We start from the raw sequence: 144,179 nt of genomic DNA, 5'->3' as shown, positions 1-144,179 counted from the left end.
AGGGACAGTGCAATCTGCAACATTAACTGAAATGCCTTAGATAACTTTAGCCTAGCTTATACCATCCATTATACATTAAACGCATTATGTGTTTACGCATGCGCATAAAGTTTGTAGCTTTGAGTTCCGGATTACAGACTTTGTACTGTACTGTAGTATGTTTTAATATTTGATAAACTTTTCCGAGGAAATAATACTGTGTTTTATTGTAAAAAAAAAAGGTCAAGTGTATCATTCAGCAGTACAAGCACATGATTATGGTATCTAGTAAAGGGGACCTCCCAAAACAAGACTTCAAGAAAAGGATCATCAGAAATTTCTCAAAACTGGTTTTATCATGGAATGCATGGTGTAGCTAAATAAAAATCAAGAAAGCAAAGGCATGAAGAAAAATAAGGCGCAAGTACATTTGAGGGGCATTAAAATCTTTTAGGTCCTGTAACTGTCTTATTCCATTGCTGCTGAAAATACTCCATATAAGTGAATACATAAATATATACCTGCAGAACTATGTACTTTTTTATTATCTGCACCCCTTTTAAAAAGTTATAAACTTGTTCGTGACTTTGAAGAGGATTCGTAAACTCATTGTTGACTTTGGAGACAAACATTAGTTCGAAAACTATATATCTATTTAAATGCTGCTTTGACTCTTACTGTTTTATTATGTTCTTCTTTTTCTATGCAGTAGTTGGCTACTTCTTGGTGTTTTGTACTGCTGTGCTTACTATGTACACAGCAGTCTGTTTACAAAAAAAAAAAAAAAAAAAAAAAAAAAAAAAATCTGAAATGTTTTAGATTTTAAATTACGTCCAAAGGGGCGTTTTTTAACATTTTGTGTGTTACCTTTCTTTATTAAATATCGTGTTCCTCGCACTTAAACCATAAGATCCAGTGCAAGAGCAATATCGCAAAATAGTTTTAAAACGAGCATATCTTTAGAATTTCCGATACAGAGACTCACGCGCTGGAGATAAAAATGTTTTTTCTGCACAACGTTGCCATTGCTCGCTTTGAAATCCTTGAGTTTGTTAATCAAAAATTCGTCAAAGTTTTAAAAAATAGGAAATCGATCATAAAACAAATTTCAAATTTCAAATTTGGTCTTCCACATGCTCATATTCGTTGGAGGATTTCGTTATTCAAAATTCGATGACTCTATGTACCGTTGTTTTATCACAATACGAGAAATATACATACATTTATGCAGATTTTTCATTATTTAATTTCTTCAAATATAATGCAGGACTCTAACATTTTGTGGCAACAGTTTGAAAAGTGAACCGACATTTATGAGTCCGACGCAAAATGCCAAAACGAAACTAATAGTCCTTCGGGATTCAAATCCCTTTGGACTAAAAAAAGTGGGAAGCGAAAAGTGCTCAAATCTTGCACTGAAATCGTAAAATAGGAAGAAGAAACATGAATGATGATATCTTTATGGCTTTAAAGCCATCATCATTCATTATACTCTGTGACTTCAGAATGTTATTACACCAACGACCTGCAGCTTTTGTTGTTGCTCAGCAAAACGCTGAATTTCCTATAGGAGGAATTCTTGTAGTCTGAATGGCAAATTTTCCAGAGAGTTAGAACAGAGTTGTAGCTAGGATTTTCAGCGCCCAGGGACAACTGAAGATTTCGCTCCCCCTACTGCTTGCCAAAGATGGAAAACATTTAATTCTAAAATGTCGTAACATCAGTTTGGCGCCCCTTGGATTCTGCGCCCGGGGACAGATGCCCCTCCTCTAGCTACGCCCTTGAGTTAGAAAGCCATTTTTGGCTTGCCACATAAATAATTTTTGATGACATGCTGCATTACCTTATCAGCCATTTCTCATGGCTTTCCTATGTGTATAATCAGAAATTATTGAATATATAGTAAAACACAGGTTACCGGAATGAAACAAACACAGTGCTTGTTTTTATGTAAGTGAAGTTTTTGCATTATCAAGAGTAACTTATGGTTAATTATGTATTCGATTATTTTGATTAGTACTTAACCCATACAGAAACTAATATCAGATATAGAGAAACTAATCAGTCGTTAATCCGGACTCGTCGGGACTTCGGCGATTCCGGATTATCGATTTTTCCGGATTATAGATCATCAGTTTAAATATGGTAAGATGGCATGCAGAAATTATAAAATTAAAAATATGAAAACGTAATTTATGAAATAAAGAGCAATTATGATCTAAAGGTTATCAATATTTACAAAAAAAAAAAAAGCTTAATATTTATTTGTTTACTTTATTAACCATTTCTTTCAATGTAAGTTGTTTAAGTTGCTTCGTTTTTTACGTGATAATACATTCTCTTTAATTCTATAAACAGACATAATTTCTTGTTCGTTTACAAAGTTCTGCTGTTCAAGTCCTATAATTGCTGTGTCGAGAATACCGACTAATTTGTCAATCGAAATTTTTTCGTTTTCAATAACCTCTGTGACTTTCTTCGCTATCGGAAGCGAATTATAATGACGAGGATTTAAATCATAGCAAAGACGGAGTACATCGAGATGAAATACTACATTTAGTAGGGAATTATAAGCCAAATAAAATAAAAACATCTGCCCTGAAGATAAGGAAAGTGCTGACAGATCAACTTCTAATTCATTGCGCACCCGCCGCGGCGTTAAAGATAAGCAAAGAATATGGCTTTATCCATTTTTTGCAGCAATTCCAATTTTTGTTTAATGAACTTTGAAATATACTTTCGCTTTGTTGATCCTTTACATATTAGTAAATATATATCAGAAATTCTATTTGACATAATCGAAAGTTCAAGCTTACTTTTATAAACGTGCTCTAACAGTCTGCAAAAAATAATAAGCCGGATCCAATTCGAAGATTAAGGAACAACGCAATCTGCAACATTAACTGAAATAGATAATTAGGTAATTTTAGCTTAGCTTATACCGTCCGTTATACATTAAACGCGCACTCGTAAACGTATTTTTTGGACGCGCACAAGCATATTCGCAGCCGTAAAGGTCTTACGCGCATGCGTCAACGAGACGCATGCGCAGAAAGTTTGTAGCTTTGAGGTCCGGGTTATAGATCATTCCAGAATATGGGTGTCCGAATTAACGACTTTTGACTGTATTAATAAAATGATGGTATATACAAATTAATTTCATGCTGTCATTTAAAGTATAAATTTTTATTTTTATACCTTGAATAAGAAGATAGAATTCATTAGAAGGTTTTAGGTTATTCTGATACTTATTTTCTAATTTATTATCTGTTAATATGTGCGGATATTGCTATTTATATAAATTAAGGACAAATACTGAAGTAGAATGAAGTAAAAAGTGTCATATAAATAAATAAACATGGCCGAATTTTAAATATCAATATAAATGTGTGTAATAAAAATATGTACCAATAGTATTATTATCGTTTAATTATGTACTGCTGTCTGCAGAATAAAATTTATAGTATGAATATACATGATATATTATTTTTACTATGGTTTGTTCTTTAAACTAGGCATATTAATGCAAAATATTTCTCCTTTTCTGCATTATCATAACTGTTGAAACTTCTGTCTTTGATAATGTTCCTGTCTGTGAATTCCATTTTCCTGCTTTTATTTACCAATCTAATGTTTAATGATGAAAAATACCTTGAACTTGTGTGAAATGAAATGGGGAAAGTATTTTCAATGGTAATGTGAGGATATATTACAAGAAAAAAATGGGTATAAATTGTAACAATGAGATACATTTATAGAGTAACAAAATATAGTACGTAAAGTTAATTTTATCAGTGTATGACAAGCTTCCAACCATTACTTATGTTAAAATATCTGTGTAAAGTTCTGAAATAACAATGAAACAAAAGAGGTGCATGCAAATATTTATATGAACATTTTCTTGGTATAAATTATAATTTACAAGACAATAAGTGATTTATTTATCATGTATAACAGTTACATTTATAAATTGATAGGAGTATGTGCTGAATACAAGAAGTAACATTTGATAGAATTATATGCACATGTTTATGCCTACTATTTGCAAGCGAATTTACTGAAAGGGACGAATTTGGAGGAGTTTTCGACTAAATATTTTGTTACTTATGTAATGGAAAAAAGTGCATATGAAAAATGTGTTTTAAATGATATTATTGCATTGTTATCTGAGTAACAGTACAGTCAAAAGTCGTTAATTCGGACACCCATAATTCGGAATGATCTATAATCCGGACCTCGAAGCTAAAAGCTTTCTGCGCATGCGCCGCGTTGACACATGCGCTAGGCGTTTACGCGTGCGCGTAAGACCTCTTACGACTGCGCATTTGCGTGTGTGCAAGCGCAGAATACGTTTTCGCGTGCGCGTTTTATGTATAACGAACGGTATAAGCTAAAATTATCTAATTATCTATTTCAGTTAATGTTGATGATTGCGTTGTTCCTTAATTTTCGAATTGGATCCGGCTTATTATTTTTTGCAGACTGTAAGAGCAATACTATAAAAGTAAACTTGAACTTTCGATTATGTCAAATAGAATTTCCAAATCTGGAGCTCCCAAAGGATCGTACAAAACGAAAGTATGTTTCGATGTCCATCAAACAAAAAGTGGAATTGCTGCAAAAAATGGATAAAGACATGAAGAATGTGACAGAGAGGTTAGTGAAAACGAAAAAATTTCGATTGACAAGTTAGTCGGTATTCTCGGCACAGCAATTAACGGGACTTGAACAACGTAACTTTGTAATTGAACAAAAAATTATGTCTGTTTATAGAATTAAAGAGAAAGTATTATCACATAAAACGAAGCAACTTAAACAACTTACATTGGAAGAAATGTTTAATAAAGTAAACAATTAAATATTAAGCTTTTTTTTGTAAATTTTGATACCCTTTAGATCATAATTGTTCTTTATTTCATAAGTTACGGTTTCATATTTTTAATTTTAGAATTTCTGCATGCCATCTTATGCGATTTAAACTGATGATCTATACTGATGAAACTGATGATAATTATTAAACTGCGTTGTTCTTAGCAAATAGCAATAGCAAGCTATTTTAGCTCTTGTCAATCAGTGATGATCAAGATAACCAGACACCAATAGTCTAACTCAGTACCAAATTCCATCAGATATTTTTCTTGGGTAAATGTTTTTATTGTGACTACATAGTATGTTATTTTTAAAATACTTTTTAATATCCATAATTAGAATCCAATTCTGGCATGATTAATTTGAAAGTTCAAGACATTTATTGCCATGATATACTGTTAGAGCTCCACTGTCTGGAAATATCGGGAAATGCTGAATTCGGGGTATGTGAAAATTCTAGATATAGTAGAACTCTGTTATCTCAGTTATCTGAGTGAATTGGAACTGGACCCATTCGGATAATCCGATTTTTCCCCCAAAAAAGGGTTTACGGACACTTGAATTAATTACTGTATGTTGCAAATGGGAAAAGAAAATTATTTTTTAAGAAAAAAAGGTTTTAATTAATTCAAATGAAAAGGCAACATTTTTATGTCTATGTTATATAGTGTATTTTACAGTACTTAAACAGTGGTGAAACAGTACAGTACTTAAACAGTGTATTTTACAGTGGTGAAAGTTATTGGTTACTGAACATCTTGGAAACTAAGCTGTTTGACGCCCATCTGCACAGACTAACAGAAAACATGTCCAAATTTTTCAATCTAAAATGCTTCGGCAAATTTTAAAAGCTCCGTGGTTCGTACGGAACGAAGAGATTCATAAGGACCTCAAAATTATGCCCATTAATCGCTATATACAACGACTTTCGGAAAAATTTTTCAAAAATATTCAACGAGTTGCAAGTCCTGTACTTCATATGCTACCCGTATACGATCCTGCTGTTGCTTCTTCCCGGAAAAGACTCAGAGCGGTTCTTAACAGGGAATATTCAGCTCTGCCATTTAAACGGGCTAGATATGAGCACACTGATAGCCACGTGAATAACTACCCCTCGTTCCTTAACCCCCCCCGCCTCTAAAGTTCTTTAATGCGCACGGCATTAACTCGAGGAACCTCCTTTAACGTTTCTTTAATAAGAAACATCACAGTCAAATAGGACTGATTTAAAATACTTTAACCTATCAAATGAAATAAAACTGTAAAAGATTTTTAAATTATAGCTTCTTTCTTCCTTTAAAAAGGAACTTTCTTAGGCGCTTAACAGCGTCCTTTTTGGCCTTTAAATACCGCATTGAATAGCGGTCAAAAATGAAACTTCTCCCTCCCAGCTGAGAACTGCTACAAGCGTCTAGCCCCTCAGACGCTAGTTTCCTCCTGGTTCCTCCCTGAACATCTGAGCAGATTATTGCGCATGTCGTCATTTCCCTGAAGGCGCCTCGTATTTACTATTATTTACTCTGGTCCAAAGCTGTTTCAAAAGCTGTTTTTATATATACAGCTTTGCTCTGGTCTTTGCCCTGCTGTGGTAGCAAAGATTATGTATTGTAGCGTGTGATTGCAGATACAGTTCTCTCTACAGTTATTTTGCTTCGATTATTATATCTTCTGCACAAAATCAAGAAAAACTGCCCCTTTCAGGGCCAAGTACTTCTGTTTCCTCAGAAGGTATTTTTGATTCTAAATCGAATCAAAATTAGGAAGGAGTAATCGTGAGCGATAATTCAGTGTGATAATTCTGGTTGTGTTATGAGTGATATGGTTCATTGTGCAAATGATTTTAGTATAGCTCAGAGTGATTTTGTTTGCCGTGATTGTTTAAAACTTTCAACTATAGATACAATTTGAAACGCCACGCATATAAATTTCTTTACAATAATACTACATTAACTGAGTCTCTGAAAACTAAGTTCTAATAGTATGGTTGATTGTGCAAATAATTTTAGTGTGACTGAGAGTAATTTTGTATGCTCTGATTGCTTAAAAACGTACCAAAATAAATGCAGTTTGAAACGGCATACCAACACATTACACTCTAATAATACTACATTAATGATTATTTAAAAAGTGGTCGATCACCAAGCTACAAATGTGAGGACTGCCATCTGAAATTTAGTGACATAAAAAATTGGAAATATCATCAAAATAAAATTCATACTTCTAACAGGTAATTATGTGTGTCCTATATGTTATGCTAATTTTGAAAAGCGAGAAATAATATTTCATTTCAATAATCTTCATGATGTTGATTTGAATCATACTGAGCTAGAATTTAATTCATTTAATGATTTTTTGGCATGGAAGGCAGAAATTGAAAATAATATGAAGACAAAATTTCTTATGGAGTAAGCATATTTAATATACATGGTGTAATGCCACTGTTTAGGAAATTTTATATCAGAAAGTAAAGGTTTGCGTCACTTAAAAATCCTTGGTAGCAATAAAATAAATGCATATTGCCCAGCTGCATTAAAAGCAACAGAACATACAGATGGCAAATGTGTAGTGTCATATCAGAAAATACATACTGGCCATTGGAATGATTTAGGTTACTTATTTTTAACAACATATGAAATAAAAAATATTGCATCAAAGATAGCAGCAAAAATTTCTCTGGATAATATTTTAGATGAAATTAGATGCTGGGCTTGAGAGGGTTCATTTACTTGCAAAACAAGATTTACATAACATTAAAAATCTTTCAATTTGTCTTCTAATTCTGTTAAACATGAAAATGATTGGGTTTGTACGTGGGTACCTCAAATGCAAAATCCTGAACATCCATGCATTTCATTTTATAAAACCCAGGGATCAACATAGCATGAGTGAATATTGTACACAATATTCATTTCTAAAAGGAAATGATTTTGTTTTGATAATGATGACAGAAGCACAAAGAGAGATACTGAAAAAATTTTGTTCTGACTTGCATATGTATTGATGGTACACATGGGGTGAATGCATACAGATTTCATAACTTTATTTACAATAGATGATTTACACCAAAGATTCCTGTGTGCATTTTAAATTTCTAATCGATGTGATCAGCCAGTGCTATTATTATTTTTTTTTCATGTATTAAAGAAAACGTTGGGCAAATACAACCACAAATATTTATGTCTGATATGGCTGAATCTTTTTTTAATGCTTGGGAGTCTGAAATGGGTTTACTACAGAAACGTCTTTTTTGTGCATGGCATATTGATAGAGCCTGGAGAAACAATTTTTAAAAAAATCAGTGGTGTTGAAAAACAGGCAAAAACATATAAAATTATTAGATCTCTCTTAGAAGAACAAGACATTCATACTTTTCATATACTGACAGAAGCATCAATAAAATTACTTAAGATCCTGACACTATTGCATTTGCAAATTACTTTGAAACATATTATTTACAAAATACATCTAGCTGGGCATACTGTTATAGACTTCACAGTGGTGTTAACACAAACATGCACATCGAACGAATGCACCGAACATTAAAATATATTTATCTTCATGCAAAAAAATTTAAGAGATTGGATAACACTATATATGGTATTATGAAATTTGTAAGAGATAAAATGATTAATCGCTTAATTGCAGCAAATAAAGGTAAATTAACAAGTAAGATTTGGGATTTAAGAATCAGACAGAAAACAAATGAAACACTATGTTTATAAGTAATACAGAATGAGAATGGGTGGTCTGTTTCATAAACACATAATACAGAAATATACACTATACATGAAAGTAACAAAACTTGTACATGTCACATACAGTGCACCGAGTGTAATATATGCATTCATTGATATATATGCAGCTGCATTGATTCATCAGTTTGTAGAGACATTAGGTATTTGTTTGGAAGCAGGCAAGATGAAAAATATGCAACGCATCCGTCGGGAATCAAACCGCGGACCTTTGGATACACATCACACCATGAAGGCATGCCAGAAGGTGGGAGAAATACTTTATCTCCCCCTTTTAAAGGACGACTGGAGTTTTTATGGGACCTAATTGCCAAATCTTGGGTGTGGAGGACAATCATCTAACACCCTTTTAGTTCGAGTGCCCCTGTACAGACATTAGAATTTTACATTGGAAGCAAGAGAGATTGAAAAATTAGCAATGGCTTCGCTAGGAATTGAACCGCAGACTTTTGGAATATGCGCCCAGTGTGCAGACCACCACACCAAGAAGGCGGGAGAAATACCTTATATGTTAGGTGGAGTATGTGCAAGCACACTAGAAATACTGCTACTTATTAAATACATTACTTACATCAGCACACTAGAAATACTACTACTTATACTACAACTACAATGCATAATAAATTATCCACTTAGTATAGATGATGAAAATGAATTTTGAATTAAGTAGCCAAAAAAAAAAAAAAAAAAAAAAAAAGAAAGAAAATCACAGACCCTCTCACTGGAACACAGAAAGAATGAACTAACATGTTTAGAATTAGTAGATTCATTAAAATCTGACAAACAATGTGATGTGGAACACAGAAAAAATGAACGGTTAATCTTTGGATTATGGTAACTTGGCGAAAATTTGGCGACCAACTCTGCTACAGCAACCTGCTAGTTTTGTTTTGGACGCCATTTTGTTTTCACGAAGTAAAGGCTTTCTTTTTTTTTTTTTTTTTTTACTCAAAATTTTTTCCAACAATCTGCTAGCCGAATTATGCTTATACTAGAACTTTTATGGAACAAAAATGTTTAATCATGATGAAGATTAGGTGGGAAATTGAGAGAAAGTGCAGAATCGCCCACTGCTTGCCGTGTTTTTAAGAACTGCACATATACGGTATCGTCCATGTACACGTCGACCTATTTTCACTTTAAAAAAAATCCCAGAATTGCACAAAAATGGCATTGCGCACACTCTTGACTTTATCCATGTACACTGCTAAAGTCCTAGCTAGTAACTTTTATCGCCTTACCAAAATGTCGCCAAACTACCTGTTACCATATTCCAAAGGTTAGCCGAATGAACTATAACAAACATGTTTAGAATTAGTAGATTCATTAAAATCTGACAAACAATGTGATGTGTTAAACAAGATTCTAAAATCAGCACCACTACAACTAGAAGCTGCTGATATGTTAAATGCGCAAGAAATACATTTCCCAAACTGCTAATAAAGATATTCCACCTAATAAAAATATAATACCCAAAAGATTCTCAAATACAAAACGAAAAAGAATCTGACAAAAACTTCTACAGTAACTTCACAGAATGAAGACAAAAATACAGTTCTAAAAATTATTTTGGATCACAAAAATGTTACACATAATTTCACTGAAGAAACTTAACACATCTAGTGAAAAATATATACAGTGGCTCCCAAAAGTTTTCGTATACTTATGATTTTCATTAAAATAGGATTCTATCCATTAATTTAAAGTAAACTTTCTGAATGAGATTTTAATAATAAGATCTATAATATATTCGTAACAAAATTACATGAAATATTTTTGAAATATAGTGAAACTTTATTTTTAAGAAATTAATAATCAAAAAATGATAAACATTTTATCTCGCAAAAGTCTTTGTACACTAAAATATTTTTGGATAAAATCAAAATTAGAATAATCAGTTGCTTTTTTTTTATTTTTACATTCTGGTGGTATTTAAAAAATCGTTTGCTTTAATTGTTTACTGTTTACTTCATAATATTCTATTTATTATTGAAAAATGGGTCGCAGTCGTAAAGAAATTACAGCATTCGAAAATTGATCATTTTTCACCATAGTAGTGGTAAATAAATTTGCAATATCAATAAATTAGTTAATTTACCCCATTCTACAGTGCAGTATGTGATAAAACCCTTTAAAGAAGAAAATTGGATTGAAAACAAGATAAGAAAAAGTCGACCGAGAAAGTTAACTAAACGTGATGAGGGATTTATTCTTAGAAAATCTGTAAAAAACCCACGTTTGAGTTCTGTAAAAGTTTTCTACTTCGATTTCACCTGAAACTGTTCAACGAGTTCTCAGAGAAACTGGATTACATGGGCGTTCTGCCCGTAAAAATAATTTTGTTAGTGAGAAAAACAGAAAGCTTAGGCAAACAGAAAGCATTCGCAAAAATCAATGATAAATACACCCGAAACGTACTGGAATAATGTCCTATTTGCTGACGAAAGCAAATTTAACATTTTTGGTTCCGATGGTCAAATAACTGTATGGAGAAGAAAAAATGAGGAACTTCATTCTAAGAACTTAGTTGGAACAGTTAAGCATGGCATTAGTTGGAGGTGTTCTTGTGGGGGGGTGGGCATGACAGCATCAGGACTAGGTAATTTGGTATTTATTGATGGCATAATGAATCATTCTTTTTATTTAAATAGTTAAGAGACAATTTAAAATTATCAGCCCAAAATTTGGGTATTGGAAACAACTTTATTTTTAATCATGATAACGATCCTAAGTATACGGCTCTCAACGTTTGCCAGTAGTGTCTCTATAATCCACAGGTTTTGAAAACACCACCTCAGTCGCCAGATTTAAACCCCATAGAACACATTTGGAAAGAGCTGGAGGTTAGAATACGAAATTACAACATCAAAACGAAAAGCGAACTCAAAACAGCCATGATGGAAAGAATGGGTGAACATTAATACAGAAATTACCCCCCCCCCCAAAAAAAAAAAAAAAAAAAAAAAAAAAAAAAAAAAAAAAAAAAAACTAGTAAAATCTATTCCCAGATGTTTAAAAGCTGTTGTGGATGCTAAAGGATATCCTACTGATATTAATTTAACGAAAAATGAAAATATTTACTAATATGTCAAGATTTTTTTTTTGAAGTGTACGAAGACTTTTGTGAGATAAAATGTTTGTCATTTTTTGATTATTAATTTCTTAAAAATGAATTTTTGCTATATTTAAAAAATATTTCATGTAATTTTGTTACAAATAGATTATAAATCTTATTATTAAAGTCTCATTCAGAAAGTTTACTTTTGATTAATGGATAGAGCCCTATTTCAATGAAAATCATAAGTGTACTAACACTTTTGGGAGCCACTGTATTTTAACAATAGTCATTAGTACCTATTCACAATTCCTTTTGTCCATTTTTATGATCTAAAATATCTTCTTTCAACTGCCTGAAAGTGAATCAAAATCGTAAAAACAACCTTGTATTTAGCGTAAGTATAGTGAAACACTCAATTGATTTCGAGGGCAGCTAAAGGTCCCTCATCATCAGGAGAAAGAAATACCTAGAAAGAAGAAAATAAAGGAGAAGGAGTCTCAGAAACACATGGTCCTTATCAGCACTGCACATGGTTATAACTGGATTTTTAATCAATGTTGCACTGGCCGCCTACTTTTACTGAGCCAGGTTATCTGATCAAGCATAAAGGACAAGAAAAATTAGAGAAGTTAAAATAGGGAGCGAGGGGCAAATGCACCTTCACGCTCAAAATCTGAACATCAAATAATGAATGCCTGTATGTGTTTTATATGTGTCAGATGATATTTCTTTCTTATTTATATAATACTCTCTCTCTCTCATTCTTCAGAACTTCTCTTTAATAATAAGATAATTCCAACTCTGATCCTTAAAATGATCAGGAACAGATGTAGAAGGTCAGAACAGGGTTTTGAACCTTTATCTCAGGTCCTCGTGATAGGCTGATGTATTCTGTTATTAATGAGTAAGTCTATTTTTTTTCATCCTCCTTGCATTACTGTCTTCCTTCCCCCCCCCAAGTTCAACAATACCAAATATTGTCCATATAATCAATCATTCATTGACTTTTATACTATTCAGTCAATAGATTATTACCAAACGTTTTAATGTAGATAAATATATTTTGGAGAAACTGAGTCAATCCCAAATTTGAACAGTAAGCAATATTTTCCACTATTTAATATTTGTCAAGTTTTTTATTTTCGAATTATTCAAGCCCATGTTCATTCACATGTTGTGCACTGGCCATTTTATTGTGTGTAGAATTGTTTAAAATTAACTGAACATTGTAACAATCTCATCACAGTTTTTTGAATTGCCACATGCTGCTACATTTTTATTTTGGGGTTTTAATTATTAATAACATTAAATAATAGAAACCTTAAGTTTTTTTTATACTAACTAGCTTTATATTTCTGGTGTGTACCTTTAATAAGGCTTACTTGTACATTATATAAACTTGTATTTTATGCCAATCAGTCCCCCTCCCCACACATATTGATGTCAGCATTTATTCGTATTCCTTACATTTTACAGCAATAATTCATAAGTTTATCTTATGGATATCTGATGTGTGAAGGAATATGTGAAGAACACGTTTCCCCCCCTTCGGGGCCGAATTTTGAAAACGTTTGAAATTGGTTTTTAGGTATTCATATTCCATACATTTTAAAGCAATAACCTTATGTACATCTGTTTCTTCCTTATATGAAAAAGCATAAAAATACGTTTTGCCCACCGAATCTTAAAAAATCGCTTCTTAAATGACATCTTCGGTACAAAAGGAATAAGCTCCTAAGTTTTGATATCTGTATCTCTAATAGCTTTGGGTGATGATCTGTAGACGAATAAATCATGAACTCTTCCTTTATGTAAAGATTTATAATAAAACATCTGAACAAATAAATATGTATACCAATTAAAAAGAAAACTATTTCAGAAAAACTAACAAAAGAAATTAATTTACACTCAGTAATGCGGACCCAGTTCGTAACGTTTTAAACGTACGGTATTTTAAAAAAATCGGCTTTGACCACGCCGAGCTCCTTGGAGTAAACACGCTGCGCGTGAATCTGCGCAAATGATCAGGGAGGAATCGGGAGGAAACTAGTATCTGAGGGGCTAGACGCTTGTAGAACTGCTCAGCTGAGAACATCACTGGCAGAACTATTTTTTCGACCTGTAAACAGGTTCCTCCCTCCCTCCCACCTCGAAGAACGCGCATCGGAATCCCCTGTATATTCTTCATCTGACGTATGCTAAACATGATTATCAAGGTTCAAGGAAACTTCACCTTTTATTTTTCTAGTCAAAAATTTTTATGGCTGCCCCTATCTAAATTATTCTGGCCCTTTTTTCGGCGCAAAATTAAGACCTGAGTTTTTTGCCTTTTTTTGACTCCGTGTGAAGGCACTTACTCCAAGTCATTGGGCTTATCGAAATTTTACCCTATTTGACAATCCCCTCATACGGATGATTTAATTTCCTTTGAAGATGTGGAGGTAAAGGCGTAATTGCCTATGAACTCCGTAAGTTGCTCTTCCTTGATCCTTGATCCTAAGCTGTTTGACTATCTTCATCGGTTTTTGAGCAGACAAGTCGCGCATCCGCTTGACAATGAGAAGCTGCATGTGGTCACACTCAGGTTGACGCTCCTTCGAATGCTGATCATTTGCGGTCAAGTCGTAAATCATAAAGAAAGTAAAACACGAGGGTGCAAGAAACGGGGGAAGGGACTGCGCTCATCGGTGTGTGGAAAAATGGTGGATTCGTTTAAACGTCTTACTTCCGTGCATTCAGTTTTATAGACTGGAAAATATAGAGAAACTGAATACACTATGAGATGGTAACTCATCATCCCAATAATTTTTGCCTTGCGCCTACACTAGCTTCGCGGAGGAAAGGACAATAACTTCGCGGAGGAAGGAGCGTGTGGACAGAATCATTATTTTGTGAATCGCAATACTTTCCCATCTTAATTTGTTTCTGGAATTCTGAAAGCGATTCGGATAATTGGAGCTGTACTGTAGTTGAGCATATAAAAAATGGAATTCATGTAAAAAAAGTTGGTACTGATGTAATACCCCGTCAACCATTTTTTGCCTCTTGAAGGAAAAACTCCAAACTACGCGATTTTTCGCCCAAAATGCAAAAGTCTTCTTCAAACACGCTGGGTCTGGTGTAGTCTTGATTACACGTGTTAGTTATTATATTGTTGAGTAAAGACTCCGGTACTTTTCCGTTTCGCCGGCGCAAATGTCGACAAGCAGACTTTTATTGGCGACAACACACAGTATACACATAAAAAATGTTAACAAATGGTAGTTCTAACATTTTTTTTTATTTTGAAGGCATAAACATTTTAATACCGTTTAAAATTTTGTAAAAAGCCAGTAAATATAGCAATAAATTTTTAAAAAGACATTACTTTACGAATTTATTACGCTTTCGTGGTTCAACAAGCTGATTCGCTGGTTCATATCACGTGACCCTAAGTGATCTCATCTCACGTAAACTACGCTACAAAAGTCTAATTCTCTACATTTATTTCAAGTTAAATCTTAATTTGAAATACAAGTTTAAATGGAAGAATTATTTCAATTCGTACGAATAGCTTACTCAGAAATTCAGTAAAACCGCAATGCTTTACTTCGCTAGTGCATTCTCGTTAGAATTGATGAATTTAACCCTTGACTTTGCCTTTTCTATATTTTGGCCTTCAGGTGAGCGGTGTGATTGCATTCTAATTGATTGAATTGCCGCGAATGGTCTTAGGGCATAAAATTGAACTACAGTACAAAGTCTGTAATCCGGACGTCCATTATCCGGAATGATCTATAATCCGGACCTCAAAGCCACAAACTTTACGCATGCGCGTAGAGAATGCGCGCGTAATGTATGCTTTACGCATGTGCCTGTTGAAAGAAATGTTTAATAAAGTAAACAAATAAATATTAAGCTTTTTTTTTTTGTAAAATTTGATACCCTTTAGATCATAATTGTTCTTTATTTCATATTTTTAATTGTATAATTTCTGCATGCCATCTTACCAGATTTAAATTGATTGATGATCTATAATCCGGAAAACCCCTAATCCGGAATCACCGAAGTCCCGACGAGTCCGAATTACGGACTTTGTACTATATCTGGTAAAAATTCTATGTAATTGTATGCCAGTATTGAAAGAAACAATCAATCTGATAAGAAATGGCTGCGACTTGTTTTGAAAATGAGGCATAAAAGGTTGCCAGCGAAGATATTCCGTTTGGCGTCGGCTGTACCATTTTTGGCGACCTTATCGCCTGCACCGGCAAAATGGAAAAGTACCAAGACTCCTTTTCCCCCCTTCTACCCCGTATTATCGAAAAAAATAAAATTATTAAAATTTGGGACCTGCCTACTGCAGAAGAGCATGCTATCGAATATTTATTTCCAAAGTTATGGAATCTTAGCTGCCTCAAAAAGAATGTGTTAATGGCCACAATATGGCGCTTTATTTAAAAACCGAGAAGCAAGGCTTGTGCGAAGCGAGTCTCAATTCGAAAGGGGGCGTGGTTCGAGGGTTCTGCTACTTCATTTTTGACTGCAATTCATTTATAGTTGGCGCGGAGAATCGACGACTATTGAATGATGAAAAGAGGAATTAGAGAGTTATAAATTCGAATAATTACCTGAAAGGAGTTTGCGCACACAGCGTTTTATCAAAGCTAATAGAAATATTTGGAAGAAAAATGAGAATAGTAGTTTTAGATAAAAATAAGAATAGTTTTTCTTGTATTGAGTAAATGGGTATTTTGGATTGCGTCGTCTCTTGTGGTCGACGGAATTTTCCGTAAGTACCGAAAAGTCAAATCAATGAGGAAAATTTTCCTCTAAAATTATAAAAACAATCATCTTATTTTTTACCAACATGAATATCGAAAGCCTACGTTTAAAATTATATTGTTATGCATTTTGAATATATCTAAATACTTTTATTAAAATTATATGTAAATTGTATATCATGCATAATGTAACATGAAAGGCCTCGACAGTGTGAAGTCAAAGAATAGACTTTCTTTGGTGAAGTGTTGCTGGGAAAACAAAGTTATAGTGATAAGTACATTTAACATGTGAACGTTAGAAATGTGATCCATTGTATTAATATGTCAATTTCCCTTAATTTACTTTTGGACTAGCCTTCAATATTTTCCTTTCGAACTTTATTTCAGTATGGCCTGAAGAAAAGTGTATGCCAGACAGTGTGATCACATTTCTACATATACATATCCAGAGTGCATTGCCAGAACCGTGTCCCATCATAATATTATCCAATGTCGTAATGTAGCAAAATTTCTTGGTATATACGTGAATTTACATATTGGAGCGTTTTGAAATATGGCATATTTGTTATATTTCACCCGCTAAACGAGTTGCTTTCGACCCCCCTAAGGTGCTGCTCTCAACTTTCCTTTAAAGTCGCATTGAAAAGCGACCAAAACTTCTTCTCGTCCATGATCTGTTACTCTGGCTTCCTCCTAGAATCCGCCCGGGTCTCCACCGCCCAGTTCGCTCAGCTGCTTACTCCGAGTGGGTGTGAGTTCGCTGAATTCGCGCTAGCTCTTTTCATCCGGGGGGCCCACCAGCGACCGAGCGGTCGCTGAACACTGGTAGTTCGGTCCAAGGTTAGAATCCCGCGAACGGGCTGGCTGCATGGGCGTTTTCGTGGTTTTCCCCATGTGTAACGTGTATACGAGCCAGTTTCGCTTAGAAAGTCCTCCACGAAGGCATCCCTCCCCTTAGGCAGATAGCCCTCGAGGCTTTACCATAATCACACACACACACACACTCTTTTCATCCGGACTGCTTGTTCTTAGAATTTTTATTTTATTGTTGATATCAAGAATCAAGGAAATGTAATGCGCCTTTTTAAATCTATTCTAAATTTTTTGAATGAAGACTGCCCTAACAAAATTGAATTCTGGTCCGTTTTAGACACGAAATTTTATTGACCTTCTATGAGTTTTTGCCTTTTTTCTCATGCGGAAGGCATGATCTGAAAAGCTTTTATTTTTATAGTTTAGACTGTAAATTTTTTCGCGTATTAGATGAACCCATCTTTTGCTGTAATTATTTTATCTCTGGTGATGTGGAGTTAAAGGTCTAGCCTAGCGCACTCCGTAAATTAACTTCCTTGATCCTTGATTGGTTCAAACTGAAAAAAAAAAAAAAAAAAAAAAAAAAAAAGAGGGCCAAGATAAATTTTAAAATTTCTCCATAAATTTTGCACGAAATTTTACAAAATTTAATATTTATGCATAATTTGAGTCGTAGAATCGAAATATGAGAAAAAGTTGGCATGCCATTCGAAAAAAGGTCCGATTTTGCGCCAAAATACTTATGTTAGAACAATGCTATATATAAATCGAATATATATCATATGTCGCGCTTTCGAGACACGGAAAACGCAAGTTGAATTTCCTCAATCGGCCCAGTACAACTGCAGATATAGAACTGTCCGATTTTTACTTCCTTGTACGCAGTAAAATGGAAGTAGTATAATCTTGAAAAATTTCGGGTATCATATTTGAACGAAAATATTCATTTTGACCGCTATCGAATGCAATTTACCGCTATCGAATGCAATTTAACGATGTTTTTGCATGGAATCTGTATGTAAGGACAGAATAAAGGACTCTTTTTCCCTCAAAGAAATTATGAAATTTATTTAAAATTAACTGTGAAGAGAATTTTTTGTGGCCTCTGTACGCACGCACGTACGTACGTACGTGTGTATCTCGCATAACTCAAAACGAATAGCCTCAGGACGTTGAAATTTTGTATATAACTGCTGTATTATGTACATGTGCAACTCCCATTTTGGTTGCAATCAGCCACACCAAAACTATATAAATATATGTACATATATATATAAACCCTGTTACTCGGCTCAGAGATCTCAGTTTCTTTATTCTTATATGCTTGTAAATTGTTCATTTTTTGCTTTAAAATGATTGAATTATGCTGTTCTTTATCTTCACGTTAAGATGTTTAGGCCTTTCTAAAACATTGCATGCAATATTTGTACAATTATCAGCAATTTAAAAGTAGTTTAAGTTCGGCCAAGCCTAATTATTTTTACCTAGGCGGCCATATTTGTTTACATTTGAAACTTAGGAGAATAGTGGATTTGTTGGAAATCTAGAGTAACTAAGCTTCGCAACAACAAAGATAATGCCTTCTTTTATTATTGAGAATTAAATCATGCTTAAGCCATTCTGGAATTTATTCGAGGAAATAAGTGTATAAGATTTACTTCGTAATTTTTAATATAGATATTTTGACTTTTTATGTATGTCACGAATTGAGAACTGAATTAATTGAATGAGAAATACTGAATCGTCTGTGAAAAACTGTTTCTTTTTTTATATTTGTTTGTTTAATTTCTTTTATACATCTTTTTATATTTATTATAGTATTTGAAAAGAACATGCGGCAATGATTAGATGATATAAATTTTGTGCCTTCTGAGTTATAAAATGAATCAAATGGTAATGCTTGTTAAGTGAACCTAGCGCCAGAATGTCGCTATGGTAAACAAATATAGTGAAAATTAAACACTACATTTATTCTATGGTGGTTTATGCGCTATCGACGGAGTAGATTTAATTCAATCCAATAAGTTTAAATGAAATGCAAGAAAAATTGCGTATAACTTAATATTCCTTGCGAGGAAGCCATGTGGTGTACACATGTGAATTTTTTTTCTGCGCAGTGTACATGAATTTATATATTGGCGCGTTTTAAAATTTGGCATCTTGTTATAAGCGATACTGACGCCAAATAGGGTTCACACACTTTGTTAAAATTATTTGAAAGAATAAAAGTTTCACTTTTTCCCACTTGTGGACATTGGAAGAGGAAGAAAAACAGGTTACCTTAAATTAAGAACTCCGCCAAGTGTATTATTCCCGGTGCAAACTGAAAAAAATAGTTTCAGGATAAGTTTTTAAATTTCTTGGTATGTTTCTTATCAAATTTTACAAAATTTAACATTTAGACATTTTCGAAAAATGCCATTCTGAAAAAAGTCCGATTTTGTGTCGAATTACCTACGTTACAAAAGTTGCAAAATATAAATCTAACATATATCCTAAGACAAGCGCCTGGCCCCAGCCACCACCCTAAGCTCTTATTGGACACGACTTCTGATGTCATACAGTGACGAAAAGAATTCTCTGCAGCATTTTTGTGCGCCAAAAGCTTGAGCTCGAGATCATTTTAGCGCTGAAACAGGCGAAGCAATGGAATAATTTGCCATATTTGCGAAAAAATTACAAAAATAAAAAGCAGCTTCAGAAATATATTGTTAATATACATAATATTAGAAAAAAGGTGCAATTCGATGTGCAGTCGATAACCGTTTAGCAGTATTTTGGTCATTAGACGAATATCGAAGTCATTTGACAATAAACACTTTTTATAAGATATAAAAGTTAAGAAACAAAACAATAATACATAAAAAAACAGAATGATAACTCCAATTGATAAAGTCAAATAAACGATATTATAAGTATTTTTCGATTTAAAAGTATCTTATCACTTTATCTTATTTTTAACCATAAATGAGGAGAAATTAATGCCTAGGATTAGAAAGTAAAAAATTAATCTGACTAACGAACAATTTTGATACCAAACATTCTCTATATAACAAGCAATAAATGAAAGGAAGGTTATTTAATTATCAAACAGTTCATTTTTATAAAGAAAGAACTAAATTTTACAGTTATATCACTTTAAAAAACACTTTTTGTAAAATAAACCGCTAATCCATGAAAACTGCGGCAGACATTATTTACACAGTAAGAGTTAAGTGCTATTTCTTGACATTGCTGACGAAGCAAATCTTGTTAATGGTCTCCTTTTATATGAAATTATAAAATACATTTCTTAAATATCAGTATAGCGCTATGAATTGCATTGAATACAGATTGCTTAGCCAAACACTATTTACGCATTATAAAGTTTTATCTATTCCATTAACATGATTAAACAATTTATATAAAAAGTGCCGATATATTTTCTTATACTGTTAGGTTCGTTTTAATTGAAAATATTCTGTTACATTGCACAAATTCACATTAACACAGGAAAGAACCAAATCCAAAGGAGTTATAAGTTCCCCTTGACATAACTCAAACGAAACAGATAATGGAATATTTTCAGCCTGACGTCATAAACGGCAACCAATAAGAACAGGGGTGGTGGCTGGGGCCAGGCGCTTGTATATCCTAAGTCGCGCTTTGGGACCATGAAAAACGCGAATTAAATTTCGTCAGTTGACCTAGTAGATAGAAAGATATAGTACTATAACTCTTTTTTTGCGCAAGGTGCACCTATATTCATTTGGAATATAACGTACTTCTGAAAGGAAATACTTATCTTTTATCTCATAAAATGCCTTCGACTAAAGTCAAAGTTAAGTTGGATCGTGATATTTGCTAATTAATGAGCGGCATTAATAGCAGGCGTTCCGAGATTGAAGTACGTATATCAGTTCGAAGTATATCATTATCAAGAGAATCAGTTACAACTTCGATAACTTTATGGCAGGGCCATATTTCGTCTGTGCTGTTGCTCGTAACAACGCTAAGGTATATTCGCCGCTAACAAATTAAAACTTGCGTCAATAATTAAGACACAATAACATGCCGAACAAATACTAATTCAGAAGTCAAACAACAAAAATCACCGTTATATTTTCAAAATTTTCACAGGACTAGTTTCGATGGTTTTACCGAACCATCATCCTCAGCTGCAAAACCGCAAACGAACAAGATAGGAAATAATGATTAGATAAGATAAGAAAGCCTGGACAAGAATAAGCAAGTGGCGCCATCCGTTGTTGAAACCAGAACTAAAACATAATTTCCTTAAAGGCCAAAGGCAAAGATGGATTGGAATTAGGATCGTTCACTAGAACAGAAAGATTTTTTAAATGTGAAATGCCTCTAGGAAATCCAGTTCTCCAATGGAAGATGTTTTTTGAATAATTTCGGCAGCAGAAAAATTGAAAGTGGGATTTTCTGACCAACAATGTTGAGCAACAGAAGACTTCTGTTTTCCCTTTTTTCTAACATATGCCTCATGTTCCTTGAAGCGAAATTTTAAGGCTCTCTTATTTTGGCCAATGTAAATTAAACCACGCTGGCAAGGAATCCTATAATGATTTTTGTTGTTTGACTTCTGAATTTGCATCAATAATATTCAAGTGCAGGGCCGTAGTTTTTATGGATTCATAAATTGTACGCCTGGTGGTGCTTTCCAACAGGCTATCGAATTCTTACAAAGATCCGATATGTATAGGAACCAAAATACTCGATATTGGTCTGGCTATACCAAAGCCTTGAACAATACCCCGCTATTCATTTCAACACCCCATACGGGTGATGAGTTAGACGACTTAGTTAAAACTTCGCAGCAGAAATGCAAGAGGCCCTTAAACGCAATAGCAAAGAGGTAAGAAATAAGAAAAAAGCTTGCAATAAAGAACCAAATACTCGATATTTCTGCCTCCAAAACTTCGCTTTATAGGGGCTTATTGAAAGACAATTGTGAATATATGAACCACGTATAGTATAAGATGTAGAATATCACACAGGAAGATGGTAGCAGCTTATTCCAACGAGATAGGTCGAATAGTTGCAATTTTGTTTACCTATCTTGTATATAAAGTCTACACGAAACTTTAATTTCCAACCTCTTATAAGGAGTCTGTGACTACAACAAATAGCCAGGGACGATATGTATCGCACGTGATACTTCATGAGCTCAAACACTGAAGTCTGGATTTCTGAAATGCAAATAACCAGCGTATTTAATTTTTACAGAAGGTATCAATTATCTTTAACAAAAAGCTTTTAAGAATAAAATTTGTAAAGCTATGATCTAATGATATTAATGACCGTTTTAATAAGCATTATTATTTTTATTTGGACGGATTTTTGTTAACCCTTTCGCCGTCCTCTCCTGTCCGCGAAATTTTCTCCTCGGCGGCCTTTTGTTTTTCGCAGCGTGTAATGTTGTTTTCTCTGTACATACATAACGTTCCATACATAGCTTTCGTAGTGGATGAATGTAAATGAATATTAAGTAAAATTATAAGGAAATAAAGCATAATGGAAAAATAATAATATCTCTACTTATTTCTAACAGCAGGATTAATTTGATAACATCTGATCCAGGCGGTCCACTCTTCCCATTTTGTTGTTGTAATCTTTTACAATTATTGTTTGTTTTTTACAATTCTTTTCCATGTTTCAACATCAATCATAGAGTTATTACGGATTGTACTCATCAAACGTATATCCTTCTTGTCTTTCCAATTCACAAACTCATTTTTTCTCTTTTTCTGCTGAGTAGACGTTGAAGATCTCTCACTGTCTTGTATCTTATGTAGAATAGCGCGAATATTCATAAAACCCGGGGGGGGGGAAATCAATTAGAAATAGAATGCCTGATTAGTACTACTCTCTAGGAGGTATTAGAACAAACAAAAATAAAAACTCAAACGAGTAAACATTTAGAAAGATTTTTAAACGTTTAAAAGTTGTAAGGATTATGTTAATTTTATTAACAGTTAAATTTTAAGTTCCTTTCCTGTCAAATTCTTAACTTCAACTTACTACTTCCGGCCAGAACGTAGTTTTGGAATCTTGCTGAATATTAAATGAGGAGGAGCGGTATTTAAACCACGAAGTTACTTACTGAGTCAGAGAGAATCAGAGTCTCTGATTTACGCGCGTTTGCCTTTTTGGCCACTCTCTCTCTCTCAAAGCTGTTATTACGCACGGCCGTACTCAGACCCTTGCTAAGCTTCGTAGTCAAATAAGTTAAGGGAGCCAACTTGTTTTGAACCTTGATAGCTTCGGCTATACTTCTTTAGTTAATCTTAGTTTTAGTTTAATTCTTAGCCTTTTAAGTTCAAGTCCAAGTGCGGGCTTTGCTTGTACACTCCCAGGCGGAGTTTTGTTAAATCTTATTGGAATAATAAAGGGTTAGTTACCCTTCTAACTTGTTGTTTCTTGTCACAGAACTCGAGCGATTATTCGCTTATCAGTTCTTAGATTATTCACTTCCAACATTAACTTAGAAATTCCAAAGTGAGGAACTCTACAAAGTTTTAAAATGTAGAAGAACGCTTGAAGCGCGTTACGGCCGCCATGCTGAAGTGTCACTTGAACGCGCTAGACGCGTTACGGACGACGAAGAGGTTAAATTTAGAACATATACTTCAAAATGTATCACCAAAATGTTATTTCATATTGTTCAACTTCCACAGCAGCTATTTAAAATAAGAGACACCTTTCAAAGTTGCCATTATTTCTAAGAACACAATTATATTAGATTATTAAACAGCTGTGATAAACATATCTTATTGTTTTTGTATTTATTTAACTATTCATAGTAGAATTTGTAATTAAAGTTGTTTTATACTCCTCTGCAATGCAGACGAGACTTATTTGAACAGAAAGCTACGCTGGAAAAGCTAAAATGCAACAGCACGCTCATTTAATAAATAGATATCTCGTAATTGTACGCTTTTGCTTCCCGAAACAATCGAGAAAATACCAGAATATTCTCTTGCATTTAAAAAGCTTTTAAAAGCTGGAGGCAAACATCTCAAATCAGTTGTTGTTTGGATAACTGTTGTTGTTGTTTACTGTAGCGAATTCGCGGTGAAATCGGATTAGCTTTTTCTGTTTTGAATTGAGTTCTGTTGAACGTTTTAGTAGTTTAAGATAAGTACTGTTAGACATTGCGATATTGTACGAATATCTCTGAAGAAATTTCAGCATTTTGTTTAATTTGTTGTGATAAGAATAAAATTATTCACCTTTCATTGGACTTATGCATTATGAACCCGATTATTTCATCTGACGACAGAAATCGTCAGAAATCGTAGGTGAGTTTCCTACGGAATTCAGATTATTAATGTAATTCATTTTCAATGCAAAATAAATATGTGCGTTTGCGAAAATTTTCGGTTTTTATAACACGCGTTTCAAATAAAAAATATTGAAAGGAATTAAAATGTTCCACATTAATTTACTTAAAAAATTTCAATATTTTTTTACCATAGTTACATTAAAAAAAAGATATTTGCTCATTCTTAGGAAGCATTCGCTGAAATGCAAATTCTGTGGACTCAGTTTCGTAATTAGAAGTATAACTTGCACACACACACAAAAAATAGAGTGGAGCAGTTTTATACCTCCCGTTCTACTGGATCGATTGTCGAAATTAACTTGCGTTTTCTATGTTTCGAAAGTGCGACTTAGGATATACACTCTTAAACAAAACAAAAAAAAAAAAAAACAAAAAAAAAAAAAAAAAAAGACGCACCGAGGAGATATAAAGCAAGTTGGACACAAGTTGATATGGATACAGGTTTCGACGGAAAATGCAAAATTTTACATTTTGTCTGCCAATGAATGAACGGTTGTCGCTACAGCGCATCTAATCTGCGCCAACTGGTAGGATATTTAAGAGGAGAAATTACAATTCCAGGTCATAAATTCTTCACGAATTTCATTCCGTGTACTCTGGTAGACAGTAACTATGCCTCGAATACAGGTGCGCGAACGATATCTGCAGATGTCAGAATTTGAGAGAGGTTGTGTAGTTGGGATCAAAGAAGCCGGTTGGCCGCATTGGCGAATAGCTCGACATTTGAGCAGGAGCGATGCCACTATTAGACGATGTTGGCACGGATAGGTAAACCATGGCCGCACACAGCGTCAAGAACGTCTCTGCCGCGCTAGGCCTAGAGAAACGACAGAACGGGAAGACCGAGCAATCATCAGAGCGGCACTCACAACCCCAGATGCATCATCATCATCGATTGTACATGCAACTAGTGGTTCTGTGACCGCAAGGACCATTCATAGACGGCTCAAAGAAAAGGGACTGAGGTCACTGCACCCTTTGCGCCGACTACTATTGACCTCTGTATATCGTCAAGCCCATTTGCAGTGGTGTAGGGCTCACTCGCACTGGAATGTCACTGACTGGAGTAGAATAGCCTTCAGTGATGGTTTCCACTTTGAACTGAGGCCCGATGACCAGCGAAGGCCAGTCTGGAGACGCCCCGAACTGCGGTGGGATACCAACCTGACTGTCTTCCGGCAGACAGGCCGACAACCAGGAGTGATGGTCTGGGGTGCCATTTCATTTAATAGTAGGACCCCTTTGGTTGTCATCCGTCGCAACCTTACAGCACAGCGGTACGTCGACGAAGTTCTAAGGCCCGTTGTTTTGCCCTTCATGTCACGCCACCCTGGTTCTACATTTCAGCAAGATAATGCCCGCCCCCCACACTGCACATGTTTCTACTGCTTGCCCTAGTGCTTGCCGAACATTACCTTGGCCATCAAGGTCGCCGGATCTCTCTCCTATTGAGCACGTTTGAAGCATTATGGGCAGGGTCACAAACCAGCTCGGGTTGTTGACGATCTAACGCGCCAGTTGGACAGAATTTGGAAGGATATCCCTCAGGAAGACATCCGCAACCTTTATCAGTGGATCCCAAGCCGAATAACTGCTTGCATAAGGGCCAGAGGTTGACAAACTCGTTACTGACGTTTTCACTTTGTGAAGGAAGCTCTATCACTTCAATAAATCATCCAATTTTTCTCAAACTGTAATCATTTGTTTTTCTGGACATGTACATCACTTCTACCGATTTTCGTCCCATTTGGATAACTCCTTCTTGGTGCGTCGTTTTTTTCTTTGTCTAAGAGCGTATTTTGGATTCATAGATAGCATCGTTCTAACATAGGAATTTGGACACAAAATCGGTCTTTTCTGAAATAACATACACATTGTTTCCATACTTCCAATCTACGACTTAATTATGGCTATATATTAAATTTTGTAATTTTTAGTGAAACATTTACTGAGAAATTTAAAAATTTATGTTTGCGCACTTTTTTCAGTTTGCGCCAAGGATAATTCACCGAGTGAACTTCTTAATTTATAGTGACACAATTTTCGTTTCCTTTGTTCATTGTACACGAGCGGAAAGTAGGTCATCGTTCATACTTTCAAATAATTTTAATAAAGTGTGTAAACCACATTTGGCGTTCCTATCGCTTATAACAAATATGCCAAATTTCAAAACTCGCCAGTATGTAAATTTACACATATCTTCGAAAATTTTGAATAAAAAACTGTTAATCTTTGCGGGTATGCTTAGAAATACATCTACTTTAAGATGATGGTAAAAATTTTAGAGGTTATAATTTAAAATGTTTTTCGAAAAATTTATAAAAATTATTTAAAAATACAAATTTTTAAAATAAATCATAAAAAATGGCCGAATTTTATTTGGAATGAACTTAAATTTCGAATTGTGAAAGGTAGAATCAAATAAGTTAAATACAAAAAGAAATATTAATAAATATATATACCAAATTAATTTAACATGGAGGAGCTAAAATTTTAAGAGCTGGTTTATTTTAAAAACTACTCGTGCGACTCTTACAAAACTTGGTACTTTGCCATAATTTGAGTCGTAAAATAGAAGTATGGAAAAATATTGGTATGTTATTTCAGAAAGTGTCCGATTTTGTGTCAGAATACCTATGTCAAAACAATGCATATCCTAAGGCAAATAGGGAAAACGCAAGTTAAATTTCGACAATCGGTGCAGTAAAACGGACGATATAAGATACAGAACTGCCTCTTTTTTTGTGTGCAAAGGTGTATATCGTGTTCTGTGATATTAGCTTTTTTATTCGCAATGAAAAGTTGCTGAAGTCCATGTTTGCTTCATAAAGGTATAATGTCTTGGATAAATATTCTTCTTTGAACTAAACAATAGCTGTTGAAGAAGATAACTTGCTTCTGTTCAATCATCCTTGAAGCCATATTGATTGATCTTTTGTAAGTAAGCTTCATGACCAAGAATGAAAGACTGGAACTCGGGGACGTTGATTGGTTCTGCTGTTCCACCAAGTTCATATGGTAGCATGTCCCGAGGAATATGCTTGTGTAAAGGTTTCATGTTGTCTCCATATATATGACACTGAAAAATGTCAAAAAGTAAATTAATATTTTATTCGCTAAGCGGATTCATCTAGACTGATCATCAGTTAACACTTTATTCACTAAGAGAATTCATGTAGCTTGATAAGAAATTCATATAGATAGATAATTAATTCATATTTTGTTTACTAAGATAATTTCTCTTGATTGATAATAATTCAACAATCTTGATAATTAATTAACACTTTATTCACTTAGAGAATTTATCTAAATTGACAATAATTTATCTAGACATATTATCAATTAACACCTTTTTTGACAAAGAGAATTCTTCTGGACTAATAATTAATTGACACTTTATTCACTCAGAGAATTTATCTAGTCTGATATCAGTTAACACTTTCCTCACTAAGAGAATTCATCTAGCTTGATAATAAATTCATCTAGATAGGTAATTAGTTAATATTTTATTTACTAAAATAATTCGTCTTGATTGATAATAATTCAACAAGCTTGATAATTAATTAGCAGTTTATTCACTTAGAGAATTTATCTAAATTGACAGTAATTTATCTAGACAGATTATCAATTAACACCTTTTTTGACAAAGATAATTCTTCTGGACTAATAATTAATTCACACTTTATTCACTAAGAGAATTCATCTAGTCTGATAATCAGTTAACACTTTCCTCACTAAGAGAATTCATCTAGCTTGATAGTAAATTCATCTAGATAGGTAATTAATTAATATTTTATTTACTAAAATAATTCGTCTTGATTGATAATAATTCAACAAGCTTGATAATTAATTAGCAGTTTATTCACTTAGACAATTTATCTAAATTGACAATAATTTATCTAGACAGATTATCAATTAACACCTTTTTTGACAAAGATAATTCATCTGGACTAATAATTAACTGACACTTTGTAATGTTGCGCGCTTCCAACCTGCACGCAATTATAGTGGTGACTGCTATGAACTGGAAAGTATACAAAGTCTTGAGAAGGGTTTAAATCCCTTTTTATTCAACTTTAGAATTACAGATGCGTGCTCTTGACGCTCACAAACTACGCCGACCCGGCGGTAAAATAAAAATAAGAAACTAAAAATGAATAATAACAAGTGACTACCTACGAGGCTGTCTAAACGTAACTAACCTAACCGTGTTTTAAAATACCGCTGATAATTCAGCAAACTTCTGAATATTACGTTGAAAAATTTAACTATCTGCCGAGGCAAGCACACAGGCCGAAACGCGTGGTTCTTCAATTTCTAACTAGCCACCTCCACGCTCGTGAAGCAAGAAAGCACACTTTCGAACTCGTTTCCCTTCTATTTAACTCAGATTACTTCCGCTGACAATTTTGAATACTTTGCGCGTTCTACTAAAATTTACATAATCTGGCATTGGCAATTCCAGGGGAAAGTAAGGCTTGACAGGAAAGATAGTTTAAACTTAAAATAAATGTTAGTTAAAATAAATATAAACCCTACAACTTTATTTATTCATCTAGATTGATAATAATTCACCTAGATCAACATCTATTCTAACCTAATCACCAAATCCTGGGTGTGGAGAAGCATCATCCAACACCCTTTTTGTTCGGGCGCCAGTGTAGCGGCATTATGTATTTTGGAAGCAGGCAAGATGAAAAATTAGCTACGGGGTCGCCGGGAATCGAACCGCGGACCTCTGGAATACGCGCCCAGTGTGCAGACCACCACACCACGAAGGCATGCCAAGAATGGGGGAGAAATACCTTATAACTGTTCATAACAATAAGCAAAGAATTTTTCATGCTTTTGTACTGAAAGAGGGCGGGATTTCGGCAATTCGATAACAATATTTGAATGATAAGTTTAATCGTGGTCGCATTAAGCTATGTCTACTGTATAAATGCCGCAACGTTTTACAAGTTAATTGCAACTGCTCTTTTAAATTTTTTAATTTGCTACAAGAAAAGAAACATTACTCACTCTTTGCTTTAGCTTCTTCGTAAAGAAAGGATACATGATACGATAAACATAATGCAAATATAATGGTTCATTGATCACGTAGATGCCCTTCAACCTGCACGGCCAGCATTCCTGTGAATCATAAAAAGAAAAAAAAAAAAAAAAAAAAAAAAAAAAATGAGATAAAAATATTGTTTAAAATAATGAAGGCAAAGTAAGAAAAAATTAAATGCTACACTTCTCGCGTATCTCCCCTATAAGCTATCTTAGCACAAGCCTCTGAAAAGTTTTTAAAGGTATTGACATAGTTTTTCCCTTCCTCAAGATGTTCAGAAAGCGAGCTTTCTTAAATTCTAAAATGGATTCGTCCACAGTGATCATTTTCATCTTTCAAATTTATTTACCCATGGGATAAGCATGCATCGGATATAATTTATAAAGCAACAGTTCAAGAAAACGGAACTAATGTTCATGATGGCTCTAGTACAAGAAAACTAATGTTCATGTTTTGTTTTGTTCTTTCTAATAATGAAAACATAAAACAATAACATGGTTTTCAATAAAAACATAAAACATGGTTTGCAATAAAATTAATGTTCATAATGGTTCTAATGCAAGAAAACAAATGCTCACATTTTGTTTGTTTTCTTCCCTCATAAAGGTTATAATAAAGAAAACTAATGTTTTACAAGAAAACTAATTCAGAAGTCAAAGAACAAAAATCAGCGTTATATTTTCAAAATTTTCACAGTACAAGAAAACTAATTCAGAAGTCAAAGAACAAAAATCAGCGTTATATTTTCAAAATTTTCACAGTACAAGAAAATTAATGCTCATATTTTTTTTCTCATAATGGTCCTAATAAATAAAAATAATGTTTTACAAGAAACCTTGTAAGGATTATGTTAATTTAAATTAACGGTTAAAATTTTGAGTTAAACTTCCTTCGTGTCAATTTCTAAACTTCAACTTACGACTTCTGGCCAGAACGTAGTTTTAGAATCACGTCTGAATACATAATGAGAAGGAGTGGTATTTAACCGAGAAGTTCTTTAATCTTAGCGAGAGAGATACCAGATTTCTGGATAGCACGCGTTCACCCCTTTTAGGCCACTCTCTCGTAAGCTATTATCACGCTCGGCCGTACTTTAGGCCCTTCATAGCTTCGTTGTCTATTAAACGTTTAGGGGCCAACTCTGTTAGAATCTGGATAGCTTCGGCTATATCTCTCTAGTTAGTTTTAGTTTAAATCTCAGTCTCTTAAGTTCAAGCCCAAGTGGCGGTTTTATTGTATTACTCCAAGACGGAGATAATTAAACTTTATTTGAAGTAATAAAGGGATAGTTAACCCTTCTTACTTGTTCTTTCTGCATACGAACTCAAGCGATTATTAACTTATCAGTTCTTAAAGATTCTTCAATTCCAACAGCAATCTAGATGTCCACATTCCAGAACCCTACTCCGTGGCTGATTTTTTAAGTTTCACAAGAAACGTGATGTTGGTTCGCTGTTCGGTTTTTTACAGTAGACATCTTTCGGGCAGAATGCAGTTGCACGTGTTCACTCAATGACGAAGTACTCCCCACTGGCGCGGTCGGTTAAATCGAAACCGACCGAAGATAGAGAAGGTGTGATAAAGAAGATAGAGAAGACCGTAGATAGAGAAGGTGTGATAAAAAAGATAGAGAAGACCGAAGATAGAGAAGGTATGATAAAAAAGATAGAGAAGACCGAAGATAGAGAAGGTTTGATAAAAAAGATAGAGAAGAGCGAAGATAGAGAAGGTGTGATAAAAAAGATAGAGAATAGCGAAGATAGAGAAGGTGTGATAAAAAAGATAGAGAAGACCGAAGATAGAGAAGGTGTGATAAAAAAGATAGAGAAGACCGAAGATAGAGAAGGTGTGATAAAGAAGATAGAGAAGACCGAAGATAGAGAAGGTGTGATAAAAAAGATAGAGAAGACCGAAGATAGAGAAGGTGTGATAAAAAAGATAGAGAAGACCGAAGATAGAGAAGGTGTGATAAAAAAGATAGAGAATAGCGAAGACAGAGAAGGTGTGATAAAAAAGATAGAGAAGACCGAAGATAGAGAAGGTGTGATAAAAAAGATAGAGAAGACCGAAGACAGAGAAGGTGTGATAAAAAAGATAGAGAAGACCGAAGATAGAGAAGGTGTGATAAAAAAGATAGAGAAGACCGAAGATAGAGAAGGTGTGATAAAAAAGATAGAGAAGACCGAAGATAGAGAAGGTGGGATAAAAAAGATAGAGAAGACCGAAGATAGAGAAGGTGGGATAAAAAAGATAGAGAAGACCGAAGATAGAGAAGGTGGGATAAAAAAGATAGAGAAGACCGAAGATAGAGAAGGTGGGATAAAAAAGATAGAGAAGACCGAAGATAGAGAAGGTGGGATAAAAAAGATAGAGAAGACCGAAGATAGAGAAGGTGGGATAAAAAAGATAGAGAAGACCGAAGATAGAGAAGGTGGGATAAAAAAGATAGAGAAGACCGAAGATAGAGAAGGTGGGATAAAAAAGATAGAGAAGACCGAAGATAGAGAAGGTGTGTGGCAGGACGTCACCAAAACAGTTGTCGCCAGCTCCACTTTGTTTTCAAGCTACACACTTAGTCTTTCTTTTACCTCTGTCACACCTCGTATAAACATATTAGGTGAAAGTTTCAAATTTTTATAAAAAGACGTCACTAATAAGTGAATTAAATTGTTAAAATCACGATGAAAAGTTTTCAAACTGAAGATTTGTGATCTCCTACAATTCCTTATACGAGGAAATGTGATTATTGAAGACAACTATTACAAACAACACATCCTTGTTAGTCGATATCAGCTGAGGCTAAAGACAGGAATTTACTTCTTATTGGAGAGGTTGGCCCGAAATGTAGAATACACTGTCATCATTTCTCGTTTCACAGTTTGAAATATTTATTTGTTTATACAAATGCCAGACATTTGACCTCTAAACTATTATCCTTGATGCTGCTTCCCAATACTTAACAACAGATTTAAAAGATAGAAGTATTGTGCAATCCTCAGTATACTCCTTATCCATGGACTGTCCAAAGTTACAAATAATACAGACTGAAGATTCTTTAAGTAGAAATTTAAAAAAATGTCCTTTCAGATAATCGTGCAGCGTTAAAAGACGAAATAACGCCACGACTGCAGGAGGAAGAAAATCTGAAATAACTGGCTTTGAACTAGTTAGATACTCTAGCTTCATTTGATAGGTAGGAGGCAAACCTCCTCTTAAATTCGAATTTAATTAGGAGTTTTGCAGAATTAAAAGTCGTATGGCTATTGATGGCTTGCAGAGTAGCCGTTCCTTCTTCGCCAGGAAATCGGACTTTTTCATTTCCCTCAATGCCACAATGAGCAGGAGTCTATTGAAAGACAACTGAGTCCGCCATTGTGTTGAGAATCTTTCTAAATTCTTTTGGAAACGCAAAATTGATTGTTGGAGATAACATGCAAAGCAGCTTTGCTATCAGACAAAATACCAGCTCAAGGGAAATTAAATCCGAGTGCTTGATTGATTCAGAGCAATAATTATAGCCTCAACTTCATCATCAAAACTGGTAATAACTCTTCACACTGCCTTATACGAGGGCATTTCGAAAAGTGAAGATGCAATGGCTCGCATTTCTTAAAAAAAATAACATTTATTTAGAAAACGTCAGTTACATCTTATTAACTGGACTATTTATTATTTTTCGACATAATCACCCCCGTTATCAAACATTTGTTAAGTCGGTGCACAAGCTTTTGTATGCCACAGTCATAGAAGGCTGCCGCCTGTTGGAACCCAGCGCGACACAATTTCCTGTACTCTAACTTGACAGTCACAACTTCATAAAGAGTTGTCATTGACACTTCCAGTATGATATGATGCAATTCTTTCAAATTTAGACGTCTATTCGCACGAATTGCTTCCTCTGTTATTTGAAGAAGGGCATCAGAGATCACAGATGGCCGACCTGTTCTTTGTTCGTCATGAACATCGGTCCTACCTTCAGAGAAATGACGACACCATTTCGTTACATTTTGTCGATTCATAATGTTCTCATAAACAGAAACAATTTCTTTGTGAATATCCGCTGGTCACTGACCTTTTGCAGGAAGAAACGTATGACGGAACGGTCGTCGCATTTGGCGGAATTTTGAATCGGCGCAGCCATTTTAAACACGACCTACTCCAACCAGAATCAACGTTGAAATGCCAAACGACCGCGAGGAGAAAGCTAACGGTTCAAGGTTAACTGTGTTGCCAGCTTGCTCACCAAAACTTTTCTTTTCCTCTGGTGTACGGTATATCTTTACTTTTCGAAATACCCTTCTAGAATGGAAAATGGTTAGAATAGATTCCTGCAGTACCTCGCTCAGTCATGGATCCATCAGTGTAAACATGGGTCCAGAGGTTACTGGGATATCTTTCTCTCAATAGTTATTACATAATTTATTTGAAGAAGGGCATCAGAGATCACAGATGGCCGACCTGTTCTTTGTTCGTCATGAACAACGGTCCTACCTTCAGAGAAATGACGACACCATTTCGTTACATTTTGTCGATTCAAAATGTTCTCATAAACAGAAACAATTTCTTTGTGAATATCCGCTGGTCACTGACCTTTTGCAGGAAGAAAACGTATGACGGAACGGACTTCGCATTTGGCGGAATTTTGAATCGGCGCAGCCATTTTAAACACGACCTACTCCAACCAGAATCAACGTTGAAATGCCAAACGACCGCGAGGAGAAAGCTAACGGTTCAAGGTTAACTGTGTTGCCAGCTTGCTCACCAAAACTTTTCTTTTCCTCTGGTGTACGGTATATCTTTACTTTTCGAAATACCCTTCTAGAATGGAAAATGGTTAGAATAGATTCCTGCAGTACCTCGCTCAGTCATGGATCCATCAGTGTAAACATGGGTCCAGAGGTTACTGGGATATCTTTCTCTCAATAGTTATTACATAATTTTCTCGTCAAGTACAACATATACACTGAAGTCACCGTATTCAAGAGGACGCAAAGGTACACTGCGCATTAAAAAAAAGGCTTAGTTTTATATCTCTCATTCTAGTGGCCGAATGACAAAATTCAGTTTTCTATATCTCGAAAGCGTGTCTTAGGATATGCATTAGATTTATATTTAGCATTGTTCTAACATAATTGTTTCATAAGAATAAATAGTACAGTTAAATTTAATTCAATTTAGATAATTCTCTTTCGCTATTGCTGTAAGGAATGAAATTTGAATTTAACAAACATTTTCTATTCGTATGAAGCAAATTTAAAATTTATTAAAATTTTAAATTATGAAATTTAAATTGCATACAAATAAATGATTAATTATTGTTGCGAACTAATGTACAATATCACTTAAATTTTGAGAACATATGTAAATTAAGTGCTAGTATCTAAAACCATAAATAAATATATAATATTCCAAAAAAATAATCCCCAAAAAATTTTTTAAAGAAAATTTTAAGACTAAATTAATTTGCATTAGTGAATAATTGTTGAGCAGGCAGGAGACAGATCTTATCAATGGGAAGTTGCTTCCAAACATAACTTTTCAATTACTCAATTCGTGTTTCGTCATCTATATAGGCATGGGTATAGTAATATTGTAAATTAGTAAATGAGTTCGCAGCAATATTTGATATTGTAAATTAGTTCGCAGCAATAATTAATCATTTATTTGTATCCAATTTAAATTTCATGTTTTAAAATTTAAATTTTAATTAACTTTAAATTTGCTTTATTTGACACAAAATTGGACTTTTCTGGAATAACATACCAGTTTTTTTTCCGTATTTCGCTACTCAAATTATGCCAAACTGCCAATTTTTGCAAAAATTGCATGAATAGCAGTTTTTAAAAAATTAGCTCTCAAAACTTTAGCTCCACCATGTTAATTAAACTTTGTGTGCATTTCTTAATATCGCATTTTTTTATTAAACTTTTTTTATTCTTCCTTTCACATTTCAAAATTTATATTCATTCCAAATATAATTCACTTCTTTTTCATGATTTATTTTTAAAATTTGTATTTTAAAATTCTTTTTATAAATTTTCGAAAAAAAGTTTTGAACTATAACCTATAAAAGTTTTACCATCATCTTAAAGTAGATGTATTTCTAAGCATACCTGAAAAACATTTACAGTTATTAGAGTTCTTTATTCAAACTTTTCTAAGATATAAGTGAATTTACATTTGCGGGGTTTGAAATTTGGTATATTTGTTATGAGCGATATGAATGTCAAATGTAGTTTATTCACTTTGTTAAAATTATTTCAAAGTATGAACGATGAGCTTTTATCTTCTCATCTGCCCCCCCCCGAAAAAAAAAGACTGAAAGGAAAATAGGTTGCTAGAAAATAAGAGGTTTGCCAAGTAAATTATTCTTGGCGCAAACTGGAAAAAATGCGCCGAGATAAATTTATGAATTTCTCCATAAATTTCACACCAAATTTCAGAAAATTTAACATTTAGGCAAAATTTGAGTCGTAGAATCGAAATATGGGAAAATGATGGCATGTCATTCGAGAAAAATCCGATTTTGTATGAAAATACCTATTTTAGAACAATTGAAAAGCTAGTAAGTACCGTGCAGTAAGACCTATTTGGTCTTAAAAATTTTTTGCGCAATATGCTGCAAAAATAATGAAATAATAATAAGAAAAATTGTAGTGAGGTCGCCAAAAAGTTACCAGGAGCTGTGGCTCCAAGAAATAGTACAACACAGTACTTTAAAAAAAAAAAAACAATGACATTGAAGGGTGAAAAATTAGGCTACACGCGAAATAAAATATAGAATATAAAACACAGTTAAAATCAATCGTTGGAAACATGTTAACGGCAAAAAATACAGTAAAAACCTATCGATGTGATAAGTGAAAAGTTAACACATATAAAAAACCGTTCGACGGAACAAGTTAAAACAAAATTAAAACGGTTACAGCCGAAAACATCGCGGCAAAAACATCGCGGACGAAAACGTCGCGGAGAAAGCAACGCAAGGCGAAAACGTCGTGATACAAAACATCGTGGGAGAAAACATCGAAGAGAAAACATCGCAGTTCTAAAACATCGTGATACAAAATATCGTCATCGAAAATAAAGCGGTTCAAAAACTTCGCAGTTTAAAAATATCGTCGTCGAAAATATCGCGGTAAAATATAAAGTATCGACAAATCATCGCAGGACGATAATATCGTAGACATGCTTTTTTCAGGCTTTAATAATTGTAAATGGATATTTCCATAATGATTTGTGAGCGCAAGATGGAAAGAAGGATAATCTTTACTTTCGTATTTTTTATTAACTAATAAATTTTTGCTGAAAAAGTAAGAAGGAAACTTAAGCATAGAAAATTAAGGCAACTTATAGCACTTAATATAATTTTAAACTGACATAGTTAACTAACAAAGGTCATTAATAAATCATTTTTATAAAGTTTTTACTGGTATTTTTTCACTAAAAGTATAATCTAAAAATGTTTAGAAAATGGAAGCTACGTAACTGCATGACCTTATCCATAAAAAATTGCTAATTATGAGATTGTTTTCTTTACTTTTGTCAATCTAACACTCTTATTATGAAAATTATTTCTTGTTCTGCTTCAGTTTATTCTTAAGTATAAAGTTTCCTTCTTACTTTTTCAGCAAAAATTTATTAGTTAATAAAAAATATGAAAGTAAAAGTTATCTTTCTGTCCATCTCCCGATCTCAAATCATTATGGGAATATGCATTTACAATTATTAAAGCCTGAAAAAAGCAGGTCTGCGATGTTATCGTCTTGCGATGATTTGTTAATACTTTATTTTTTACCGCGATATTTTCGACCACGATGCTTTTAAACTGCGAAGTTTTTGAACCGCTTTATTTTCGACGACGATATTTTGTACCACGATGTTTTAGAACTGCGATGTTTTCTCTTTGCGATGTTTTCTCCCACGATGTTTTGTAGCACGATGTTTTCGCCTTGCATTGTTTTCTCCGCGACGTTTTCGCCTGCGATGATTTTGCCGCGATGTTATCGGCGGACACCATTAAAACATATGAAAAACATAAAATTACAAAAATTATAAACGTTCAACTGAAATTTTCCTTGAAAAGCCAGGTTGGGGGTCGAATTAGGCAAATTTACCATTTTCCGCTTTATAATTTTTGTAATTTTATGTTTTTCATATGTTTTAATTTTGTTTTAACTTGTTCCGTCGAACGTTTTTTTATATGTGTTAACTTTTCACTTATCACATCGATAGGTTTTTACTGTATTTTTTGCCGTTAACATGTTTCCAACGATTGATTTTAACTGTGTTTTATATTCTACATTTTATTTCGCGTGCAGCCTAATTTTTCACCCTTCAATGTCATTGTTTTTATAAAAAATACTGTGTTGTACTATTTCTTGGAGCCACAGCTCCTGATAACTTTTTGGCGAGCTCACTACAATTTTTCTTATTATTATTTTAGAACAATTATATAAATTTAATGAATATCCTAAGTCACGCTTTCGAGGCATGAAAAACGAAATTTGAATTTCGTTAATCAGCCTTGAAGAACGCGAGATAAAGATCTGTTCCCCCTTTTTTTACTCCAAAGGGAAAATTTGTCCTTAAGCCTTTCGATGTGGCATTTTGCGTCGATTCACGATAAGCATTTTTTCGCTTTTAAAATTGTTGCCACCCGATATTGGATCCCTGTCTTATATTTAAAGAAATTAAATAATGAAGAATCTGCATGAATGTATGTAAGTTTCTCGCATTGTGATAAAACAACGGTACCTAGAGCCATCAAAGTTTGAGTAGCGTAATCTTCCATAGAATATGGGCATGTTGAAGCCCTTATTTAAATTTGAAATTTGTTTTGTTATCGATTTCATATAATGTAGTGGGCCCCTCAGCGGCCGAGCGGTAAAGTCGCTGAACACTGGTAGTTCAGTCCGAGGTTCGGATCCCGCGAACGGGCTGGCTGCATGGGCGTTTTCGTGATTTTCCCCATGTGTGACGTCTATACTAGCCAGTTTCCCTTTAAATGTCCTCCAGGAAGGCATCCCTCCCCTTAGGCAGATAGCCTTCGAGACTGCCATAATCACACGCACATATTTTGTAGCACTCCAACGAAATTTTTGATTAACAAACTAAACGGTTTCAAAGCGAGCATTGGCAACACTGTACCAAAAAAAAAAAAAAAAAAAAAAAAAAAAAAAAAATCACCTGTCACGCGCGAGACGGTGTATCGGAAATTCTAAAGATGTGCTCATTTGAAAACTATTGTGCGATATTGCTCTCGAACTGAATTGTATGGTTTGAGTACGTAGAAAATGATATTTAATAAATAAAGGTAACCCACAAAACGTTAAAAAAACGCTCCTTTGGACGTAATTAAAAATCTGACACCTTTCAGATTTTTGTGATTTTTTTATCTTGTGTTCAGTTTGCTTTTCATAAAAACAGTACTAATTGGAACAAACTCTTTTTCTTTTTAGGAAAGAAAAATAGGAGTTTTTTTTGTTTGTTTATTTGCTCAGTGCACGGTCATTACATTCACTTCTCGAACAAGTTCTTGGCCTTCTGCTATTTGATAACCAATTTGATTGAAACCCCCTTGTGCCTCTAAATTTCTATCATTGTTAAAGTTGTAATTCCTCCAATATTTATTAGTCATTTTGAAATATAAATGAATGAGAACATGCTCACCTTACCTTAGCAAAAATTTATAATTAATGAAAGATATTCAGGTGGGTAAATTAAGAAAAATAAAAATTATATCCGAATTTGCAACAGGCAAACCAGCATTAGAGTACTTGCGCAAGACAGTAAAATTAATTATTATGTTTATGAAAAATTAAAGATTTAGAAATTGAAAATAATAAAAGGTTAGACCAGCGATTCTCAAGGGGTGGTACAAGAGAAAAATTGATGGTACGAAAAAAAAAAAAAAAAAAAAAAAAAAAAAACAATGTATTTTTAACTATTATATTCAAAAAATCTTGTGAAGGAAAAGAACAATTGATAGAAATTTTCTGTGATCGATTAAAAAATAACAGACTTGTTAACCTTAGGCTGAGCCGAAAAACAAATTTAAGGGCATTTCAAATAAAGCTATTAAATTTTTGTTTCTTTTTTGCACAACCTATAGAAATTTTCTTCCATGTTATATTTGAAAAACAAAACACAGAACAAAATTAAAAATAAATCCTATATTACGGTTAAAGCTAAAGTCCCAATCACATTATGTTTCGGCTACTCGGGACTTGACGTCGAAAGGGACAATTCTCAGAACCGCACAATTCCAGGAAACCGACGTAGTTAGGTTACAGTTTTCACTTACTACAAAGACTTAAACGCCAAACACTAATCGATTATTGCTCAGATTGGGATCACGCGAGGCTTCATAAGCAGAACTTTCGTCTGATTGGTTGTCTCTGCCCGGGACTGAGGTCCAGCCGAGAATCTCATTTCTCAGAAAAGTCCCGTCTAGCAGGGACTGTAGTCATGTAGACTGTAGTCATTTAGCCTCTTAAGTGAAATACGACCAGACATAAAGAAATTGATCTCTCTTAAACAGGCCAAAATTTCAACAATAAATTTTAGAATTAAAGTATTATAACTTAAATTTTGATAATTAAAATGGTAACCAGTTTTTAATCTAATATTTTTATGTATGCATATTTAAAACAAATAGCCAACAGGTTGTGCAAATGGCAAAAAGTATTCTTTTTAATATTTCTATTGAGAAATTGAAATATAACCATTGTAAAATGTAATGGCAGTACTAAAGTTTTTCAGTCTTTTTAAAGATGGTTCGCGTTAGTCAAAAGATTAAGAACGGCTATGTTAGACTATAGAAGTTAGACAATAATAAAGAAATTAAGTTAGTTGGAAAATAATAAAGTTAAATTAATAAAGTTGTAAAGTTTATCCTAAGGTTTAACAGTTAATTTTGAGTTAAAGACACTTTCCTGTCCATTCTTAATTTCAGCTTACAATTTCCGACCAGAGCGTGTTTTCAGAAGCGCGGTTAAATGCAAATGAAGGAAGTGCAAGTATTTAAAGTTGAAGTTCTACTGACTTCGCTAGAGAGCCAGAAATTCTGAGCAAGCCGCGTTCGCCTCTTAGGCTACTCTCTCTCTTAAGTCATTTTTACGCTCGGCTGTACTTTAGGCCCTTGATAGCTTATGTCACCACGCAATGTCCACCCATGTTATGTCGCTATGCCTTCTCTATGCTTAACTATGTTATGTCGCTATACTATATCCACCTATCGTCACTTTACGTTGAGTATTTACGTTGAGTCACTTTACGTAAGTCACTTTACGTTGAGTATTTAATGTTGTAAATATGTAGCTATGCAATGACTATATTCTATGCTATGTTACGTCGAAATGCTATGCCATGTCATGTCTATGCTGAGCTATTTCATGTGGCCATGGAATGTCTACCTGTCGTGTAGGTAAACTATTCAAGGGAGGACACAGCTTCAGTATAGCCCACCCAGAATTTTAACCAAAAAATATCGCCAAGAGTGGCGATAAATGATATGATGTGGTAACCCATACTATTCGCCAAACGCAATGTAAGCAAAAGTATGGAATTAAGTTATAGCTAATATAGTAGTCAGTTACATTTATTCAATTTCAATACAAATTACCGAGATAATCATTTACTCATAGTTAAATGCACGTGCCGATGTATTTTTACTTTCCCGGCATAACTTCTCTTAAAATTTATCTCGCGCCGCATTCCACGAGGAAATATAACATTTTTTAATTAGAATTGTATTGAAATTAACTATCTAAACACAAAATTCGTAACACTATCATATTTTATGAAAATTTTATGTTGTGGATGATGTAATCAATGACGTCACCTTACTTTAAAAGTAATTCGTTTTAATATGTATAAATTTAATCTAATGTTTTAAACATTATTTATGGCTCTTAGATATTAAAATACAATTTAATTTTGCATTTTTTTTTAAAAAATGATTTTATTATGTATGAATTTTTAAATAATTTCAATTCTAGCCGTGATGTAATAAGCTCTCTAATTGGTTATAGAATATTTGTGCATTAACGAGCTGTAATCAGCTCCCTGATTGGTTACTGACAATTTGTGCATTTCCGCACCGTTTTAAAATTTAATTTATATCTTCGAATTCCTTCAAAGATGTTATCTAAATTATGATTCTGATTTTTTTTTGTGGTACTTATCAATAAACAACAGGTTAAACACTCAAAAAATGTAAGTACATATTTTTCTTTTATTTTATAATTGTATACTTCAATTTTTGTTAAAGAAATTGATACACTATTTTCAGAAATTGCTGAGATAATTATTGTCCATATGTTTTAATGTTAATTATATTCTATATAACGTATTTTAAAGTATTTGAATTTAATAATATTCTAATTCTTTTAAATGTTGGTATGATGGTTTTTAATTCGATATTCAATTTCAGTAATATTTTAATCTAATTAAACGATGGCCCAATGTTTTTATAGCGGTGTTTTTATTCTCTTCTTTGCTATATGAAAGTAATAATAACCTTACTTTAGTATTTTATACTCATAGTAAATGTATTTATTTACACTTGCCTGCCATCTTAAAAAACGACATTTTCAACAAAAAATTAATCCATTACTTTTAACGATATTTATTTATTTATTTTTTAAGTTTCGAATACTTGCGTAAAAACAGCGTTTTTCAAGATGGCTGACGTTTGTAAAAATCGCGCCAACAATTGCGCCAACGTAAATCGCCAAAAATCCGTGCAACCGTCTACCAAAGTAGCACCTATTTCTTTCTTTTAAAATCGTGTATAATAGTCGTAAATTTATTTCTATTATCCACGATTTCTGGTGAAATCAAGATGGCCGCCATTTTTGAAACACGGAATTTCGTCGAAAATCTGGATGGCAACCATTTTTCTAAACAACGTATTTCATGTGCTTTGGCGCCAAAACAAATTCGCCAAACTTTAAAGGTGGGCTATACTGAAGCTGTTCCCAAGGGAGACCCAATCCGCCTCGTCCCAGCGGGACCATGTGATTAAAAATGGTTCAGTCCTCCTCCAAACCAAAACGATGGCAACCAAAAATCCGTGGTTCCTCCTCTTATTAGCCGAGCAAAAGAAAACAATAATTCAAAAGCCAACTAAACCACACATTAAAACCGGGTCCTCAAAGTCCGAGCCCGAGTACACAAAAAAATTAGTATAAAGAAACAAAAAAGAACTTAAAAATATGCAATCAGCATTCCAACTTCCACTTTAAAAATCCTGCTGATAAAGCATCACAGTAGAAAACATAAAATAACTAATCAAAAATAAAGAAGGGTTAGTAGAAAAAAACTAAAGATAAGAAAATAACACAAAACACAAACAAACACTTACGCAACTAAACAATCACAGACGAAAACACTCACAGAGATGCAGTTTCTGTCATATAATAAAACCTGCTTTAAACCATAAAGTAACATAAGTAACTAAGCACCTCAAAGGCCCATCGGGGAATTCCCAAAAGGAAAAAACCTGCAGAAGGTCACACCAAGGCCACGCGTAGTAAGGTGTTCTATACTTAAAAATGCAATAGAAAATAATTATAATCTGACAGCAATATTAACTTTAACTTTGCTACATAAAGCCCCGGTTAGACCAGAACAATATAACTACACTAAAAATAAAATCCTCAGCTCACAAATGATCGTTACCTGTCGTGTAGGTAATGCAACGCTAGGTATTTTATGTTCTAAACATGTTATCTTCTAGATGGAGCGGGTCACGGATGCTTAATGGCAAACCGCACATTGAGATGATCAATGTTAACGAATTTTGCTTACTGCGCATGCTCAATGGTGTACCTCTGGCCGTGGGAGAAAATACTGGAGACTAAGTATAAGCAACCCTACATAAGCCTGTTCGTCACGTAGATCTTATCGACTGTTTACAATTGCAACAGTCTATTTCATTTACTTACAATAATTTATTTGACCTTTAATTCAGTAATTTAAACTACACTCATGTCCATAAATTAAGGATAATTCGGAGTCACGCGGAAATCGAACTCTAAAATAAATATATAACTTGTAAAATCACTACACGCATCTTGAAGAATCATATGCAAATTTCAGGAAGTAACCAGACGACACAGATGGTACGTCACTATGACGAGAGTGTAAGAGAGTGATATATAAGGAATACAGGCAAAGAAGTAAAATTATTCGCAGGCGCTTTATAAGCATTTCAGTGCAATAACCGAATAGTTAGGACACAAAGGACGCATTTGGATGATTTTTTACGTGGTAGAATTATCGGCCGTCTGGAATGTGAGCGTACCCAACTGGAAGTATCAGACGAGCTTGGAATTGCCCAGAGTGTCATCTCTAAGCTTTGGCAACGATTCCAAGATGATGGTAATGGGAGTAGACGTTACAGCACAGGTCGCCCCGAGTTACAACGCCGAATGAGGACCGGTATTTGGCAGTTACTGCCAAAAGAAATAGGCGGAGCACAGCCTCAGACCTGTCTCGTCAGCTCTCTTCAGCCACTGGTACGACAATTTCAAGTCAGACCGTGTACAGACGCTAAGGGCAGATTGGTCTATATGCTCGTAGACCTGTCAGATGCGTTCCACTTACCGCAACTCACTGTCGCCTGCGGTTAGCCTGGAGTAGAGAGCATGCATTGTGGACACCGCAACAGTGGGCTTGTGTGATGTTTCCGACGAGTCCAGGTTTAGCTTGCAGTCTGATTCTTGCCGGACTTTCATATGGAGAGCTCCAGGTACCCGTTACCACCAAGAAAACATCATTGAACGACACCGTTATGGTGGTGCAGGAGTGCTCGTTTGGGGTGGAATTATTCTGGGTTATGAGTTGCATGTTCACCTGCATGTTGCAAAACTAACCTGCATGTTCAAATTGGAACCATGACAAGCCAAATCTAGCGGGACGTCATTCTGGAACAACATGTACGTTTGTTTCGGGGCTCCATAGGCGCACAATTTGTGTTTATGGATGACAACGCCCGTCCTCACCGTGCAAACATCGTAAGCGAATGCCTTCAATCGGAGGATATCACCCGTATGGACTGGCCAGAATTCTCACGGGACTTGAATCCAGTAGAGCACGTGTGGGATATACTTGGCCGACAAGTTGCAGCCCGTCAACCTTCTTTACATGTCTATCGGAACTTCGGAGAGCATTGCTTTTTGAGTGGTGTAATATCCCCCAAGATCACATCGATAATTTGATATTCAGCATGCCTAGGCGTTGTACGGACTGTATTGCATCATCTGGGAGACATACAATGTATTAACAATCATACCAACCATGTAATATTGTTTTTTTGTAAATAGGTGTTTTCTGTAATTTGCTCCAGGGAGAAAAAACCGCTAATTTTTTTTAATAATATCAAACATATAGCATCTTTTTTTGCTCTTTACCTTTTGTTTAATAAATAAGCTTTACAAATAAGTCAAAATTGTTTTGCTTCTAACTCTTTCTTTGCCTGATTTTGCATTATCCTTAATTTATGGACATGAGTGTAAATTTAATCCTTAATTTGTTAAAGTATATATGACGGGAACGTATGGTAAATACACAATTGTTTTTATTCCTCAGAAGTATAATCAGCTAATATATCTTGTAATGTTTCCTGTCTTGTAATCTTTTTTAAAAGAAAATTTGGGTAGTTTGCAATCGACGTTTACACTCCAAGTAATGAAGCAGCTTACAACCTCACATATTTTAAACCTCGAATTGTTTGCGCCCAAGACAACACAATATCAACCATATAACGTATTTATCTTCTTTTAAAATTGCACCAAAGTCCTTACTGCGCCAAATTCTCTTTTGGGCATGCGCAGTACGTGAAATTCGTTTAACATTGATCAACTCAATGTGCGGTTTGCCATTACGAGTCCCGGAATATACCCGAGTAGTCTTTGAAAGACGTCCGGGTGTCTGGCCCTGCTGTCACCTGATAGCTTCGCCGTTTAGTTAGCGTTAAAACCCTTTGAAGGGCACCGGTATATAATATATACCGGTTGTTTGTCAATTTTTTAACCTCCGAAAAAATGCTAATTTTTCTACACCAAAAGCTATAATCGTAAGTGTCTAGTATTTTCTTTCGATTCTAAATGGCAACATCACCCTATGAATGCTCAATATTTTACAGTTATGAAATTAATATACGTCGTTCCAAGGTATCATGTTGGAAGATTGATAAATTCTATTGGAGGGAAAGAAAAAATTCAAAATCTGCAAATATATGACGTACACATGCTGAATCTTATATATTTACTTTATTTCAGTCAGAAGTGATAATTAACAGCAGATTATTTATACGATTTTAAAACCGGTATATAATATATACCGGCGCCCACACTGAGGGTACCACGCCAATAGATGGCAGCACCAGTCTTCTCCTTTTCTACTCTGTGACGTGACAGAATTTCTTTATTATTATAACAGTTTATGATGTAATAATATTTCATGATTAACTTATAAGTCGTTTAGGATTAAATATTATGTTCATGGAGGAATGGGGAGTTTTCTGACCCTGCGCTAGGACTGAATACAAGTATATTAGTTTCATTTATTCTTTGTGTACTCAGCTCAAGTTTCATTCGTCTGTGTTTAGCTAAAATTTTTATTTCAGCACTTATCTCTTTCCCAAGAGAAAGACTCATCGATTTCAAAATTGCCGTCTGGGGTCAAAACTTCACACAATTGTGGGGGTTAAACGTGGCATGCTAGCCCCCAAAAGACTCATGTTGCTTCCTGTTTTCCAAAATCCTAGAATGTAAGAAAATGAAAAGAGGTGATTGACAACCAATTTGCCTTTCGGGAGCCAGGCCTTCTTCCCTTTGTGAAGTGTGATAAGATCACACAAAGGGAAAGCTCACTTAAAATGGAAATGTACTTAAGGTCCATCTCATAGTGTAATCACAAAAACTGCTGATTTGAAAGCATGCTTTTATTCTTTAGGGAAATTCTTTTTAATTCTTTGTTAATTTCAGATGAAAGACTAGAGAACACAAGAGAAATTTGCGCTCTGGTTGATACAAATAGGTTGTTTCGGAAATAAATTTTCACAGTTGGTGAAAGAAGGAAAAATATTTCTAAGTCCCGTTTTAGATGCAAACAAAATTTATCCAAAAGTTGAAAAGGATCCCCTATGAAGCCAAAGGGGTTGAAAATCAGAATAAGAGCTTTGAGGTGTATCAAATAATAAAATTGTTTAACGGTGTTTCTTCCTGAACAAAAAGATATATTACAACCTATATTTACAAAAAATAAAAAAGGGACCCTTACGGTCCTCCGTGATCTAAAGTGTGTGTGCGTGGAGGGGGGGAATTCTTCGTATCATAGTATGAAGCATGGTTTTTCTCACATATTATCTAAAGCATAAAATACAACTTCAAAAATGCAACATACTTTCTCAGCTGAGTCGGTCGTAGTGCTTCATTTTTCAATTTTTTTAAATTTTCGGCTGAGTTACATCTGCTTGTAATATTATACTATTTCAGTTACAGCATGATACGATTTACACATGCAGTGTTACTCGTATATTTGCTAATTTTTTTTTTATAAAATAATATTGAATTTAAATCAAGTTGAAGAGCTTTTTACCCATAAGTATGTTCAGCTGGGTTGCATCATCAAAGTGCATAAAAACATAAATTTTATTTTTAAAATTTTAAATTTGTGCCGTAATTTAAGAAAATTTTGTCTTTAGACTTACATAACTATATTCAAACACTCATCACTACAGACGCACATCAAAAGTACCCAAAATTAATTTAAAAAACAAAGATTAACAGTTGGTAACTACCTGGAAAAAAAATGTCCTAGAGGGGCGCCGGTATAAAATATATACCGGCTCTCAGAATTCAGGATTTCGCTCTAGAATTTTTTTAAGTCTCAGTTTTGTGTCCTTAGGGTCCATAAGTTATAGTTCATGCAAAATTTTACCATAGTTTAAATTATTTTATATACCGCCCCTCAAAGGGTTAAGGGGGCCAACCCTTGTAGATTCTTGATAGCTTCGGCTAAATCTCTTTAGTTTAGCTAAGTTTTATTCTTAGCATCCCTGAGTTCAAGCACAAGTGAGAGTTTTGCTGTAAACTCCAGGAAGGAGTTAAATGTTAACTTTATTCTGAATAATAAAGGGTAATTAACCCTTCGTACGATTAAGTTTCTATCATTCTGAACTAAGCGATTATTCCTTACCAGTTCTTAATGTTCCACAGAAAGCTGTATATTTTAAATTGGAACATTACAAAGTTAATAATGAATAGAAAGTAATAAAGTAATAATATATAGAAAACAATAAAGTTAATTAATCAGTTAGAAAACAATAAAGTTAATTAATCAGTTAGAAAACAATAAAGGGTTTATTGATACTTATAAAAGGTTGGCTTTACCTGTAAATACTTTACAAACTTTGTCACAAATCTCAAGGACAACATGTGATAGGCGTGTTGCAAAGTGCAGTTTTTGAAATCCAGAATAATGTAAGCTCCACTAACCTGCGTTGATTCTTGTTTTAGAGCTATTTCTGAACACACGACAGAGAAAGCTCCAATGTCGTCGATCGTACCAATTTCCATATCCAGATGTGCTGCAAAATATCAGAAATTAGAAAATTTAAATGCACAGAAATCGCAGTAACACTCATAAGCCCAGGGATTTTGGCACATGAAACGTTACTTCGTAGAAAAATGAGGTACTTATTGGAAGCAGGAAAGATTAAAAATGAGCGAAGCTTTCGCCGGGAATCGAACCACGGACTTCTGGAATAAGCGCCCAGCATGCAGACCACTACATCACGAAGGCACGCTAAGAAAGCGGGAGAAATTCCTTGCATCGTTTAACATAAGCATCAACACACAGGAGTGTTATTGCTTATGTTAAACGTTTACAATTCATCAGTATAATTGCCTGCTTGCCAAATTACTGCAAAGATTTGTGAACTATCAGTAAGTCCAACTCTGTTGATGCTCCACAGGTACCATCCAAAAGCCCAAATAAGCTCCATACTAGTATAATGCTGTAATGGATCACTTAGCATGCTTCTTCATTTTGGCGAAGACATCATAGTTATACAGGGTATATTATCATATCCGGTAAGCATGGCGAGAATCCAAGTATCCCATCGGCATTGTCACACGAGGTCTATAACAGCGCTCGCATTGTGATGGAATAAGTTTGGATTCGTTGTCTGAGACACCATCTTCGTCCAACACACAGGAGTCTTACTGCTTATGATTGTTACTGCGATTTTTCGTTGTACGTTGTACGTTCCGTTGTACAGTCAGTCTGAAATCTTTCAGATACGCATAGTTTGTTTAAAGTTATACTTACGGAATTTTAAGAGTCTTCAAGGTAGTCTCCCCCAGCATCAATGCACTCCTGTAGGCGAATTTTCCAACGATTAAATGCCTCAAGTCGTTCATTTTCTGGAATCGATGAGACAAATGTATTTATAATCTCATCAATCTCATTTTTCGGAACGGAAACGACGTCCACGTTTTAGGATTTCCCTTAGTTCAATTAACCAATTACTCAAATTTTTATCTTTCCTGAACTACTGAACATTCCCTCGCCTCGCATTTCCTCTCCAGGACGCAGATGTAAAGTGAGTATTTAAACAGGTGAATCTTCGAGCCTAATTCAGAGCGATGAGACAAATGTATTTATAATCTCATCAATCTCCTTTTCGGAACGGAAACGACGTCCACGTTTTAGGGTTTCCCTTAGTTCAACTAACCAATTACTCAAATTTTTATCTTTCCTGAACTACTGAACATTCCCTCGCCTCGCATTTCCTCTCCAGGACGCAGATGTTAAGTGAGTATTTAAACGGTTGAATCTTCGAGCCTAATTCAGAGCGATGAGACAAATGTATTTATAATCTCATTTTTCGGAACGGAAACGACGTCCACGTTTTAGAGTTTCCCTTAGTTCAATTAACCAATTACTCACATTTTTATCTTTCCTGAACTACTGAACATTCCCTCGCCTCGCATTTCCTCTCCAGGACGCAGATGTAAAGTGAGTATTTAAACGGGTGAATCTTGGAGCCTAAATCAGAGCGTGTGGCTCACCAGCCGCCGAGCAGTTAAAGCCGCTGAACACTGGTAGTTCGATCCGGGGTTAGAGTTCCGGCGAACGGGCTGGCTGCATGGGCGTTTTCGTGGTTTTCCCCATGTGTAACGTGTATACGAGCCAGTTTCCCTTAGAAAGTCCTCCACGGGGCATCCCTCCCTTTCCGTGTAGTGCTTAAGGCTGAAGCACGTAATAAGCAAGCAAAATTCAGAGCGTGTTTTCGCTAGCCACCGCACGTTACGAGTTTGTCCTCGCTGTTACGTAACAGCAGTTATACAGATGCTTCCCTGGCCACCGTCGCTTACTGCGCATGCTTGATGGTGTACCTTTGGCATGGGGAGAAATATTGGCGACTAAGCAACCCTACGCTAGCTTATTCGTGATTACCATGGCTGTCGAGTGTGTTCGAATGATGTTTACAACTGTAATGTTGTGGAACTTTGCTTATTAGTTATTTTACTCCTGACCTGTCACCAATAGAACATGTGTGGGATGTGATTGGACGCCGTTTGCAGACTCTGCCCCTGCCTCGTTCAGAAGACGAACTGTGGCAAATGGTTGAAAGCGAATGGAGAGCCATCCCTCAGGACACCATCCGCACTCTTATTGATTGTAATGCCTAGACGTGTTTCTTCGTGTATCGCTGTCCGCGGTGGTCCTACATCCTACTCCTACTGAGCCGACGCCGTTCTCGTTCTGTATTCTGACTATCACTTTGAAATAAAGATCACTTATTGCTGCTTGCTTTCTCTGTCTTTTTTCCAAATCTCATCACTTTCTGACCACTCCTTCTTGGTGTTGCAATTTCAACGTCGAGCAGTGTATTTATAACCTCATCAATTTCATCTTCGCAATGGAAACGACGTCCACGTTTCAGGGTTTCTCTTAGTTCAGTTAACCAATTACTCAAATTTTTGTTATCTTACCTGAACTCCTAAACATTCCTTTGCATTTCCTCGTCAGGATGCAGATGTAAAGTGAAGTGAATATTTAAACGGGTGCATCTTGGAGTCTATGCAGAGCGTGTTTTCTCTAGCCAGCGCACATCACGAGTCTGTCCTCGGTGTTACGCGGAGTTGCTGATACGTCTTTCTTGGCCATTTAAATAATTCTCATGCCGGGTAGGCTGTCGAGTCAACCTAGTTAGCCTAAACTTAAAGTGCTAGGCCAGCACTATTCTTTAGGCTTAAATTTATTGTGTAAGTTCTTAAGTTCCACCGCAAGTTGTCAGTGTTATTGTAAAGCTAAAAGTACGTGCCTTTCTGTTCATAGCTGATAATAAAAAAGTCTTGGTACTTTTCCGTTTTGCCGGCGCAGGCGATAAAGTCGCCAATAATGGTACAACTAATGCCAAACGGAATATCCTCGCTGGTAACCTTTTACGCCTCATTTTTAAAACAAGTCGCAGCCATTTCTTATCAGATTATTTTTTTTTTTCAATACTGGCATAAAATTACATAGAATATTTACCAGATACTTCAGTTTTATGATCTAAGACCATTCTCGGTAATTAAGTCAATTAGGAAGCAATCACACCGCTCCCCGAAGACGAAAATATAGTAAAGGCAAAGTCAAGAATTAAATTCAGCAATTCTAATGCACCAGCGAAGTAAAGCACTGCGGTTTTACATAATTTCCGAGTAAGCTGTTCGTATGAATTGAAACAATTCTTGCATTTAAACTTGCATTCCAAGATTTGTAAACAAGATTTAACTTGAAATTAATGTAGATAATTACTGAGAGAATTAGATTTTGGTAGTATAGTTTACGTGAGATGAGATTTCTTGGGGTCACGTGATACGAACCGGTGAATCAGGATGTTGAACAAGCATAGTAAATTCTTAAATTAAAGTCTTTTTTACAAATTTATTGTTTTTATTTATTGGCATTTTACAAAATTTTAAGCTCTATTAAAATATTTATGCCTTCAAAATAAAAAATTCTTAGAACTAACATTTGTTAACATTTTTTATTTGTATACTGTATGTTGTCGCCAATAACGTCTGCTTGGCGAGATTTGCGCCGGCGAAACGGAAAAGTACCAAAGTCTTATCTTCTTCTACGCTGATATTATTTCACGTCCAAGTCGCAAGAAGTCGCCAGGTTCATGAGCAGGATCTAGACTAGTTTATCTGTCCAAAGAGAGATAGGTCCTATAAATCTCACAGAATCATTAAATTAAACTTTCTGATGCCGCCCAACCGGGATGCGTAATGGCAGACCGCACATTGAGTTGAATAATGTTAAGCAAATTTCGCTTACTGCGCATGCTTGATGGTGTACCTTTGGCGCGGGGAGAAATATTGGCGACTAAGCAACCCTACGCTAGCTTATTCGTGATCACCATGGCTGTCGAGTGTGTTCGAATGATGTTTACAACTGTAATGTTGTGGAACTTTGCTTATTAGTTATTTTAACGTCCATACCGATTGCACTTGCTTATTTTTCTAATATATATTTCATTGTAATTTGTCAATAACAGTGCATTTAATATTTGTTAACATATGTTCGTAATAATTCGTTATTTAAATGTAATTTGTTTACATGTTATAATTCAGTAATTGTAAACTTCTCGCTTCGTTTGTTAGCGTATATTCGCGCTTTTATTTTCTCATTTCAAAGAATTTAATAACTAGCATTAAGGAATTGTAAAATTTCTTCAGTGTTATTTGCAAGCACTTGTTATATTCCTCAGTGTTTCTTTATGTATGTACGAATGGAACGTATGGTAAATCCTGAATTGTTTTTATTGCTTGAAAGTATAATGAATAAATTTTCAACTAATATATCCTAAATTTCAGTCTTTTTCTGAACGAAAATTTGTACAGTTCCAAAGGAATGTGCAGAATTTCATAGGTATTATATTTTACATTTTGAATGCAAACACTGCTTCACATTCCTTCGCAATAATTTCAGCTTTCTAGTTGTTTGAGCAGTACAGCAAAAAATAGTATTTTAACGCAGTAATTAATTTACATTTACATTATACTCTGCGAAGATTTAAACGCCAGATTTGTTTACAATCAGATGGCGGTACATCTACCATATACCGTATTTATCTTCTTTTCAAATCGCGCCAACACAGTAATTACGCCAAATTGTTTTCTGGGCATGCGCAGTATGCGACATTCGTTTAACACTGTTCAACTCAATGTGCGGTCTGCCATTACGCAACCGAGATAGTGGTAGTGAATGTGACTGCCGTACCGAAAGACCAAGGTTCGATTCCCGGGAAAGGCATGGGTGTTTGTAAATGAATAGTGTCTGTCACGCACGGAGGCACTCCAAATATGTAGCCAACCGAAAGTCTTCTCGAGAAGTTGGTTGTAGGGGGGACGGGAGGGGATATTCTCGGATCCGTCGCTTTTTTTCAAAACTGGGTATACTCGAGATATTGCCAAGCTGGCGATTGTTTTGGGGAGTACGTTTTCTTAGCGAATTCGGCGAAAAATTCCCAAGAGTCGGCAAAATGGGCTACTATTTAGCGACATCTGCATCCGGTCCCCTTATAACTTGTAGCGAAATTAGGATTTTTTTGGAAGCAAGAGAGATGAAAAATTAGCACAGCCTTCGCCGGAAATCGAACCACGGACCTCTGGAATACCAGCCCAGTGTGCTGACCACTACACCACGAAGGCACGCTAGGAAGGCGGTTGAAATACTTTATAAACGGTAATAGGTATTGGAACAGAATGCGTGTAATTAGTCTGCAAACGAAGTTAACTATTTACCAACTGACCTTACATGTAATTAGTCTATATATGCAATTATAATCGTATTCGGAATTAGAAGTAAATTTAATCATATATGCCTTCCAATAATTTCGAGAAAGGGAGTTTACTAGATATTTCTCGGTGGCCGGGTGAAAACTATACAAGACCAGAGACAGTATCTGCTTTCAGTTGTTAATTCAGAGCTGAATTCGGAGTACTGGGATATCCGTGTTGGCTTCGCTCTTTAGATGGCCTTTTGCACTGCGTTGTGTTTAACGTTTTTAGCAGTTTGAAGTGTAACTACTGATTGTACTCTGTGATACTGTGAAGAGTCGTACGAGTATTATAAATTTAATCAAGCTTCCATCAATTCTCTGGACATTCAATCAGTTACGAATCTGTATGCAAGCAACAGAATTATCGCTTTACACTTTTATGCTTATCGCTTTTATCTTAAACACCAGAAAAAAGAAAAGTATAACGTATTATATCTCAGTAAAACGTAAGTGTGTACATAAAAAAAGAAATATCACAATATATTTTCTTTCGAAGACGTTATCGGACAAGATAAACGGAAAGAAAAGTTCCTCAGATAACGTTATCTAGCGAAACTCAGTGTCAATGTCTTAAGAATGAACTCTGTTACAATTTATATTTGCAACTAGCGAGGGCCCTTGACCTGAAAAGTGTTGTACACACATATCGGCTATCAAACTTGTTCGAGTTTCATAATATTGTTTTTTTTTAACTGTCTAAACCAACGGTTCTCAACCTTTTGACTATCCAATACCATCTAAACTAAAACTTAAAAACCTTTAGTATCACCACTATATTTTACAATGATTATTTTCCAATTTCTCAATAGAAAAGCTTAAAAAAATATATTTTGCATTTGCACAACCTGTTGGCTATTTGCATTAAATGTGCACACATAGGAAATATTAGATTAAAAAATTGGTTACCATTTTAATTATCAAAATTTAAATTATAATAATTTAATTTTAAAATTTATTGTGAAATTTAGTCCTGTTTAAAAGAAATCAATTTCTTTATGTCTAATCATATTTCACTTAAGGATACACTTTAAATATTGTTCTGTATTTTTGTTTCCAAATATAACATGAAAGAAAATCTTTGTTCACACAGTTGTGCAAAAATGGAATAAAAATTCAAATAGCTTAGTTTGAAATCCCTTTAAATTCTTTTTTTTTCAGTTCAGCCTAATGTTAAATAGTGTGTTATTTTTGAAATCTTCAGAGTTCAATCACATGAAATTTCTATCAACTGTTGTTTTTCTTTAAGACATTTTTGAATTTAATAGTTAAAAATACTTTGTTTCTTTCCGTACCACCTATTTTTTTTCTTGCGTACCACCGGTTGCGAATTCCTTCTCTAAACTAAATGTTTTTTTTATTTTCCTAGTGTAATACTTTATCCAAGAGAACTTACAGCGAGTGTTCACACATTTTTGTAACAATTTTGCAAAGATTTATTTATAAACAAACCCTAGAATTTCATTTTCTAACATTTCGATATGATAGCCCTTTTTACTTCCTTGTACGAAGTAAAAAGGAAGTATTGTAATCGCGAAAAGTTTCAGGCTTCATATTTCAACGAAAATATTCATTTTGACTACTATCGAATGAAATTAAACGATGTTTTTGCGTCATATCTGTACATAAGGACAGAATAAAAGTCTCTTTTCCTCCAAAAAAATTATAAAACTGCTTTAAAATGAATTCTGAAGAGAATTTTTCGTGGCGTCTGTACGAATGTATGTACGTACGTGCATACGTACGTATCTCGCATAACTCAAAAACGAGTAGCCCCAGAACGTTGAAATTTTGTATATAGGACTGCTATAACATGTAGATGCGCACCTCGTATTTTGGTTGCAATTGGCTGCACCAAACGTATATAAATATATTTATATATATATCCACTCTATTACCCGGCTCAGAAATCTCAGTTTCTTCACTCTTATGTGTTTGTAAATTGTACATGTTTTGCTTTAAAAATGATTGAATTATGTTGTCTTTATCTTCCGGTTAAGGATTTTATGCCTTTTAGTAAATCTGTGTGCAATAGTTTCAGAATTATCAACAATTTTAAAGTTGTTTAAGTGCCGCTAAGCCTAATAATTTTTTTGATGGCGGCCATTGCTTGTTTACGTTTGAAACAGCAGGAAAGTGGATTTGTTGCCAATCTAGAGAAACTTACCTCTGCCACAACAAAGCTAACGCCTTCATTTATTATTGCGAATTAAATCATGCTTAATCCTTTCTGGAAATTTTCCGAGGAAATAAGTGCTTAAGATTTACTTCGTAATTTTTAATTCAGATATTTTGAGTTTTTATGCATTTTTGCCTTCTCGCGATGTGAGAACTGAATTAATTGAATGAGAAATACTGAATCGTCTTTGAAAAACTGATTCTTTTTTGTTTTGTTTGCTTAATTTCTTTTATACATTGTTCTAGCTTGATTATAGTATTTGAATAGAACATGTGGCAACGATTAGATAATTCTTTAAATGATATACATTTTGTGCATTCTGAGTTATAATATGAATGAAATATAATACTGTTAAGTAAAACTAGCGCCAGAGTGCCGCTATGGTAAACAAAGTGAATTTTAAAGAATGCACTTATTCTATTGTGGTTTATGCGCTGTCGGCGAAGTAGATTTAATTCAATCCAATAAGTTTAAATGAAATGCAAGAAAAATGCGTATAATTTAATATTCCGTACAAGGAAGTCATGTGGTGTACACATCAGATTTTTTTAAACTATAATATTGTAGAGACATTAGGTATGTATTGGAAAAGCCGGAGAGATGAAAAATGAGCAATCGCCTTCGCCGGGAATCGAACCTCGGACCTCTGGAATACCAGCCCAGCCTGCAGAACCACTACACCCCAGAAGGCGAGCTATGAAGGCGGGAGAAATACTTTATAATATTGCATCTTGATTCCAAAATAAAAGTCCTTTTTTTAAAAACATCAATGTTAATTTTATTTCACTCCTCCTTCCCAATCTTTCAGAGTCCATTAAATGTTTTTGGATGCCGCTTGTAAAGACTTTGTTTTAAAAGTCATATGCACAGTAATCCATAGAAGACACATCATGGGATTTGGGTGAGATGCATTTAAAGGGAATAGCTTCAATTATAGTTTGATTTCTCATTTTTACTTCCTTGTACGAAGTAAAAAGGAAGTGTTGTAATCGCGACAAATTTCAGGTATCATATTTCAACGAAAATATCCATTTTCACCGCCATCCAATGCAATTTAACGATGTTTTTGCTTGACATCTGTACCTAAGGACATCCCCCCGGGGGTTGACTCAGGCGAACGCCTGGGAAGTACTGGCTAGGATCTGTACCTAGGCAGTCTCAACCACGGGGGGTATACAAATTATCTTCACAGGACTAGAACCCGAGTATTGTACTCAGGTTGGTTCAGGCTTGGCAGGGACCGTACTGGTACTGTCGTGTCACTAGCGTCTACATCCAAAAACGGCAGCCTATGAGAGAGGCGATTCTATTATTTTCATCGGGGAGTAGGGAAGTTAGAATGGTTTTCTGAGGAACGCCAACGGCAGTGCACGATGTTTGCTTACATTAGGAAGTTCGGAAAATTGCAAAGGTGGATTGCCTTAGTTTCTGCGTGCTGATAGAGGGCAAATAGATAATTTACCTTTAAAAATCAACGTTTATCTGTTTAAACTTCAGAAGATTTAATATGAAATGAATATATTTAACACAACACAACGCAAGCTTAAGACTTGTAAATCTTTTAAAAAACAATACATCGATAATTAAAAATATTATTCATAGTTCATTATTAAAAACTTTTTATAAATGCATAGTTATCATATAATTAACAATTCATCCATGCGTTATCTCATTATTTATTATAATTAGAAGAGAAGATATTTTTTACAGTAATGTTTAAAAATTTGCTGTTGTCTTTTAAAAGATTTACAAGTCTTAAGATTGTGTTCCATTGTGTTAAATATATTCGCTTCATCTTAAATCTTCTGAAGTTTAAATAGATAAACGCAGATTATGAAGGTAAATTGTCTATTTGCCCTCTGTCAAGAAATCGAAAAAACTGCCTAATATTTCCCTGTAAGTAACTGTAGAAACTAGAGCAATCCATCTTAGCAATTTTTTGAACTTCCAAATGTAAGCGAACATATAGTCCACTGCCGTTGCATTCCTCAGAAAACCATTCTAACTCCCCTACTCCCCGATGAAAATAATAGAATCGCCTCTCTCATTGGCTGCCGTTTTGGGTTGTAGACGCTAGTCTGTCGTGTCTGTTCCTTCGGCTGTGGTGGAGCTACGTGGTATATATTGTCGACTGAGTTCCCGGGGGTTTGACCCCATTCAGTTTTCGTGGCGGGGACTGACAAAGCGGACAGAGCACCTTAATACAATGTGGTTTTGCCGATGGAGTGGTGCCCGGAGGCAAGGTGACAGCGTTTTAAAATTTGCAACGAAGCGTTCTGGCCATGCTTAGTAAAAGCCGGACGGGGACTGCGGGGGTTGCGCCCGCGAGAACGAAGGTCCCACGGGTGTTGGATAATTCAAACTCTTTATGGGTTCCGTATAATGAGAACCTCGGTGGGAGGTCCTTCACCCGGTGTGTCTGTACCTAAGGACAGAGTAAAGGACTCTTTTGCCCTCCCAAAATTATAAAACTGTTTTAAAATGAATTCTGAAGAGAATTTTTCGAGGCGTCTGTGCGTACGTACGTATATTGCATAACTCAAAAACGAGAAGCCTCAGAACGTTGAAATTTTGTGTACAGGACTGCTATAACATGTAGATGTGCACCTCGTATTTTGGTTGCAATCGGCCACACCAAAAGTATATTAAATATACCTATATATATATATTTAATTCATTAAAAAATTTGTCGCGCAAAGTTCAATTGTCTGTTTCGGCGAAACGCGTAATGGAGTTCGAGATTCATTTTAAAGAAATTTCCCTTGAAAAGTCAAAATGAACTTCGAATTGGGCTAATTAACCATTTTCCGCTTCTTTATTTTAATATATTTTTTATATTTTACCTTGATCAATTGATTAGTATTTTACCGTGTTTTATAATCTACCTTTTTGATTAGCATATAACCACTATCTTTATTTTACCTCATTCAATTGATTTTTCTGCTGTGTTAAAATTTCTTAATTTGCTTAGCATTTAGCTTTTTTATCAATTTAACTTGTAAATATTCAAATATTTTTTCTCCTCTTTCACACTTTTCATAGTAACTAAATATGCTTATGTTGGAGTTTTCTCGGAGCTACAGTTTTTGGTAACTTTTTGGCGTGCTTACTAAAATTTATCTTCTAATTTCGTTAATTTTGCAGCACAATGCGCAAAATATTGACGTAAATTGGTCTTTTTTCGTTAGTTCTTACAACCTTACTTATAATATATATATATATATATATGATGTACCAGCTTTTGTCGTAGCTTAAATTATCAGACGATAAGTTTTAAAAAACAGGATCCATTTATTATATTTCAGGAGAAAATAGCAGTTACAAAATCAGATATCCGGAGTAAATAAAAAAGAATTACTAATAACTTTTTGTAGGAAGTTTACTGCATCGTGACAGTAGAGAAAAAGCCCCGATATTCTTTTGCGAGTCCTTTTATAGCCTCTGGAAAGGCGGAGCTTCCAAGAAACGACGTCAGCCTTGTCAGCCAATCCAGTTCGCTTTAAATATTCCAGAACATTCTAAAACTGTACTTGTAGAAAAGGCGGGAAAAACACCTTGACTACGGGGCTGTGGATTTAATTCCACGTACTTTCAAATAAGAGACCGTCGCTATTAAAAATGAAAACATGCAGTTAGAATTTTAAGTGTATTCTTGACTATGGAATTTTATTATTACATATATATATATATATCCACTCTGTTACTCGGTTCAGTGATCTGAGTTTCTTTATTGTTATATGTTTGTAAATTGTGCATTTTTTGCTTTAAAAATGGTTGAATTATGTTGTTCCTATGTTCCTGTTATGGTTTTTATGCGTTTAGTAAATCTGAAGTAAAAGTTTTAATGCTGCAGACGATAATTAAACATTATTTCAATTTAAAGCCAGTCACGTTTATATTTTAAAATTAATATTTAAATTCATGCCGAAAATCAAAATCGTTGTAAAAATGTGTGAACCCTCTCTGTAATGGAAGTAAAAATCTGATGTGTACACCACATGACTTCCTTGTATTGGAATATTAAATTGGAATATTAAATTATACGCATTTTTTCTTGCATTTCATTTAAACTTATTGGATTGAATTAAATCTACTTCGCCGACAGCGCATAAACCACAATAGAATAAATGCATTCTTTAAAATTCACTCTAGTATTTGTTACCATAGCGACACTCTGGCGCTAGATTCACTTAACAGTATTAATAATTATATAACAGGTATATAATAATTATATAACGAAAACTGAGTTAACTGTTATATAATCCAATAATTATATAACAGTTATATAATAATTATATAACGAAAACTAAGTTAACTGTTATATTATCCAATAATTATATAACAGTTAACGTATATATTTCGTTCATATTATAACTCACAATGCACAAAATTTATATCATTTACAGAATAGAATTATCTAATCGTTGCCACATGTTCTATTCAAATACTATAATAAAGCTAAGAATGATGTATAAAAGAAATTAAGCAAACAAAACAAAAAAGAAACAGTTTTTCACAGACGATTGAGTATTTCTCATTCAATTTATTCAGTTCTCACTTCGCGAGAAGGCAAAAATACATAAAAACTCAAAATATCTATATTAAAAATTACGAAATCTCAAAAACTTATTTCGTCGAAAAAATTCCAGAAAGAATTAAGCATGATTTAATTGGCAGTAATAAATGAATGCGTTATCTTTGTTGTTGCGAAGCTAAGTTTCTCTAGATTGGCAACAAATCCACTAGTCTCCTGTTTCAAAAGTAAACATCAATGGCCGCCATTAAAAACAAGCTTAGCGGCAATTAAACAACTTTAAAATTGCTGATAATTCTAAAAATATTGCACACAGATTTACTAAAGGCATGAAATCCTTAACCGGAAGATAAAAACAACATAATTCAATCATTTTTAAAGCAAAAAATGTACAATTTACAAACATATAAGAGTAAATAAACTGAGATCACTGAGCCGGGTCACAGAGTGGATATATATACAAATATATTTATATACGTTTGGTCCGGCCGATTGCAACCAAAATACGAGGTGCACATCTACATGTTATAGCAGTCCTATATACAAAATTTCAACGTTCTCAGGCTACTCGTTTTTTTGAGTTATGCGAGATACGTACGTATGCACGTACGTACATACGTTCGTACAGACGCCACGAAAAATTCTCTTCAGAATTCATTTTAAAGCAGTTTTATAATTTTTTTGAAGGAAAAGAGTATTTTATTCTGTCCTTACGTACAGATATCACGCAAAAACATCATTAGATTGCATTCGATAGCTGTCAAAATGGATATTTTCGTTGAAATATGCTGCCTGAAACTTTTCGCGATTACAATACTTCCTTTTTAGTTCGTACAAGGACGTCAAAAGACAATTTTTATTCTTTATCAAGATAATTTTAGCTCAAAAGAGACATTAGGCTCGAAACGGAATTTTCCTTTCAATTACTAAAAACGGCGCATTAGTTTTCAAATTGTTACCGGCAAACTGTATTATATTCAAAGGAACTAAATAAAGAAGAATCTACATGAATGTATGTATGTTTCTTGCACTGTGAAAAAAACATCAAAGTTTGAATATTCTAATGCTCACAAAAATCGCGCAACCAGTTTTTAAAAATTAGCTTTCAAAATTTTAGCTCTTCAGTGTTAACTTATAAGGTATTTCTCCCGCCTTCTTAGCATGCCTTCGTAGTGTAGTGGTCTGCACGATGGGCGCGTATTCCAGAGGACCGTGGCTCGATTCCGGGAGAGGGCGTTGCTCATTTTTCATCTCTCCTGCTTCCAAAAAATACCTAATGTCTCTACAAACTGAATTTGGTATATATTTATTAATATCTCTTTTTTACCTCCTTGTGCGAAGTAAAAGATGTACTACAATCGCGATAAATTTCGGGTATCGTACTTCAACGAAAATATCCATTTTGACCGCTCTCACTGTTTTTGCGTAAAATCTATAGGTACGGGTAGAATAAAGGACTCTTTTACCTAAAACGAATTGAAAAATGGATTTAAAATGTTTTCAGAAGATATTTTTTTCATAACGTAACATATGTACGTATCTCGCATAACTCAAAAACCGGCTAGTTTCAAAACGGTGAAATTTTTGCGTATGAGACTGCTAAAACATGTAGTTTTGCACCTCCCTTTTTGGATTGCAATGGGACACACCAAAGGTATATAAATATATTCCAACTCTGTTACCCGGCTCAGTGAGCTCAATTTCTTACTCTTATATGTTGGTAAATTGTGCATTTTGTGCTTGAAAAGTGATTGAATTTTGTACTGTTCTTATTTTCGAGGTTTTTATGCCATTAGTTAATCTGCAAGCAATAATTGTAGAATTATCAACAATTTAAAAGTTAAGATACAATAACACTCCGAACAAATAGTAATTTGGAAGTCAAACAACAAAGATAAGTGTTATATTTTCAAATTTTCACAGGACTAGTTTCGATGGTTTTATCCATCATTCTCAGCTGGAAAAGTGCAAATGGAGCTTTTGCAGCTGAGGATGATAGTTCGGTAAAACCATCGAAACTAAATATTTTATAATATAACGCTGATTTTTGTTGTTTGACTTCTAAATTAATTGAAAAGTTGTTTAACTTTTGCTAAGCCTAACGCATTCGCCATTTGTTTACATTTGGAAATTCTTAGTAGAGCAGTGAATTAAGTCAGTTTTTGCTCCTTCAGTGTCTTTTTGCCGAGCGGCACCAAAAGGAAACTGTCTGTTTCGAGCACCGAAAAATCTGCCGTCTTGCCCGTTGGTCGAACTGCTTGTTTTTGCTTAGAAACTCCAATTTTAATTGTAATTTTTTTAAAACTGATTTAACTGTATTTGATAATTTATGTTTGTCTGTATTTTACAATTTTTAACGAAGATGTTTTGAGTATTTTCCTGTTGAATCCTTTCTGCGAAGAGAGAATTGAATAGACTGAATGAGAAATATATCTGTAATGAAATTCGAGGAAATAAGTTTAAATGAAATGCAGCAACATTTGAAATTAGAGTTTCTACGCAAAAACAAGCAGTTCGACCAACGGGCAGGATGGCCGATTTTTCGGTGCACAAAACCGAAAGTTCACTTTTGGTCCCGCTCGGCAAAAAGACACTGAAGGAGCAAAAACTGAGTTAATTCACAGCTCTACTAAGAGTTTCCAAATGTAAACAAATGGCGAATGCGTTAGGCTTAGAAAGAGTTAAACAACTTTTAAATTAATTTATGAGCTACAAAAATGTGTAGAAATTAATAGGAGCACAAGGAAATGTGATGTTCATATCGGATTTTTGGTATTAAACTTACCTGATTTCTCCTTTCATAATTCGAAATTTAGTTTCAACTCGAATAAAATTCCCAGCTATTTTCTGATTTGTTTTTGAAATTTGTATCTTTAATTTATATTAAAAGGTTTTTGGAAACATTTTTCTAGTTCAACATATAGAAATTTTACGCTCACCTTAAAGTAGATGTATTTCTAGGCATACCCCCAACAAACTAGATATTTTATTCAAAATTTCCCAGTATACGTGTGAATTTATATATTGGTGTGTTTTTAAATTTTGCAAATTTGTTATAAGTAATAATAACGCCAAGTGTGGTTTACACATTTTGTTAAAGTTATTTTATTCCTATTTTGAAGAATGAACGATGTATCCTTTTGTTCCGCTCGTGCACACTGAAAATATGGAAGAGAAGTTGGTTTGGTATAAATTTATTTCGTCAAGTGAATTATTCTTGATGCAAACTGAAAAAAAAAAGTGCGTCAAGATAAAATTTTGAATTTCTCGATGAGTTTCTTATTAAAGTTTACAGAATTTAATATTTAGGTATAATTCGAGTTGCAAAGTCGAAACATGAAAAAAAAAAAAAAAAAAAAAAAAAAAAAAAAAAAAAAAAAAATGTTTCCTATTTCAAGGAAAGCCAGATTTTGTATCAAAATACCTATTTTAGAACAATGCTATATATAAAGGGCTCACCAGCGGGCGAGCGGGAAAGTCACTGAACATTGGTAGTTCGGTCCGAGATTCGAATCCCGCGAACGGGATGGTTTTCGTGGTTTTCCCCATGTGTAACGTGTATACGAGCCAGTTTCCCTTAGAAAGTCCTCCACGAAGGCATCCCTTCCCTTAGGCAGATAGCCCTCGAGGCTTTTCCATAATTACACACACATGCTATATATAAAATAAATATATATCCTAAGTCGCGCTTTCGAGACATGAAAAACGCAAGTTAAATTTCGTCAATCGTCCCAGTAGAACAGGAAATATAGAACTGTCCCAAGGTTTGTTGTGCAGAGTGTATCTAAAGCTGGAGCCCACCAGCGGCCGAGCGGTAAAGCCGCTGAACACTGGTAGTTTTTTCGAATGGCGGATATTTGCCTGGAACGGCACTGGCCACTACTCAGGCCAGAAGTGGTGGCCATTTTATTGTGAAACCACCTAATAAGTGGCCACTGTCGCGTCCTATGAAGGTACAGACAATTTTACATCCATGCCTTCTCCAGGATTCGAACCCAGGTCCTTTGGTATCGCAGTCCTCATCACTTTTGGAGACATCTGCTTTGTCATCAAGGGGAGGATCCGGAAGAAATGGCAGCGAATTTTGGACGTTCAGCTTCACAGCAAGTTGAGAAATGTAAAGCCTAGAAATGAGCAATGGGATTTCGCTGGAAATCGTAAGGAGGAAGTTCTCTTGACTCGCCTCAGAATTGGTCGCACTAGAGTGACACATAACTACCTTTTGAAAGCTGAGAATGGGCCTGTTTGTTCAAATTGTAATGTTTGTTTATCTGTCCGTCATATTTTAATAGTCTTCGTCAGAAACATTTTAATAGCTGTGACTTACCTCTCGACCGTTTAATCGGAAGAGAGGCTAATTGTAATTTATTTTATTATTTAAAAGAGACTGGCTTTTACTACCTAATGTAATTTGTTTTGAAGATTGTGTCTTGGATTTTAATGTGTGCTTTTACCTTGTTTTTATACGACTTCATCCTCTGGATTTGGTACATTTATCCACTTGTTTTTATTTATTATATTTTAATTTCGTCATTTGTAATCATCCCATCCTGTGTTTGGCGCGTTTTAATCATCTTTGGTTTCGCGCCAATAAACTCTCACTCACTCACTCACTCGGTATCGCAGTCAGGCTCTCCTAATCACTATACCGTCTGGGCGGCGAGCCTTGGTAGTTCGGTTCGAAATTCGAATCCCGCGAACGGGCTGGCTGCATGGGCGTTTGCGTGGTTTTCCCCGTGTGTAACGTGTATACGAGTCTGTTTCCTTGAGAAAGTTCACCACGAGGGCATCGCTTCCCTTAGGCAGATAGCTCTAATGTGCTTTACCGTTATCTCAATAAACCAAACAAAGTCTGAAGCTGACTAGAGGCATACGGAGGTACTACTGTATTTACTATTGAAGTTACCCCTGAAACTTCAAGATGTGCTGACTGATATGTATCGTCTTATGTAAATGACTAAATGACTGATATGTATCGATATGTAAAGTCTGAAGCTGACTAGAGGCATACGGAGGTACTACTGTATTTACTATTGAAGTTACCCCTGAAACTTCAAGATGTGCTGACTGATATGTATCGTCTTATGTAAATGACTTATATGTATCGATATGTAAAGTCTGAAGCTGACTAGAGGCATACGGAGGTACTACTGTATTTACTATTGAAGTTACCCCTGAAACTTCAAGATGTGCTGACTGATATGTATCGTCTTATGTAAATGACTGATATGTATCGATATGTAAAGCCTGAAGCTGACTAGAGGCATACGGAGGTACTACTGTATTTACTATTGAAGTTACCCCTGAAACTTCAAGATGTGCTGACTGATATGTATCGTCTTATGTAAATGACTGATATGTATCGTCTTATGTAAATGACTGATATGTATCGATATGTAAAGCCTGAAGCTGACTAGAGGCATACGGAAGTACTACTGTATTTACTATTGAAGTTACCCCTGAAACTTCAAGATGTGCTGACTGATATGTATCGTCTTATGTAAATGACTGATATGTATCGATATGTAAAGCCTGAAGCTGACTAGAGGCATACGGAGGTACTACTGTATTTACTATTGAAGTTACCCCTGAAACTTCAAGATGTGCTGACTGATATGTATCGTCTTCAGGAAACAATTTTAGGTACTATTCCGTTTTGAGGACCGTAAAAAATTGCAGCGAAAATGTATGCGCAAAAGCGCCAAATCTAGCAAACGCGCCCATTTTAAAGCGCGCCAAACCTAGCGTACTCGCTGATTTCAGATTGCGTAAGTTTATATAGTTCTATATTTCTTAAGACGCCATTGAAATACTAGTTTAATTTTTAAATCCTATTTTAATTTTAAATCCTTTTTTTTAATATCCTATGGATTTAACAATTTGGGAATTACCCATGACGAAACGCCTGCAATAGAATTTTGGGTAAAGTGCAGAATCACCCACCGCTTGGCGCGTTTTTAAGAATTGCACATACTCGGCGTATCCATGTGCACATCGTCCTGTTTTCACTTAAAAAAACATCCAGAATTGCACAAAAATGGCACTGCGCACACCTTTGGCTTTATCTATGTACTCATCGACCTATTTTCACTTAAAAAGTCAAAGAAAATTGACAAAAATCCAATTGTTTTTACTCTTGTAAAAAGCGGCAAACAAATAAGTGGACGATTCTGCACTTTACCGAGAATATTTTCAAAGAAAAAGCATAATTCATTATAGAAAATTACGTTTGAACGACCAACGAGAGGAAATTATGCTTTAGCGATAAGTCGGTAGCGAAATAGCGATGCAGGCATCCATTCAGTTATGTTTAGCAATTTTTATATAAATTATAATAATGATGTGAAATAGTTATTTACTCTTATGCTTCCATTCAGCCATGTTTAGCCTTTTTCATGGTGTGGTGGTGTATTTAATTATGGCAAAGCACACTAGGGCTATCTGCCTAAGAGGAGGGATGCCTTTCGTGGAGGACTTTCTAAGGGAAACTGGCTCGTATACACGTTACACATGGGGAAAACCACGAAAACACCCATGCAGCCAGCCCGTTCGCGGGATTCGAACCTCGGACCGAACTACCAGTGTTCAGCGACTTTACCGCTCGGCCGCTGGTGGGCCTTAGCCTTTTTCATATAAATTATATTAATAAAAATGTATTATATGAAATGAACCTTTCATCTAAATTAAAACATCAATCTTAGATAGTTATTTACCATTATACTTCCTTTCTTGCCGCAATTATTAGGGTTGCCACAATTATTTTTGGCAGCATTACCATCGACAATAGTTTGGCGATTTTTTACGGCCCTCGAAACCGAATAGTACCCAATTTTAAAAGGTCTTGTCGAAAATTTATAAAAAAAGCGCTTATTCTCAAGGTCGAAAATTGAACGTAAAATTTCTAAGAATATTTGTTTTGAACATTATTCTGAATATTTTGGTTTTTTTTACTTACGTTTTAGAGTCTAGGAAGAAAAACTTATAGGAGTTAACATATACCAACTTTTTGAATTCAGTATATGTCAAAAATTATGCTAATACTACTCCGAATATTTTTAATCCAAAGGAACTTTGTCCCTGAAGGACTATGGTTTTCGTTTTGCGATTTTGCGTATGTTCACTTATCAGGACTTGTATTCCTCTTGACTTGCTTTGGAAATATGAGTTGTCCTGACTCGGAACAGGGAGCTTACTCAAGCTATGTTCAAGAAATTGTGAAGTAGACAATACAAGCAGGAAGGGTATACGAAACCCTTTATTTTTCTATCTTTACAGGTATTTCCGAAACTTCGGAATACAGAGACCAACCACTTGTGGTCTGAACGTAAGAATATAAAAACTACTAACTAAAACTAACTTAATTAATTAGTATACAATAATAATAACTAATTAGTATACAAGTGCCTAGCTTTAAGATTGGCCGTTATTTAACAAAAGTCCGTATGTAGTACGCCGAGCTGCTAAAACTACGAAACGTTTGCAATTATCGAGAGGATTGAACCTCTGGCCTTGAAGGCAACCAGCAACCGAGTAAAACTACTATGGCAAGCGGCCTGCTTCTAATAGCTCCTTCCTCTCTCTTGCTTGGCAAAAAGCCACAACTTAAGTACTTGGCGTTAGCAAGGCCATTTGCATAAATAAATAAATAAGTTAATTCTGGCTGGAAGTAGAAAATAAGGAGTGATAGTAAAGAATTAAAAAATAATAAACGTTAGTAAAACTTAGGATCCTTACACACTATAAATGTCCGTTTCACTTTTGAAACTGTTGGCATCAAATGTTAGAGTCCTGCATTACATTTGAAGAAATTATATAATGAAAAATCTACATAAATGTATGTATATTTCTCGCATTGTGATAAAACAACGGTACATAGAGCCATCGAATTTTGAATGGCGTAATCCTCCTAGCCCATCAGCGGCCGAGCGGTAAAGTGGCTGAACACTGGTGGTGGTGTATTTAATTATGGCAAAGCACACTAGGGCTATCTGCCTAAGGGGAGGGATGCCTTTCGTGGAGGACTTTCTAAGGGAAACTGGCTCGTATACACGTTACACATGGGGAAAACCACGAAAACGCCCATGCAGCCAGCCCGTTCGCGGGATTCGAACCTCGGACCGAACTACCAGTGTTCAGCAACTTTACCGCTCGGCCGCTGGTGGGCGGCTGAACACTGGTAGTTCGGTCCGAAGTTCGAATCCCGCGAACAGACTGGCTGCATGGGCGTTTTTGTGGTTTTCCCCATGTGTAACGTGTATACGAGCCGCTTCGCCTTAGACAGTCCTCCACGAAGGCATTCCTTCCCTTAGGCAGATAGCCCTAGTGGGCTTTGCTATAATTAAATAAACCAAACTAAACCAAACCGGAATCCTTCTACGAATATGGGCATTCGCAGGAGGACCAAATTTGAAATTTGGAATTTGTTTTATTATCGATTTCATTTTTCGTAAAACGTTAACGAATTTTTGATTAGCAAACTCAAGCATTTCAAAGCGAGCAATGGCAACAGTCTACGGGGGGGGGGACTTTTTATCTTCAGCGCGCGGAACTGTGTATCGGAATTTCTAAAGATACGCTCATTTTAAAATTATTTTGCAACGTTGCTCTTGAAGTCAATTTTATGGATAAAGTGCGAAGAACATGATATTTAATAAATAAAGGTAACACACAAAGCATTAAAAACGCTCCTTTGGACGTAATTTAAAATCTGAAACCTTTCAGACTTTTTTTTTAGTCCAAAGGGATTTGAATCCCGAAGGACTATTAGTTTCGTTTTGGCATTTTGCGTCGGACTCATAAATGTCGGTTCACTTTTCAAACTGTTGCCACAAAATGTTAGAGTCCTGCATTATATTTGAAGAAATTAAATAATGAAAAATCTGCATAAATGTATGTATATTTCTCGTATTGTGATAAAACAACGGTACACAGAGTCATCGAATTTTGAATAACGTAATCCTCCAACGAATATGAGCATGTGGAAGACCAAATTTGAAATTTGAAATTTGTTTTATGATCGATTTCCTATTTTTTAAAACTTTGACGAATTTTTGATTAACAAACTCAAGGATTTCAAAGCGAGCAATGGCAACGTTGTGCAGAAAAAGCATTTTTATCTCCAGCGCGTGAGTCTCTGTATCGGAAATTTTAAAGATATGCTCGTTTTAAAACTATTTTGCGATATTGCTGTTGCACTGGATCTTATGGTTTAAGTGCGAGGAACATGATATTTAATAAAGAAAGGTAACACACAAAATGTTAAAAAACGCCCCTTTGGACGTAATTTAAAATCTGAAACATTTCAGATTTTTTTTTTTTTTTTTTTTTTTTTTTTTGTTATGTTTGTTTAAACTTGTGTTTTGGAAAGAAGAAAGTTTTTGGAAGAAGTTTTGGAAAACAACAGGTAGCGAAAAGTTAAAAAAATTTTTCTTTAACTTGGTTTTTAACTTGGAAATTAAAAAAAGTTTTTTTTTTTAACTTGGTTTAAGAAGAGAAACTTATAGAAGATAACATACACCAAATTATTTCAATTCAGTATATATAAAAAATTATGGTAACGCTTACCACATCTCGCCCAGAAAATTGCAGCTCCATTCGGGTGCTTTTTTGGTAGAAGGAACAACATATTCATGTTTAAAACTGCCTTGAGTTCTGACGGCACGAAATGTGTGTATAGCTTTGAATAATCTTTGTTGAACGTGTAATACTTCAGAAATGTCTTCAAAGTCCTTTGAACATCATATTTTCGAACTCGAAGGAATTTCAGTAAGAATGCATCATCCAACAAAGGATAGAAATTCGGAATTTCTGAAAAAGAAAGGGATCATCATTGATGATGGTTTTTCATACCCAGTATGTTGTTTTATATGGCTTTGTTAGAAGGGTTAATCCAAACGTATAAAACCCCTCAAGTACCACACAAAAGCAATGATATACGAAGGTTGATCCAAAAAAAAAAAAAAAAAAAAAGTTTACAAGCAGAAGCATTTGAAACGTAATAATTGTGGAGCGAATATTTCCACCCAGGGTGATTGACAGATGGCGCTAGGTGTCCTACAGCGGTTCTACGAGTTAGTAGCGTCAGTACGCAGACACTTAACCCCTTCGAGCCGGGTAGCGAAAACGCGCGCTTATCGCGGAGGCCGGCAGTGTCTTCCGCGAGCGTCTCTCCAGGGCCGGGGGCTTTTTTGGTACTAAGCCTAAATCCACGAAATTTCCGAACTATCAACGCATTGTTTAATAATGCTCTATAGAGTATTTAAACGGTTTATGCTTTATAGATATTTTTATATATATACTTTAATTACCTTATTTCTTGTTTAAATGCATATTTTACACATTTTATTTTAATTACTCACCATTTTATGACTTTTAACATTATACATCTGAAAACTAAATATATTACTTAAAATTCTCTTTTCGTATGAAAAATTTGAAAACAGGGATCCACACACAGTCCTACGTTACATTCCTTGAACTCGTAATAACTCATTTGCCGTTTTGGAGGATTTTTCCGGGAATGTGAACAAACGAAGCATCGTCGTCTCATTTTCTTATCAGTCTCTTCTGAACAAAGTTTTGGAAAATGTCTTTCAGTTAATCTTTCAAAATCAATATCAGAATATCAGAATTTCAGAATCAATATCTGAAATATTTTGCATCATTTCTGCTATTTCATGCTCTGTTAAACATTTTCGACGCTTCGACATTGAAACGGTAAAAACAGAAAGAATTCGCGTCTAACAAGATCTAATTATTTTCTAAAAACTGTACTGTAAACGGAAATACTCAACGCTTTAACGCATATAAAACTTCTACTTACAATAAACAACTACCACGTGCGAATAAAGTGCGATTTAAAGAGACGTCATAAATCACGCCATTCGGAAACATTTAGTTCCCCGTTTGTTTATATAATCAAAAACACGTGTATGTGAGTCATGCTTCTCTCATTTCCTGTAGAAGGTCTAATGTACATGTATCTGAAACCATATGGACATACAGTGCCATCTTGTGGCAGGAATTATAGTTTGAAAAACGTTCCAAGGTACTGGCACAAATACGTGACAGTAGGTAGAGAACGCAACAATGCTCTGGCACGCCTGCGTGTCGGCCGGTAGATAAGTGTGTTCGTTGCTGCCACGTATACGTGACAGTCGGCGCGAAGGGGTTAAGAGCGACAGTAATGGCACGACGTTTAGAAAAGTGGTCTCCCATAGAGGTGCGAGCCGTAATTCGATTCTTATGGGCCAAGAATGTGGTCGCATCCGAAATTCAATTCACAGACAAATCGTTGAGGTATACGGGGACAAAGCAATGAGTAGGTAGCGAAATGGTGTCGTTCTTATCAAGCGGGCAGGGAGCATGTGGAAAACCGCAATATGGAAGCGAGGGGCGTCCAAGTTCTTCAAGGACGGATATCAACACGGCACGTGTTGAAGAAATCATCCAAAGGGATCGACGAGTAACCGTGCGTGAGATCGCCTCAGAGTTGGACCTGAGTTATGATAACGTTCAGAGTATCGTAACCGATGAGTTGCGATATTCCAAAGTTTGTGCCCGCTGGGTTCCACGTGCGTTGTCCGCGGAGCATAAGGTCACTCGAATGATGTGCAGCCTCACATTTCTTCAGCGATACGATACCATTCAGACGGCCAACACTTTATTGATCGCATCGTTACCGGCAATAAAACATGGCTTCATCACTTCACCCCCACATCCAAAAGATCCACGATGGACTGGAAACACGCTGGATCAGCGACGAGGAAGAAGTTTAATGTCACACCCTCTGCCGGTAAAGTGATGGTGTTATCCTAATCGAGTATTTGGAGCGTGGCCATACCATTAAGACCACGTTAACGAAATTGCGTAAAGCCATTCGATGCAAACGACCTGGATTACTGAGCAAAGGCATCATTCTTCTGCATGACAATGCCAGGCCCCATGCAGTTCGCCAGACTCAGGAATTGCTGCAAAGATTCAAGTGGGAGGTCTGGAATCACCCCCCCATACAGCCCCGATTTCGCTCCAAGTGTCTATTTCATTTTTCCGGCGTTGAAGCGATACTTATCCGGAACACGGTTCACCTCAGACAATGCAGTGAAAACAGCTGCCGAGAAATGGCTCAATGAGCAGGGCCTGATTACTACCAAGGCGGGATAAACAAGTTGGTCGACGTTCTGACAAATGCCTAAATAGGTTTGGCGACTATGTGGAAAAGTGAAGGCCAGATGTGTCTCTTGATTCCCATTTGTATCTTGTTTCTATTGTTAATAAATATTTTTTCATTTGCCTTGTAAACTTTTTTTGAATCACCTCTCGTACAATAAAAAGAACAAAGATTTAAAGTAAAGAATCAGAATAAATGAACATGGGAACAAAAGTAAAAAGTTAAAAATGGGACATAGGAGATGTGCTCTTTACAAGGAGTTCATTGCAGTTCTGGCATTTCAGGGGAGATTCACCACGTTTCCGAGACTCTTTATCTAATTCTGGGCATATGAGAAGATGTTCTTCATTTATGATGCCCGAATTACACATTTGGCGTATACTAGATGGAAGGATGTTAATTTTATTAAGATGATGTGCCATGTAATCGTGGCCCGTTTGCAGTCTGAAGTTTGGCACAGCCCCTCTACGGGGTTTTCTGCAAAACGTTTTCCAAGTGTCTTGAATGTTGGACCAGGATTTTCCTGCTGATTTTGCTGCCTGGTCAGATTTAGGACTATCCATTAAAATCTCAAAAATATGCTTTTTAGTGACTCTAGTGGAAGTGGTTTGCTGTCTTGTGGCTCAAGTGTTTCTCTCGTGGCTAGTGAGTCTGCCTTGTCGTTACAGTCGGTACCTACATGTGAAGGGATCTATTGAAAACCGATTGTAGCTGAGGTGTTCCTCTAGTGAGTCTGCCTTTTAGTTACCGTCGATACCTATGTGAAGGGATCTATTGAAAAAACGATTGTACCTGAGGTTTTCCTTTAGTGAGTCTGCCTTGTCGTTACCGTCGGTACCTACATATGAAGGGATCCATTGAAAATCGATTGTGGCTTAGGTGTTCCTCTCTTGGCTAGTGAGTCTGCCTTTTCGTTATCGTCGATACCTACATGTGAAGGGATCTATTGAAAACGATTGTAGCTGAGGTGTTCCTCTAGTGAGTCTGCCTTTTCGTTACTGTTGATATCTACATATGAAGGGATCCATTGAAAAACGATTGTGTCTCCGGTGTTCCTTTCTTGGCTAGTGAGTCTGCCTTTTCGTTATCGTCGATACCTACACGTGAAGGGATGTATTGAAAAACGATTATTTTGCATATCCAAAGCGTATTAAAAATAATTTGGTACATCCGAAAAAATTAAGTGAATTAATTCCACGTTAGTGTCATTTGCAAATATTTGCATACATAGAAATGCTAGTAAAATGGTATTTTCCCTCAGAAGAAGAATTCAAAACTAATGAAACGTATGCAAGTCCCTTTAACCTGAAAATTCATGCGAACGGAGAGAACTACAGTTATGCAAGTGAGGTAACGGTAAAGCGACTGCGCATGACGACAACAGCGCCTCTAATGGCCAAATTTGGAAGAAAGGCATTGCAAATCGAAAACGAAAAGAGTTAGAGCAAAATTCCCAATTAGAAAGATTTAGAACACCAATTAATTACTAGGAAACGACATTTGGTTCGCACGGATAAGATAAATTGTCGACTGTGTACACAAAAATGCCCGCAATTGGTGCGGGACGATTCTACTCTGCACATTCACATTTCGGGAATGTAGCAGTGAGCAGTTGCAGATTGTGACGTGGTACTGTAACGTGTGTAAAGCTTTCATTTCCAATGCATTCAGCACGTATTACAATTCTGGACTGATTTTTAATAAGTCTCCTTCAATAGTTGTTTAGGACTACCATTTTATTACCCTTGATGATCCTTTCGCTTGATTTTTACTATACTTGTGTACCTTTTTACGTACTTATGTTGATAATCTAACTTTGAATATTAACTTAGTACTTAGTCCCACCCCCTGACCAATGCCTGAGTTTCATGTTAATGCACTTCCTTCCAGCCACGTCATTGTTCTTCGGAACTCTGCACTTTGCCAATCCGTTGTGTGAGATGCTCTGGACCCCATTGGGCACGTGAGTGCACCAAGGGGCTTTATGTACCTTCAACTTGCTGCAACTGTGGTGGAAGTCATCCGGCCTCATATAAATCTTGTCATCGACACCCAGCTAATAAGCGGTCTCGTGGAAAGAAAACCACGCTTAAAAATAGGGCAGCTGCTCAGACAGCCCCCCCTGAGGGTTCTTCTAAGCCCTAAGCACAAGCTACTAAAGCACGTGCCATGCCTGCTCCCCCTAACGACGTCTACTCACGTCGTATACTGCTGGGGCTACAGAAAAACCTGTAGCCCCAGCAGTATTAACCTCTGCAGAGTGTGCAAATGATTCCGAAGATGTCTTCGCATCCACACTAAAATGCTTGATTGAAATCTCCCGTGACCCTACGGTAGACAAGCATATTCTGCTCAAAGTCTTCAAAAGAGCTATGCCAAAGCTTAGGCAGACAGGCTCTCTGATGAGGGCCTTTTACTTATATGAAAGCTATATCGAGCTTTGAAATTAATTTCGACCTTCATTAGACCCATGTCTTCTGTTTTTCAGTCAGGAATCTTTTTAAACGGCCTAACATTCAATTGTGTCAGAAAAAGTTCATTTACCAACTCTGAACTAACCATTGGCTCTTGGAATGCCAATGGACTTCAAAACAAGATCCATGAAGTAAGAGACTTTGTGGTAGAACACGATCTTGACGTGTTTTTAGTCCAAGAGACTCATCTAAATTCAGGGAATACTCCAAAAATTGGGAATTATGACATTTACTCGACGGACAGTGTATCACAAGGCAGAAATCCGAGTGGTGGCACTTGTATTTATGTGAAACATTCGACCAAACATCACATAATACAGTCCCCTGATTTAAATACAATATTTTGGAAGCGACGATCCTATAAAGAAGTAGCTCCACCCCCTTGGCCAAAGGACCTCCCTCTCCACTCATGCATCGATCATTTGAGCTCCAGAGGCCCGGATTGGAACATGTCACACCATCGGCTCTGCAAATACCTCACCCCTTCCTCGCCCCTTCCTCGATCCCTCACCCCTTCCTCGATCATCTGTTTGCCGTCACTGACATGTGGGGCACAGAGATCAGCATTGAGCGTTACCGCGGCCGCAAGGGCCCTACTCAGTGCTTTCGGTGCCAGGGCTTTTTCCATTCTTCGGAACTCTGCACCCTTCCAATCCGTTGTGTCAGATGCTCTGGACCCCATTGGGCACGTGAGTGTACCAAAGGATTAGATGTACCAGCCACTTGCTGCAACTGCGGTGGAGATCACCCAGCTTCGTACAAATCTTGTCCCCGATACCCAGGCAACAAACGGGCTCGCGGTAAAAATTCCGCGCCTAGGACTAGGGCAGCTGCTCAAACAGCCCCCCCTCAGGGTTCTTCTAAGCCCCCAGCAAATGCTGAGACAAGACGTCCCATGCCTGCTCCCCCGAGCAACGTCAGTTCACCATCTTATGCACAGATGGTGAAGAACACCACTGAGCACGGATTCAAATCCACGAATCCAAGACTGCCGGTTGCAGAAGCCCCTGCAGCCCCAGCAGTGTCAGCCACAGCAGAGTGTAGCAATGATTCAGACGATGTCTTCTCATCTACACTAAAATGCTTAATTGAAATCTCCCGCGACCCAGCGGTAGACAAGCATATTCTGCTCCTTGCCTTCAAAAAAGCAATGCCTAAACTCAGGCAAGCAGATGCTTTAATGAGGGCATTTTATATTTATGAAAGCTATGTTGAGCTTTCAACCTAATTTCGCTTTTTTAGACCCATGTCTTCTGTTTTTCAGTGACGAACCTTTAACAACGGCATAAAATTCAATTGTATAAATAACACTGATTCAGAAGTCAAACAACAAAAATCAGCGTTAATTCACAAAATTCTGATTTTTGTTGTTTGACTTCTGAATCAGTATTTATTCGGCGTGTTATTGTGTCTTAATTGTATAAATAACAGTTCAAACACCATCAGAGAACTGACCATTTGCACATGGAACGCCAATGGTTTAACTCCAAAAATTCACGAAGTTCGTGATTTTGTAGTAGAGCACGATATTGACGTGTTTTTAGTCCAAGAGACTCACCTTACCCCAGGGAATACTCCCAAAATTGGGAATTATGACATTTATTGTACTGACAGGGTGTCACAGGGCAGAAATTCCTGTGGCGGCACTTGTATCTATGTGAAGCGTTCGTTAAAGCACCACATGATACCGCCCCCTGATTTAAATTTTTTGGAAGCGACAATCATCAAAATTTTCCTTCAAAATTCCTCCCCGCTGACAATAGTCTCAGCTTATTTACCTCCACTGTCTACAGCACGTGGAAGGCCAGCTTTTCCTGTCAGTGATTTTGACAAAATTTTGAATATTTCAAATCACCTAATAATTGCTGGTGACCTAAATTCACGCCATACCGCATGGTTTTGTTCTAACAGGAACAGGTATGGTATTAGTCTAAATTCATGGTACCAGAGTAACCATGTACAGATCATAGCTCCTACCCTCCCGACTTTTTACCCTCATAGAGGGTCCCCTGCAGTTCTTGATCTGGCTGCCTTTTATAACATATTCTTTCGCATGATATAAAAGTGATTCAGCAATTGGACTCTGATCACTACCCCGTTTTGATATCCCTAGATATTCAAAATCGATACTCAAAATTAGAGGAGCAAGTCTCAACAAATTGGGACGACTTTAGATTTATTTTGGAAAAAACTTCACTCCCTCCCATCAAAATTTCCAGCAATTCGGACTTTGACAGGCATATCAAAAGTTTGGAGTCTTTACTGAAAGAAGCGAGAGCTGCGGCTTCAAAACCACGTAAACATCCAGGTGCTAGGCTCCCACCTGAGACTAAATTCAAAATTAAGCAGCGAAATTACTTGCGAAGAATTTGGCAAAGGTCACGAGATCCCAATATCCGTGCCCAATTTCGCAAGATACAGAACGAGATAAGGACCGAAACCCGCTTATTAAAACAAGCGGAGTGGAAATCATTCATTGAGTCCCTAACGACTGAAGACAAATCGATTTGGCGCGCAGCCGCCCGATTACGCAAACATAAAACACTCATTCCGCCCCTTCAAATGGCCGATGGCGCGCAGATGGCCTACACTGACTCAGAAAAGGCAAATGTCATTGCTGACAGCCTTGCAACTCAATTCACAACAAACCACGACTCTTACTGTAACCGTCCGGTTACACAGGGGCGCATACAAGCACGGGTTAAAGATTTTCTAACACAACCTACCACATCTGAACTCAGGCCGACGGACCCTTCTGAAGTCATGGTTTTCATTGACAAACTGAAACCTGACAAGGCACCTGGCATAGATTCTATTTCGAATCGCATGATCGAAAACTCCCCCCCTATGTTTATCGTATGGATCGCGGTACTCATAAATTTAATGCTCAGGAGAAGCTATTTCCCCGACTGCTGGAAAATTGCAGCAGTCGTTCCCATTCCAAAACCGGGACAAAATTTAAACCTGCCCGTCAATTACAGACCCATCAGTCTGTTATCTTCTCTCTCTAAGATCTATGAATTTGTCTTACTTAATCGCCTGAATGAATTCTGTCGGGATCAAAATCTATTAATCCCGGAACAATTCGGCTTCCGACCTAAACACTCCACGGTACACCAGTTACTCCGTGTAGTGGAATTCATTCATGAAGGCTTTCGTAAGCGAGAGAGAACTGGAATTGTCTATCTAGACGTTGCCAAAGCCTTTGACAGGACTTGACATGACGGGATTATTTACAAGCTCATGCGGCTTGGTTTTTCGGCTCATCTCATTAAAATTATTAACTCGTACTTGACCGGACGCAGTTTCCGCGTGCGAGTTAACCACGAATTCTCCTCTCCCCGCCCAATCTATGCTGGGGTGGCTCAAGGAAGTCTCCTCGCCCCCGCAATCTTTAACCTTTATGTAAATGATATTCCTAAGGCCCCAAATATCGATCTTGCATTATATGCAGACGATACAGCCATCATTTCTCAACACTCCAACACCCTCCTGGTAATCTCACAATTGCAGAGTTACCTTTCGACCTTAGAACTCTGGCTCGGTCTGTATAAAATCAAAATTAATGTCGCAAAATGTGCTGCCACCATGTTCATCCGAAGAAATATCCCAAATTTACCCAACTTAATGCTCTTCGGTGAACCCATTCCCTGGGTCTCTTCCTACAAATATCTAGGTGTTTTACTAGACTCAAAATTAACTTGGCAGCCTCACATCCGCAAAATCATAGCGGGTGCGACAGCTGTCAAAACCGCCCTACGCCCCCTCTTAGCTAGTCATAGCGACCTGTCAACTGATAACAAAATCTTGCTCTACAAATCAATGATCAGGCCGGTTCTTACGTATGCGTGTCCCGTATGGGGCCCATGCGCAGTGACTAACAGAAAACATGTCCAAATTTTTCAATCTAAAATGCTTCGGCAAATTCTAAAAGCTCCGTGGTTTGTACGGAACGAAGAGATTCATAACGACCTCAAAATTATGCCCATTAATCGCTATATACAGCGACTTTCGGAAAAATTTTTCAAAAATATTCAACGTGTCGCTAATCCTGTGCTTCATATGCTACCCGTATACGATCCTGCAGTTGCTTCTTCCCGAAAAAGACCTAGAGCGGTACTTAATCGGGAATATTCGGCTCTGCCATTTAATCGGGCTAGATATGAGCACACCGATAACCACGTGAAAAACTACCTCTCGTTCCTTAACCCCCCCGCCTCTAAAGTTCTTTAATGCACACGGCATTAACTCGAGGAACCTCCTTAACGTTTCTTTAACAAGAAACATCACAGTCAAATAGGACTGATTTATCACACTCTAATCTTTCAACTACAATAAAACTGGAAAAGATCTCTTAAAAAATGAAAAATATTCTTTAAACTTTAACCTCTCTCTTCCTTTAAGAAGGAACTTTCTTAGGCGCCTAACAGCGTTCTTTTTGGCTCTTAAAAACCGCAATGAATAGCGGTCAAAAATGAAACTTCTTCCTCCCAGCTGATCACTGACAGAACCACTTTTTCGACCTGTAAACAGGTTTCCCCCTCCCCCCCACCTCGAAGAGCGCGCATCGGAATTCCCCTGCGTGTCCTTCATCTGACGTATGCTAAGAAAATGATTATCAAGGTTCAAGGAAACTTCACCTTTTATTTTTCTAGTCAAAATTTTCTGGCTGCCCCTATCTAAATTATTCTGGCCCGTTTTCGGCGCAAAATTAAGACCTTCTGAGTTTTTTGCCTTTTTTTGACTCAGTGTGAAGGCACTTACTCCAAGTCATTCGGCTTATCAAAATTTTTACCTTATTTGACAATACCCTCTTTCGGACGATTAAATTTCCGTTGAAGATGTGGAGGTAAAGGCGTAATTGCCTATGAACTCCGTAAATTGCACTTCCTTGATCCTTGATCTGCAAATACTACCATTTTAGCTGCTTCAGTAGCCATTATTGCTTTATCACACCTTCGGACATTGTGCTCTGAGTAACTGTAGTCACTTAACTGATTTGTATTTGCGAGAGGCTCGTTCAGCATACAATTTCACGAGATTCTTCTCTCATCAGATTCTGCCATGTTATGTTAGGGGCGCCATGCATATCCCCACGAGTTACACACAGGATGTGGATACCAGCCTAGGTGCCTGACAAAAGTGTGCATAACACCTGAGCCTTCCGATGCATTTAGAATTTTAGTTTAAAAGGTGTTGCGGCTCGCTTCATACAAACAGCATAATCTCGATGGCAGACGATAGTATCAACTTGCTATCACTGTGACAGTTTGCTTTTACGTTTTTTTTTTAAATTATTGTGTGTGTGATGTTATCAAACTGTTTTGACGTACGTACGTATTTTATGCAGTAAAAAGGTCCGCATTTCTTAATACCTATAGCTGTTTCTTTCAAACGTTTACATAAAATGGAGTGCATTGATTGGGGACATCTTTGGATATACAGGTGTAGCGGCAGCGCCAAACAGGCGATACAGACTCAAAAACTCTGGAGAAAAGCGCCAATTGGCGAAACAAAAAACCTGCTTGACAACCCTACGGGCTGACGGGAAGAGAAGAATTTTCTCCGGCAGTTCTGGGTAACGACTTCAGTCTGTGTGTGTGCGTGTCTGTGAAACAACTCGTCTTGTGCCTTCCACGTGATATGTAACGCCGATCTGTGGTGGGACTGTGCGCTTTCTTAAGCCATTATTATGTATCTATATTACTTCTCATTATTAAATCTCATTCTTAATGTTAAATGCCTATCTCAATTAAGATTTCTATTTTTCTAGGTAAGGTTATCTATACTTCTGTAGGCACGCGTTACTCGCGCGTACCTCACTGGTGACCCGGACGTGCATGATTTGGTTGTCCAGCTATTACTACTGACCAAGGGCGACAGTTTGAAAGCGGCTTATTTGGAGCCCTTTCCCAATTATTGGGAATCAAGAGGATCAGGACGTCTCCGTACCATCCACAGGCGAGTGGACTTATCGAGGAATTCTACCGTCCTTTGAAAGCTGCCTTAAAAGCTTATGATACCAGTAACTGTATGGCGGCTCTTCCAACGCTTCTGATGGGTTTCCGCTCCGCTCTCAAGGAGGACATACTGTCTGTCTACGGTAAGAACAGCTCCCGCCACGGTGTCCGGCGAGTGGCGGTCGCTATAGCAACTGGGCTAGTATATTTCAAATAGGGCCAAACCAAGGGTTGCTTTATTGTTATTTTGTTTTTGGCGACTGTTGGCTTAAGGGAAGTTTATCATTCGTCTTCTCGGCTTCATTCCAGCTGCACGCATCTTTTCTTATGCCTTATATTATTACTATTAGCTCTTTTTATTCTCGTTGTTATATCTTTTGTGCTAGCATTTGCTCAAATTCGCTTCTATTTAGCTTCATTTTCGTAGTGCTTTGTTAATCGCCAATTTTTTAAAATGCCCTTCCAGTTTAAGAAAGGTCAACCTTTAAAGTCTCAGTCACGTCAAATCGTGTATAGTGTCGCAGAATTTTGCGCTTCTGAAGCTTCGGCGAACTCTTTAGTAGTTCCTCTTCCTTAAGTTTCGAAGAGCAAAGTATCAACAATGGGTGAAAATAAACTTCTGAATACACTTGGAAAGAAATGTAAAAGCCCTGCTAATCATAAGTGTGAAATTGACGATTTTGACAAATGCGTTCTACGGCAGACAATACAAGACTTTTACATCAAAGAAAGTGCCATCTGTGCGGAAATTACTGCCTGCCTTAAGGCAAAAAATAGACTTCCCGTGGCAAAAAGACTCTTTGTGGAAAGTTTTGTGTTCAATGAATTTTCGTTGAATGCGTAGAAAAAAAAAAAAAAAAATTCTTATCGAAAGACCTCACATTGTATTTTGGAGGAACAATTATTTACGCGAAATGAGAAAACTCAGAGCAAGTGAACGCCACATCGTTTACATCGATGAAACATGGATTGACAGCAATTTAACTTTTAAGAAATGTTGGCAACATGATACGGTTTTGGGCGCACAGCCAGTTTCCCTTAGCAAGCCCTCCATGAAGGCATCCCTCCTCTTAAGCATTTAACCTTGGAGGCTTTCCGTAATCATATAAACCAACCCAAACCACTGGTAATTAAGGAAAAAGCAGTTTTGATTTTAATTCACCTTCGCTTCCTTCCGCCATTAAATTAACCAGCTTTTGGTTTAGTTTAAAGGTATTAGAAAAGAAGAAATGTTCGCAAAAAGTATTTATTGAGAGCATGGGTATGTAAAAAAACGCTTTTACTTTCAAGATGATTCTATATACATTTAATGATGAAATTTTTAGTCATTATTAAAGCACAAGCAATAAATTATCAGAAAATTTTGAAATAAAAACATAGCAGAATGTCATTTAAAGATTGAAGAAATTGCTTTGAATGTTCACAGTAGATCAGCTAGAGGGGAAAACTATAAAAATTAAATTTATTTTATATTTATGAAGTGCGTCTATACTATATAAAGAGAATGGGGCGATCAAGTAGATTTCTAAGATGTCATCTATGATTTTGCAAGCAAACAAATAAACAAAAAAGAAGCAAAATAATAGCATGATTATTTTAAATGTCGAAATTAAAATTTTTCTTCAAAAATAAACACGGATTTTTAAATTTATTTCCCTACAAGTTTATTTTTACTCATTGTACATCTAGAGGGATGGCAAATTCAGCGACTTGTACCTCACACGGCAAAATCAAAGACCGTTTCTTGACTGCAAAAGCTTTATCTACGCCATCGAATTTCATTTTCGGAAATTGGATGTCGGGGTCGACGCAAAAGGTCAACAAGCATTTTACTTGAAACTAAAACAAAATGTGAATATCGCCAAATCATCTTTAAATGCGCCAAGGTAGCAAACTCAGAAGTAAGTCTTCAAGGCACCCCTACGAAAAATGGGTTAGGGCTCGTTTCTACGGCAACAGACAGCTGCAGGCAAACTGGCGAGAGCTGTTCTTACCATAGACAGACAGTAGGAGCAACCACTTCTGGACTTGTGTATGGAAAGACGATTCGTCTCCCAGGAGAATTTTTCAATTCGACACCTATGGACGCGTCCCCCAAACAGTTTCTGGAGGATTTAAAATCCCATTTTGCCAGTGTCCGCCCGACTACGACTTCTAGCGAACCTGTTTCTTTCATCCACGGTTTCACGAATCCACGCATGTGTTTGTTCGACACGACGGAGTTCGAAAACCACTGCAAGCTCCCTATGATGGACCATTTAAAGTGCTAGAAAGACGAGATAAAACGTTTGATCTCGAAATAAAAGGGACTAAGCAAACAATCTCCATAGATAGATTGAAACCCGCTTTTTGTAACCATGGACTCTTCACAGGTTGTTCCAAAGAGTGTAAAAAAAAACCTTCGGCTCAGGCAAACTCGATGAGTTTCGCAAAGTGGGTTCCCGCGTTACGACGCTATCCCGGGATAAGAGGTGTGCGATTTTCGAGTCTTTGAGCGTCGAACAGTTGGATAGAAAATTCGAGAGCACAATGAATTCGTAACAAGAACCGATGATTGAGTCCAGAATAAACACCAGTAGCTGATATGCCTTAGACGGAGATAGGTGTGCAATGGCGTAGTAAAAAAAAAAGAAATTGCCTATCGCTAGTCTGAATAGGAGTCCGTGTGACCACTCATCATAGTACAAATATATAAACATAAATACATAACATTCCATAGGTAATTAAAAAAATACATTATAAGGGAAAAATACATAAAACATAAAGTGAGAAATATGTACACTATATACAGATATTTAGTCAGGCGGCGAGTCAATTCAAATCAAATCAAATCTCAAGTAAGGGAGGGTGTTTAAATAAGTAAATTATAAAAGTTGTATTAATTTAGGTATCTTAGTACGGCAAGCGGCCGTTTGCTATTAATATCAAATGTATAATCATAGTGAGGCACAGGTATTAAACTATTGTGTTGGAATATTATAGAAAAATTTTTCTGCAAGGAGTGCGAAATAATCACCCGTTCTGGACGATTAATCCGACCCTCGCGTCGGTATGTCACATTTCGTTGAAACTGCGCAGGCGACATTGGTTTAACAACCAATTAAAGTACAAAGCGGAAAAAAGAAAACCAGTAAGTTTTGCTCTATGGATCAGTAGTGCCATCTATGAGTCAAAACGTAACCTAGAATAAATTGTACCTGATAATTATAAACGTGAGCTTTTAAAATGTGATACCCGCACCACATGCAGGCAAATCATGCTGTACCCAAAAAGCGTTAACCGTATGAGGTACACGTAAGACTGCTGAATATTTTAAAATTAAAACTTTACCCTTTAATTGTTTAATCACATATTTTCAGATATATCTAATGTTAACTCATAGTAACGCAAAAAATTAGATAATTTTATAGTTTTATTTCCCTCTTTCTTTTCTGCTGACGTAACCAGTTTCGTGTTGTTTATAAAGCTTAAAAAAACGACTTTGTTTCATACAGCGTTTTCCCATATTTTCATGCAATGTTGACATTTCTTATCTGTAAAATGTTTCGGTTTTTCAGATAACTGACCTCAAAATGGTGTGCTGTTTATTAAGACTTTGCCCTTTAATCAGAAAGCTCATAATTGAAAATAAAGACTTTGTCTTTTAATTGTTTGATCATATATCCTCAGTTACATCTGACTTAAAATGATTGTAATGTAAAAATTTAAGTAATTTTTTAGATTAGTTTATTTCTCTTCCTTTTTCTGAATTTAAGATGCTTGGTCTTGTTTACAAAGATTAAAAAATACTTTGTTAACTGTACTTTCACCGAGTGTTGATATTCATATCTGTAAAATGTTTAGATATTCATTATCTATTTCAACTAAGTTCAAAAGTCAAATTGCAAGTGTACGAGAAATGTATTTTGAATCATTTTTATGATAGCATTAACAGAAATACAAAGCTATGAACAGTCCAGTTAACTTATTTTTGCAACCTGTATCAGTTTATCAGGACAGTTCAGTGTTAATTCTTATCTGAAAGAGAGCTTTTAAAATATACAGAATCCAACTAAACAATGTTAATAATAGCTTACTGCAAAATTATGTACTTTAAATTACATCTAATAGACAAAAGTCCATATAAAACGAAATTCAAGAATTAAAATCGATGCTATATCTACCATCGATTCCATTTTTATTAACCCAAAGGAGCGTTAAACCATAATTAAAATCGATGCTATATCTATCATCGATTCCATTTTCATTAACCCAAAGAGTGTTAAACGAGAATTAAAATCGATGCTATATCTATCATCGATTCCATTTTCATTAACCCAAAGAGTGTTAAACGAGAATTAAAATCGATGCTATATCTATCATCGATTCCATTTTTATTAACCCAAAGGAGCGTTAAACCATAATTAAAATCGATGCTATATCTATCATCGACTCATTTTTATTAACTCAAAGGAGCGTTAAACTAGAAGAGCTATTAGTTTTCGCGTCGGTTAACTATAAACGGCGTATCTCTTTTTTAAATTGTTGCCACCAAATATTATCGCCCTGTGTTATATTTTAAGAAATTAAATAATGAAGAATCTGCTTAAATGTGTGTATGTTTCTGTATGTTTTTGTGATAAAACAACAGTACCCAGAGAGATCCAATTTTGAATGACGTAATCCTCCACCCGAACATCGGCGCATGAAAGCCCGAATTTGGAATTTCTTTTATTATCTATTTCATATTTTGTAAAAATTTAAAGAATTTGTGATTAGCAAACTCAACTATCCTAAAGCGAGCAATGCCAACACTTTACGAAAAGAGAAAAGTTTTATAGCTAGCGCGCGAAACTCGGTATCAGAAATTCTAAAAATATGCTATTTTGTGATATTTGCTGTTGAATTGACTTTCATGTGATTTAAATCCGTAGCGAATGATATTTAATAAATAAAGGTAACGCACAAAACGTTAAGAAAATGCCACTTTGGGCGTAATATAAAAACTGAAAGCTTTCAACTGATTTCTTCGAAATTCATTTGAGATATATTTCCCATTCAATTAGTTCAGCAGAGCAAAAATACATAAAAACTCAAGTTATCTTCATTAAAAATTGAAAAATACAGAAAAACATAAAACAGCAAATGCAATTAAAACAATTCAAAAAATTTTATTGTACAATTAAAACCAGAGTTTCTGCGCAGAAACAAGCATTTCGGCGAGCGGGCAAGAAGACTGTTTTTTGGGTGCACAAAACTGAAAATTTACCTTTTGTCTTACTCGGAAGAAGATACTGAAGTTGGTAGAGAAACTGACTTAATTCTCTATACTGCTAAGAGTTTCAAATGTAAATAAATGACGGTTTCGTTAGGCTAAGTAGCTAATTCATAAAGTTGATATTCACTATTCATAATATTGAAACTATTCATTCAAACTACTCATAAAGGTTTTGAAAATTACTTGATCGAGGCTGTATCCCTGATCTTAACATTTGAGAACCATTAGAAGAAAACATTCCAATATAGAATTTTAATTTAAGGAAAACATGCCAATATAGAATTTTAATTTAAGGAAAACATGCCAATATACGAGTAGAATTTTAATTTAAGGAAAACATGCCAATATAGAATGTTAATTTAAGGAAAACATGCCGATATAGAATTTTAATTTAAGGAAAACATGCCGATATAGAATTTTAATTTAAGGAAAACATGCAAATATAAAATTTAAATTTAAGGAAAACATGCCGATATAGAATTTTAATTTAAGGAAAACATGTCAATATAGAGTTTTTATTTAAGGAAAGCATGCCAATATAGAATTTTAATTTAACGAAAACATGCCAATATAGAATTGTAATTTAAGGAAAGCATGCCAATGTAGAATTTTAATTTAAGGAAAGCATGCCAATACAGAGTTTTCATTTAAGGAAAGCATGCCAATGTAGATTTTAATTTAATGAAAACGTGCAATTATTTAATTTTAATTTAAAGAAAACATGCCAATGTAGAATTTTAATTTAAGGAAAACATGCCAATATAGAATTTTAATTTAAGGAAAGCATACCAATATAGAATTTTAATTTAAGGAAAACATGCCAATATAAAATTTTAATTTAATGAAAACATACTACTATAGAATTTTAATTTAAGGAAACATGCCAATATAAAATTTTAATTTAAGGAAAAGTTTAAGTTAAGGAAGTTTAAACTAAGGAAAACCTTAGTTTCTGATAGATAATTTTAGGAATTTTTTTAAAGGGGAATTTCTATGTCAGTTGGCAATTTTTATAATATATTTTAATCTTATCTGACGAATATATCTTTTACTAGCGGAAGTACCGGATGCCAGTTAAGTCAGACTGAAAATAATGTACCTAACAAGAGAGAGAACGATACCGCTGTAATCCTTCTCTAATAACGATGTCGAAAATGTGATTCATAGTCATACATTTTTCAGTCTGATGCGATATGGAACCCCACATAAAAAATTTCGTTAGAAAAATATAATTCTCTCTCAATATATCCGCAACAATGGCACGCAGTTTTTAAAGATTTTCGTCTTTCTAATAAAATAGTCTTAAAATCCTAAATTTCATCCAATATTTCACCTATATTCAATTTTAGTCGATTAAATGTGGCAAAACTTGATCAAAACTCATCAGAAATCAATAACGCGAACAAACAAACACACAAACAGACATTCTTTCTTTATATATAAATTTTAACAAACATATATATACGTAAAAAGCAAATTTAAAGTTAAAATAATATTTATATTATTTATTTAAATATAAAAGTTTACAAAATTTTTAATAAAACAAAGATAGCAGCTTGACTGTCAACTTTACTTACATAAGCACCATCTATATTATTTGCAGAACACACTTACATCACTTAGGAAATACTTTTACAGACCCCAACGTATATGGTTGGTAAGTTAGAATTAAAACTTACTATTTACTTGCTTTTAAGTATTTTTTAAGTATTTTTTATGTAGTATTTAAGTATTTTCTAGGTATGTAATTATATTTTTAAGTATTTTTTTGTTTTATTTATTTGTATTTTTTTGTACGGATTTACGGATCTTTCTCCTGATGAGGAGGGACCTTTAGCTGCCCTGGAAATCGGTTGAGTATTTCAATATACTTACGCTAAATACAAGGTTGTTTTTACGATTTTGATTGTCACATTAGCGTGTTTCTCTTCTAGTCTAGTTCATAAAGGTTTTGAAAATTACTTGATCGAGGCTGTATCCCTGATCGTAACGTTTGAGAACCATTAGAAGAAAACATTCTAATATGGAATTTTAATTTAAAGAAAACATGCCAATATAGAATCTGAATTTAAGGAAAACATGCTAATATAGAATTTTAATTTAAGGAAAGCATGCCAGTATAGAATTTTAATTTAAGGAAAAAATGCCAATGTAGAATTTTATTTTAAGGAAAACATGCCGATATAGAATTTTAATTTAAGGAAAAGGGCAACCTTAGTTTCTGATAGATGCTTTTAGAAATTTTTTTAAAAGGGAATTTCTATGTCAGTTGGATTTCTATGTCAGTAAGATATTTTTTTCGTCGAATGGCAACGGTCTGGCTCGATGTATATAAAAATGTTTCATTTCGAACAGTGTTGCCACTTCTCGTTTTCAAATCCCTGAGTTTGTTAAACAAAAAATTTGTTAAATTTGTTCAAAACATTAAATAAATCAGAAACGAATTCGGAATTAAAATTCGGTTTTCGAAGTTTCATGTTCTGCAGGAGGTCTACGTATATTAAAAATTCGATTGCTCTACGTACTGCTGTTCTTACAAAATGCGACGAACATATACACACGTATATATAAATCCTACATTACTTATTTTTATAAAAAAGAATACATCGCTATAACATTTGGTGGCAACATTTGCAAATGATTCGAGCGCAAAAGTCGTGCGGGCAAAAAGTTAATTTCCAGACTAATATAAATATTAGTTTATATAAATTATGTCTAGTTTTTTATAAGCTTCTTTTTGATTGATATGCATATTCATGTCGGGGAGGTTTCTGTAGACAAGGTTTTCTAAAATGCATTGGTTTCTAAATTAATTTTTCTGAAAAATTTAATTAAAAACAATTTTTTTTTTAAAAATTTAATACTAGACCTTACATTGCTTAATTCTCAAAATACTTCATTATTGGTATTTTCCTTTTACACCTTTATTTTAATTGCTAATTTCTCAAAGTACCACTTTATTGGTACTATTTCTTTTTGGACATTCTTCACTATGTATTTACTTTTGGTTTTGACTTTTACCCTTGCCTGCATGAATGACGAAACACGAATTTTCGTGTTTCGTCTGGTGTTAGAAACGTGCATTTGAAAAGTGACCAAAATGTGTCCTTGTAGCTTCGAAGAGCAAAAATATACCTATTACTAAAGCTATAAAAGATATGATAAAATAGTTAAAGAATTCCGCAACCGGCGACCTTTCCAATTGTACTGATAATTAGTATTATTTATATTATAATATATTATAATCTTAAATATTCTATAAAATACTCATATTCTATAATTATACTCTACCTTTTATAAGTTCTTTTAGTTCTTTGAGAGATATATCTCTTACCGCGGGGTTTTCTCCGAGTTCCTTCTCTGCCTTCATCTCCAAATCAGGAGTAAGAACATTACATGTCTGAGTGTAAAAATCCATATGTTGGCTAACTGTGAAATAGCACCTGTATGCAGGCACAAGCTTTCCGACCGTTCGTTAAACTTTCAATGATGAACAGGAGAAAGAACTATTAAGTATAGTGCAAAGGACGATAACGTTTGACAAATCGATGCGCGATTTCGATTTTCGCTTTTTATCTTGAAGGATGAGCTCAGATAATTTTTTTGCTGCTTATGTTTGTTTGTTTCCAAAGTCTGATGACTTTCCTCATTATTTGAAAGTTTATTTGAAAGTAGTGGCAAAACGTTTTTCGTAACACAGAGCTTTTCACAATAAATGTCGTATGTAAAGTTGTATGTGGCAACGCTTTTCACAATAAATATTATATACTAGCAGCTTCGCTGCCAGCTTTCGTCTGGCTTTTAAATGTGCCGGAAAAATGGCTGAAGGAAACACCAAACGTTTAATTTAAAAACTGCGTAGAATTTTAGTCTGCAGAACAACTTCATTAAAAAAAGTTATTACGTACAACAAAATTACAATGAAATAAGCAATATCCCTTAATACAAATATTAATTATCCTAATAAATAAATTAACCATCTTCCCTTTGCAAAATCTTAAGAACTCAAATGGTATGAAGGAGGTTAAGAACTTTGTTTCCTAAAAAAATCACTCAAAACTTTTCAATATCTTAAAAACAGTGAAATGAGCAAACATAAAAGGGTACTTTTCCGTTTCGCCGGCATAAATCTCGCCAAGCAGACATTATTGGCGACAACATACATTATACACACAAAAAATATTAAAAAAATGTTAGTCCTAAGAATTCTTTTTTTGAAGGCATAAACATTTTATTATCGCTTAAAATTTTATAAAAAGCCAATAAATAAAGACAATAAATTTATATAAAGACATTAATTTAAGAATTTACTATGCTTTCATGGTTCAACATCCTGTTTCGCCGGTTCATATCACGTGACCCCAAGCGATCTCATCTCACGTATACTACTCTACAAAAATATAATGCTCTCAGTAATTATCTACATTAATTTCAAGTTAAATCTTAAGTTGGAACACAAGTTTAAATGCAAGAAATACTTCAATTCGTACGAATAGCTTACTCAGAAATTATGTAAAACTGCAGTGCTTTACTTCGTTAATGCATTCTCATTAGAATGGATGAATTTAACCCTTGACTTTACCTTTTCTATATTTTCGGCTTCAGGTGAGCGGTGTGATTGCATCCTAATTGATTTAATTGCCGAAAATGGCCTTAGACATAAAACTGAACTATCTGAATGAAGCGTAAAAGGTTACCAGCGAGAATATTCCGTTTGGCATCGGTTGTACCATTATTGGCGACTTTTTCGCTTGTGCCGGCAAAACGGAAAAGTACCCATAAAAGAAACAAAAAATAAAAAATTCTGAAAAGCAAAGTATAATTAATGATATTTTATCTTATATTTTCAAGAGAAAAAAATACAATGAAATAGGCTATATCCCTTAATACAAATATTAATTATCCTAATAAAAAATTAACCAACTTTCCGTTGAAGGAAAAAAATCATGCAAAACTTTTCAATATCTCACAAAAAGTGAAATAAGCAAAAAATAACATGAAAGCAACTCAACATAAAATTACGCGTAGAATTTTACTCTGCAGAACAACTTTATAAAAAAAAAAAAAAAAAAAAAAAACAATAAAAATGTATTATATATAGATAAAAATGACAATGAAATATGCCAATCTCTTAAAAACAGTGGCATAAGAAATGCGATGAAAAATTGTTGCCAAACCCATATTTCTAAAAGAATGAAACTATTCAAAATGATGCGATTTCATCAAAAATCTATCAACAACAATAAGACAGGAAAATTGTTGCCAAAATCACATTTTTAAAGATCTGAGATGTGAGAAGTGTACTCGGAAGCTCATTTAAAATTTTTTTTAAAAATCTAAAATGTTATCATTTTTCCAAAATTCTTCTTGTAAAAGCAATCGCGAGGATGAAAGTTTAACGTGTCCAAAAATCAAAGAAAAATAAACTGTACATTTTTAAAAATAAACTTTTGAAAAAAAAATCACGTTGAAAAGGTGTTAAGCTCCCTTTGTTAAATAAATTCTTATTTAATCGATTTATTGAAACACGAAATTTATTTTAAGTTCGTAAAATAACAAAGTGCCTACGTTTCATGACGATGTGAAAATGGAGTGTGTGGAGTAAAATCTCGCTTTCCTATAGCCCATTCTGTCTCAAAATAACGCGATTTCGTCACAAAACATAAAGTAAAAAAAAAAAATAAAATTCGAATTCGAATTTCGAAAAAATCGCTTCGAGGTGCACTGGCTCTTGTCTAGATGCACCTATGTACCAAATTTCGTAGCCGTGGGTCTATTAGCTTACGCACAGCGCGAACGAAAGACACACACACGTAGACAGACTCTTTCTTTTATTATATGTAGAGACTAGCGGGCAGGCCTATCAGATGAGCGCACTGCAGCCAAAGCAAAATTTCTAAGCTCTATTTACCGTCGAAAGCAAATGTATAAATACATTTCAGTATGAATGAAATCAGTTTATTCTTTCCGAGAAACAACGCATTCGTAAATAATTATATAGTCCAAACGGGCTTTGTCTCTGAGGGACTATTGTTTTCGCTTTGCGATTTTGCGTCGAATCGCTCTGAATGTCCGTTTCACTTTTCAAACTGTTGCCACTTAATATTATCGCCTTGTATTACGTTTAAAGAAATTAATAATCTGCATAAATGTAGGCATGTTTCTCGCATTGTGATGAAGCAACGGTACCTAGAGACATTCAATTTTGAAAGAGGTAATCCCCCTGGGAATATTTAATTTATAGAATATTTAATATATTTTTAATTTATGGTAGCCTTATAAAGTATTTCTCCCACTTTCCTTGCGTGCCTTCGTGGTGTAGTGGTTCTTCACGCTGAGCCGGTATTCCAGAGGTCCGTGGTTCGATTCCCGGCGAAGGCGTTTGCTAATTTTTGATCATTCCTGCTTCCGAAAAATCCTAATATCTCTACAGTGGCGCCCGAACTAAAATGGGTGTTGGATGAGGACTCTCCACACCCAGGATTTGGCGATTGGATCCCCTGAAAACCCCAGGCGCCCTTTAAAAAGGGGAGTATATAAGGTATTTTTCCCACTTTCCTTGCGTGCCTTCGTGGTATAGTGGTTCTGCACGCTGGGCCGGTATTCCAGAGGTTCGTGGTTCAATTCCCGGCGAATGCGGTTGCTAATTTTTCATCACTCCTGCTTCCGAAAAAATCCTAATGTCTCTACAGTAGCGCCCGAACTGAAAAGGATGTTGGATGAGGATTCTCCACACCCTGGATTTGGCGATTGGGTCCCCTAAAAACCTCAGGCGCCCTTTAAAAAGGGAAGTATATAAGGTATTTCTCCCACTTTTCTTGCTTGCCTTCGTCGTGTAGTGGTTCTGCGCGCTGGGCCCGTATTCCAGAGGTCCGTGGTTCGATTCCCGGCGAAGGCGGTTGCTATTTTTCATCTTGCCTGCTTCCAAAAAGATACCTAATGTCTCTACAACCTATTACCTATTTTTAGTCCACAAGGCAATTTGCCCACAAGGACTATTAATTTCGTTTTGGCATTTTGCGTTTAAAACGTCGGTTCACTTTTCAAATTGTTGCCACCAAATATATCTATTCCTGTATTATACTTAAAGAAATTAAATAATGAATAATCTGCATAAATGTATGCATGTTTCTCGCCTTGTGATAAAACGACGATATCAAGTGTCATCGAATTTTGAATAACTTACGTTTCCACCCGAATATGGGCATCTGGAAGCCCAAAATTTGAAATTTGGAATTTGTTTTATGACCGATTTCCTATTTTGTAAAACTTTAACGAATTTTTCATTAACAAACTCAAGGATTTCAAAGAGAGCCATGGCAACGTAGTACAGGAAAAACGTTTTTATCTCCAGCGCGTGAGACTGTGTATCGGAAATTCTAAAGATAGGCTCAATTTAAAATTATTTTGGGATATTGCTCTTGAACTGAGTTTTATGGTTTAAGTGCCAAAGAATATGATATTTAATAAATAAAGGTAACACACAAAATGTTGAAAAATGCCCCTTTGGACGTAATTTAAAAATCTAAAACCTTTTAGATTTTTTTTATTATTATTTTTTTTTTTTTATTTCCAAACCAGGAAACTAAAACTTTTGACGCTTCTGGTTAATACGCATGACGTTATGATTTAAATTTAATGTAATATAGCATTTTCTCAATATCAATAAAAGAATTAATGCGACATTAATATTTCGTGTCAGTTTGTACTAATGCGAAACAAAAACATTGCCAACTGACATTAACGAAATATTTTCGACACACAATGACGCCACATGCAGTCGCGTGCCTTCTTCAACATAATAAAAACTAGTCGCAACAGGACTGCCTTCGTCTGGCTTTTAAATGTACCGGAAAAATGTCTAAAGAGAACACCAAACATTTAATTCAAAAACTGCACATAATTTTACTCTGTAGAACAACTTTATAAAAAAAAAAAAAAAAAAAAAAAAAAAAAAAAAAAAAAAAATTCAATAAAAATATATTTACATGCAAAAAAAAAAAAAAAAAAAAATTACAATGAAATAAGCAATATCCCTTAATACAAATATTAAGTATCTAATAAGTAAATTAACCTCGTTGCCTTCTCTCCAAAAAGGTCCAGTATCCAACCAAGAGAAACATTAAATTTAAAAACTGCACAGGTGACAGGTGACGGAGGACGGGGGCGCCTGGTGTCTAACATAGGTAAACAGGCATATACCCCGCGTCCTCCACTGTGTAGAGGCAACAACTCCCTGGAGCTCCATGAGGCCGCCCCGGGAGTTTATTAGGATCTTAAAAGTTAACATGGCCATACAAGGGCTAGACTACATGTAGTACATTGTAAGAACGTGAGACAACTGAAGGTTATGGTTACAGAGGTAGAACAAAATAAGACATAAACATAAAACATAAATGGAAACATATAAAGAAAAACATGAAGAAACACATAAAGCACTAAAAACACAAAAACGTACACTAAGATACACTAAAATACACGTAACTAAATAAACACCGAACACACATAGGTAAACACGATGCAGACAATTAAATAATGTGGACACATAAAAATGAAACACTTGATGATGTTATGAGACGCATAATAGCACGTAATTATTTAAACAGCGCGTGTGATACTGAGAGGACACTCAATAAGGCACGCATATATACGTGAAGCAATGTGATGAGCACAGAATTATCGCCCTCATTTTCCCCAGTGGCAACGGTGCTGATTTTCAACAGTCAGCAGTCCACTATACAAGGCATTGAATGAAAGCCCACCAGCGGACGAGCAGTAAAGTCGCTGAACACTGGTAGTTCGGTCCGAGGTTCGAATCCCGCGAACGGGCTGGCTGCATGGGCGTTTTCGTGGTTTTCCCCATGTGTAACGTGTATACGAGCCAGTTTCCATTAGAAAGTCCTCCACGAAGGCATCCCTCCCCTTAGGCAGATAGCCCTAGTGTGCTTTGCCATAATTAAATACTCCAACTCCATTGAATGGAAAATAAGAGAATGAAACTATTCGAAATGATGAGATTTCACCAAAAAAGATAAAATAAAAAAAATTTGGTTCCAATTTTGAAAAAATCGCTTTGAGGTGGACTTTGACTTGTCTAGATGCACCTATGTACCAAATTTCGTAAGCCCTTTCCGCGGCCGGCTTCCACGGATCGACAAAATACTGTAATTCATAAATGAGATTTACTCACAACAAACATCGTTCCTTTTTTCCTATTCTGCAATACTAATTGAAAGAATTTCCTATCGTGACATAAACAACAAGCATTTCAATGAAATTCAGCAATTAATTAAAAACTAATTGAATTTAATATAGAGCACCTACGAAATTTACCTGTTACCTTGTAAGACCTTTTTCCTCAGCGCAAAGGACAAACATCTGGAAGGCTATTTTAAAACTCATGTTTTCATTAGAGGTGAAATCAACTTTTTTTTCTTCCGCTGTTACTACAGTGATGTTCACTGCTGACATACTTTATTATACGCTCGCACTGGCGATATTCCATTATATCCACTTCACCAAAAGCAGGAATTTGAGAATTATAAAACTCAAATTCCTACTTTTGGTGAACTCCCATGATACAAATCTACACATTAAACAGAAATTTCATTCAATAAATGAGGTTTAACACCTCTGTGCTACAAGTCACTTTTCTATGGCTACTCAAAATTTATGTGAAATTTTTCTTCAGGATTCCATTGTTTAGATTAAGATAAACAATGCAAAAGCTGTTCGCGTAGCTTTGAGCGGATTATTTTAAATGAATTAGCGATGGCAACAAACGCAAAAACTCCTATGTATCCACTTCTTTCGCTATCATATGGACTTGGATGAAACCACCAGTGGTCAGCCGTTTTGCCATTCGGGTGGCGGTGATAACAAATTTGCTTTTCGATCAAGTAACTTCAGTATCTTCGAAAATTTCAGACAGTGAATCACTAATACCAGTAACATAATTTAAAATTTTACAGTAGCAGCATAATGCGATGTAATGTAACATACTAGTATGCTGCAACTTTCTTGGCTGATAATAATTGGCCCCATGGTTTACGCAGCACACCCAACACAGACAAGCAAAAATATAGTTAAAAGATGCAAACAAAAGATTAAAACAGAAATACTGTTAAAAACATCAACCTAAAATTCCCAGTATTGTTCTACTGAAATTTATAATGTTCATCAAATTCTTTACAAATCTAAACTCAACTGCCGCGGTAGAATTCCTATATGTTACCATGTTTTTCCCTAACATGTCGCAATAATACGCAGTAGTACCGTTCTATATTCCAAAGGTTCGGAAAAAGTTCTTAAAACGCAGCATTAACCCTTTGCGGCACAGTGTGTCCGGTCTGGACACACCTAAAAATTTCCTTCTGTACGCACAGAAAAATTGAATGAAAAAGGATTTATAGGTTACTATAGGTTACTCTGAACCTTCTTTATTTATAGTAGATGGCAGCTCAACACAAACCTGTCCATATATGTAGAATCGGTACTTATTGTCTAGGAATATGATGTTCGTAAACTTACTTCCGATGTGGCTGTCTAGGGGCTAATAAACTAGTCCAATTTACAAATAACTTGAGTATTTAATGAAACATGAATAGTTGCTACAAAATACAAAGTAATTACATACATAGAAGGAAATAGATAAGATTATTTACAAACGAAGAGAAGTAATCGCATTTTACAAGCAAACATCTTTGAATCGCGTCATCGTCTTAATGGCGGAATCCTCTGCCTTCGTCATCGAAAAAGCGAAAGATTTCCTCTCACAGCTTGTCGCGTCATCCGATTATAAATGAACGATGCCAACCCACATATATTTTAGCCATGTTTAGTTTTTTAAGACCCTCATTTTTCAAAGAAATCTTCCAGATTTTTTTAGGGTACAAAAGGAATTGTTTGAAAAGAAATTATTATTATGTTATTTAATTATGTTATTTTTTTGGCTGTATGCTAATCTCCTTATTCTATATTAGTTTTAAAATTTTACCTTGAAATCTTGTCTAAAATCAGCTGGAGAACCCAGACCGGGCTCACCGATCATCTAGGACAACTGAGAGTCTGTATTCTTTGTTTCTCCGCATCTGATCGGTCGGTTCATTGACAACAATGCTCGTTTCAGCACTCTTTTCGAAGCTCTATTCAATCAGTGTGCCCACGTTGCGACACCCACAGAATTAAAAGATAAGTGCTATCTTCACAAAAGTTTACTTGTGTACTCCTCTAGGCCTACTTAGACTGTCTACCTTTTTTTTTTTTTCTTTTCTTTTTTTTTTTTTAATCAAAACTCCAACTTTAAAAGGTAGCGTGCCGGAAAGGGTTAATACATTAAGAATTTTTTAAGATTAAGATTTGGGTTGGTTTCTATTAACGAGGTATCGTTTTGCGTTAAGCATAAATGTTGGAACGACATTTAACAAGGTGGCGATAAATCTAACGATATGTAATGGTTTATTGATCAACATGACTTTATAATAACAGTAATGTATCGTAAAATATCTAAAATGTTTAAAATGCGCAATGCCACAGCTGTGTGCAGTGCCGAATTTGTGAGCGACAACAGTTCTCTCCATGTACACAGCAATCTGTTTTAGCTTAAAAAGCAACAGAATTCCACAAATTCGCATCGCGCACTGCCTCGGCATTGCGCACATTAAACATCACATAGCAATTCTCGACGTAATATAAACACAGTACTACATCTGATTGGAGTGCATTTAGTGACTACCTCCTCTTAAAAGTATTAAGATATGAAGAATGCTACCAATACCGAATTAAGAACATTTTTGTAAATAATCGTCTAAAATATTCCGACATTCTTGGGTGAAGGTTCAAGCAAACAAACAACAAAATTGGAGAATTGTTTTATTAAACATTATTTCATACTATAACTTCGTACATATATTCTTTTGAAAAGATTAAAACTAAAATCCAGAAACGGAAAGAGTCATCTAAATTAAACGTAACTAAGCAGCATTACTATCAGGAAGCGTTTTCGCAGAAATAGTCAGATAAGGACTCCACATCAAATCACTTTCAGATACATTGGATCTGGAACGAATCTTGAATTCGTATTCTGTATAAGGTATCAGATCTCCAATTTCTACAGAGCCCGCTGTTTGAAAGTATAGCCACAATTCCTGAAATAAACATTTGATGTTAGATATTGCAGTTGTTCCTATAAAATAAATTATTCCTATAAAAGGTCTTATAAAAGATTATCTACTTCTTTTTGAATAAATATTTTTTACAATTTGTATTGGGCTTCCAAAACCATTGCGTGTATTTTTGAATTTTGCACGTAACCTTATAGAATTTTGATTACTCAGCCAAATTCCACTATAGCGAACCCAGCTTATTATGAATGCCTGAATATAACAGCAGTCCAGTAGAATGGTGCTTAAGACACCCGGGCTGATCCCTACCCCGTGTGGAACAATTATGCTATTGCGAATAATGCTAAAAAAATAACTAGATAAAATCTCGAACTTAAAGAAATTAAAAAATTAAGTTGAAAAGGTTAAGTAAAATTTAGGTAAACAAAAATAATGATTAAAAGAAATCTAAAATAGACAAATATCCTGATAATTGGTCAAAATGGTGAACAGGAGGCAAAGAGTACTGAAATTTAGAGTTTATAAAGCATAATTTACTCACTAGTGGAATATCCCATGAGCTTCTGCACAGTTTGAAGTACAGTAAGACCCCGCTTAACGCTGTTTCGTTTAGCGCTGTTTCGGTTTAGCGCTCTTTTATTTCAACCCGGGGATTCTCCGAAATTGTGCGCAGCGCTAGGTTTCCAAATAACATATCCGAAACAGTGTAGTTGTGTTTCTTGCTTTGTGGACGCATTTTTATCATTTGAAACATTTGTTGACATTATTGTAAGTTTAAATTTGTATAATACTATAACGATTAATACAGTGACAAATATTATGATCTTTAGTTTTTATCATGGGTGATAATAAAAAACAAGAAAAGAAAGCAACCAGAAAAAGCATTTCACTGGAAACTCAAATGCAAGTGATTAGAAGATTAGATTCTGGTGAAGGTCAATCTCAAATTAGCGCTGCATTGATTTTGGCAACTTCAACAATAAGGACAATTCTTAAGAATAAAGAAAAAATACTGTCATAGGCAACTGCAACTACGTCAAGCTCTGCAACTAGAATTACCCGTTCTAGAAATAACATTATAGAGGAAATGGGAAAACGACTGTCTATATGGATTGACGACGAAATTGAACGCAATATGCCATTAAGCCAATCTATCATAATGCCTTCTTGACAAAAAGGCAGAAAATTGGAAACCCAGAATAGACTGAATGATCTGACTGAGAATTTTATTTGTTTTTAAAAGTATATGCGTTTATACTGTTTTTATTTTTGTAAGAAATAAATGTTTGATTTTATTTTTATTAAAAAACATTATTAAATTTAATGCCTAACCATTTTTTATCCGTTATCCCCTAACCCCATTATTTACATGTTAAGATAGCCTCGCTTAGCGCTGTTTCACATTACGCTCTACTTCGATGGAAAGTATCCCCCGCGTTAAGCGGGGTCTTACTGTACGGATCGTAACTGCTTTGCAATATTAGCGTTCTGTAAAAAGCTAAAGATCTCCAGGATAATCCTGCTAAGTTCTTGTATATTCGGGTTACTGAACCATGATAAAAGTCCTTCTATGATGTTAGTGACTGGCGCTGATTTGTTTTTAACCACATCACTGTAAGGCGTCTGGGCTGGGCGACTGTCTGTCTAGGTAGTTCTGGAAAGTTCATCGTCGATACTTTGGGAGCAGGTTTCCGCTGAGATCTCGGTTTATTTTTCTTCTCGAATCTTGTCTTATAGGTCTCACACCCACGATAGCTGCTCGGGTGATCCCCACTGCAAAAAATTACAACGAGGTTTTTCTTCTCGCTTTTTGCCGCACATATTACTAAATATGGTGGAATCCACCATATTTTTAACACACCGCTCTGCCTTGTTACACAAATGCTGAGTGTGGCCGTAGGCCTGGTAACGAAAGCATTCCGAAGGCCTTTTCCTTGGCTTGTATTCCTCAACACGTACATCAAAACTGAACAGGTTATTCAGTTGAAAGATTTGACTTCATGGACGTTATAAGAAATAGACTAATACAAACGGGTTTTCTCCCTCGTCTGAGGCGTTGTCGACTGTCACCTTGATCACATCCGGAGGAGTAGGGACGACTTGCAGAAATTTAACATTGGTTGCCTATTGCAGGGTGTATAATTGTCAAGAAAAAGCTAAATGTAGTGCCTCATTTCACAAATTAGAATTTATACATATTTGTATTTTTGAAATTGAGATTGATTTTTTAAAAACTTAGCATAATTAACGTTCATTTGTATTTTTGAAATTGAGATTGATTTTTTAAAAACTTAGCATAATTAACGTTCCAAATAATTATAAAGCTATTGCATGCTTTCAGGGCTGAATATTTTTTTAGCTTTTCCTATGCTGTAAGGAAATTTGTAACTACTTCTTTTAGAAAATAATATTTTAAATCTGAACTAATAGAAAATTTCAAACAAGCAATTTTCTCTTGCAATTTCTATGCTTTTTTTTGGTGTAAATAAGTAAAAAGTACTAAAATATTTAAAAACGAATTTTTGAAAGTTTTCTTTAAAATTCTAAATTGTGCTGCTTTTTAAAAATTATAGATGAGTATTATAGCACAATTTCTATAAAGGAATTTTATTTCAATTATATTTCATAATACATAATGATAAACACTTTTGAATCCTAAAAATTTTTTATACATTTAATTCTAATATTAAAATTGTATTTAACCTTAATAATTAATTTTGCTTGTATTTTATAGTGATTATTTTTTTAAAATTTATTTTTAGTTCTGCATAAGATTTTTTTTATTTACTGTTAATTTAATTTATTAGTCCAAAGCGGCGGTAGCCTAGAAAGACTGTTAGTTTCGAAGCGGCGTTTTGCGCTATTTTACTATAAGTGTCCGTGGCTCCTTGCAAATTGTTGTTACCAAATATTATCGCCCTGTATGTAAAGAAATTAAATAATGAAGAATCTGCACGAATACATGTATGTTTGTTGCACTGTGACAAAAACGACAGTCTCTAGAGCCATCAAATTTTGAATAATGTAATCCTCCACCCGAACATGGGCATCTGGACGGCCGAATTTCGAATTTGTTTTAATCTATTTCATATTTTGTAAAACTTTAACGAATTTTTGATTAACAAACTCAACGAGTTCAGAGCGAGCAATGTACGGAAAATAACAGTTTTATCTTCAGTGCGGATATTCTAAAGATAAGCTGTTTTCAAATGTATGTGGTTTACGAACGAAGAACATGATATTCAATAAATATAGGTAGCACACAAAACTTCTGGAGTGCTTCTAGATTTTATTATATCTTTTTTTTACTTCCTTACGCTCAGAAAATTTTATGCTCCGAAATTTATGAATTATTAAAATAACAAATCCACTTTATTTTTAATAATTTAATGATCATATAATCAAATAAATATGATCGTTTTGTAATGTTATTATAGTTTGGAAAATCACTGGCTGAAAATGTTCATTAAATTAAAAAAAAAAAATTATCAGATCTGGTTTAATTTTACCTTATTTATTTCAAAGCATCAATCCTATTTAATTTTACTTTATTTTTACGCGAAATTAAATTCATAAATTTTGTGCTTAAGAGTTTTGACCGTTTTACCAAAGTAAAGATGTTTGTACAAGAATTACGCGTGAAAAAAATGCGCGAAATGCAGTAAAAAGTGCTTTAATGAGATATATTAAATCCTATTTCGAAAAAACCGTGGCTGTCATAATCTCATCACTATACAACCTATCTCATTTAATAATTAAAAAAGAGTTACGTGATACAAACGTCACAGGTTTCAGTGTTAAAGTAAACCAGATCGTCCCTACTCTTTCTTGCCGACATGTCGGTGACGCGCGCTGATGACGTCTGAGCTTAGCTTCCCTCCTAATTGCCTGGAACAGCGTTCTCTCAGTAGAAAATAAGATACTCATCTAATAAAGCTATACTACGACCTATTATTGCCTATGTCTGACCTAAGGGGTACGCTAGCAACTCATCTATCAAAAGACTGCAAATCGCCCAAAACTCGATTCCTAAGACAAGCCATTAATTGCCGATTTTATTCGTAATGAAGCCATTCGTAGAGAATTCAATATAATGCTCATTATTGCCTATATGACTAAAATGACCAAAAATTTCTTTAGGAAAATTCCTAAAGTTTAAAACTCTACTATTCCGAACATTACAATTACTTCTATAATCGTAAGTTAACTACGATTACAGAAGTGACAGGAACAGAAAGAGACCGAGGGCAGTTTCTCTCCTTTATTAATTAAAATCAAGCTTAAAATACATACAGAATATTAAAAAAACCCCTTAAAGTTTAACTTTAGGCTTAGACATTTCACAGCTCAATAATTATCACTCTCTTAAATTTCTTTCCGACTCGCCAGGTAGTTTTTTACTTTCATGCTCTCTTTTAGCGACTCAGAACGCGTCCCAAGTGACGCTCCGCCCATATAGTTGGCAACGCAGTGCAGCAGTGGAAACGGTTGAAACAGCTTTTTCTCATTCTACCTTGATTATGCTAAGACCTGCATCAACTCACATATAATTGCCTAAAATACATACTTTGATTGTCATAATTGCTATTTACTACTATAACACATTCAGACACATTTATGCTCAGACACATTCCAGCTAGAAAATCGCTAATGACATAGTCCGGCATTGCGCTGACGTGCGGTAGCCATAGACCTTATAAGATATAGACTAACCCAGTGGCACTTTACTTTTACTAGCACTTTTTACTGCATTTCGCGCATTTTTTTAACGCGTAATTCTTGTACAAACCTCTTTACTTTGGTAGAACGGTAAAAACTCTAAGCACAAAATTTATGAACTTAATTTTGCGTAATAATAAACTAAAATTAAATAAGATTGATAGTACGTGACGCTTTGAAACAAATAAGGTAAAATTAAACAAGATCTGATATTTTTTTTTTAAAATTTAATGAACATTTTCAGGCAGTGATTTTCCAAACTATAATAACATTACAAAAAGATCATATTTATTTGATTATATGATCATTAAATTATTAAAGTGGATTAGTTATTTTAATAATTCATAAATATCGTGGCATAAAATTTTCTGAGCGTAATGAAGGGAAAGAAAAAAGATAAAATAAAATCTAGAAGCACTCAAATTTTATATTACGCCCAAAAGGAACCTTTTTTTAAATTTTTGTGTGTTACCTACATTTATTGAATATCATGTTCACATACATCTGAAAACAGCATATCTTTAGAATTTTCTCACTGGAGATAAAACTGTTATTTTTCATACAGTGTTCGCTCTGAACTCCTTGAGTTTGTTAATCTAAAATTCGTTAAAGTTTTACAAAATATGAAATAGGTTGAAACAAATTCGAAATTGAGCCGTACAGATGACCATGTTAGGGTGGAGGATTACATTATTCAAAATTTGATGGCTCTAGATACTACCGTTGTTTTTGTCACAGTGCGAGAAACATGCTTGTATTCATGCAGATTCTTCCTTATTTAATTTCTTTACATATAATACAGGGCTATAATATTTGGTAACAACAATTTGCAAGGATACACGGACATTTATAGTGAAACAGCTCAAATGATATATATAGTGAAACAGCTCAAAATGCCGCTTCGAGGTAATAAATTAAATTAACAGTAAATAAAAAAAATCTCATGCAGAACTAAAAATAAATTTAAAAAATAATCACTATAAAACACAAGCAAAATTATTTATTACGGTTAAATACAATTCTAATATTAGAATTAAATGTATAAAAATTAAAGAGTCAAAAGTGTTTCTCACTATGATGTAATATGAAATATAATTGAAATAAAATTCCTTTATAGAAATTGTGCTATAATACTCATCTACAATTTTAAAAAAGCAGCACAATTTAGAATTTTAAACAAAACTTTCAAAAATTCGTTTTTAAATATTTTAGTATTTAGTAGAGGTAATGAATGACCCTCAATAGCGCGGAAAGTTTTACGATTAAGAACCCCTCTTGATGTTTCACGTTTTATTATTAATCTTGGAATTACCGCCAAAGCGGATAACACCAGCGGCCGAGCGGTAAAATCGCTGAACACTGGTAGTTCGGTCCGAGGTTCGAATCCCGCGAACGGGCTGGCTGCATGGGTGTTTTCGTGGTTTTCTCCATGTGTAACGTGTATACGAGCCAGTTTCCCTTAAAAAGTCCTCCACTAAGGCATCCCTCCCCTTAGGCAGATAGCCCTCGAGGCTTTGCCGTAATTGAATAACCTAACCTTGATGTTTTACTATAACGGCCTTACACTGCTTCTAAAGAAATAAGAAATTTGTTACCAGTTAGAAAGTTAATAGAACAGGAATTAAGAATTTCTGCTTTAGACGTTGTTTAAGAAATGAAAGAATTAAAAATATATTTTTATAGAATAAGATTTTATAACTCAAATAAATAATAAATCAAAAAAAGAAAAGTAATTTAGCTATTGTTCTGCTATCGGAAGGGATTCAGGAATGTATGTATGCACGTCACGTGTCTGTGAACATTTATGTGTAAACGCATGCATAAGTTCGTATGTATATATACGCACATACATCCGTATGTACATGCATATATACACACATTTTTTAATCCCATACCGATAACATAAGAGTACCGTAATTTATTATATAGATTAATAGGAATAAGAGATTAAATAATATTCTTTACAAAATTCATTTACAAATTTATATCATGAATAATAAAAAAAAAGTCGCGCCCTATATATATTTTTGACATTGGAAATCGACTGTTTGATTTCGTTATTTAAGTGCCTACACTTTTATAATCCTTGATATAAATTGCACATGAATATAGTAAAGAAGATTAATTAATCTCTCGTTCCCATTAAAATAGGCCATAAATTGTTTTTTGCCTTTGGCTCATTAAGAATTTTATAACTTTTGAATAAAAGCTTTTTTTTTGTAAAACATTTCTTTAAAAAATTTAAATTTTTATCTTCTTAGTCTTAATAACACATTTTCAATGAAATTTTCAATTGAAAAATCATTTTTCGACAATAAATAATATTTTTTTTTTCTTCCAATAATGTAAATGAATAATAGATTTTTTATTCCCAATAAATATCTCAAATAATCGAAAACATTTTCTGACTTTCAAAACTTCACCCAGAAATCAGAAATTACGTTAAAAATTTCGTACAAATTTCAGTTAAAAGAATATTTTACGTAGGTGCAAACGTTAAAGTTTTAGACTTTTGTAGTTTGCCTTGCAAATGAAAATATGTGCAAAACTCTTGTCAACATTAAATTAAAAAAATTTTAATGGAATTTTATAAAACTCGTTCTACCATATATCCGCAATCAATATGTTTACAAAATTTGAACTCGATAGCTTATCAGGATGTAGTTTAAAAATCTTTGGCGACCTTCTGTTCATAGCGACAAACATCATGAGTGAACTAAATATGTGCTACTTCTTTTCAGAAATATTATTCTGTTTGAAAGAGGTCATCAGAAGAATTTTCCCATATTTTTAATTACTTATCTAACTACTTATACTCGCTTATGACATTTGCTGTAATTTTGTAACAATTATTTTATTTAAAACATTTTTTTGCCTCTCCCACACTTAATGATCTTATCATCATTCTGATGAGTTGAAGGTTCTGAAAAACCGAACTTTGAATAGGCATTCATAAATTTAACATAATAAATGCTATAAAAATACAACTCTTCTTATATGAGTAGAATTTATCGCCCGATGGAAGGGTTTTGCTAGATTGCTTTCGTAATTGGTAGAGTTTTATACAAATTTTAGGTTCTTTTTTCTTAATTTTCAATCGTTGTTTCGCTATCACAAACCTCTCGGGAGGACTTTCGGCTCGCTGCATATTTAGAGTGCCTCCATGCTGCACTGAAACTATACGTTTACAAACATTCATCCTTCCACGAGATTCGAGCCGGAAACATCGACACGGTAGTCAGCGACGCTGTACCAGATGGGCGGTAATTTTCAGTTGTTCATGAGTCCATTAATCTTACTGGAACAGAGGACCTCATCTCCTGTTTCCTCTTCGCCTAACGAAAGTACTTCTACCATATTTTGCTACTGCTCCTTGTGAAATTCTTTAAATTCGTCCGAATTAAGTTCTTCACTATACTCCTTCACTAACTCTTTCAGATCAGCAGCATCCACATCCGCATCCATATTTTTGCCCTAGAGACACAGTTTCTTCGATTAGCTGCACTGTGTTGTCCACAGGTTGAGGATCGAAACCTAAGTCAGGAATACTCTGAGGACACATTTTTTTTCTATGCTGATTTCAGGGTACTCACTGAGACTTCTTCCCAAGCCTTATCAATGAGGTTTAAGCAATTTAGGATGTTGAAGTGATCCTTTTAAAATTATCTGAGTGTCAGGGTCTTAAAATTATCTGAGGTTGTATTTGCAGTCACTTCAAAGCACATTTGAAACAAGGCCTTCGTGTACAGCTTTCAAAATTATCTGAGTGTACAGCTTCCAAAAATTATCTGAGGGTCAGGCTTGTATTTGCAGTCACTTCAAAGCACCTTTGAAACAAGGCCTTTGTGTACAACTTCTTAAATTTGGAAATAGCTTTCTGATCCATAGGTTGGAGAAGCGGACTGGTGTTGGGAGGAAGAAACTTGACTTTTATGAACTGAAGTTCCTCCAGTGCATCATCTACAAGCCCCGGAGGATGTGGAGGATAATGATCAAGGACAAGTAAAGCCTTATTTTCGGTAAGGTATTTCGTCACTGAGGGATTAAAAAATTCCTAGGCCTTACAGTTGGCCCCCCATATCACATTCAGTTCGTTTTTCTACACCTTCCCCCTCTTGAAAACTCGTGAATGGTCTGAGTGGCAGACGAGCAACGGCTTGATTTTACAATCTCAACTTGCGTTGGCGCAATACAAGAAAGTAAGCCTATCTTTCATTGGTTTGTGTCCAGGCAAAGATTTCTCCTCTTGTGTGATGTAGGTCATATTAGGCATTTTCTTCCAAAAAAGACCTGTTTTATAACAATTAAATGCTTGCTGCGGGAAAAAACCTTCACTAGTAATACACTCATGTCCATAAATTAAGGATAATGCAAAATCAGGCAAAGGTAGAGTTAGAAGCAAAACAAATTTGACTTATTTGTAAAGCTTATTTATTAAACAAAAGGTAAAGAGCAAAAAAATATGCTATATGTTTGATATTATTAAAATAATTAGCGATTTTTTCTCCCTGGAGCAAATTTAAAAAAAAAACCTATTTACAAAAAAACAATATTACATGGTTGGTATGATTGTTAATACATTGTATGTCTCCAAGACGATGCAATACAGTCCGTACAACGCCTCGGCATGCTGAGTATCAAATTATCGATCTGATCTTGGGGGATATTACACCACTCAAAAAGCAATGGTCTCCGAAGTTCCGGTAGACGTGTAGGAGGAGGTTGACAGGCTGCATCTCGTCGGCCAAGCATGTCCCACACGTGCTCTACTGGATTCAAGTCCGGTGAAAACGCTGGCCAGTCCATACGGGTGATATCCTGCGATTGAAGGCATTCGCTTACGATGTTTGCACGGTGAGGACGGGCGTTGTCACCCATAAACACAAATTGTGCGACTATGGCGCCCCGAAACAAACGTACATGTTGTTTCAGAATGACGTTCCGATATATTTGGCTTGTCATGGTTCCAATTTGAACATGCAGGTCAGTTCTGGAACCCAGAATAATTTCACCCCAAACGAGCACTCCTGCACCACAGTAACGGTGTCGTTCAATGATGTTTTCTTGGTGGTAACGGGTACCTGGAGCTCTCCATATGAAAGTCCGGCGAGAATCAGACTGCAAGTTAAACCTGGACTCGTCGGAAAACATAACACAAGCCCACTGCTGCGGTGTCGACAATGCATACTCTCTACTCCCGGCTAACCGCAGGCGACAGTGAGTTGCGGTAAGTGGAACGCATCTGACAGGTCTACGAGCATATAGTAGACCAATCTGCTGTAGGCGTCTGTACACGGTCTGCCTTGAAATTGTCGTACCAGAGGCTGAAGAGAGCTGACGAGACAGGTCTGAGGCTGTGCTCCGCCTGTTTCTTTTGGCAGTAACTGCCAAATACCGGTCCTCATTCGGCGTTGTAACTCTGGGGCGACCTGTGCTGTAACGTCTACTCACATTACCATCATCTTGGAATCGTTGCCAAAGCTTGGATATGACACTGTGGGCAATTTCAAGTTCGTCTAATACTTCCATTTGGGTACGCCCACATTCCAGACGACCGATAATTCTACCACGTAAAAAAATCATCCAAATGCGTCCTTTGTGTCATAACTATTCGGTTATTGCACTGAAATGCTTATAAAGCGCCTGCGAACAATTTTAATTCTTTGCCTGTATTCCTTATATATCACTCTCTTACACTCGCGTCATTGTGACGTACCATCGGTGTCATCTGGTTACTTCCTGAAATTTGCATATGATTCTTGAAGATATGTGTAGTGATTTTACAGGTGATATATTTATTTTAGAGTTCAATTTCCGCGTGACTCCGAATTATCCTTAATTTATGGACATGAGTGTATTTTGTAGAAACACTGGCCAAAATGTATCAGCAGGAGGTGTAATAGAACTCGCAGCCTAACCATGTCGTAGAACACTGTGAACACCGGTTGTCTTTTTAAATTTTTCGAACCATCCACGGCTTGCTTTAAATGCCATCTCATCTTCAATCGACGTACCTGGTGTTTTTCGAAGAAGATCCAAAGGCAAATGATAACTTCCGACACCGAATCGACTTTATCTGCTTTTCGTTAATCTACAAAAACAACAGCTTCTCAACGTCTTCTAGGAGTTTTGGAAGGCGCTTGGAAGTAACGGTAACTCCTTTGGCCATATCAAGGCTCTTAATTTCTTCCTTCTTTTCTGAATAGTGCACATATTCGATGTCGAAAGGTCGTACGTCTTCGCCAATTCTGTCACTCTTACACCACGCTTGTGTTTATTTAAGGGGACTCATACACCTTAAAACCAATAAGATCTTCGAATATGTGACTGTTGCAAGAATTGGGATAACTTAAATATTTTAAAAGCAATTACTTCCAACTTTTTACAACTGACTATATCATATAGCTGCTTTCTGAAACAGTAATCAAAGTTTGTACTGCCACAAATGTTTTTGTAATTTATTCTGCTTTGTAAAAACATTTTTCGTCCTGTTTCCACCTTGCTTGAAGTTTGAAACATTCTGTTCCATAATTTAATTCCATATTTAATATATAGCTTTTATAACATTTGGAAACTACTGCAAACCAAAAATTTTAAGAATTCCATGTTAAATTTTTCTTTTATTTCGAGTTGAGTTTATAAATTGTATTTTATTAAAAAATCTGTCATGTTTTCGTGCATAAAAGTTTTTAATATTAAAATATTCATCAGATTTTTGGTTCAGTTAGAAAATAGTGCCAATATAAAGAATTCATCAAATTTCAAGTATGTGCCATTACTCATTTTTAAAATACCATGCGCGCTAAATGGAAACATGATGAAAAATTGTGACAAAGCGGATTAAATTACAAATATATTTGTGGCAACACAAACTTTCTGGCAACTTGCTTCCAAAGCAGCTATATTATGTAGTCAGCTGTAAAAGGTTAGAAGTAATTGCTTTTAAAATAAATAAAATATCCCAATTCTTGCAACAGTCGTATATTCGAAGATCAGAAGGGGTTTAAGGTGTACGAGCCCCCTTACGATTTCGTTCTTAACTTAACGGCCATGGTTTCCTTCTTTTCCTTTACAGCACTATCTGAGGCAAGAATTTTCTTGGAAGGCATCGTGAAATAATTTTTCGTATATAGAGGTGCTCGAATTTTTCGTATATAGAGGTGCTCGTATATCGAGATTCTACTGTATATAAATATAATATATATATATCCTAAGTGGCGCTTTCGGGACATGGGAAACAGAAGTTAAATTTCGACCATTGGTCCAGTAAAACGGGAGATACAGAAATGTCTCCTCTCTTTTATGGTGCAAGGTGTACCTTCTGAACTGCTTCAGTTACACGTATTACCTAAATTAAAATTATTAAACACAGGGTGTATTGCTTTTAAATCGCTCAGTCATTCACTTGGAGTTTCAATTAGAATGAACTTCAGAATAAAAGATTTTACCTTAAATGTTCCCGAATCTGAAGACAAAGGACGATATTGGATGGAATACATCAGTCCAGGTCGGAATTCGCCGTACTCCATATTTGCAGGAGAACTCCACTCGAGAAACACTGTTGTCGGCGTAATCCTGCTGCAATTCGCACTTAAGGGAGCACTTGGTTTTACTGTAAAAATGTAAAATGATTTGAAATTGACAGCGATATCAATCTTTTGAAACAGCTGTAAGTTTACTAAAATATTTTCAGCTTCAATACAAAGCAACGTTAGCAAAACCTTTGTTTTGAGAGTACATATTTGAAGTTCTGAAATTTTGTTTGACGCAGCGTCAATTTGTGCTTTTGGAATAATACGTTTAACCCTCTGAGCGGCAAGGCCATATATATACGGCCTAGAATATTTTTGTGATATCTGTAAGAACGTATATATACGTGCATATTAAAATATGCGAAAGAAATTAAGGCAATATATCAAAAGAAAACAAATCCAGGTATGAAATACCAGGAGTGTTTTTACATTAAAATCAAAAAAATAATTTGTTCTCATAGTAGTTTTGGGAAACTTGTGCTTTCTTAGCGAAAACCCTGGCCGCTCAGGCCTTGAGTTGTGACAGTTGCCTGGCCTCTGATTACTGGATTAATTTAGTTCACAATAAATCATCATTACTGTAACATATTGTCAATTGAAATAAAAACACATACAACCAGATTCGCTTTCATGTCATGTTATTATTAAATATTACTACACTCACCTTTATGAAACATTTTACAGAGAAAATTTTTAAATGCAATTTTAGAATATTTTACGTAAAAGAAACTAAAACTCTGGTACATCAAAGCAAACTTCTAAGATTAAAACATTAATTTATACCTTAGAAACTTTACTCTTTCACAGCGAAGTCGCCCGAAATGCCCGTGCATTCAAATATTGGCTGGTCGCCCGAATACCTGTGTCCATTTCTGTGCTTTTCCCTATCCTGCTAATTCATGGCTCATTCGCTTCAAGCGACTAAAAGTAGTTCTTTTATTTGAGTGCACCTTCCTTCTCCTTTGTTTAGCTATTGATGCTCGTAATTGCAATCCTGTCCTAAAGGGGAACTGCACAAAGTGGGTGAAATCGGACAAAGATCCTCAACAGAGAAGTAATCGCTTCACGTAAGTAGGTTATTGTTAAAATTGTAGCATTCTACTTGGCATGGTTGCAGAACTTCATTCCAACAAAAATTCGTACACACGGGCGTTTCAGATGTTTCAGAGAAACAGGTTTTTGCGTTTTTCTGTGCGAAGGAGTTAATGTTGCCCCGCAGACTGAAAATGTAGAATTGCTTCCTGCAAGCTGTCTTGTAAGGGGTTTGAGATTTCCACTCCGGTTGAGCCACTATTACTACTTACTAACCCTTTGGAAGCAATAACGATATCCTACCTTTTGGATCATTTGAACAATGTTTTTGTGACTCAAGATTGTACTGTAGTTCTACGCGGGTTTGGAAACTATCTGTAATCGTTTTCCTTCTGACGCTTGACTGCATATCTATACTGATGGCTCAAAACTTGATATAAATGGTGCCGCAGGAGCAGGAATTTTCACACTCTCCTCTTCTGGGAACTGACAAGGCTGCGTTCGATGGTGAGGTTGAGGGGATTAAAGTTGCTTTGACCCATCTAAATGCTCGTTCTTCTATTTATGAACAGTTTGTTATGTTCTCAGACTCTTAAGCAGCAATACTTGCAATTGTTAATGGTTATCCAGGTTCTGTTTCCTTATCTGTAATGCAATGTAGATCTCTACGACGAGAATTACACAAATAACATAAAATAGTCGTTTTACAGTGGATTCCCGATCGTTGTGGCATACCCGGAAATGAAAAGGAAGACGAGCTATCCAAAAGGGAATTCGATACTATTCAAGTGTCAGATGCCCGGGTTAGTTGTTAGTCTGTAACGCCAAAAATCAATACCACCTTCAAGCCAAACAATTGTCACAACTAAAAGAAAGAACAAGAGAGGTAAACTGTTGGTAAGTGACATTAGTTTGTCTGTATAGTCAAAACCCAGTATGATCCTCAAGGCCAAGCAACAGTCACAACTAAAAGAAAGAACAAGCGATAATTTCTGGCAGTGTGAGGTTAGGTATAATTCTGTATCGTCAAAAATCAATATGACTTTCAAGTCGAAGCAACTGTCACAACTAGATGAAAGAAGAAGCCATAATTTCTTGGAATATGTGGTAAGTTATAATTCTGTATCGTCAAAAATAAATATGACCATCAAGGCGAAGCAACTGTCACAACTAAAAGAAAGAACAAGCCATAATTTCTTGGAATATGAGGTTAGTTATAATTCTGTATCGTCAAAAATCAACATGACCTTCAAGGCGAAGCAACTATCACAACTAAAAGAAAGAACAAGCCATAATTTCTTGGAATATGTGGTAAGTTATAATTCTGTATCGTCAAAAATAAATATGACCATCAAGGCGAAGCAACTGTCACAACTAAAAGAAAGAACAAGCCATAATTTCTTGGAATATGAGGTTAGTTATAATTCTGTATCGTCAAAAATCAACATGACCTTCAAGGCGAAGCAACTATCACAACTAAAAGAAAGAACAAGCCATAATTTCTTGGAATATGAGGTTAGTTATAATTCTGTATTGTCAAAAATAAATATGAACTTCAAGGCGAAGCAACTGTCACAGCTAAAAGAAAAAACGAAAGGCAAACGCTGATAAAATGACATGCATAATCTCCCAGACTACTCCAGAAGCAGCATTGTAGGTGCAGTTCATCTAGCTATATGCGCACCTTCACAGATTTCAAAGAGTTGGTAGACCTGCCTGGCCCCCTTCGCTGCAATGCTGAGATTATGAAAGCTGGGCATCTCATAATTTGCTCAGCCGTCTCTCAGAACAGTGTCTTTTCCAGATACTGGGTGGCTAGAGACCTTTTAAACAGATTGCAGATTTGATTTCATTTTAACTTCTTTATATATAATTTTTATCCACTTACATTTTTTTTATGGAATACTTTTCTGTACTTCAGACTTCTCTGCGTAAATTATTGTATTATGCATTCAATGCATTATTATTGTATTTTTTATAGTTTTGGAAATACGGTACGGCATAAGGATATTTGTCTTTGTATTACCAACTGCATTGAAATTGGTATTGTCCCAACTGACGAACTACCGAATTTCGTTAGTTAGGTAATCAGTTTTATACTAGATGACACCACCTCTTTTTTAGACTATTTTGTTTGGTAAAAGCAATATTTATGCGTATTTATTTATCTTTCACATGCAGTTTTTAAGTTGAATTTGCAAAGATGTTTTAAAATGCTGTCTTCGACTCTTTGTTATCAATTTATTCTCAAATAAATTTCACGTTTACATTATAAAGATTTCAAATAAGAAGCAAATGAAATAACTGTTATCTTAACCGGCAACAGTGTTTAATTTATATCTCTCAAATTCATTATCTCTTCTTTTTTTCGCTCTGCTTGCAACAAATTATTTGTAAATAGGTTTTGAAGCAACTAAATATAGCAGTACAAAATCGGGTGTATTTTGTTTTACTTCTTATCTGTGTCATTCACCATATGCGCGACATTAATGGTATAATCTATATCCATAGCATTTAGAGGTTCACTTTGAGTTACATTAGTATCGAATAATTCATTAAAATATTTAAACCAGCTAATATAATTTTAAAAAATTCTCTTTTTATTTGCACACTGAAAGCTTCCCTATACACACCATAAAAAACATTAAAAGAAATAAATATTTTGCGAAACTTAAAAAAAATTATTAATATTAAATAACAATAAATTTTGTTATGCGAATTTGAATAAAATAGCGGAACAAAAAAATTGGGTAAAAAGAAAAAAAATTTAGTAAGGTAGATCTACAAAGTAAAAGTGATAAAGTAACTACACAGTTAAGTAAGGTAGATCGCTTATTGGGAGAACACCAAAAAATTAATGATTTATAGTCACAGAAATTCTTTAACTTATTCTTAATTTATCACATCTGCTTTCTGTAATTGAACCAGCTTAAATTATTATATACTAATACATAAAAGTTTATTTTTGTGTAATTGATATAAATAGTCATTTAACTGCCTATACACTAATACACTAAAACAAACTGGTGTGCAAAAATTAAGGACGAGACGGTTTTTTCAATATAACTTTGTACAAAAGCTTTCCAAATCAACACATTTAATACCGTAAGATCCCCAATACGTAAGGACATGAGTAATGTAAGCAACACTTACTAAAAGAGAAATAAGAGGGATAAAAAGAAGCTTTATTGAAAAAGTAGCATGGAGCGCAATGCGACTGAAGGCCGAAACATCCCTGTGATGTGTGTCCAGCAAGAACCATTCGGTCTTTAATAGGGGATATGATCTACCCTGACTGCTAGGCAGGTTTCACAGCGTCTGCCCACGCTGAGAATGAGGGTGTCAATGAGTTGTTGAGGCATTGCTGCCCATTCGTCTTGTAGCGCCAATCGAAGCTCCGGAATCGTTACTGGTGGTAAGGTACGAGCTGCCAAGCGTCTGCCTGGAAAATCCCATACATGCTCGATGGGATTGAGATCCCGAAATCGTGCCGGCCAATCCATACGTTCAATATCCCCACTCTCTAAGAGCTGTTCGGCAGCTACTGTGCGATGACATGGTGCATTGTCGTCCATGAAAAGGAACTGCGGACCCATAGCGCCTCTAAAAAGAGGCACATATGGAAGAAGAATCTCGTTACAATAACGGGTCCCGTTGACTGAACCTGCGTCGAAGATGTGAAGGTCTGTACGACTACCAAGCATGATGCCTTCCCAAACGAGAACACCGCCACCTCCATACCTGTCCCTTTCAGTGATGTTCGAGGGATGATTGCGGCTTTCCCGCTCTCTCCAGATGAGTATGCGATGAGAATCGCTACTCAGACTGAATCTGCTCTCATCTTTAAATAGTACTCGTCCCCATTCATTGTCTCTCCAATTCCGGTGTTCCCGGCACCACAGAGAACGCCTTCTCCGATAAGCAGGCGTTAGAGGTACACACCGTACAGGGAGTCGTGCAAACAGACCACCACCTTGCAGTCTTCTGGCCACGGTAAAACGCGATATCGGTCGTCCAGTCGCCTGTGTCGTGCGTCTAGCGATTTCTCCCGCTGTCTGCCGCCTGTTTCTTCTGGCCTGTAAGGCAATATACCGGTCATCTACGGGTGTGGTTCCTCGTGGACGACCACTACTAAACCCCCGGATAGCTGTTCCTGTAGTTTGAAATTGTCTCCAAAGTCGTGAAACGATGCTGTGAGCAATTCCGAACTCTGCAGCCACACTTGTCACACTGCGGCCTTCCTCCAACTTCCCAACGATTCGACCTCGGGTAAAAGCATCCAGATGTCGTCTAACAGATTGATTATTCGCCATTTCTCGCTGAGGCAGCAACTCGGTGTGATTTTAACTGCTATACGGCGTGCAATCTCTTTGCCAGAAATACTGATCTTAAACCGACAACATGCTTTATACTACTCAGACACTCCCCCATTACGTCTACCTGCATATCTGCGCATGTGCTACCGTACATCACCTTACTTAATCTCCTGATTGGTCTTTCTGTCCGCTCTGCCTCTTTGTTCAGCTGATATGCTAATTTTTCGACTTCGTCCTTAATTTTCGCACATCAGTGTAAATAAATAAATAAATAAATAAAAATTCTTTCAGAATTGGCAACAGCAATAGAAATTTAGATTCAAGAATTTTGTCTTATGGAGTTAAATAATGCTTACCTATTTTGAAATGCTCTACATTAAAATACTGTTTATTTGTACCTAAAGAGTTTCTCCCAACCATCATAAATGTGAGTTGTGGTCTGGATCTCATATAAGGAGCTCGAGTATCCATTGCCCATAGGCAACTGGTGGCATTCAAATATTCTGGGCATAACCGTCTCACACTGTAAAATAAATTATAAGGATATAAATTATTTTTAAATAGAAGTAAATTGTATTTTCGCAACTTTCCTAAAAAATATTTAAAAAAAAATTCAATTAATGGAGAACGCGGTTAGTTAAGGTACACTCTGCACACACACACACAAAAAGAAAAAGAATACAATTCTATGTCTCCCGTTCTACTGGGCCAACTGACAAAACTTAACTTGCGTTTTTCATGTCTCGAAAATTCGACTTAGGATATACGTTACCGCTAAAGTGCGGAAACAATTTACTCTGTTGATTTTCTAGCTAATCTGCAGGTTAACACTAAGGTGATTCTTTAAAATACGGAAAATTTCGCACTACATAACTAGGGGGATCCGTTGAATTGCTTAAAATTGTGCAGTACATAACTAGGGTGATCCGTTAAAGTGCCGAAAATTGTGCACAACATAACTAGGGTGGTCCGTTAAAGTGCGGGAGATTGTGCACTACATAACTAGGGTGACCTGCTAAAGCGCGGGAAATTATGTACTACATAACTAGGATGATCCGTTATCCTAGTTAAGTACGGAAAATTGTGCACTGCATAAGTAGGGTAAGCCATCAAAGTGCAGTAAATTGTGCAGTGCATATCTAGGGGGATCCGTTGAAGTGCGGAAAATTGTGCAGTACATATTTAGGGGGATCCGTTGAAGTGCAGAAAATTGTGCAGTACATACCTAAGGTGATCCGTTAAAGTGCCGAAAATTGTGCACAACATAACTAGGGTGGTCCGTTAAAGTGCGGAAGATTGTGCACTACATAACTAGGGTGACCTGTTAAAGCGCGGGAAATTATGTACTACATAACTAGGATGATCCGTTATCCTAGTTAAGTACGGAAAATTGTGCACTGCATAAGTAGGGTAAGCCATCAAAGTGCAGTAAATTGTGCAGTGCATATCTAGGGGGATCCGTTGAAGTGCGGAAAATTGTGCAGTACATATTTAGGGGGATCCGTTGAAGTGCAGAAAATTGTGCAGTACATACCTAAGGTGATCCGTTAAAGTGCCGAAAATTGTGCACAACATAACTAGGGTGGTCCGTTAAAGTGCGGAAGATTGTGCACTACATAACTAGGGTGACCTGTTAAAGCGCGGGAAATTATGTACTACATAACTAGGATGATCCGTTAAAGTACTGAAAATTGTGCACTGCATAAGTAGGGTAAGCCATTAAAGTGCAGTAAATTGTGCAGTACATAACCAGGGGGATCCGTTGAAGCGCGGAAAATTGTGCACTACATATCTAGGGGGATTCGTTAACGTGCGAAAAATTGTTTCATTTCTGAAATTACTTAGGTAATCTCCAAATTACCTAGACAATCTGCACATTACCTACTAGGCACTAGTTAAAGTGAAAATAAGATCTTTCTGGAACAACAGCAATGTTACTCTACGCTTAAAACATCCGCCAGTTTTAAATTGCTGATCGGGCTGCGTTTCCGAAAATGTTACTGCAAATCTAAATGTACCACAAATAGGCGTGCCTGTCGCAAGATCCACGTTCTGTGTAATCTACTATGTCATGAATCTTCAGATTTCACTCAGTGAGGATAATCTTATATGTTTTGCAAATTCATCCACTTAACCGTAAAAATCTTTAAACCGTTTTATTCTTTGTATTATAGTTTTTTAATTGATTGATGATTGATTCTATCAACTAATTTGCTGACTTTTTGATCGAGTGCCTGCTAGGCCATGTGCAAAGTGGGAGGGGGTGAGGAAAAGGAAAAGAGAGAAAGAAACTTTTGAACTTCAACGATACGGAAGCTGTTAATGTGCACTTTGCCTAGGTAAAAGGCAGAAAACTCTTGATGCCCCACTTTAATGGAGCAAATCAGTTATTCTGCAGTTTAGCTAGGCAAACCGACAACTTTAAGCGGTAACATTTATATTAGATTTACATGTAGCATTGTTCTAACATAAGTATTCTGACACACAATCGGATTTTTTCTTAAATGACAGAGGCAATTAAGCTACAAACATCTCTTTTCCTTTTCGAAGCATTTTTTTGGGGGGGGGCGAGAGTCATTTTTGAAAGAACATAGAGCCAATTAAACCATCAATCACCTCTTTTCCCTTTCGCTGCAATTTGGAGGGAGGATGTTTTCTGAAAAGCCATAGAGCAAATTAAGCCATCAATCAATTATTTTATTTTTCGTTGCATTTGGGGTTGAACTTTTCCGCAATGACATAGAGCGAATTAAGACATCAATCATCTCTTTTTCTTTTCACTATATTTTGCGGGGGGGGAGGACTTCTTCTGATATGACATGGAGCCAATTAAGCCATCAATCACCACTTTTTCTTTTCGCTGCATTTGGCGGGGGGGGAGACTTTTCCGAAATGACATAGAGCCAATTAAGCCATCAATCACCTCTTTTACTTTTCGCTGCATTTGAGGGGGGGGCGGTGGATGTTTTCTGAAATGATATAGAGCCATTTAAGCCATCAGTCACCTCTTTTTCTTTTCGCTGCATTTTGGTGGGACATTTTCTGAAATAACATAGAGCCAATTAATTCATGAATCACCTGCTTTCCCTTTCGCTGCAATTAGGAGGGGTGGATGTTTTTTGAAAGGACATGGAGCCAATTAAGCCATCAATCACCTCTTTTCCTTTCGCTACATTTTGGGGATGGACTTTTTCTGAAATGCTACAGAGCCTATTAAGCTATCAATCACCTCTTTTCCTTTTCGCTGCATTTGGGGGAACATTTTCTGAAATGACGTAGAGCCAATTAAGCCATCAATCATATCTTTTCCCTTTCGATGCAATTAGGAGGGGTGGAAGTTTTGTGAAATGACACAGAGCCAATCAAGCTGTCAATCACCTCTTTTCCTTTTCGCTGCATTTTGGGTATACATTTTCTGAAATGACACAGATCCACTTAAGCCATCAATCACATTTTTTTTCCCTTTTTGCTGCATTTGGGGTAGGATTTTTCCGAAATGACATAGAGCGAATTTAGACATTAATCACCTCTTTTCCTTTTCGCTATATTTTGCGGAGGGGGGAGGAACTTTTTCTGAAATCCCATAGAGCCAATTAAGCCACCAATCACCTCTTTCCCTTTTCGATGCATTTGGGCGGGGGGGGGGACTTTTTCTCAAATGACATAGAGCCAATCAAACCATCCAGCACCTCTTTCCCTTTTCGCTGCATTTTGGGGGAAATACGAAACTACCGATTACTGTCTCTCGGGGACCGGACCACATTAACTCAATGAATGAGTTCCGTTGCTGATTCCTGAAGACACTTTTCAAATAGACGAGTTTGTCTCGGGGAAACGGTGAAGTGTTTTACATACCTCAAATCGCGGGCTGTAAGATCCATAAATCAAAATTTTTGTAGTATCGTTCTTCAAATACATCTTCAATATATCGTGCTTGAAATAACTGAAGGGAAAATTGAAATCTAAAAATCTCAACAACTGAGTTTAAATAATATGCACAGAAAATGTGAGGAAAAAAAATTCCTCTGCCTTACATGCAAACATCAACGGGATTTACTTACTTTTCGTGATAGAAATAGTCGTACAAAATGTAGTCTGTTTTCACTGGATTGGGAGGAGCTTTCCAGCTACAAATTAACTTCCTGTACTCTTGACTAATGCAGGAAAAAGCTTCGACAGGCAGCGGTTTATCTGCAATTGTTACAATATTCGTTAGATTTAAATGACTGGACATTTGCTTTCTGTTTGAAAAAGATTTTAAATATTCATAAACTTCATTTTAAAGTTGAGATTTAAATATTTATAATACATCCATTGTCTTAAATTACAAAAGTTGCTTCTAGCTATTTATATTAAACAGCTGGAAGAAATTAATTTGGTGCTTCTCTGTTACAGCAACCGTAAACCATATTTGGCGATTTTAGATTTGCGCCAAGATCTCAGGCGCCAAGCTCGTGAAGCGAGAATATAAAAATAAACAACAGAATATATAATAATAACAATAATACTAATGTGTCTCTTCCTATGAATACTTTTAAGAATATAAAAATAAACAACAGAATGTATAATAATAACAATAATACTAATGTGTCTCTTCCTACGAATACTTTTAAGAATATAAAAATAAACAACAGAATATATAATAATAACAATAATACTAATGTGTCTCTTCCTATGAATACTTTTAAGAATATAAAAATAAACAACAGAATATATAATAATAACAGTAATACTAAGGTGTCTCTTCCTATGAATACTTTTAAGAATATAAAAATAAACAACAGAATATATAATAATAACAATAATACTAATGTGTCTCTTCCTATGAATACTTTTAAGAATATAAAAATAAACAACAGAATATATAATAATAATGTGTCTCTTCCTATGAATACTTTTAAGAATATAAAAATAAACAACAGAATATATAATGTCTCTTCCTACGAATACTTTTAAGAATATAAAAATAAACAACAGAATATATAATAATAACAATAATACTAATGTGTCTCTTCCTGTGAATGCTTTTAAGAATATAAAAATAAACAACAGAATATATAATAATAACAATAATACTAACGTGTCTCTTCCTATGAATACTTTTAAGAACATAAAAATAAACAACAGAATATATAATAATAACAATAATACTAATGTGTCTCTTCCTATGAGTACTTTTAAGAATATAAAAATAACAGAATATATAATGTCTCTTCCTATGAACACTTTTAAGAATATAAAAATAAACAACAGAATATATAATAATAACAATAATAATGTGTTTCTTCCTGTGAATGCTTTTAAGAATATAAAAATAAACAACAGAATATATAATAATAACAATAATACTAACGTGTCTCTTCCTATGAATACTTTTAAGAATATAAAAATAAACAACAGAATATATAACAATAACAATAATACTAATGTGTCTCTTCCTGTGAATGCTTTTAAGAATATAAAAATAAACAACAGAATATATAATAATAACAATAATACTAACGTGTCTCTTCCTATGAATACTTTTAAGAACATAAAAATAAACAACAGAATATATAATAATAACAATAATACTAATGTGTCTCTTCCTATGAATACTTTTAAGAATATAAAAAGAAACAACAGAATATATAATGTCTCTTCCTACGAATACTTTTAAGAATATAAAAATAAACATCAGAATATATAATAATAACAATAATACTAATGTGTCTCTTCCTGTGAATGCTTTTAAGAATATAAAAATAAACAACAGAATATATAATAATAACAATAATACTAACGTGTCTCTTCCTATGAATACTTTTAAGAACATAAAAATAAACAACAGAATATATAATAATAACAATAATACTAATGTGTCTCTTCCTGTGAATGCTTTTAAGATTATGAAAATAAACAACAGAATATATAATAATAACAATAATACTAACGTGTCTCTTCCTATGAATACTTTTAAGAATATAAAAATAAACAACAGAATATATAATAATAACAATAATACTAACGTGTTTCTTCCTATGAATACTTTTAAGAACATAAAAATAAACAACAGAATATATTATAATAACAATACTACTAATGTGTCTCTTCCTATGAATACTTTTAAGAATATAAAAATAAACAACAGAATATATAATGTCTCTTCCTACGAATACTTTTAAGGATATAAAAATAAACAACAGAATATATAATAATAACAATAATACTAATGTGTCTCTTCCTGTGAATGCTTTTAAGAATCCTTATCCTTACCCTCATTATTATTACTTTTTGGCATGACATTGGTCCCATCAACTGCAGAACTTTTACACATAGTAAGTTTTTGTTACAGCATTTCATGGACGTCATCTTTTCTGCCCAAGATTACATAAATCTAATAGCACTAACGAACGATAGTCTGGAGCTTCCGAACCAATTTCCGACACGGAGGCCTTTTTCTTTTCGCAATTTTTAACACATTGAAGCTCCAAATGCTCGTGCCATTAACAAAAAATTTCATGTTGTGGCGATTTTCGCATCTGGTTTGTCAGGTAGAAGACCTATTTCTTGAAAACATGATAAGGTATCCGCCTCATTACTTGGTAAATTAAAGGTTGTTAATATCGTTACGTTATTTTCTTCCTTCACGTTCGTACGGGGTTCGTAGATTTGGAGTGAATAACGACGACACTTGATGAAGTATCGAAACACACTTTATTGGCCGGTATTAATCAGGACAGCTCCAAAGTCACGTTTTACAGTCGTCGAAGATCTACTGTAAACTTGCTGGAACAATCAGCGACACAGCCTTCAGATTATCAGGCTATAACGGTGGAGGCAGCTTCACTCAAAAGCACCAGAGTACAGCTGCCGAGTCTGCGTGGGCGTTCTCGGAACTTCACGTACTCTCGAGACTCTCCGCGATGCACTCGACGACACACAGTGCACAGCTCCCGACCCTTCGGTTCAGTCGTTCCCGGAGCTTAACACACTCTCTCGACGATGCACTAACCGCGATACACTGAGAGACTCTTTGATGCACTCGACGACCCACTCGACACTCGCTGGCCGGCTGTTAACTCCATCGACTCGGACTGACTAACTCGAGACACTAACTATCTCGCACTCACTCTCCACGTACCAGCAGGGTTTATATAGTTTTGGGCTTGTGTTCGAGAACATTCTGGGCTAAACCGGTAAGAATTCGTTCCAGAAGGTTCTTGATGGCATATCGCCAATTTTGTTGCCAAATGGACGATTTTTCGCGAAATCTGGCAACTCTCCCCTTTTTTGTCATTTTATGGCAACCCTAAACCTGCTTTGCGGGGAAGCTATGTTACCGCGCCTGGACATTTCGTAACAATATCAAGTTCTCCCCGAAAAAATAATGAACATATTTTTAATCAACAACAATTCGAAAACCTCATCGAAAACGAATAATATGAGAGCACTCAGCGAGAGCAAAAAGCCAACATTATGCTAATATTCAATCATTTGGCGAAGTATAAGAACACGCGGCCAGATTTTGGCCAGACCTCTCGGTTGACTGGCGATTCAGTCATGGGGACCGCCATAATTATTAAACTATTCACCTTTTTTAAGGTGAAATTGGCCAAATTAAAGCAGCATTTACCCTTTTCTTTTCGCAGAAAAATTTTAACAAGCCCTGTTTCATTTTGAACATCTGTTGTGCATAAAAAACTGCAGCACAATGTAACCGTCATAAATTACCATGTAAATATTCAGTTACTGGTGTAATTACTAGTAGTTTCGTAAATAATATCAATATAGCACCAGAAAATTGCTATTACCTATAGAAAATTGCAAAAGGTACTTACGTATGGTCTTAGTAGAAGGTGTAGTACCTTAATAGAAGTTGATAAATTTTGAGAAGTCGGCAAACTCTGACAACCATATGCATAACACTTTCTTTAGGTACGCATATACATTGTAATTTGCAATCCGAAAATTCACCGAATAACCTTTTTCTTCTGTATAAAATCGCCAAACTCAGCCAAGGCGTTTGCTCTAATATGTAAGTACCTTGCAGAGTTTTTTAATTAATTCCGAAAAGGAAAACTGATTCTATCGGGGAACGAACAGTGTTTCTAAAAATAAAATTTTCTATTCCGTAAAAAGACACATATGTTATTCGAAACCAAGAACAAAGAAACGCGCCAACATCATTTTGGCGAGTATATCAGTATTTTGGCGAGTGGATTGCTTCAGGTGTTGTCGATAAGTATAGCGAAGGCCCAGTCGTCCTGATTTTATTTAATTTCGGTGGATACCATTTGCGGTACTGGTTAAGTTAGGTTTATTGATTCGAGGCAATTCGAGGGCTATATGCCTTTGGGAATGATGACTTCGAGGATGACGTTTTGAGGGAAACTGACTCGTATCACGTTGCATATGGGGAAAACCACGAAAATCAACCACGTAGGCAGACCTTTCGTCGGGATTTAATCCTAGGTCGAAATACCAGCGCTCAGCGACTTCACCGCTCGTGAGCCACTTGTGGTATAGCTTGCAGTCTAGCTTTGAATTGGAGAAGAATTTTTTGCAATTCAAGCTTAAAAACCTCTAGGTTAACATTTCATGTCCTGTAGAGATCTGGAAGACATCTTGCTCCACAAAATGAAAAATGCGAACGGGTTGGCTACCTAAGGGCTTTCGTGGTTTTACCCCACGTGTAAACGTGTATACGAGCCAGTTTCCCTTAGAAAGTCCTCCACAAAAGCATCCATTCCCTTAGGCAGATAGCCCTCGAGGCTTTGCCGTAATTAAATAACCTAACCTAACCACAAAATAAAAACCAAGCATTTGGTAATAGGAATAGGAAATATGAGATTAACGATTTATTAAACCTCCATTAAAATGGCAAGCTTCTGCCATTTTTGTCATTTTTTGTAACTGCTGACTTTACTTAAAAGTAAATTTACCTAAAATGATTCTCGATCTTATACATTGTAGGGTTTATATTTATTTTAACTAACATTTATTTTAAGTTTAAGCTATCTTTCCTGTCAAGCCTTTACTTTCCCCTGGAATTGCAAATGCCAGAGTATGTAAATTTTAGTAGAACGCGCAAAGTATTCAAATTTTCAGCGGAAGTATTTTTGAGTTAAATAGAAGGGAAACGAGTTCGTAAGTTTTCCTTGATTCACGAGCGTGACGGTTGCTAGGTAGAAATTCAAGAACCGCGCGTTTCGGCCTGTGAGCCTACTTCGGCAGTTAGTTGAATCTTTCAACTTCTTATTCAGAAAGTTTGCTGAAATCTCAGCTGTATCTTAGAACGCGGTTAAGTTAGTCACGTTTATAGAGCCTCGTCGGTAGTGACTTCGTTATTCATCCGGTTATTTATTTTTAGTTGTACTTTTATATTTTTATTTAACCGCCGGGTCGGCGTAGTTTGTGAGCGTCAAGTGAACGCATCTGTAACTTCTAAAGTGGAATAAAAAGGGAGTTAAACCCTTCTTAAGAGTTTGTGTACTTTTCCAGTTCATAGCAGTCACTACTACGGTTGCGGGCAAGTTGGGGCCACGCAACACCACAACATAAATTTAAATTTCTTAAAATGAGAAATGTGAATTAGGTTAGACTATTTGAATAGGCAAAGCACAAGACAGCCGTTTGACTTCGTGGAGGACTATTTGAGGAAAACTGGCTCGGATCTCCATTACACATGGGGAAAAAAGTGAAACCTCAATATTGCAGCGAGCCCATTCGTCTAGGTTCGAACCCGGGTCCAATTATTTTATTAGTTAGCGATCTTAACCACTGGGATGCTGCTGAGACACGTCAAATATACGTAGCACATGACCATTGTAAGCCATTTTCTCTTATAAAGTCCTCCACGGAGTCATGCCTCCCCTTAGGTAAATAGTGCTAGTGTGTTTTGCCACGGTCACTAAAAACCAAACAATTTTGGTGGCAGTAAATTTCAGTTTTGATGGCGAATAAATCTACACTTTAAATCCACAAGAAGCAAGTGGCTGAACGAAACTTCAAAACTAATACTAAAAAAAAAAAATAACAAGTTGCAATATGGTTCTTAAGTTTACTCCATTTTCATTTTAACGCTCACTCTTACTACTATTAAATCTGTTTCAATCAAGGAGGTTAGAAAAGATAGAGTAAATCTCTTTCGTATGCCTGTGTGTGACCGTGTCAATTTTGTGACGTCACAAATACTCTATCTATTCTAACCTCCTCTTTTTTTTTTAATTAATTAAACAAGACTATAGAATACCTTCGTTCTACTGCATACCATTAGCTTCCGTTTATATAGGACTCTTGTTTGATGCAAAAGAGTAATTTTCTTATTCTGTATATTTCGATACTTTTTATACACGTCATATTGCCCCCAAAAAGGTATTTAACTGTACATTAGCAAGGTAAGTGTAAAATTTGCCAAAAATCTTCTCTGGTTAATTACTTAATGCAAATAAAACGAGGCTAATTTGCGTAAGGAAAAATAGTTCTTTGAGGATTTTGTAAAAAACAAAATCTGATGTGTACATCACATGACTTCCTTGTACGGAATATTAAATTATACGCATTTTTTTCTTGAATTTCATTTAAATTGATTGGATTGAATTAAATATACTTCGTCGACAGCGCATAAACCACAATAGAATAAATGCACTCTTTAAAATTCACTATACTTGTTTACTATAACGACACTCTGAATGCACAAAATTTATATCATTTGAAGAATTATCGTTGCCACATGTTCTATTCAAATACTATTTTAAAGCTAAAACGATGCATGAAAGAAATCAAGCAAACAAAACAGAAAAGAAGCAGTTTTTCACAGACGATTTTGTATTTCTCATTCAATTAATTCAGTTCTCACTTCGCGACAAGGCAAAAATACATAAAAACTCAAAATATCTGCATTAAAAATTACGAAGTAAATCTTAAACACTTATTTCCTCGAAAAAATTCCAGAAAGGATTAAGCATGATTTAATTCGCAATAATAAATGAAGGCGTTATTTTTGTGTTGCGAAGCTTAGTCTCTCTAGATTGGCAACAAGTCTACAATTCTGCTGTTTCAAATGTAAACAAATATGTCCGCCAAGATGTCCGCCGATAACATCGCGGCAAAAACATCGCGGACGAAAACGTCGCGGAGAAAACAACGCAAGGCGAAAACGTCGTGCTACAAAACATCATGGGAGAAAACATCGCAGTTCTAAAACATCGTGATACAAAACATCGAAGTCGAAAATAAAGCGGTTCAAAAACTTCGCAGTTTAAAAACATCGTCGTCGAAAATATCGTGGTAAAAAATAAAGTATCTACAAATCATCGCATGACAATAACATCGCAGACATGCTTTTTTTCAGGTTTTAATAATTGTAAATGGATATTCCCATAATGATTTGTGAGCGCAAGATGTAAAGAAGGATCATTTTTACTTTCACATTTTTTTTATTAACTAATAAATTTTTGCTGAAAAAGTAAGAAGGAAACTTAAGCATAGAAAATTAAATGCAACTCATAGATTATACTTTTCGTGAAAAATTACCAGTAAAAACTTTATAAAATATGATTTATTAATGACCTTTGTTAGTTAACTATGTCGGTTTAAAATTCTATTAAGTACTATAAGTTGCATTAATTTTCTATGCTTAAATCTCCTTCTTATTTTCTCAGCAAAAATTTATTAGTTAATAAAAAATATGAAAGTAAAAGTTATCCTTTTTTCCAACTTTCGCTCACAAATCATTGTGGGATTTGGGATTTATCCATTTACAGTTATTAAAGCCTGAAAAAAGCATGTCTACGATGTTATCGTCATGCGATGATTTGTAGATACTTTATTTTTTACCACGATATTTTCGACGATGATGTTTTTAAACTGCGAAGTTTTTGAACCGCTTTATTTTCGACGACGATGTTTTGTATCACGATGTTTTAGAACTGCGATGTTATCTCTTTGCGATGTTTTCTCCCACGATGTTTTGTAGCACGACGTTTTTGCCTTGCGTTGTTTTCTCCGCGACGTTTTCGTCCGCGATGTTTTCGGTTGTAACCGTCCGCCATGTTATTTAAAACTTAACCGCACTTAAACAGCTTTTAAATTGTTAATAATTGTACAAATATTGCTTCCAGAAATACGAAATGCATAAAAACCTTAACCGGAAAATAAAAACAACATAATTCAATCATTTTTAAAGCAAAAAATGCACAAATTACAAACATATAAGAGTAAAGAAACTGAGATCACTGAGCCGGGTAAGAGAGTGGATATATAAATATATTTATATACGTTTGGTGCGGCCGATTGCAACCAAAATACGAGGTGCACATCTACATGTTATAGCAGTCCCATATACAAAATTTCAACGTTCTGAGGCTACTCGTTTTTGAGTTATGCGAGATACGTACGTACGTACGTACAGACGCCACGAAAGATTCCCTTCAGAATTAATTTTAAAGCAGTTTTATAATTTTTTTGGAGGAAAAGGGTCTTTTATTCCATCCTTACGTACGGATATCACGCAAAAACTTCGTTAAATTGCATTCGATAGCGGTCAAAATGGATATTTTCGTTGAAATATGCTGCCTGAAACTTTTCGCGATTACAATACTTCCTTTTTACTTCGTACAAGGAAGTAAAAAAGAAAAAAAAAAACTGTGATATCTTTTCTTAAACTTGTACTAAACTTGCAAAATTACACATGCAGCGAGACCATTCCCGATGTCTCAACTGATGTACTAATCAGTGGCGCAGCTGAAGAGGCATACCGAAAAAAAACCCATTTAAACACTTACCGAAAGTTTACAGTGCCCGCCCTAACGGGCGGCACATTTTTCGGTACGGCATTTTTCACCTGAAGCATTATTTTACAGGGTTACTCACGTGAACTGAATGACCTACGGCAATCCATTGTTAAGAATTATGATACATTGAACTGCCGTATGGAATTAACCCTTTCCGGCGCGTTACCTTTCAAAAGTCGGAGTTTTGATTTAAAAAAAAAGTAGGCAGTCTAATTAGGCCTAGAGGAGTACAGAGGTAAAATTTTGTGCAGATAGCAGTTATCGTTTTAATTCTATGGGTGTGCCCAAAGTGGCACACTGATTGAATAGCGCTTCGAAAAGAGTGCTTAAACGAGCATTGTTGTCAATGAACTGACCGATGAGATGCGAAGAAACAAAGAATACAGACTCTCAGTCAAAGAAAGTCTATGTAAAGAAGGAAAGGCTCCATAGACGTAATGTAAAGCAGTTTGTCTTCTACGCGGCTAGAAAGAAGAGGGACAATTCGCCAAGGGATTTGGCGATGGAACCTGTTGGCGAGAATTTCATCCTTTGTGATGTAACCGGCCAAGATTTTCCACCTCCGCCACGTGTACAGGAAATTGAGGAAGACGGGTTAAGAAGAATCGTTCTTTGACTTTTCGCGATAATTTAAACTCTAATTTTCGTGCTTTTTTGCTTTACTAGTTGAACTTGTATTATCCATATCGCAGTTTGATGTCTGATTTTATATCTGCCAATATGTAGGAAAAAAATGGAGTCACACAGCTTTAAACAATTGATAAACGTGACCGTCGAATCTGTTCGAACTTCGACATCAGCTTCGAGCTTTGGATGCTTTTTGGCGACAGATATTTCACGCATGCGCAGTTGTGTCTCTTTTCGTTCGGAGGGAGCCACTCCTGCTGCTACAAAGCTTCCCTTCTTAACAATACATATTCTTTGTCTCAGTTGTCCTAGATTATCGGCGAGCCTGGTCTGGGCACACGTACGGTTCGCCGTTTGATTTTAGGCAAGATTTCAAGGTAAAACTTTAAAACTAATATAGAATAAGGAGACTGATTAGCATGCAGCCAAAAAAATAACATAGAAATTTCTTTTCAAACAATTCCTTTTATACCCTAAAAAAATCTGGAAGATTTCTTGGAAAAATGAGGGTCTTAAAAAACTGAACATGGCTAAAATATATGGATATGCTTGTGTTGAGCTGCCATCTACTATAAATAAAGAAGGTTCAGAGTAACCTATAGTAACCTATAAATCCATTTACATTCAGTTTTTCTGAGCGTACAGAAGGAAATTTTTAGATGTGTCCACACCAAACACACTGTGCCGCAAAGGGTTAAAACTCATCAGCGGAAGAGAAGTAAACTTCCTGAACACCGGTAGTTTGGTACGGAGCTCGAAAGTGCTGGCTGCATGAGCGTGTGCGGGGTTTTCCATGCGTGTGACCTGTACGTCAGTGAGTTTCCCTTAGAAAGTCCTCCACGAAGGCATCCCTTCTCTTAGACAGATAGGGGTAGCGTGTTTTGCCATAATCATATAAACCAAACTTAACCATATGGAATTAAATTGAGAAGAAACACAATTTTTACTCTAGATAAAGTATTTAAAGAAATCCCCTCTAGATTTCAAACGATGAATAGTTTTGCTTTGGCTATTTCATTCTGTCGAAACATTTGAATTAAATTTACGAATATCAACTAAATTATGATCATGGTGAAAATAATAACGAAGAATTCTTATTTAAGAGAGAAATATTCAGAGTTTTATTTTCGTTGTTGCTAAGAAAATTAAACAGAAATGTTAAAAAAAGTTCTTTTTTTTATTATTTATTTTGCTCTAACGTACAATCTCCAGAATAAAATTTCAAATGTTGTAATACGATTGAAAACTTTTCTGATAACTACTTAATTATTGTTGTTTGTGACAACAGTTTTTCCGGGATAAAAATCAGTTGAAATTTTTTTAAGAGCTACAAATTTTTATCCTGCAGTTTGAGAAGTCTTTCTACACGGTCCATATATTTGCAAATGGAGCAAACAAGCAAACCTCAACAATGTCATCAATGGTTTGTATAACCACAACAGTAATAATAATAATAATAATAATAATAATAATAATAATAATAATAATAATAATAATAATAATAATAATAATAATAATAATAATAATAATAATGCGTTCATAATAATAAAATAGTAATCATAATAATTTGATAATAATAATAATAATATGCTAATAATATAAAAATAATAATAACAATAATATGTTAATAGCAATACTAATAATATATTTTAATAATAATAATAATAGGTTAATAATATAATAATAATAATAGCAATAATATGTTAATAGTAATAATAATAATATGTTTTTAATGATAATACGTTTTTAATGATAATATGATAGTAATAAAAATAATAAGAAGATAATGATAATAAAAATAATAATAATAATATGATAATAAAAATAATAATATGATGATGATAATAAAAATAATAATAAGATAATAATAATAGTAATAATAATAGTAATAATAATATGATAATAATAATAATAATGTAATTTTAAAATTTTGGAATTAAAGATTTTCTTCAAAAATAACCATAGAATTTTAATTTTTTCCCTAAATGTCATTTTGACATTTTTTTAATTATTTGTTCGTATACCAAGAGGGACGCCAAATTCAGAGATCACCGCAGACGGCAAACACGACTTCCCCGAACGACAAAAATTCTAATACGAAATTAAAACAGTAATTTTATTACAATCAATTCTAAAGTGTTAATAAAGTAAAATCCATGAGCGGAGCAAACACAATTTCATGGGACATGAGCATTTTTCTTATGACCGGAAATTAAAAAATGTCAAGCAAAAAATTTACTTACAACCAACGGTGATATATGTAGAACATACAAATCGCTTGGCATTCTCAAATGGAATCATCACATAGCAGGGATAATAACCTGTGTCATTAATAGTAGCATTTGGATTAAAATATTCTACAGTGTGCTCATCCAGACTGACAACATTGTTTAGAATTCTTCCTTGAAATTTTATCAATAAATCTTTAGAAGACATGTTCGAAGTTGAGTACTTAAGCTTCATTTGAGTGTAAAATAAAGTACACCGAATTCTTATGGGTGAGCCGACTTCTGCATCAAAGTCTTCTGTCATATCTGAAACGACATGATTTGGCTACATAAATTATAAGCACGAAAAAACAAGCTAAACAGTAATTTTATGAAATGAATTGGCTCCATAAATTATAAGCAGGAAAAACAAGATAAATAATTATTTTTATGAAATGATTTGGCTTCAGAAATTTTAAGAACGAAAAAGCAAGCTAAACAATAATTTAATGAAATGATTTGTTTCCGTAAATAATAAGCAGGAAAAAAAAGGTAAACATTAATTTTTATGAAATGATTTGGCTTCAGAAATTTTAAGGATGAAAAAGCAAGCTAAACAATAATTTAATGAAATGGTTTGGCTCCATAAATAATAAGCACGAAAACACAAGCTAAACAATAATTTAATGAAGTGATTTGGCTCGCAAATTATAAGCAGTAAAAACAAGCTAAACAGTAATTTTTATGAAATGATTTGGCTATATAAATTATAAGCACGAAAAAACAGGATAAACAGTAATTTTTATGAAATGATTTGGCTTCAGAAATTTTAAGGACGATAAAGCAAGCTAAACAATAATTTAATGAAATGATTTGTTTCCGTAAATAATAAGCAGGAAAAAACAAGGTAAGCAATAATTTAATGAAGTGATTTGGCTCGCAAATTATAAGCACTAAAAAACAAGCTAAATAGTAATATGTATGTATTGTTGCGTGCGTACGGGTTCGTTACGAAATGAATGCACAAGTCCGATGAAAAATGAAGAAAATTTATTATGATCACAACAAATATGATTAAATGTCCTCAAATAATCGTGCAGTATCGCAATATATCACAGTAGTATCTTCTAACTACTCAAACGTTCAAGAGAACTTAATTCAAAACAGCTAAAGAAAGCTAATCCGCGAATTCACTACAATCAACAAGAGCAGTTTTCTAAACAAACTCTTAAAACAACAAAAAACTAACTAACTCATCGAATTGAGAGGTTTTCCTCCTACTTATAAGATTTTAAATCGCGCGCGAGAATTTTCTGGAACTTTCTCGAAATCAGAAAGAGATATTTATTAAATGTTAAATGGACGAGCTCTTGTATTTTCAATTTTCCGGCTTAGCTTTCTTTTAATATTCGTCATGCGTTGCACTGCGCGGGAAATAAAACCATTTAATTTACAATTCAACTAACGTTAATTATTTAAATGCCAAATTCGTAATAGTATGAAATGATTTGGCTCTATATATTATCATAAGAGCTAAACAAGCTAAACAATAATTTTTTTAAGCAATATTTGAAAGATATGCATGACGCCTTTACAAAGCTTCAGACTTACATACAGTGATTCAAAAAAATATTAGGGCGTAAGAAACTTTCAAACATTTAGTAATAAAATTTAGTCATTATCTGAAAACAAAATATTTTTCATTGATTTTTGCATCTAAATGCCCCTGTATATCTTTTATGAGGAATATTATGAATAACACTAATGAATAAATTTACTATTTTAAATACCTTTAAATATGAAATTATTGTAAAAAATCTGTTGTGGATATCACGTGACTTCCTTGTACGGCCTATTAAATTATGTACATCTTTTATTCCACGCTTCGTTTAAACTTATTTTCTCGAATTATTCTAACTTGGACCCATAGATCAAATTAAGTTGAAAATGACATTACAAACTGTTTAGTTTTTCATAACGAGTATAAAACATACCCAAATATATATATATATATAGGAACCGGAAGACTGCATTATTATTATATAATGCATTATTATTATTATATTAATATAATAAAACGTACTGTTCAATTAAATTCTGAAACACTGTAATGCAAATTTACTTGAAAACAACTTACGAAGTTTTTTGAGAACAACGAGTTTCACTGACCGAGAAGAATAATGGATCATTAAAAATGTGATTTATAATTCTTAAACCAGCGAAGTCAAGACTGGCTTCAAATGCTCAAAGAATATTCAGTAAATCAAATAATGCAGAAACTGTTAGAAATATCTTATGTTATATTAATGGCTAGAAAAATCCATTTCTCAGTAAAGCGAATCAAAGGGCATGATTATAATTCACTAAAACCTGTATTAGAAACTGAGAGTTTTTAGAATTCGGCTATATTTGCGGATAAGAATAAGTTTAATATACTGGCAGTTATTTTAATCATGGTGTTGCCAAAACCCAATGCTGAATTTCAAATGAAAAATCTTATTCCTTCAGTAAAACATGGTAGTGACAGCCATATGTCATCGGGCTACATGAGTGATTGTAGCGTTAAAATTCTAAATTTTATTGATGGCAACATTGATAATAAATTGAAATGGTTCATCGGCTAATTCTGGATACAGCAAAGCAAGGAGTTTTGTAGAAGAGAGATTTCAATTAATTTTAAGGCTCCTTCCCCCTGATTGTGACATTGAGATTGATTGAATTCCTCTTCTGTTTTTGTTCATTTTTCTTTTAATTTCATAATTTTTGAAGAGGGGTTTTGCTTGTTTAAAATGTTTTGGTTTTTAAAAATAAAAAAAATATTATTGTATTTCTATAATTATTTGAAATTTGTTAATTATGAATTTTAATTTCTGGCCTTTGTGAATTATTACTTCTAAATTTCTTACTTTATGTCTTTAATGATAATTTTTCTGCACCTCAATGCGCGAAAAGAACTAGGCATGTTTGTGTTTTGTTTTCAAAAGAATTATTATATATATATAATTACAAAACATTCTTTCAAAGAATTATATATATATATATATATATATATATATATATATATATATATATATATAATAACAAAACATTTCTTTTGAAAACAAAACACAAACATGCCTAGTATTTTCGCGCATTAAGCTGCAGAAAAATTACCATTAAAGACATAAAATAAGAAATTTAGAAGTAGTATTTGACAAAGAAATTGAATTTCATAATTAATAAATTTCAAACAATGACATAAATGCAACAAGGAATTTTAAAATTTTAAAACAAAAAAAATTTCAAACAAGCAAAACCCCACTTCAAAAAATTTTTTAAATTCTATGAAAAATTAACAAAAACAGAAGAGGAATTCAATCAACCTTAATGTCACTTCATCGAGGGAGAAGAAACTTTAAAATTAATTGAAACCTCTCTTCTACAAAAATCCTTGCTTTTCTGTATCCACAATTAACCGATGAACCATTTCAATGTATTTTAATTATAATTATAATAGTTCACTTGAAATTGTCGCTTACATGCGGGTTCGTAATAAATTGAATGCACACAGGTTCGATGACAGGTGTGATCGATGCACACAGGTTCGATGACAAAATGTGTATTATCAAAAGAAACATTTCAGAGTTCTGGAATGTTCCACAGAAATACTCGCAGAGGTGTTCACAGTATCACAGAGTACAACCAGTAGTTACACTTCAAACTACTAAGAACGTTAAACACGACGCAATGCAAAGAGCAGCTAAAGAGAACTGCAACTGCATTTATACCGCCGAACCTGGACTTAATCACATTCGGGGACTGGCACAGAGTGCCAGTTGGAGTCACACGAAGATGACTTTAAGCACACCTGCTGGGCCCGGGGTCCTACATCCCCGGGACACCAACAAATTTTAAGTTCCCTCTGCTAAACACTCAAGTTTAGCTGAACCCACCGCTAAACACGGGCCAGTCAGACCCACCGTCTCGGCCGGACCGAGACCACGATGGGGTGGGCTGATGACAACTTGGAGCGATGACTGGCCGTTCATTTTGGCTACCTGGCAGCTGCACGCGGGATGCCCCTCTCCTTAGGCTTTGTATGTAATACCAAGGACAGCAATGACCAGACGCTCAATGGTCCAGTTTGCTATTTGGCTACCAATACCCTGGTGGATGTGGACTTACACCTCCCGGTCCATGAAGAGTGAGTATAGGACCCACCCCATGGACCATCGGGAACCGCCAAGTTCATAAATTTTTATACCCCCGGGGCCGGGACTGTCTAGGTACAGATCCTCCTAGCCAGTACTGCAAAGAGCACTCTGCGTCAACCACCGGGGGGGGAGCTAAAGAGAAAGCTAACTCGGATATATCTCAGTACTCCGAACTCACGCTGAACTGACAACTTGCAACGACAACTGAGAGCAGACTTTTCTGTCCGGCCTTATATTGTTTTCACCCGGTCGCTAAGATATTTCTAGTATTTTCTGCTTCTCCCAATTACTGGAAGAGATATGAGGGTAGAATTCTTTACCCAGACTCCGAGTGCGAACGAGTTCAAGTTTATTGACTCTCGATCACTCCTTTCTCCGCGTTTTGCTTGTGACGTTTAGATTTTATTATTATGATAACAAGAATGAACGAAATCTCAAGCCATCTTTTAAATTCTTATCAATATTTTTGAAGGATGACTGCTCCATTCTAAATTGATTTTACTCCTTTTATTTTGACGCAAAATTTAATTTAAGAGACCTTTTTTAGTTTTTTACCTTTTCTTGATGCAGAAGGCATTATCTCATAAAGCTATTATTTTATTTTTGGCTTCCTAAATTTTTACCCCATTTGATGAATTTTTCTTTTGATGTAATTTATTTTTATCTTTGATGACGGGGAGCTAAAGGCCTAACCTAGCCGTAGTAACTCCGTAAATTAAGCTTCCTTGATCTTTGACCCTGAGGTAGAATTATTGTTACAGCTACTTTCATCATGATCACTATTCATCATTTCACATGACATAAATATTTTCGTCATTTAAAACATTTCTGTAAGTGGAATCACATGATCACGACCACGGATCACATGATCACGGATCACATGATCACATGATCACATGATTGCGATAAAAAAGGTCAGGTAAGGGGATATGTATAGTATATATTTGGTACTGCTGATTGGAAAAAGGACTGCACAACTAGATGTTATACCAGTCCCATACATCAACTTTCAACGTTCTACGGCTAATCGCTTTTGAGTTATGCGAAATACATACATACATACATATAGACGACACGAAAAAAATTTCTTCAAATTCATTTTAAATCAATTTGTAGAGACATTAGGTTATTTGAAAGCAGGAAAAATAAAAAATAGCAACCGTCTCCGGTGGGAATCGAATCACGGACCTCTGGAATACCGGCCCAGCGTGCAGACCACCACACCACGGAGGCACGCTAGGAAAGTGGGAGAAATACCTTATAAATTTTAACAATCCGTTTTGGAAAAAAGCGTCTTATATTCTATCCATATGTACAGACGTCAGGCAAAACAATCGTCCAAATGCATTCGGAAGCGGTCAAAATGCATATGCATTTCCGCTGAAATATTGCACCCGAAAGCTTTCGCGATTCCTTTACTTCATACAAGGAAGTGAAAAAGATTGGGGAATTGAGGTATAAATATTATTAAGAGAGAATTCTAGCAGGTTTTTCTTATAAAACATCGGGAAGGTGGTTTTTATACTTGGGAAAGACAGTTTATTTACTGGTTTATTACTGGAAGACTTCGCCTTCCAGTAATTTCGAGAAACAGAAGGTACTAGAAATATCTCAGCGGCAGGTAGAAAACTATATAAAGTTGGAGAGAGCATATGCTCTCAGTTATTGTTGTTAGCTATGAGCTTAGAATGAGTTTCGAGTACTATCTCCGGTTTAGTTGCGCCTTGCATTGCGTTGTGTTTAACGTTAATAGTAGTTCCAAGTATCACTATTGGTTGTGCTTTGTAATACTGTGAAGAACTGTACTATTATTTTTATGAAAAGTTCCAGAATTATTGTGAAGTGTTTCTTTCGACAAAACAAGTTTTATTAACCTATGGTCGGACGTGTGTGTATTCAATCTGTTACGAGACCCTAAGCATGCCACAATAGTTTTTACTCCAGATCAGGGTTTCAGATTGGTGTAGGGGACTCCATAATATTTCCGAAAATTTGTGGGACCGCATAAGCATTGCGCAAATCTAACACACGCATGAGTGAAACTATCAGTTTGTTCACTTGTACTGTAATATACAATTGCAGTTTTATATCATTAACTTTAATTTTTAAAGTAAAATAAGCGTTTCTATTATAAAAAATTGCGCCGAAACGTTTTCTTTTCTTTCTTCTTTTTTAGTCCAAAGTGGCTTTCTCCCTGATGGACTATTGTTTTCGTTTTGCGATTTTGCGTCGAATCACTATAAATGTCCGTTTCACTTTTCAAACTGTTGCCACCAAATGCATTATATTTGAAGAAATTAAATAATGAAAAATCTGCATAGATGTATGTCTATTACTCGCATTGTGGTAAAACAACGGTACATAAAGCCATCGAATTTTGAATGACGTAATTCTCCTACGAAAATGGGCATGTGGAAGACCAAATTTGAACATTGTACGAAAAAAAGAACAATCTTATCTCCAGCGCGAGAGACTGTGTATCGGAAAATGTAAAGATATGCTGTTTTGCTTTTTTTGTGATATCGCTGTCGAAATGAATTTTATTGTTTAAGTTCGATGAGCATGATATTTAATAAATAAAGATAACACAGAAAACTAAAAAAAGGCCCCTTTTGGACATGATATAAAATCTGAAAACTTTCAGATTTTCTTTTTATCCCGAAGAACCCAGAAGGGCTAGTAATTTCGTTTGGCATTTTGCGTTGAAAAAATCATTAAGCATAATTTTAAGTACATCACTATCATATCATGCTTGTTATAGAGATTTATATAGTATCAAGATATATATAGAAAAGCATTATAAACCATAGAGCACATAACAATTTGAATGTGTAGACGAGCTATGATACAATGCGCGTCGTAAATAAAAGGAAAAAATGTAGTACAGTAACATATGACACGTAAAATAAAAGAATTTCAGGCAAGAAATAAAAACACTAGTAAAGTTACACATCTTGCATATTTGTGTAGTTCTGAGCCTTTTGTGATGATTACAACATAGGTTTTTTTTTTAAAAAAATAATATTGCGATAGCTACTGGTAAATTTATCAACGAATATTTTTCATCTGTTGTATTACAGTAACCGCGTCTTTCGGAAAATAAATTATTCGCCCTGTATTATATTTAAAGAAATTAAATAATGAAGAATCTGCATGAATGTATGTATGTTTCTCGCATTGTGATAAAACGAGGGTACGTATAGCCATCGAATTTTGAACAAAGTATGGGCAACTGGAAGCCCAAATTTGAAATTTAGAATTTGTTTTATTATCGATTTTATATTTTATAAAACTTTAACGAATTTTTGAGTAACAAACTCAACGATTTCAAAGCGTGCAATGGCAACACTCTACGGCGGGGGAAACCTTTTTATCTCCAGCGGGCACGGAACTTTGTATCGGAATTTCTAAAGGTATGCTCATTTTAAAATTATTTTGCGACATTGCTACTGAACTGAATTCTATGGTTTAAGTGCAAAGAACATGATAGTTAATAAATAAAGGTAACACACAAAACGTTAAAAAAACGCCCTTTTGGAAGTAATTTAAAATCGGCAGACTTTCATATTTTTTTGTACTTTCTTTTTTGGGGGGGGGTCTTTATTGCTTTATCTTTATCCATTTTCAGATGCAATATGTAAAAATATTTGGTAACGGTAAAATTATTATGATAAGTTTATGAAATATCAAAGTTGCTAAAATTTTTGGCGACCCCCTACTGCGGGTCCCGGAAAACAGCATAAAAATCTGAAAGCTTTCAGATTTTACGTTACGCCCAAATCGGCGTTTTTTTAACGTTTTTGTGTGTTACTTTTATTTACTAAATATCATGTTCTTCGCACTTAAACCAATTAAATTCAACAGCAATATAGCAAAATAATTTCAAATGCACATATCATTATAATTTCCGATACACAGACTCACGCGCTGGAGATAAAAATGTTTTTTCTTCCGTAGAGTGTTGCCATTGCTTGCTTTCAAATTCTTGACATTGTTAATCAAAAATTCCTTAAAGTTTTACAAAATATGAAAATCTCTATATATAATAAAAGAAAGAGTCTGTCTGTATGTGTGTGTGTCTTTCGTTCGCGCTGTTCTTAAGCTAATAGATCCACGGTTACGAAATTTGGTATATAGGTGCATCTAGACAAGAGCCAGTGCACCTCGAAGCGATTTTTTCGAAATTCGATTTTTTTTTTATTTTATGTTTTGTGACGAAAGCGCATCATTTTGAGATATAATGGGCTATAGGAAAGCGAGATTTTACTCTACACACTCCATTTTCACATCGTCATGAAACGTAGGCACTTAGCTATTTTACGAACTTAAAATAAATTTCGTGTTTCAATAAATCGATTAAATACGAATTTATTTAAAAACGAAGCTTAACACCTTTTCAACGGGATTTTTTCTAAAAAAGTTTATTTTTATAAATGTACAGTTTATTTTTCTTTGATTTTTGGACACGTTAAATTTTCATCCTTTCGATTGCTTTTACAAAAAGAATTTTAGAAAAATGATAATATTTTGTACTTTAAAAATTTTTTTTAAATGAAGCTTCCGAGTACACTTCTCACATCTCACATCATTAAAAATGTGATTTGGGAAACAATTTTCCTGTCTTATTGTTGTTGATAGATTTTTGATGAAATTGCATCATTTTGAATAGTTTCATTCTTTTAGAAATATGGGTTTGGCAACAATTTTACATCGTATTTCTTATGTCAATGTTTTTGAGATTAGCATATTTCATTGTCATTTATATATATATATATAATACATTTTTATTGATTTTTTTTTTACTTCCTTGTACGAAGTAAAAAGGAAGTATTGTAATCCCGAAAAGTTTCAGGCAGCATATTTCAACGAAAATATCCATTTTGACCGCTATCGAATGCAATTTAACGATGTTTTTGCGTGATATCTGTACGTAAGGACAGAATATAATACTCCTTTCCTTCAAAAAAGTTATAAAAGTGCTTTAAAATAAATTCTGAAGAGAATTTTTCGTGTCGTCTGTACGAACCTATGTACGTACGTGCGTACGTACGTATCTCGCATAACTCAAAAACGAGTAGCCTCAGAACGTTGAAATTTTGTATAGACTGCTATAACTTGTAGATGTGCACCTCGCATTTTAGTTGCAATCGGCCGCACCAAACGTGTATAAATATATTTATATATATATCTACTCTATTACCCGGCTCAGTGATCTCAGTTTTTTTACTCTTATATGTTTGTAAATTGTACATGTTTTGCTTTAAAAATGATTGAATTATGTTGTTTTTATATTCCGGTTAAGGATTTTATGCCTTTAGTAAATCTGTATGCAATATTTTTGGAATTATCAACAATTTTAATGTTGTTTAAGTGCCGCTAAGCCTAACAATTGTTTTGATGGCGGCCACTGCTTGTTTACATTTGAAACTTAAGAGAATAGTGGATTTGTTGCCAATCTAGAGAAACTTAGCTTCGCAACAACAAAGATAACGCCTTCATTTATTATTGCGAATTAAATCATGCTTAATCCTTTCTGGAATTTTTTCGAGGAAATAAGTGTTTAAGATTTACTTCGTAATTTTTAATACAGATATTTTGAGTTTTTATGTATTTTTGCCTTCTCGCGAAGTGAGAACTGAAATAATTAAATGAGAAATACTCAATCGTCTGTGAAAAACTGCTTCTTTTTTGTTTTGTTTGCTTAATTTCTTTTATACATCTTTCTAGCTTTATTATAGTATTTGAACAGAACATGTGGCAACGATTAGATAATTCTTTAAATGATATAAATTTTGTGCATTCTGAGTTATAATATAAATGAAATATAATACTGTTAAGTAAACCTATCGCCAGAGTGTCGCTATGGTAAACAAAGTGAATTTTAAAGAATGCATTTATTCTATTGTGGTTTATGCGCTGTCGGCGAAGTAGTTTAATTCAATCTAATAAGTTAAATAAAATGCAAGAAAAAATGCGTATAATTTAATATTCCGTACAAGGAAGTCATGTGGTGTACACAGCAGATTTTTTTATTAGGATAATTAATATTTGTTTTAAGGGATATAGCTTATTTCATTGTAATTTTTTCTCTTGAAAATATAAACTAAAACATCATTAATTTTATGTTATTTATTACTCATTTCACTGTTTTTAAGATATTGAAAAGTTTTGAGTGATTTTTTTAGGAAAAAAAGTTCTTAACCTCCTTTATACCATTTGAGTTCTTAAGATTTTGCAAAGGGAAGTTGGTTAATTTATTTATTAGCATAATTAATATTTTTATTAAGGGATATTATTTATTTTATTGTAGGTTTGTTATACGTAATGACGTTTTTTTATGAAGTTGTTCTGCAGAGTAAAGTTCTACGCAGTTTTTAAATTTAACGTTTGGTGTTCCCTTCAGCCATTTTTCCGGTACATTTAAAAGCCAGACGAAGGCTGGCAGCGAAGCTGCTGGTAAATAATAAAACAAATTCCAAATTCGGGGTTCCAGATGCCCATATTTGGGTGGTAATGTACCTTATTCAAATTTGATGACTTTAGGTGCCGTTGTTCTATTATAATGCGAGAAACATACATACCATTTATGCAGATTCTTCATTATTTAATTTCTTTTAATATAATACAGGACTCTAATATTTGGTGGCAACAATTTGAAAAGTGAGCCGACATTTAATGTTTTTGACGCAAAATGCCAAAACGAAATTAATAGTCCTTCTTCTGGCTAAAAATTCCTCATTAAGAGAAAAGAGTTTCAGAATTGTATTTCTATTTTAGCTAGTTTGGAATAAAATTACTGTAACTTAAATTGTAAGTCTCCAATCAGAATAATGTTTTTCTCTTAAAGAATCCTTGTTTTGCTGATAGACTCAAGCGGTTCTAAACCATCTTATCAGAGGAGTTAGATAAAGCTATTATTAAATTTGCACTTACTTCCAAGGGCATTTGATATTCCTGGACAACATGTCGTTAGAGTAGGGAGAACTATCTGTAGAATAACGAAGTCAAATAGGAGAAATTTTGAAAGCAATTTAGGAAACATTTTAGCCACCTTTCCTTCCCTCAGAGGAATTAGATAAAGCTATTATTAAATTTGCACTTACTTCCAAGGGCATTTGATATTCCTGGACAACATGTCGTTAGAGTAGGGAGAACTACCTGTAGAATAACGAAGTCAAATAGGAGAAATTTTGAAAGCAATTTAGGAAACATTTTAGCCACCTTTCCTTCCCTCAGAGGAATTAGATAAAGCTATTATTAAATTTGCACTTACTTCCAAGGGCATTTGATATTCCTGGACAACATGTCGTTAGAGTAGGGAGAACTATCTGTAGAATAACGAAGTCAAATAGGAGAAATTTTGAAAGCAATTTAGGAAACATTTTAGCCACCTTTCCTTCCCTCAGAGGAATTAGATAAAGCTATTATTAAATTTGCACTTACTTCCAAGGGCATTTGATATTCCTGGACAACATGTCGTTAGAGTAGGGAGAACTATCTGTAGAATAACGAAGTCAAATAGGAGAAATTTTGAAAGCAATTTAGGAAACATTTTAGCCACCTTTCCTTCCCTCAGAGGAATTAGATAAAGTTATTATTAAATTTGCACTTACTTCCAAGGGCATTTGATATTCCTGGACAACATGTCGTTAGAGTAGGGAGAACTATCTGTAGAATAACGAAGTCAAATAGGAGAAATTTTGAAAGCAATTTAGGAAAAATTTTAGCCACCTTTCCTTCCCTCAGAGGAATTAGATAAAGCTATTATTAAATTTGCACTTACTTCCAAGGGCATTTGATATTCCTGTACAACATGGCGTTAGAGTAGAGAGAGCTATCTGTAGAATAACGAAGTCAAATAGGAGAAATTTTGAAAACAATTTAGGAAACATTTTAACCACCTTTCCTTGCGATATGAAACGGACTCGCAAAACTTTTGGAAATCTGGAAAAAATAATTGAAACAAATTTTCTTATCACAATTTAAATATTTTTGAGTGATACAAATTTGCAATAATATTTTTAAATGGAAAATAAATTAAATATACAAATAAAAAATCGTGAAATGTCATGCGGATGTGAATTGTGTTTAGCTGGTACAAAAAATGACGTTATATTATCAGGTTCAATGTTTCTTCTAACCTTCTTCGGAAACATACAATGACCTGACTAGAACAGAGAGCTTACTAAAGCTATGTTCACTAATTATAGTAAGTAGACAGGATACAGACGAAGGGTATACAAAACCCTTTATTTTTTTTCTTTATATACAATGACTTCCGTACTTCGGAATACAATGACCCTCCACTCGGGGTCTAACTTAAAAGATATCAAAATAAAACTAAACTCTAATTTAACTTTAGAATAAGATTGGCCTTATAATAACAGGAAGCGTATGTAGCACAGAGACTGTGAACACTACAATACGTTTAATTTATCAAGAGGATTAAAACCTCTGGCCTGGAAGGCAAAGTAGCAACTGCGTAACTTCTAAGGTAAGCGGCCTGCTTCGAACTCACGGCTTCCTCTCTTCTGCTTGGCAAAAAGGCCACACTTAAATACTTGGCGTTCGCCAGACAACTTTGCAT

General features: G+C 35.0%; 2 protein-coding genes across 3 annotated transcripts; both read right to left on the bottom strand.

Annotated features, from left to right (window-relative positions):
* Window positions 1–24,602: 24,602 nt before the first annotated feature.
* LOC118189313 (alpha-tocopherol transfer protein-like) lies at window positions 24,603–89,599 on the bottom strand. 2 transcript variants are annotated; one of them, XM_085826574.1, is made up of 5 exons: window positions 89,360–89,599; window positions 69,773–70,015; window positions 48,151–48,242; window positions 29,608–29,718; window positions 24,603–27,664 (listed from the first exon to the last, which is right to left on the bottom strand). In XM_085826574.1, exons 1-5 carry the CDS (start codon window positions 89,484–89,486, stop codon window positions 27,488–27,490), a joined length of 750 nt encoding a protein of 249 aa, XP_085682700.1. In that variant the 5' UTR covers window positions 89,487–89,599; the 3' UTR covers window positions 24,603–27,487. The 2 variants fall into 2 exon arrangements, with proteins under 2 accessions (XP_085682700.1, XP_085682699.1); XM_085826573.1 differs by having other exon boundaries at window positions 48,046–48,242; window positions 89,360–89,598.
* An 8,343-nt stretch (window positions 89,600–97,942) lies between these two features.
* On the bottom strand, window positions 97,943–143,047 carry LOC118204895 (usherin-like). The gene is made up of 7 exons (XM_085826253.1): window positions 143,036–143,047; window positions 142,866–142,920; window positions 142,696–142,750; window positions 119,851–120,030; window positions 116,146–116,312; window positions 110,358–110,521; window positions 97,943–98,214 (listed from the first exon to the last, which is right to left on the bottom strand). The coding sequence occupies exons 1-7, from the start codon at window positions 143,045–143,047 to the stop codon at window positions 98,041–98,043; spliced, it is 807 nt and encodes a 268-aa protein (XP_085682379.1). The 3' UTR covers window positions 97,943–98,040.
* Between the last annotated feature and the right edge of the window lie 1,132 nt (window positions 143,048–144,179).

The sequence above is a fragment of the Stegodyphus dumicola genome, chromosome 11 (assembly GCF_044657685.1).
Source record: "Stegodyphus dumicola isolate Sdum_Otavi_A_Nest chromosome 11, ASM4465768v1".
Lineage (NCBI taxonomy): Eukaryota > Metazoa > Arthropoda > Arachnida > Araneae > Eresidae > Stegodyphus > Stegodyphus dumicola.
This window is presented reverse-complemented; position numbering and strand designations above follow the sequence as displayed.

Coding starts and splice junctions, on each gene's coding strand:
- LOC118189313 (XM_085826573.1), bottom strand. CDS start 89,486: ATGGATTTTTACACTCAGACATGTAATGTTCTTACTCCTGATTTGGAG. Junction 70,016..89,359: donor ACTAAAAGAACTTATAAAAG/GTAGAGTATAAT, acceptor TTTCTTTTTCAG/AAATTCCGAATTTCTATCCT. Junction 48,243..69,772: donor AATTTTCTGGGCGAGATGTG/GTAAGCGTTACC, acceptor GATATTTTGCAG/CACATCTGGATATGGAAATT.
- LOC118204895 (XM_085826253.1), bottom strand. Junction 142,751..142,865: donor AATATCAAATGCCCTTGGAA/GTAAGTGCAAAT, acceptor GTTATTCTACAG/GTAGTTCTCCCTACTCTAAC. Junction 120,031..142,695: donor AATATCAAATGCCCTTGGAA/GTAAGTGCAAAT, acceptor TTTTTCAAACAG/AAAGCAAATGTCCAGTCATT.